This window comes from Phalacrocorax aristotelis, chromosome 4 (assembly GCF_949628215.1).
Source record: "Phalacrocorax aristotelis chromosome 4, bGulAri2.1, whole genome shotgun sequence".
Taxonomy (NCBI): Eukaryota; Metazoa; Chordata; class Aves; order Suliformes; family Phalacrocoracidae; genus Phalacrocorax; species Phalacrocorax aristotelis.
This window is the reverse complement of record NC_134279.1, coordinates 82,528,691-82,645,351: the sequence shown is the minus strand read 5'-3', so window position 1 is coordinate 82,645,351 and position 116,661 is coordinate 82,528,691. Positions and strand designations below refer to the sequence as shown.

The 116,661-nt window shown below is 54.7% G+C and overlaps 7 protein-coding genes across 10 annotated transcripts; 4 read left to right on the top strand and 3 right to left on the bottom strand.

The window, feature by feature from the left end:
• The first annotated feature begins 9,643 nt into the window (after positions 1-9,643).
• LOC142056989 (uncharacterized) lies at positions 9,644-11,917 on the top strand. Its single transcript, XM_075092489.1, has 3 exons — positions 9,644-9,866; positions 10,966-11,150; positions 11,693-11,917. Exons 1-3 carry the CDS (start codon positions 9,644-9,646, stop codon positions 11,915-11,917), a joined length of 633 nt encoding a protein of 210 aa, XP_074948590.1.
• Positions 11,918-25,502: 13,585 nt separating this feature from the next.
• Positions 25,503-26,391, top strand: LOC142056980 (homeobox protein not2-like). Its single transcript, XM_075092479.1, has 2 exons — positions 25,503-25,634; positions 26,233-26,391. The coding sequence occupies exons 1-2, from the start codon at positions 25,503-25,505 to the stop codon at positions 26,389-26,391; spliced, it is 291 nt and encodes a 96-aa protein (XP_074948580.1).
• A 3,391-nt stretch (positions 26,392-29,782) lies between these two features.
• SMYD5 (SMYD family member 5) lies at positions 29,783-38,851 on the top strand. The gene is made up of 13 exons (XM_075092250.1): positions 29,783-29,914; positions 30,110-30,218; positions 30,927-31,066; positions 31,280-31,401; positions 32,118-32,187; positions 32,601-32,705; positions 33,164-33,226; positions 33,449-33,519; positions 33,819-33,925; positions 34,501-34,557; positions 35,352-35,446; positions 35,709-35,779; positions 37,369-38,851. The coding sequence occupies exons 1-13, from the start codon at positions 29,819-29,821 to the stop codon at positions 37,505-37,507; spliced, it is 1,245 nt and encodes a 414-aa protein (XP_074948351.1). The 5' UTR covers positions 29,783-29,818; the 3' UTR covers positions 37,508-38,851.
• Positions 38,852-39,172: 321 nt separating this feature from the next.
• On the bottom strand, positions 39,173-46,212 carry PRADC1 (protease associated domain containing 1). Of its 2 annotated transcripts, none has more exons than XM_075092251.1 (5): positions 45,730-46,212; positions 44,423-44,523; positions 42,362-42,471; positions 40,851-41,018; positions 39,173-39,760 (listed from the first exon to the last, which is right to left on the bottom strand). In XM_075092251.1, exons 1-5 carry the CDS (start codon positions 45,827-45,829, stop codon positions 39,640-39,642), a joined length of 600 nt encoding a protein of 199 aa, XP_074948352.1. In that variant the 5' UTR covers positions 45,830-46,212; the 3' UTR covers positions 39,173-39,639. The 2 variants fall into 2 exon arrangements, with proteins under 2 accessions (XP_074948352.1, XP_074948353.1); XM_075092252.1 differs by having other exon boundaries at positions 39,173-39,789; positions 45,730-46,160.
• Positions 46,195-60,455, top strand: CCT7 (chaperonin containing TCP1 subunit 7). Its single transcript, XM_075092249.1, has 12 exons — positions 46,195-46,305; positions 47,554-47,707; positions 49,449-49,555; positions 49,964-50,089; positions 50,754-50,806; positions 51,785-51,956; positions 54,054-54,218; positions 55,327-55,515; positions 56,133-56,230; positions 56,970-57,102; positions 58,225-58,431; positions 59,824-60,455. The coding sequence occupies exons 1-12, from the start codon at positions 46,300-46,302 to the stop codon at positions 60,046-60,048; spliced, it is 1,635 nt and encodes a 544-aa protein (XP_074948350.1). The 5' UTR covers positions 46,195-46,299; the 3' UTR covers positions 60,049-60,455.
• Positions 60,456-65,106: 4,651 nt separating this feature from the next.
• Positions 65,107-81,718, bottom strand: FBXO41 (F-box protein 41). Of its 3 annotated transcripts, XM_075092248.1 has the most exons (13): positions 81,200-81,718; positions 78,043-78,972; positions 74,945-75,173; positions 74,514-74,593; positions 74,075-74,385; positions 73,683-73,924; positions 73,164-73,279; positions 72,776-72,928; positions 70,652-70,747; positions 69,548-69,666; positions 69,162-69,320; positions 68,326-68,441; positions 65,107-67,301 (listed from the first exon to the last, which is right to left on the bottom strand). In XM_075092248.1, exons 2-13 carry the CDS (start codon positions 78,762-78,764, stop codon positions 67,239-67,241), a joined length of 2,406 nt encoding a protein of 801 aa, XP_074948349.1. In that variant the 5' UTR covers positions 78,765-78,972; positions 81,200-81,718; the 3' UTR covers positions 65,107-67,238. The 3 variants fall into 3 exon arrangements, with proteins under 3 accessions (XP_074948349.1, XP_074948346.1, XP_074948347.1); XM_075092245.1 differs by having other exon boundaries at positions 73,683-74,385; XM_075092246.1 differs by having other exon boundaries at positions 73,683-74,385; positions 74,963-75,173.
• Positions 81,719-84,948: 3,230 nt separating this feature from the next.
• On the bottom strand, positions 84,949-86,777 carry EGR4 (early growth response 4). The gene is made up of 2 exons (XM_075092478.1): positions 86,639-86,777; positions 84,949-86,298 (listed from the first exon to the last, which is right to left on the bottom strand). The coding sequence occupies exons 1-2, from the start codon at positions 86,775-86,777 to the stop codon at positions 84,977-84,979; spliced, it is 1,461 nt and encodes a 486-aa protein (XP_074948579.1). The 3' UTR covers positions 84,949-84,976.
• Positions 86,778-116,661: the final 29,884 nt, after the last annotated feature.

Sequence of the window (116,661 nt, the reverse complement as noted above, 5' to 3'; positions counted from 1 at the left end):
CAGGGACGCGGGGTGCTCCGGTGGGGTCGCGGGGCGTTGCATGGCTGCTACGGCACCTTTGGGAGGTTGCTGTGTCCCCTTGGGGATTTGCAAGGTCCATTTTGGGGGTTGCTGCACCCCTTTTGGGATTTGCAAGGTCCATTTTGGGGGTTGCTGCACCCCTTTGGGATTTACAAGGCCCCTCTGAGGTTGCTGCACCCCTTTTTGGGATTTGCAAGGTCCATTTTGGGGGTTGCTGCACCCCTTTGGGATTTGCAAGGTCCCTCTGAGGTTGCTGCACCCCCTTTTCAGATTTGCAAGGTCCCTCTGGGGGTGCTGCACCCCTTTTGGGATTTGCAAGGTCCATTTTGGGGGTTGCTGCACCCCTTTTTGGATTTGCAAGGTCCATTTTGGGGGTTGCTGCACCCCTTTGGGATTTGCAAGGTCCCTCTGAGGTTGCTGCACCCCTTTTTGGGATTTGCAAGGTCCATTTTGGGGGTTGCTGCACCCCTTTGGGATTTGCAAGGTCCATTTCGGGGGTTGCTGCACCCCTTTGGGATTTGCAAGGTCCCTCTGAGGTTGCTGCACCCCCTTTTCAGATTTGCAAGGTCCCTCTGGGGGTGCTGCACCCCTTTGGGATTTGCAAGGTCCATTTTGGGGGTTGCTGCACCCCTTTGGGATTTGCAAGGTCCCTCTGAGGTTGCTGCACCCCTTTTTGGGATTTGCAAGGTCCATTTTGGGGGTTGCTGCACCCCTTTGGGATTTGCAAGGTCCCTCTGAGGTTGCTGCACCCCTTTTTGGGATTTGCAAGGTCCATTTTGGGGGTTGCTGCACCCCTTTGGGATTTGCAAGGTCCCTCTGAGGTTGCTGCACCCCCTTTTCAGATTTGCAAGGTCCCTCTGGGGGTGCTGCACCCCTTTTGGGATTTGCAAGGTCCATTTTGGGGGTTGCTGCACCCCTTTGGGATTTGCAAGGTCCCTCTGAGGTTGCTGCACCCCTTTTTGGGATTTGCAAGGTCCATTTTGGGGGTTGCTGCACCCCTTTGGGATTTGCAAGGTCCCTCTGAGGTTGCTGCACCCCCTTTTCAGATTTGCAAGGTCCCTCTGGGGGTGCTGCACCCCTTTTGGGATTTGCAAGGTCCATTTTGGGGGTTGCTGCACCCCTTTGGGATTTGCAAGGTCCCTCTGGGGTTGCTGCACCCCTTTGGGATTTGCAAGGTCCATTTTGGGGGTTGCTGCACCCCTTTGGGATTTGCAAGGCCCCTCTGGGGTTGCTGCACCCCTTTTTGGGATTTGCAAGGTCCCTCTGGGGTTGCTGCACCCCCTTTTCAGATTTGCAAGGTCCATTTTGGGGTTGCTCTCTCCCCTTTGGGGGTGCAACATCCCCTTTGGATTTTGCTGCATCCCCTTTGGGGTTGCTGCGTCCCCTCTCCTTGTTTTGGGGGGTTCTCACTGCTCCTGCTCGCCCCGAACAGCTGCTAACGAGACCGAAGCCGCTGAGCGCAGGAATAACTGCCCCAGAAACTGTCCCAGCAAGTGCATAAACTGGGGGAAATGGGGTAAAAAACCCTCCTCAGCAAGGCGCATTTTGGGGGGCGGGGGGCGCCGTCCCGCCATATTCAGATCTCGCATTAAAATATGCTGCAAACAGCGGAAAAAAAAAATGCACGGGGAATTTCTTATCGCCCCTAAGACGAACCAAAATCCAATTATCCCTCTGGTCCGGTGCCGGCCCCGCTCCACCGGCCGCCTCTTATCCCTCCTCAGCATCTGCTTTTTATTTTGCCTTCTTTTGATTGTTTTTCCCCTTTTTTTTTTTTGCTTTCTGATTATCTCTCCTCTCACTGCACCTCCTCCCCTCCGCCGCTTTCCATCCTTGCCCCCGTAATTGGGGTTTTTTTCCTGTCTCCCTTCACCTTCCCTGCCCCGCTCAGGTTTTCATCTCTGATTTTTACTGCCACCTTTGCGTTTTAGGCATAAAGAGGTGGTTTTTTTTTAATTACCCCTGAAATCAATGATTTTATTTGAATTCTCTTGAATCGCAGGGAAAAGGGGGGTTAGCGGCGGCGCGGCAGACGTGTCGCAGCCTCACGGGCGCCCTTTGCACTGTCCTCGGCGAGCCTGGCCTGGGTTAAGTTTTGCTTTAACTTTTGCTTCAACTTTATTTTTTCCTTGAATTTTTGCTTTAATTCTTGCTTAAATTTTTGCTTTAATTCTTGCTTTAGTTTTTGCTTTAGTTTTTGCTTTACTTCTTGCTTAACTTTAAGCTTAGCTTCCTCCTGCCCCGTGGCAGCCGTGCACCTCCCCCAGCCCGCTCCTAAACCGCACCGCAATGGCACCCTCGACGCGGGTCTCGCCTAACGCAGCTGCTTCCCCCGCAAGGACCTGGAAAACGATGCTAATTGCACCAGCTTGCTTTTTTTCCCCCCATTTTTGGTGCAAGACGCCGCTTTCCATCGCGGTGGCGCCAGCAAGCGCCCAGTGTTGCTCACCCCCAAGGAGCTCCCCAGCCTGGAGCTGACCCTTCCCTTCTCGGGGATGAGAAATGCACCTCGTTGGGGTTGCAAAGAAATCGCATTTCCGCGAGAGCGAAGCAAAACGCAGCCAGGAGGTCGCGGGGTGGGGGGTGGGCGGGAGGGGGGCTGCACGGTGGGATGCTGAGCCGGGCTTTGCTTTGGGCTGGCAGTGGGTGTCGGGATCGGCTCCCCCAGGGCTCGTTTTATGATGGGTGCTGAGACCCAGGGCGGGAGCAACCGCACCGTCGTCCGCACCAACAGCCCCGGGGATGAAGGACGAGCCGGAGCTGGGGATGCAGCACCCCAAACCTCCGCGCCGCCCATGCGCATCCCTGCGAATATTCACGCCGCCGTCAAAGCGTCACCCAAACGTCCCCCCGATTTGAGGACGGACACATGGACAGGCCCTCTCAGGGCTGACAGCAGCACCCAAACCTCCCCGGGGTCCGATTTTTGGGGGGCACAAAATGCAAAATGCACCCTGAAGATGGGTTGCAAAGGGGATGGTGGGTCCGTGCCGGCGATTTCTGCAGCGCAGGGAATGGAGGGAGGGAGTCGGAAGGGGGGGGGGAGCGGCTGGAGCCAAGACAAATAAAGAGTTCAAATGGGAAACGATTAAAACTAAACTAAACTAAAATAAATCGAAAGCGGGGGAGATAAGACGCGGGCGCCCTCGCTGCCTATTTAACATTCATTGGATTGAATAATCAGGCCTCATTATCTCAAATTGTCTGCATATTTGCCCTCAAAATGCTAATTTGAAAGTTGGCTGCGAGCGCCTTCTGCCTATTTTGACTAAAATATTATTTTGCTTTATTGTGCGTTGCTTGTAGCTCGGGGGGCATTTCCCCTCGCGAACCGAAAGGGAAATAGAGAAAAAAAAGGCAAAAAAGAAGAAAAAAACACCCCCCACTATTTATCAAAGGCTGGCCGGGGAGGAGAGCGGCGCCCTGTTTTGCGTAGAAATGGCATTTTTAGGCCTTCCAGTAAAATTAGAGGCGTTATCAGTTTCTTTTCGGGGATGGACAGTTTATCATTCATCTTGGGAAGGAAAATAGGAGAAATAATTTGCTTTTATTCTGATTGTTTGGCGGAGCGGGGAGGGACAGAGGCTGCGCTCCCCGTGGGTCCCCCCCCACCTCCCCTTTCCCCAGCTCCTTGCCAGCCATCACCCCTTTGCCCCTATCGCCGCTTGTGGGGGGGGGGAGCAAAAAATCAAAGCTCCGGGCTTTATCCGTTGGATCTCATATGGAAAATCAACCCTCGGCTCCGTTTGATCTCCAGGCGGGATTCAGAGCATCAATCTATTTACGTTATTACCCTTTCTAAAAGTCAATCAATAGATAATAAGGTGGGAATAATGGCCAGGAGTTAAAAACCCCCATTCACGGCCGAGGATTAGGGTTATTGAAGGGCAATTGCTTCGAAATCGTTTCAATCCGGCGTTAGCGATGCCGCAATTCACTCGCTGGCTTACCCACAAGGCCGCCGGCCACCCCCAAATGACACATTTCTCATGCAAACCCCACGTTGGCCCCCCCCAAAGCTGTTTGCACAGCAAACTGCAATTGTATGGGAGATTAACGGGGCTTTGCGGGGTGGGGGGGAGGCCAGCAAGCCTTGTTGACAAATAAGGGTGGAAATCCGTCGCCATCAATTCTGCGGGTGCCTCTGGATTTGGCAATGACACTGCTTTTGACTTTCCCGGCTGGGCAGATGGACTGGAGGGGTTTTGCCTCTTTCCTGGATTTGGGGGGCAGATGGTAGCGCAAAATAGGGGGGACCAGAGAGATACCGGTGGCCCCGGGGACACTGCAAACCTCCTGCACCAGGTTCCAACCCGGGGGAGATCAGAGGAGAGCCACCGTCACGGGGCACGTTTGGCCCCACTGCCCCAAAACCAATGCGTGAAGTGCAAACCTCGACCTCCCCGTGGCTCCGGCTTGACGTTGCCCCGTGGGGTGGTGGGGATGGGCAAGGATGCCCAAGGATGTGGCCTTTTAGGGCTGATTAATGGGGTTTGGGGGTTGGTTGGAGCCCACACATGTTCTCCTGGTTAGGGCGGGCTGAACGTGGCCAGCTCGCTGTGGGGTGAGCCAAGTGGGATGCTGCAGATGGAGCCGTCCCTGCAGAGCCCATGTGGCTTGGCTGGAGTCACACAGCCTGGATCAAGCTCCGGGGCACCCCAGAAGGAAACACCATGGTCTGGGGCACAGCGGGGCAGCGATGCTGTCCTTGGTCTGCCCTTGGCTGGCTCGCACGCCTGGTGGGACTGGGCTTGGCTTCCTCCTGGAGATGGCCCTCATCATCGCCCATCGGCCAGAGCTTGCGTGGCCAATGGTGGCACCTACACATGGAGAGGAGTCGGGTTGTCACCCTCCGCTGGGACCCCCCTTATCCACGCAGAGTCTTGGGGAAACCTCCTGGCCCTGGGGTGTCCCAGCCCCAGTGTGTACAAACCTGGTGTCTCCCAGTCCTAGTGTATCCCAGCTCTGGTGTCCCAGTCCCAGTGTGTCCCATCCCGGGGTGTCCCATTCCCTGTGTCTGCCAGCCCAGGGTATCCCATCCTGGTGTGCACCAGCCCAGTTTGTCCTTTCCCAGTGTGTCCCATCCCAGTGTGTCCCATCCTGGTGTCCTCCAGCCCAGAGTGTCCAAGCCTGGAGTGTCTCAGCCCTGGTGTGTCCCAGCCCCGATGCATCCCATTCCCTACATGTCCCATCCAGGAGTGTCCCATTCCAGTGTGTCCCATCCCAGTGTCCTCTTCCCCACTGTCCCCCATCCCAGTGTTCCCCACTCCGCTGCACCCCACCCTACTGTCCCCATCCCCAATGTCCCCACCCCTCTGTCCCCCATTCCGGTGTCCTCCTCCCTCTGCCCCCATTCCAGTATCCCCCCCTCCCTCTGCCCCCCATCCCAGTGTCCCCCCTCCCTCTGCCCCCATTTCAGTGTCCCCCTCCCGCCGCCGCAGCCGGAGCGGGGCCGGGGCCGGGGCGGGCGCAGCGCGGTCGGGCAGTGGCCTCTGGCGGGCAGCGGGGGAACGGCCCGGCCGGAGCCGCTCGCCGGGACGCGCCGGGACCCGCCGGGACCCTCGATCCCTCCCGCGGGCGCCGTCCAGCTGGGAGCCTCGTTAGCTGGGAGCCCGCGGGCTGGGATGCTCGCTAACGGGGATGCTCGCTAACGGGGATGCTCGCTAACGGGGATGCTCACTAACGGGGATGCTCACTAACGGGGATGCTCGCTAACTGGGATGCTCACTAACGGGGATGCTCGCTAACGGGGATGCTCGCTAACTGGGATGCTCACTAACTGGGATGAATGACGAGCAGCGATACACTAAGCAGGCCCTCCGCCAACTGCATCCCCACTGATGAGCAGCCTGCTGATTGGGATGGTTGGTAACTGGGACCCTCTTTAACTGGCAGCCTGATGACTGGAATTGTGCTAACTGGGATCCCTGCTAAATGGGAAACTTGGTAACCGGGATGCCACTGACTGGGATCCCCACTAACTGGGATACTCGCTACCTGCAATGCCCAGTAACTGGGATGCCTGCTGCCGGGGATGCCCGGTAACTGGGAGGCTCAGTAACTAGGATGATCATGAACTGGGATGCTTGCTAAGTAGAAAGCCCACTAACAGGGATGCCAAGTAACTGGGATGCCTGCTACTGGGGATGCCCGCTACTGGGGATGCCCAGTAACCGGGATGCCCACTAACTGGGATACTTGCTGCTGGAGATGCCCAGTAACTGGGATGCCCAGTAACTGGGATGCCCACTAACTGGGATGCTCAGTAACTGGGATGATCACTAATTGGGATCCTCACTGGGATGCTTGCTAAGTAGAAAGACCAGTAGCTGGGATACCTGCTACCGGGGATGCCCACTAACTGGGATACTCACTACCTGCAATGCCCAGTAACTGGGATGCCTGCTGCCGGGGATGCCCGGTAACTGGAATGCTCACCAACTGGGATCCTTTCTCACTGGGATACTCACTAACTGAAAAGCCCACCAACTGCGATGCCTGTTACCCAGTATACCCACTAACAGTGGTGATAACTGGGATGCTCTGGGGTCTGTGTGGCTCAGAGACGCTCAGTGCTTCAGATGCCTTTGGGAATGGGTCCCAGATGCTCGGAGCAGAGGATGCTTAGCTGGAAGCAGCTGCTTTGCCACCGCCGGCATCCTAAAGCACTCTAGCACAGAGTGGGACCAAAGCTGTGGGATGGGGCAGGGCAGGATTTGTCCTTAGCCATGAACCCACTGAGCCACAGCTCTAAAAAGCCACAAAACAGAAATAAGGAAGATTAGGGGAAAAAAAATCCTGGTTTTCCTTCAGGTGCGTGTACAAAACCTTTAAAGAAGACATATCCCTCCGGCTTCAGTTCCATATCCCGCTTGTCTGCTGCAAGGGGTCTCATCCCAGCCCGGGGGGACTCATCCAGCCCCGAGTCACCCAGATCTGCTGCAGGACTCCCGCCATTTGAGGCACAGCATAATTTATCCTGTATCATACACCTACAGATGTTATTATTTGCAGCGACTCCTCTGTTGAAGCTCTCAACTTCCAAGAGCTCCTGGGCAAGGAGTTCCCCAGGTCAACCACTCACAGGGTTTTAAAAAAATATATTTTTTCTTTAATTTTTTTCTGCCTTTGCACCCACAAAAAGCCCCCGGTGGTGGCGGTGACCTGCGCACGTATGAGTCCTGCTTGAGAAAACCTCCCTGGAGCTGGGTCAAGTCTATCGAGAGAAGAAGCAGAGCTGCATATCTTACGATGCTTAAGGGAGGGCTTCGCTCTGCGTCCCAAATCCAGGCGACAAGACCCTTAATAACACCAAAGGAAGAGTGGATTTAACTGTGGGGGAAGATCTGGGATTCAGATAAATGATCCAGGAGGGAGCGAGGGTCAGGCCTGGATCCTCCTCAGCCACTTGATGGCAGTGGGTGTCCAAACACTTTCCTTTTTTTCCAATAATTTCAGCTGATTTGGTAGAAAATACCCCTTTTCCCTGCAAATTGTGGGTGCCCCCCACCCCAGCCCCCAGCACAGAGCCAGCATGGTCTGTGGGGGATTTTTGTCGTTGAAGGGCTCCCAGAGCCGGGATGGGTGGACAGACAACGACCAGACAGATGGATGCTGCAGGACAGAAAATGGCCACAAGACAAAGGGGGGGCCCTGGGGCTCCGGCGTCACCCCTGACGCTGTCCGGGACAGGGGGGTGACCCTGGAGGCCCCCCTCCTCCACAGACAGACAATCCACACCCTGCCCAGACAACCCGGCCACAGGCTAATGAGCAGCATTGTTATTAATTAGCTCAGGAGCCGGAGCCTTGGGGCAGTTTTGCCTCAAAATTAGGCGGGAGCCACCCTTGGGTTCTGGATGTGGACCTGGTGAAAGGAGGTGCTGGGTTTGAGGGCAGCAACCCCCCCAATTCCAGCTGTCCCATGCTCTCTTGCTTGCACAGCATCACTGCTGCAAATTACTAAAACACCCCCCCAAATCTCTCCAAGACAGGATTTTCCCACCTGGCTGTCCCAAAGCACCGCTGGGCACCAGTATCCCCATTTTGGTCCCGTATTGCCTGGATCCCAACCCCATGGATACCATCAGCATCCCATCCAACACAGGGGTGCTGGGCACCCCCCACTATGGTCCTGGGGCCACCCTGCTGCGTGGAGGGGCTGGGGGGGGGTGTTTGCTGAGCTCCATCAAACAGAGGGAGAGGAAAAAGGGAATAAAAAAAGGGAAAGCACCTCCTAAGCAAACACACCCGAGCCCACCAAACCTGGGTGGGGGCCCCCGCCTTTTTATCTCAGCCTTTTCAAGACTGTAATTAAGAACTAATAACACCAAATCCGCCACCCTTTCATCTCTGCCCCCCTCCCCAGGCCTTTATTTGCCCCCACCGCAGCAGTTGCGGGGCGATGGCCCCCCATGATGAGCTGGGGAGCGTGGCATTGCCACCAGCACGGTGCCCACCATGGGCTTTTTATGGCTCTTTAATGTAAAGACAACCCTGGGGATCCTTCACCTGCTGGTACCAGGCTTGGATGCACCCCTAGACCGTGGATTCGGGGGGGGGGGGAGGTGTCCCCCATACCCAAACCCATCACCGGGGCGGCCCCGCAGCTGCACAGCGGAGGGTGCTCCCTGCCAGGGCACAGCCCCGTAATGACTTTCTCAGCGCTGGAGCGATCCTTGCGGTGTTGGTTTTTTTTTTCCTCAGCTTGAGGGGCTGCACACGCGTGTGCTGGGTCCCGGGGACCTTGTGAAAGCCGAGTGAGGGAGGCTGCTGCTGTGCAGATGTGGGCCCCGGCCCCCCAACTCCCCCGCGCCCCATTTCCTCCCCAATAAACCCCCAAGCCCCGGTGGAGTCCTTTGACCGGGGCTCGCTCCCCCGCCGCGCCGGGCCCGAGGTGTGACTTTTCCCAGCTCATTAGGAAAAGCTGCACGATTTTAAGAATCTCAGACCCTAATGACCATCTGAATCCCATCAGCCGAGAGGGGCGAGCTGAGGGGGTGCAGGGACAACCCCCCCCGCCTCTGCTACCGCCTCTCAGAGCATCCCTGGTCCTGTCCCTTTGCCTCACTGGGCTGGGGTACAGCTGTGCCCCTCCCAAAAAGCAGCTGTACAGTGAGGTGTGTGATGGACTCAGAGTACCGATGGGGACCCCGAGCTCCCCTGGGGCATTTGGTGGCCTTGGGGTGACACTGGCTGTCCTAGGGTGTCCCCTGGGTGCTTTGATCCTCCTGCCTGAGTATTTCGGAGCCAAAAAAACCACGGTTTTGGGGGGATACACGGGGTTTTCACTCCAGGGGTGGGGGGGCACGGGGGTTCTCCACTCTAAGGGAAAAGGGACATCGGGAGGACACCCCAGTCGAGGGTAGGAGGAACATAGGAGGGAGGAATAGCCCCATCGAGGATAAGGGGACTTGGAGGGGACGCGGGACCCCCGCCCCGCCACCCCCCGGGCAGGACAGAGGGCGATGCCATCGGGTCCCCCCCCCACCCCGATGCCCGCCCCATCCCGCCCCGTCCCCTCCGCCCCCCGCGGTCTCCTCGGGCCGGAGCAGAGCCCCGCGGGGGCCGGTCGGGGCGGCCGTATAAAGGCGGGGCGGTTCGACCCCCGAGCAGAGCCCGCCATGCCGCCCCCCGCCCCGCCGCCCCCCGCCCGGCCCGGCCACGCATTCACCATCGCAGCGCTGCTGGGACGCGCCCCCTCCCCGCCGCCGCCGCCCCCCCACCCCACGCCGCCGTTTTGGGGGTCCCCCCCGACCCCCGGTCCCGCCGCTGCCGCCCGCGTCTTGCTGCCGCCGCCCGCCGCCCCCCGGCCGCTCTGCCCCGCCTGCTGCGGGGTCCCAACAGGTACCGACATCCCGCACCGGGACCCCCCTCCGCATCCCCCCGGGGAGCACCCCCAAATGGGGACCTCCTTCCGGCTCCCCGAGGGGGGACTCTTGTCCACCTCTCCCATGGGAACGTCTCGAGATGGGGATCCCTTTCCAGCTCCCCAAGGGGGACCCCTGCCTGCCTCTCCCAGGGGTCCCCTCTCAAAGGCACCTCTCCCAGGAGGACCCTTGTCCACCTCTCCCATGGGGACACCTCCAAATGGGGACCTTTTTCCATCTCATTGAGGGGGGGACCCTTGGCTACACCCCCCCGCCGGGGGACCCCTCGCCAGGGGACTTCTTCCAGGAAGGGCCCTGCCCACTTCTCCCATGAGGATGTCTCCAAATGGGGACCTGAACCGGCCTCCCCAAGGGGACCCCCTCCGAAGGGGATGTCTCCAAGGAGGACCTGAATCCACATCTCCCATGGGGACATCTCCAAAGGGGGATCTCCTTTCACCCCTCCAAGGAGGGGGACCCATGCCCACCTCTCCTGGGGGAGCCCTCCAAAGGGGACCTCTTCCAGGGGACCCATGTCTGCCTCCAAATGGGGGACCTCCTTTCATCTCTCCAAGGGGGTCCCCTTGGCCGCCTCTCCAAATGGGGGACCTCTTTCCCAAGGGGACATTTTCCAGGGGGACAACCCCTGTCCACGTCTCCCATTCGGCTGTCTCCAAATGGGGGACCACCTCTACCTTCTCCCGAGGGGATCTCTCCCACAAGGACCCTCCTCTGCCCCTCCAAATGGCACCTTCTTGCCTCTCTTGGGGACATCCCCAAATGGGGGAGCTCCTACCTCTTCATGGGGACCCCCTCCAAAGGGATTCTTTACAAAAGGGACCCGTATTCACCTCTCCAAGGAGATCCTCTCTAAACAGAGGACCCTCTCCCACCTCTTCAAATAGGGGACCCCCTCCAAAGAGATCCCTTTTGCCTCTCCAAAGGAGGCACCTCCAAATGCGAAGATCCTTTCTCCCTCTCCCAGAAAGGACCTTCCAAGGGGGGACCACACTCTAAAAGGGACCCATTCAAGGGCTCCTCTCCACCCTGACCTCCCCTCTCTGTCTCACCTCCAGGCTTCCTGATGTCCAAGTGCTGCTTCCCCATCTTCAAAGCCAAGACCGGCAAAGCCAAGCGAGTCCGGACCATCTTCACCAGTGACCAGCTGGCCCGGCTGGAGAAGGAGTTTGCACGGCAGCAGTACATGGTGGGCACAGAGAGGTGCCTGCTCGCCTCCTCCCTGCACCTCACAGAAGAGCAGGTAAGCCCTGCCACGCTCCATTTTTTCCATCTTTTCCACCTCTAATGATTCTATGATCTCCACCTGCCCCCCCAGCAGGTCCAGGGAGGCTCCCAAACCTGTCTGCCGATGGGTGGGACCTGGGCCTCATCCCTCAGCCTGGGGCAGGAGCCGTGTGGGACAGTAACTGCAGATAGTTTACATTAAAAGGATGGAGGATCACAGATGGGGAAACTGAGTCACAAAGTGGTTGTCCTACGGCCATGCGGAAGGGTTGAACTTATGTCCATCTTAAGGCTGGACCTTCTCCACCACTGGCAGGTCCCAGCTCACCAACACAAGCTCAGCTCCTGGGTTGCAGGGGACAGTTTTCCACCTTGCTTGGGACAGAGTGTGGCAGGGGACCTCTGTCCTGGCCACCCAGGGGATGTCGGAGGCTGTGGGCACCTGAGGGTTTGGGGAGTGTCTGGGCACTCTGCCTGAGCCACGGTGGTTTAGGAGACCATGACCCCATGGTCCATGGAGAAATCGGGTTTGAAAGCTGAGCTTTACTTCTTCCAAAGGTGAAAGTCTGGTTCCAAAACCGGAGGATCAAGTGGAGGAAACAAAGCTTGGAGCAGCAACAAGCCAAACTGGCCAAAATGGGTTTGGCCACCCCGCAGAGGAGCCCCGACTCACAGAGCCACCACGGCAAGGAGGAAAAGGACTTCCCAGCGGATCAGGACGACGTGGCCTCCTCCCCAGGCTCAGGGACAGCACCTGCACAGACTGTGGCAAAGAGCTGCTGAATCGCCCCCTTCGGGCTGCTTTTCCGTGTGTATTATATGAATGTATCATAGCTGGCAATGCGCGTATCTAATATATACAGGGCACCCGTTATTTTTGCAGTGCAAAAATAAATTATTTATGCAACTCTTGGGCTCATCTTTGCAGGAGGAAGAGGAACAACACATGCCTGCGGTGGCAGCAAGTGTTTGGTGGGGCTTGTCCCACAGGAGCAAGCCCTGGAGGACCAGGGGAGTAGGGGCCACCTGCACACCCCACCCAGGATCAGCCCCACATCCAGGTTCATCCCAAAGGCGCTGGGTGCTCTGATACCTCCTGGTGCTCTGAAATAGCTCAGGACCTTCACAGAGCCCAGGGCCTTGCAGAGGACCTCCATCTCACAGGCCATCCATCTCCATCGTCCTTCCTGCCAGCAGCGTCATCGCCATAAAGCCCCGCTCTGCCCGCGGCTCACACACCCCGGCGCAGTGATGGCATCCTGCTCTCCCGGGCTTTTGGAGTCAGGAAAGCTGGGAAAACCAGGGGAAAACATACCTGGAGAGCAGAGCTGAGTCTGTGAGCAGGACACCTGGGGTGCCATCTCAGCTGGGTGAGGATTAGCCAGGTTTTAATTGTAATTGCTTGGCCCTGCTTAGGCAGATGTAGAGGTTTCAAATCCAGCAGGTTTGTGCTGGACACTGGCCTGAGGATGAGCCAAGGGCTCCGTGGGGAGCTGGGGAGCAAGAGAGCACCAACGACCCTGGATGTCCTAGATAAGAGCAGCAATGAGGATGTCTGGGTGCTTGCCTGGGCAGCACCAGCTCCTGCTAACTGTATTTTCTTGGTGTCTGCTCTGGGCTTGGGGCTGGAGGAAGGAGGGACCCAGGTAGAGGGTTTATTTGGGCAGGTATGAAACCTGACGCAAGGAGAGGGGATGAAGCAAAGAGAAGGGGACGATCTAAGGACAGGGGGGACAATGCAAGGAGAGGGGGGATAATTAAGAAGGGGATGGTGCAAGGAGTAGGGGGACAGTGCAAAGAGGAGGGGACGATGCAAGGAGAAAGGGATGGTGCCAGGAGAAGGGGACGATGTGATGGAAGCTGCCCTTTGTTCCGGCTGTTTTCAGAGCCGGGATTAGCGGCGTGTCTCAAAGAGCCCAAACTGTGCTAATGTCTTCACATGTCTGCTGAGAGCCCAGTCTGCGCCGGCGGGTTTAACCCGCTAATCTCGCATGCCGGTGGGTTTACTGCAATCATCCCCAAGACAACAGGGCTTACGGGGGATGTTTTAATATCGCCTGGCCAGGGGCCAGGCTGATTGCGAGAGTTAAATTGTTCTCAGGACACCTTTAATCCCCTGGGAGCTGGCAGTGCTCCGCCTCGGGCAGGATTGGGCCTTTCGGTGGTGCTGGCCTCCTTGGGGTGGGTTGGGGGGGGACCCATTCCCACTCCAGAGGATGCTCCTGCAGGGTCCATCCAGTTCAGACCCCTTTGCAGGCAGCACCCGACCAGGGAAATGGAATTAAAACTGCTGGGCTTGACTGAATTTTTCAAAAGGTGACTTTTATATGAGATGAATTAGAGCATATCCACCGCTCTGGCACCTTGGGCTTTGGCTGGGAGCCTTTTCTGACGGTGGGTGATGATCCCTGAGGGGGTGGCCAGTCCCTGGGGGTGTGCAGGGCTCAGGATGCCTGTGTCCCCTTTCCATTGCCATGGGAGAGCGAAGGCCATCCCCTGCCTTCCTCCCACCCATCGATTAACCTTTTTGCGCATTCCTTAGGGTGGGGAAGGGACCGTATCTGCAGGACGAAGCAGCTGATTACTGCTCCAGTGGGGATGAGAGGAGCCAAACTCCCAGGTCTGACCCTGCTAATGGGATGGATTTGAAGGTTTTCAGAAGAGCTGGATTCATCTGGGTCATTTTATGTCCTGCCAAGACCCCACTGGCCCTGCCATCCCAGAAAGGGGCTTTTCTTCTCCCATCAGAGACATCTCCCTCCTAGGCTGAGGAGAAGGTCTTGCAGCTCAGCCCAGCTCCTGGCAGGTTGATCGGGACACATGGATCCGGATCAAACCCAGGCACAGCGATTTGGCACCATGGAAAATAAGGGAGAGAGACGCTCCAAGATCTTGGCAAGGTCTTGGGCTGGATCAACTCACCTGAAACAAAGCCTTGGCTCCTCTCATCCCACAGCAAAGCTTGTGCAGTAAAAGAGCTGTGTGTCCTCACCCAAACCCTACACACATTCCCAAAACCCCTCTAGTCCCTTCCCAATCCTGCGTATCACATTTTTCTTTTAAAGATGCAAGTTTTTCAGCTGTCTGCAAAAAATGAGTTGTCTTTCAGCAGCAGATAATTATAAGGAAGTGAGAATTAAGCAGCCTTATTAAGAGGATAAAGATTATCTGCTAAAGATGCAGTGCTGAGCCCTCCCCAGCAAATCTTGGCTCTGTAGATAAGTAGGCGGCTTGTAGGAGGCCAGGTAGGTTGTGAGATGGGTGAGTGGATGCATTAGGGTGGACTATTTGCACAGAGGAACAGCCTGGCCTGCATGTGGGTAGATGGGTAGGTGGGTGGATGATTGGGGATGAGTGCAGGACGCTGGCAAATAGGTGCAAATGGGTGGCTGGGTAAATGGGATGGGAGAAGAGATAGGAGAAGGGATAACCCTAGTGGAGCTGCTCCTCCGTGTCGCCCTCCCCGCTGTCCTTTCTGCCAGGATTATTCCTGCTGAGCACATGGCAACGGGCACGATTTGTTTGCACTAGTCACGTTTACTCAGGATGGCAGAAGTTTGCAGGATGGGGCATTTGGATGCTGGAGCAGCAGGACACCTCCAGCCCCCCAAAATCCGTGACCCAGCCACACTCCCAGGCACCTTTTGTTGCATGCCTTCCCTGAGCAAGCAGCCCCCTTCTCGGCTGATCGCCCCTTCGCGCTCTCTTTTCGGGGGGTTTTGCTAAATGGGATTACTGTGTGCCGAGGACGGGCCAGGGTGCCGGGGAGGGCAACCTGCGAGTGGCAGAGGTTCAAGGCAAAGCCCGACCCAAGGCGGGATGTGGGGCGCTGGGGTCAGCCGTGCATGTTTCCAGGCTCCGTCTCCTCGTGTAATCTTGTTAAATGGTCAGGGAGCATTTCCCCCTGCTTCTCCCTCCCCTTTAATTCCCGATTGAAACATCAAATAAGCTTCCCAAGGCTGCCGGGCAGCTCCGACAGCTCCACGCTGCCTGGTTTCCGTGGAAATTAAAAAAGACATTACGAGCAATGGGAAGAAACGCCACGACATCCCAACTTTTGCCGTGTTTCTGGGATGAATTTGCCCCAAAAAGCCTTGCTCAGCCAAAGAGCAAAGGCACCAATTCTTTGCATTAAACTCTCAGCTGGGAAGTAGCTCCTGGATGCATGAAAATAAGGGTGAAACAGGGTGACCTGCCTGGAAATGCAGCAGGAAACCGGGGCAACTAAGGAGACCCCTTAGATGGGGTGAGCATTGCAGTGGCCAAAGTCTCTGGGTTTAAAAATCCTGGGTTTAAAAGGTATTTTATCCTGCAACAAGAAACACAGGGCTGTAGACCAGGACTGTGCACTGAGTGCTGTCGGAGCGAGAGCGAGCAGTGCCGTGCCTAAATCCTGCGCAGGGCTGCGCAGGGTGGTCCGCGGTCTGCTAGGGGAACACCATCAGCCCTGGTCTGGGTTTGCCACGGGGCACATCAGCTCTGGAATAGCTACTGGCGCTCACCCCACCAGCTCTCCTGCTCCCTGCTCCTTCCTCACCTCCCATCCCAGTCTCAAAAATGGGAAGACTGGGAGGAAATCCTTGCCCAGCTCTGCTCCCAGCCACACAGGTGGCAGGGCGTGCCCAGAAACCAGTTTGCTTCATTTCAATGAGATGAACTGTTAGGAAAAAGAGAAAAAATTATGAAAATAGCACCATCTTCCCCTTTGCAAATGGCTTGTGGCACAAAAGCCCTCAGCCCTGTGGCACCGCCACCCTGGCACTGTTGGGCTGGGCTTTCAGTGGAGGTGAAAGACACCAGACACCCTCGGCAACAGTGTGATTTTATTTTTAAAAGTTAATTAAATAATTAAATCAAGTAAGCCCTGATGGTATGGGATGAATAAGGGGATCTCACTGGGAGGTGTGGGACTGGCAGTCAGATAAAGTGCTCCCCAGCTCTGCTAAAACCTCCTCCTGGGACTTAGGCTGTGATGCTCTTGAGCCTCAGTTTCCCCAGCCTTGGACACACGTGGTATCAGCTCGACTTATCTAGGCCGGGTCTAATCCCGCTCCCACTCAGCACCCCTGCCGAGAGCCGAGCCGGATCCGGCCCCCGCTCTGCCTCATCCTTCCCCCACTCCATCTCTATTGATTTAATAAGATGGAGAGGAATTAACGGGGCCGGAGCATTGGAATAATGAAAGATGAACAAAGGGGCAGCGCTAGCAAAGATGCTGCCAGCTTTTAATGATGAGGCCGGGCAGATCCCCTGCTAGCTGTCCCTTTGGAGTGGCGATTAAGAACATACTGTTATTGTTAAGGCAGAGAGATAAATCCCTGCACCGTTTCTGATGTGATCAGCCAGGGCTTCTCCCTACAATTTGTGATCCTATTGTGGACGGTGTTTGCCCTGGGCAAGGAGAGTCTGGGAACCACTTATGAACCATCCTTTGGTCATTAGCCTCCTCATTAGGAGAGGACAATGTAGGAGAAAAAAGATAATTGAAGGGAGCAGCGGGCTGATGGGGCGCTCAGGCCTGCACCGGGGCTGCCTCAATGCTTAGTTTGTTTATAATTCCCAATTAATTTTAAATATGTGGGTTTGGGATGCTTTTAATACCCGCAACTGTGACCCCTGTGAACACCGTGGTGTTCAGGTCTGTGCTTGATGGGAGGCATTTGGAGCATCCTCCGAGGCCTTATTTTTTGGGTATTGGCTTATTTTTTCGGGGTCACCCCGGCTTTGCTGTCAGCTGGGTGTAGCCCCATCAAGGACTCAACTCGTGGACTTCAACCCACACCGGATTTGGAGGGACCTCAGGCAGGCGGATGGGCCCCCAGCACCCTGCGAGGCTGAGGGTGGTGGGATGCAGCAGGTCCCGCTCCCTCATTTCACATCTGGCTGAGATATGAGGCCAGATGTGACTCTGAGGGCTGTGACACCAAGGAACAGCCCCACTTGGATCAGGGACAACATGGAAAAGGCCGGGGTGGGATCCAGCCTTGCTGAGCCACGTTGCTGGGTGGGCTTAATTCAAATCCTGCCTGGAAATATCAGCCTGGGTGATTAATCACAGGAAAGCCCCGAGGCTGTGGGGGGAGAGGTGCTTTACCCCCAGAAGCTCGGCAATGGCGTAATAAGAAGAGCAGGTCCTGTCCCCACGGCCAGGGACACCCTGGCCAGGCTGGGTGCAGGGCTCCGTGCCCTGGGGAGGAGGGGGAAGAGCAGTAATTCCTCAGGATGCTTGATATTATCAAGTGCTAATGAGACCTGGATGGGGCTGAGGTGCTTTGCAGGCCATTATCCCAAATTAACCTGACAATGCAGCCGGGGCCGGTGTCTGAAGGGCGGTTGGGGTGTGTATTGGCTGTCTGGGGCTGGGGGAGAGAAGGATGCTGCCCTCTGCCTTCCCCCCGGGCCAGCTCCCCTCTGCCCGCACCCCTGAAGCTGAAAGTAAGCATTTTGCAGGGTTAGTTTGCCATCGCATGAACATGTCATATCGGCTTCCCGAGAGGTTTGCCAGGCCGGAGCCAGAGTAAGGCGATAGGGATGGAGAGGACAGGGGAGCGGGGTGTTCGCCAAATCCTCCTTGGAGGAAAGTCTTCCGTTCCCAAATCCTCGTGTCCATCCCACACTGCTACTTGCACCGGGCTTTTGCAGCCCATCCAGCACTTGGGCAGTGGATCAAACTGGGGATCACTCAGCTGAAAAGCCACCATGGTCTCAGAAGAAGCATTTCCCCTGAGCCGGTGGCCATCCTTGTGCTGGGGGGTCTTGCAGGGAGCCGTAGCGGGCTGGCCGTGCTCTTTCCACCTGCAACCAGGGCTCCCATTGCTGTATAACGCCCTCAAAGCGCAGACAGCGTCGTGCCATCGCTCCTTGTCCTTGCGCCAGTTTGGGTCTGTTAATGGGACCCTGCGTGGTGCCGGGGATCCAGAAAGCAAAGTGAACCGTGGCCGGATCCTGCTGCAAACGGGAGAGACGGGGTTCGCCATGAGCAACCCAGCACCTTGTTCCGCAGCTCTCCAGCTGCTCCCCAGCTCCTCGCTGGGCACCCGGCACTGCCGGGAGCTCCCGGGGCAGAGGGCGTGCGCAGTCGTTGTTGTCAGCCCGAGCCGTTTCTCTTTTCTAGACTTTATGATGAAAGGACCAACGTGCATCCGTTATCCTCCGGGGAGAAACCCCGCGCTCCTCTTTGCGCAGCGTACATGAATCCCCATTCCCCTCTTACAGGATTCAGTGGGATCTGGCCTGGAAAGGGGCAAATCACCAGCTCCAGGAGCCACGTGATTTGGGGACGTTCCTCGTTGCTTTTTAATTATTGGATTATGGATTATTATTTTTTATTACTATGAGTTATCACAGGAGAAATGGCTGCAAAAATCTGACACAAGGCTAAAAGTTAGTGTTCAGAATCCCATTTTTAAGACAATTTTTATTTTTTTAAGGGTAAAAGGCATGAGCTCATGATCTCAGACTCCTTAGGTTGGCGGCACTGGTCTAGTTAACCTAATGAGCACAAGCACACGCCTGTCTAATCAGCAACAGGAGCCCTGGGATCCATCTTCTCCCTAATAGGATGCGACTGAAAGGATGCTCTCAGTCGAGATGATGTTTTCGCACTTGCAGGACTCACACCCCGGATTACAGATGCACAAAATCCCCGTCACGTTTTCACGTGTGCTTGCTGTGGGTTTGGGGAAATTTCCGCCACTTTTTTTTTTTTCCGCTCGCTGGGGTGGTTTTGCGGCTTGGAGAGGGGATGGAAATGGAGCCAGGCTCTCCCCACCGACCGAGGCGAGGTGTGAAATTTCTCATGGGCAAACAAGCGAGAGCTGCGGGGTGCCCAGAAGAAGGGGGACCGAAAAGATGAAGGAGGGGGGGGCGGGAAGCGGAGGAGGAGAGAAAGAGGCAGCTAGAGAGAAACAAAAATCCCCAAAGCAGCAACCTGGTTTGAAGAGTGGGGCGTTTTCTATGAGGGGATTGTAAAATGCACTCTCTCTTTCCCCTTTGCAGGGGGGAATAAGGGCCCCCACTCTATCTGATAGTCATTAGCATCAATTAGCCCCGTTTGAAGTAGGCAACATCTTTGTCTCTCTGCAAAAAAAAGAAATAAAAAAACCTTTCAGGGAGCCCATAATAACATCTGGAGCAAGGAGAGGCTGAACTCAAGTTCCCCACTTTCATCTCTTGTCGAGGTACTTGGAATGTTAATGCAGCCTCATTCTTTAATGGAGTTATCAGGAAATGCTTTTCACCTCCTTCCCTTTGCTCAGGGGGGATGTTTACAAAGGGCTGGGGGCTTTTTTTGTTGGTGGGATTTTTTTTTTTTACCCCCCCTAAGCAGCTCCCCCTCCCCTTTTATTTCCTACGCTCTTGAAAAACAGGAATAAAATACATTTTTTTTCTAAGAAACCCACAGCAAAAACCCTACCACCATAAAAAAAATGAGGATCACGGTCCATCCTTTCATCCCTCTTCCCCAGCTCCTGCAAAACCCTCCCTGGTGGGAGCGGACGGGGTGGGACGGAGGCGGCGTGGGCAGGGGGAGGCGGGGGGTCCCGGCCCCGAGCCCCCTGCTCCGCCTGGCTGCTGGGTGCTATATTTCCCAAGTCATTACCAGCGAGTGAAAATTTCCAGCTTTCGAACCGAAATGCATTAGCTGAGCACACAGTACTAATGGGAAACAGGACGCGTCATTAGGCAGCGGGTTCGGCCAAGCAGGAGAAGGCGAAGGGAAAAGTCAGCCCGTGCTTTTTGTCCTGGCGCTCATCCGGCCGGCTCGCTGTCCATCCATCCGTCTGTCCGTCCTTCCTGCCGGCAGCATTGCACCGTAACCCCCTGCTCTATGACAGCTTGGCCATCCCAACAACCGCAACATAAACAGCTCTGTGAATAACGGGAGGAGCGTCTCCGACACCTCTTTCCACAGGAAACCGTGCCCGAATCACAGTGGCAGTTGTGACTTATTATAAAGCAGAAAAATAATGACGAGATTTAACAGACTTTTAATAAACCAAATCAAAACCTTGCGTAACGACACCCGTATTTCAATCCACGCAACCTCTCTGCAAGCAAAGCCCGAAGCTGTGAATCTCTGGATTCTTTTTTTCTCAGTAGCAGGGCTTTTTTTTTTGGGGGGGAGGCTTTGGTGCTTGCCCAGCTTTGAACGTGTGATTTCAATTAAGCACATGGTTACACGGCGGCAGGGTTGGGGCTGGCTGTTTGGATAAGGAGCAATAAAGCGGCAGCTGTATTTATTCACTTATTTTGAAGCTGCTGGGGAAGACAGGATGCTAAATGGGAGAAAAAAGAAGTGTTTTAAAGGCAAACTTGAGGGACTCTTTTGTCTCCTGCGGGCATCCTCTTCCCTGAGGTTCCAGTAGCCATCACCAGGGTGCTTCCTCGGAGGGGGATAATCCTGCCCCAGCATTCCCATAATTTCCATTTGCTTTGAAATGCTTGAAAATATAGAGATGCCCGTTTATAACGAAGTCTATTTCTACAGCTTGGCCAGGGAAAAAAACTGTAAATGGCACAAATCCCTGATTTAAGGCTGGATTTAGTGGATACGGACAGCTAGCCCGTGCACTCAGAGATGTTTAATGCTGGGTTATTAAAGCCACGGGGGATTTTTTTCTCTTGCTTATTAACCTGGAGGCTCCGGCCTGGGAATTTCTCTGTGTCTGCGTACACCAGAGCGAGTTTTCCCTGTGAGCTTGGAGGTGCGAGCGGGAAGGTTTGTGTGCGCGCAGGGCTGCGAATCCCCGGTGTTTGCTCGCACCTGGGCGAGGTGTCTGTGCCACCTGCAGCCGTCCATCGGAACACGCGTCTGCGCTTGACTCCGGTGGCATCGCGCTGGCACGTCACCCAAACCAGACCACCAGTTACACCTCCGCAGTACTCCCATAGTACAGTCGCCTCTTAGCCTGTGCTAAGAGCTCCTGATGTGTTTTTCCCATACCCCAGATACACATGTACACCCTCCGGCACACCCGGGCAGGTACAGGCAGACATGTTACCCTCGGCACAGTGGCAGGACGGGCTCGCACAGCCGGTCCCAGGGTACGACCGTGTCTGTGGGCAGCGGGCAGGGGTGGGCTGGGCTTGAGGAGTGTGGCCCAGGGACGGTGGGTGTGCCTGTGAGGCCTGGGGGGAAAGGTGTGGGTGATGGGGGCGTGTGGGTGTCAGTGGGGTCAGGGTGGGGAGCTGTAGGTGTCCGTGGGGGTGTCCGTGGGGGAAGGTGGGGGTGCCAGCAAGGTTGTGGGGGTAAGGTGTAGTTGGCCACGAGGGAGGAAGGAGGTGTCTGTGGCAGAAGGAGCAAGTGTCCATGTGAGCGTCTGATCGGAGTGGGTGTTGTTGTGGGTGTCCATGGAGTGGGAGCAAGTGTCCGTGGGGAACGAGCAGGTGTTGTATGGGAGTCTGTGTCACTGTTGGTGCCTGTGGAGAGGGAACTGGTGTCACTGTGGGTGTCCGTGGGAAGGATCGGGTGTTGTGCAGGTGTCTGTGGGGAAGGAGTGGGTGTTGTGTGGGTGTCTGTGTCACTGTGGGTGTCTGTGGGAAGGAGTGGGTGTTGTGTGGGTGTCTGTCACTGTGAGTGTCTGTGGGGAGGGAACTGGTGTCACTGTGGGTGTCTGTGGGGAAGCACCAGGTGTCAGTGTGTCTACAGGGAAGGGGCAGGTGCTGGCATGGGGGCCCGTGGGGAAGGAGAGTGGGTGCCTGTGGGGTGACAACGGGGGTGTGCGGGTGGGTGCCTGTGGAGGAGCCAGCAGGGAAGGAGGGGAGCCCGTGGGGGTGTCGATGGGGAAGAAGGAATGGCCGTGGGGAAGAAGGGGTGTCGGCGGGGGTGCCGCTGGAGGCCCGCGGGGGTGGGGGCAGACCCCGCCGCCCCCCCGCCGCCGCTTTGCATAGGAGCGCGGCTCATCCCACCCCACCCGCTCCCTCCATATAAACCGGCGGGGCCGGCGGTCGCCGCACCGGTCCCGCCATGCTGCGCAGCCCGCCGCGCCCCCGGCCCGACCAGCGCCCCCCAAGACCCCCCTTCCACATCGAAGCCCTCCTCGCCCGGGAGCCCCCACGCCGTGACCACGCCGCCTCCTCCTCCTCCTCCTCCTCCTCCGCCGCCGCCCCGCCGCCCCCGCGATGGCCCGCGGCGGGACCGGCATCAGGGACCGGGATCAGACCGGGCCCGGGCCGGCTGGGCTGGGGCTGGGGTTGGGGCTGGGGCTGCACCGCGGCCGGGCGGGGCGGTGCAGGTGAGCGGGGTGTCCCCGGCTGTCACGGGTGGGTGCGCGGGGTGGGTGCGTGGGTGGGGACAGGGAAGGGGGGGGCTCTTGGGGCAGGGGCTGGAGTGCAGGCGGGGGGTGCGGGGACCTTCCGGCCGGGCGCTTGGCTGGCGTCACCCCCAGTGGAAATAAGGGGGTTTGAGTCACCCAGAATTGGCTTCTTTTATTTTCTTTTAAAATTTCCACCCCCCTGCGGCTGTAGTTTGATTTCCTGCAGCCTCTCGGCCGACCCCGAGGTGAAGAGTTGGGTTGGGGCTGTGGGAAATGAAGGGAGGAAGGGAAGAGTTTCCTCATAACTAATATTAGCCATTTAACCCCCAATTAATGACCGGGTGAAGCGATACCCTACTAACACGATTTACACCCTTCAGTAGCAGGTTTCGGGTCAGGGACGGTCCCCCCCGTATCCTCGTGTGCCCCCACCTGTGTTTTAAGGGCTGCTTTGCACACACTGGCATTTATTTCTCTTTTCATGCACCAGAAAGGCACAGCAGTGCCCGTGTTTCCATCGTACCCGTTGTGGGGGCTCCCCTGTTCCCCCAAAGCCGCCCTCGTCCAGCTCTAATTTTCCTCTCCCTGCAATTTTTCACTCGCAGAAGTGAAACCTCTGAGTGGTTTCGCAGCACCCGACCCCCAAAACTGTCCGTCTGTTTAGTGCCAAAGCACCTAAGGAAAAGAGGGTTTTGTGGTTGATCCAGCAGCGATGGATGAGACTGGCCCATCCATCAGCCTCTCTGTATTTCCACTGAGGGGTACTGTCGCTTTTTAGAGGCAAAACGACTCATTTGTTGTAATGAAGTACCTCTATTCAGAATATTTTTTCTTGAAATTAAGTGTCTTTTTAGCATTCAGAGCCTGATCTCGTCATTGCCCAGGCAAAGCCTGCAGCCAAGCACATATTTCACTTGTATCAGGACCTCCTGATTCGATCCTCACGGCTACAATATTCAGATACCAAAAGTATTTGCTACTTCTGATCTTCTTTTTAAAGACTTAGTGTGACTATTTAATCTACCATTTCTTTTTCGAGACAGCATCTGCATAGCTTTGTGTTAATGTATGTACTATATCAGATACACAGGTATGAAAATATAGTTAAACAATTTGCAAAGCTATTTCCACAAAGCATTTCACGTTTGAAATTACACTTGCTATTATCCCAGTGTTAAAATAGAAAAAAATGTGACCGGTGGAATTATTTTAATGATGAAAAGAGTTTTAAGTGCAATTACGGTTGTTAAGCTGTCAGGTCTACAACCCACAAATCCTTAAACACGCGCAGAACTTACACCCAATTAATGAAATGAAGTAGGTCAAGGTGCCCACTTGTGCCTGGAGAATATGACAACATTAAAGGAGAGATAAGTAGAGGGTGTGAATCGGCGTCGCCGTGTACAGTATTTTGATTCAAGTTGAAGAAACTTGGCTTGCCAGGATCTATCGCACCAGTCCCCTGTCCCTGGTGGCTGCTGTTGCTGTCCCCTGGTGACAAGGGGGATGGCTGCGGGCTGCTGAACCCAACCGCTGCTCAGAGCCGAGCTGATCTCGGACGCGTAGCGTTGACCCAGGGCTGAGGTTCCACAACAGCAACGGTGGGAAGCGTTAATGGCCTGACCCTGCAGATGCATCCTGCATATGATACTTTCCACCCATGTCCCACTGGCTGTACTAGTGGGTTTCTTCTTAAAGTTAAGCGCGTGCCCGGGTGTTGGCCGGGCGGAAGCTGTGGTACCGTCAGACGGTGCTGGCCTTATCTGGTTCCTAATACCTTCACAATGGTACTTTGATACCCAGAGGTGTTCTCGCCTGCACAGCCAGGTCCCGCTGCCTGGAGTCTTTCTGGGGCTCAGAACAGGAGCAGAGTCTCCAGTCCAGCAGCTTTTGGCATCGAGCAGGGCTTGACTGTCCATCCGGTGCTTCACGGTCACGTGTGCAAAGTCTATGCTAACGTTCTTGTGCATTTCGTTAACTCCAGAACCAGCAGCTTGGATGCAGAGGGTTTTTTTTCCTTGATGGCTGCAACCCTCTCTTGTCTCTCCACCCTGCAGTGAAATCGGGCTCCTGTGAAGGTCCTTCAGGAGGACGACAGAGCTGCTGGGATGAGCCTTGCGGCTCCCAGGGGATGGGTAGCAGTCACCCATTCCTTGTTGTACGTGGAGATGTGTGTGACTCACAGTCTGTGCTGGCAGAGGCGGCACGCTCTTAGGCACCAGCATGCTCTTAGGCTGGTGCCGGCTGGTCCTGTGACAGTCCTGGTGGTGTATTGTATGCTAATTAGGTAATTATGGTTATCATCAGGCCACAACTAGATAGGAGACTGAGAACGGATCCACTTGTTGCTCCTGCTAATCCCTCTGCACAGGAAAAACTTGATGGATCCTTCAACCTCCTGAGACCAAAGGGACTAAGGTCTGGGGTGAGGATCTGCACAAGGGCTGGTGACTCCTGTGTTCACCAGGCCAGTCCGTCAGCTCCAGTATCTTCTCCTGGCCACTGGCTAACTGTGGGTGCCAAGGGAAGGGTAGGGCCAGCCGGGGTAAACTCCCCCAACCTTTAGATATTTTTCATTAGGGGGCTTCTTGAGATGGAGGTAGGATTTTTGTGTTCAGCAGCTCTCAACAGACTTTATTATTCTGTTCCAAAGATCCTGTACAGATGGAGGTCACACCCTGCTCACCTCATTGAGCACTGACTTTGGGGTCTGGCTGCACATCCAGGATGGTCCTAGGTCATACCTGTGGGTAGAATGACGGAATAGCTTGGAAGGGACCTCAAAAGATCATCTGGTCCAACCTTTTGTGACAAAGGGAGCCTAGATGAGATAGCTCTAGGTAGGGACAGGGTAAGGACATCCCTGCTTTTCTTTTGTGGTGCTACTCTCTCGCAGTCCCCTTCAGTGCACAGGGCAGCTGCATGTGGATTTCAGCTACAGCTGAAGCAAGCCGGGCTTGGCACTTCAACAGGGGTGGAGGAGGAATGGCCTCAAACATGCAGACCCCTTCAGTTGCTGCTTCCTTCTTGCAGGTCTGGAGTTGTCTCATTGTGTAGGGACCAACTCACTGGGCCCCAGTGGGCCTTGGAGATCCGGGGGGCCCTGCAAGATGAAGAGGGTCCGCACTGTCTTCAAACCAGAGCAGCTGGAGCGGCTGGAGCAAGAGTTCCTCAAGCAGCAATACATGGTGGGCACCGAGCGAGTAGACCTGGCTGCAACTCTGCATCTCACAGAGACTCAGGTAAGAAATGGGGGAGCTGGGGATGGCGGCATAGATCCTGGGTCTGGGCTTGGTCTGTGGTGATTTCCCTGCCATTTTTTTCTGCTCTCCCGAGTGCGTTTCTGCCCCTCCCACTGCAAACTAGGTACTTAATGTGGAAAGGAGGAGCCACACGATCTTCTGTGGTGGGATCCAAATTCAGCTGGGGAAAGGGAAAACAAAGCAAGGGTGGTTCTGGGAGGGTGTGAACAAGCATAGGAGCAGGGGCAGGGTTAGGTGGGTGTCTCGTGCTTTCTAGCAGCCGTGGCCCCAAGGATGGGTTCAGTGGCTCATGGGAGCTCAGGGATGCACCTCCTTCTCTCCCCCAGCCATAGCCTCCTCTGTGCAGCTGCATCCCCCTCTCCCCATGTCCCTTCTCCCAGCACCACTCTGCCCTCCATAGCGTCACCTCCTCCTGCTTGCATGCACTATGCTCCAAGCAGAGAAGGGGCATGTTCCCCTCGTTAAGGAACTCTGCTTTTTAGGGGGACATCTGCCTCGGAAGCATGAGGCAACGGCCCCCATTGGAAAGGGGCTCCTAGAGACCTTGGATTAAGCTGTTGTGCCATTGTCCTGCTAGGTGAAAGTCTGGTTCCAGAACCGGAGGATCAAATGGAGGAAGCAGAGCATGGAGCAGAAGGCGGCAAAGCTGTCACAGTTTGGGGTGATACGGCCTGCCACCGCGGACTCGACAGACATCAAGGACCACGAGGAGGACACCGTGGATGTTGAGCTTTGAAGAGCTGATGAAATTCAACTGCCAAACTGCCACTGTTGCGTTTTGAGTCATGTCTGCTCGATGGAGATGCTGGGGATGCAGGCACGTCTGCACTTCCTTGGTCCAAGCGAGACATCACGCTCTCGATCTGAGAGTTGGAGTTACAGGACTAAACTGCATCTGACTGGGAGGAACCCCCCAAATATTGTTTGGCTGCTGTTTGGTAGCCATGTGCTGTAATTCCTGGGGTTTCATCACCAGGCCAGTTGTTCCTTGATGGTGCCATAGCTGTGGCAAGGCATGTTGTCCCCTGTTTGCTCTTGAAGCACCAGGACACACAGACAGTTTCCAGCAGAGAGGCTGGGGTGACAATCAGATGGTGTTTCTGACGGCTGTGAGCATAAGGGCATTCGAACATGGGGCCACTCGCGTTGCGTGTGGCTGTGTGCTCCCAGGAGGGAGACCTGTGCTGGGAGGAAAATCGACCCTGATTGTTTTTCCTATTAATTTGACTCCCATGTTTGATGCTTAGATCACAACAAAAAAAGCCCCAGAACTGGAAAGCCCTTTGCTCCCACCCGCAGACTCATTACTCTCACAATAAGGTGAACAGGGTCTGATCCTGACTCTGGAACAGAAAAGCCTCCTCTTGTCCTGTGCCTTGCGGTTTTTGTGCCTTTGTTTTGGCTTCCCAAACATGGAGGGCAGAAGCCAGTGGGTCTTTTCTGCCTTCTGGCATTGCCTTACTTCGCCAAGGTGTGCGTATGCTGCTGCAGCAGGGAATGAGGCGCTCAGGCTGGCTGAGGTGCGGGGATCAGGGCTGTTATAAAAAGGCAGCTTTCCAACACCTCTGGTGCTTCAGACGACCCCCTGCCCCTCGTCCAGATGTGCCGATTCTGGCCCAGACGGCAGTTGCTCTGTTCTCTCCTCATTATACATCCAGGTGCCATGGGAAACGGCACCTGGAGTGTTTGGCGAGCATGTCTGTAACCACCCGATGCAGTTAGCAGTTGTATTTCTGGTGGGTGGGAGAGCTCTGAGGGGTCAGGAGTGGGAACACCACCCTCCCCGATGTCTGTTAGCAGCTAAGTGCTCTTAGGCCAGGCTGTCAGCGCTCAGGCTGTCACCTCGCCTTCCTAGGTCTGCCCGGGGTACCAGGCACCACGTCCCGTCAGCTCAGGATAATTTATTGTGTCTCTTTCTGACCTAGAACACTGTATATCACTTTACTCTTATATTGTTATTTATAGAAATAACTTTTTTTTTTCCCTTAATAAGTGTCACTTATTTATTTGCTTTGCTTCTTAATAAAAATCTAGTGTATTTTAAAAAGAAATGGGACTGGCTGGGGGGAGGCAGAGTTGGGCTGCTCCTTGGTTTCTGAGCAGGCAGCGATGCCTCAGTGGCTTCTTGCCCCACAGCTGCCAGGGATGGGTTACTGATCCTTTTTTCCGTGTTCCTGAATAAATAGAGTAAAAAAAAAAAAAAGAAAAGAAACGTACCTTTTCTTCCTCTTATTAAGACCCTGTTGTCAAAAAGTAATAGCTGCTTTCTAACAGCAGAAGTCACGAAAGGGTCATGTCTTCTCTCACGTTTTCATTCCTGATATGCCAATATGAAACTGACATACAAATATGAAAGCAATTCCCCGCCCCCCCACGCTTGTGTGTTTGCTGGTAAACCTGTGCACTTGCTACAAGCTTGAACATTTGGAATGGAGCAAGAACAGCTTTTAAACAGATCAGCTGAAAACCTGTAAGTGTCAAAAAAACAGAAGGAAAACACATTTCCAACTACTCTCTTTTTAATTTTGAATTGAAATTATTAAAAAAACAAACAACCCAACCCAATGTATTTTCATCCTTCCAAAAAATTTGAGTTTGAGGGTTTTTCTTAAGCTGTTTTGGACAAAATAAATGCTAAAAAAGAAGGTTTTTTTTTTTTAAATTCATGAGCCCATAGCATGGGTGAAAGTAGAGAACATGAGTTATTATCTCAGGGCCACTTCCCGCAGAAATAGAACTACATTTAGAGTATGAAATATAATGTCTGGGAAACAACGGGTGCTCAGGTTCGGGCTGCTGCTCCCAGAGAACAAGGGCCTCCGTCTGCAGGTGGATGCAGCCAAACCTGTGCAGCCCTGGCTCTGCCAGGATGATGCTTCAGCAAACTGAAGTCCAGGGGAAGGTTCCCCTTGCACTCTGCAAATAAAGAAGCACAAGCAAACCCAGCCCAGCTTTGCAAATACTTCCAAATTAATGTAGGCACCAGGGCTCGTTCAGAGACACGAAGGAGGCTTTTAAGTTTTGCTGGCCGGGCCATGACTCAAGCTGATGCTCTGTGCGAGAATCACCCTGCCACTTAGCACTGAAACCTTAGGAAAACAGGACATGTAATGCTGTTATTACAATAACGGCTAGTCCTCCTACTATTAGCATGAAGATATAATTGAAATAGGAGTCATAAGGTAGCATTGCTCCACCCATGCCTAGGTCCTTGCAGACCCCTGGGATGGGCATTGCACGGTGGAGCAGTGCCCCGCACAGCCTGCTGCTGGGTTCACCGAGGCCAGACGCCAAAATACATCTGGGGAAGATGTCCCAGGCAGTTTGTCTGTCCCTTGTTGCTGGCTGGGGAGGTCTCCTGCTCTGCAGCCATGCTCCCACCTGGGCTGCTGGCCTGGGCATGGAGGCGGCAGGATGCACCCAGCCACGCAGCATTACCCACCCGCTGTCGTGTCCCCACCGCGAGCCGACAGTGACATCTAGTGACTCCAAAACACCCAAAATGTGAAATCATCCTGTATTCCTAAACCCGCTGCAGCTGCCTGGTTGATGCAGAGCGGGGCTGAGTCTGAACGGGCAGTAGCAGTGCCGGTGCGAATTACTAAATACAACTAAACACGCGTTTTCGTGGGTTTTAGGCGTTTGCAGACAGCCTAGCAGGAGGTAGCGAGTGCGCAGAGGCCACGTTAGCATGTTTTGAAGGTTTTTTTGGGGAGAGCTGGGCCAGTTTTGGGTGCGCAGGGGCACCGATGCCTCCCCACCCTGTGAGGGGGTACCTTGCGCTTCCCTCTAACAAGTATATGAAGGCTATTCCCCCCCGCGGCTGTACGGTTAAAAATAATTAATAGGGCAGAGGCAGCAAAACTCCCGTGTGGTTTCGGCTGTGGAAGCGCCCCAGCCCCGTTTGGGGGCTTTTTGGCGGTGTTTTTGGAAGGTGGCGGTGGGCTGAGAGGAGGGCTAAGATGGCGGCCGGCCCCCTCCCGCCCTGGGGCTGAGGTGGGGGTGACGGCGGGCGCGGACCCCTGAGGCGGCGGGGGGCTGACAGCCATCTTCGTGCCGGGTGGCGGGTGAGAGGGGCGGAGGAGGAGGAGGAGGAAGAGGAGGAAGAGGAAGAGGCGCTGCCCGCCCCCGGCGGGTCAGAGCGCGGAAGTCGCCGCCCGAAGATGGCCGCCGCGGCGGGGGACGTGTGCGGCGCCGTGCCGGGGGGCCGCGCTGGGGCCGGGGCTGCGGCGGAGGCGCGGTTCATTAGCAGCGCCAAGGTGAGCCCTGTCCCCCCGCCGCGGGGGTCCCTCCCCTCCCTGGCGCTGCGGCAGAGCCAATTTTTTTGGGGTAAAAAGGGGTAAAACCCCGTCAACCTCCCCTTAGGCTGGACGGCGGGGGGTGGGTGTATCCACAGCCCCCGGGTGGGTTTCGTCTTCGGGTGCATCCCCTGACCCACGCCTCTCCCTCGGCAGGGGAAAGGTTTGTTCGCCACCAAGAACATCCGCAAAGGTGAAACCGTCTTCGTGGAGAGGCCGGTGGTGTCGTCCCAGTTCCTCTGGAACGCCTTGTACAACTACCGAGGTGAGCGGCCGGCGGTGGTGGCACGTCCCCGCCACCTGCCCCGGCGAGGTGACCGCGGGGACCCGAGGGAGCTGCCCGGTTTTCAGGGAAAGAGTTTAGGTTTGCCTTAGCACGGCTAGGAAGGTGGCCCAGCTGCCATTTCTGCCTCTGTTCTAAACGGACTATTGACAAGATGAAAACGTTGGGGTTGTTTGAGGGATGGTCACATCCATCAACCCCGGAAGAAAGCGCCACGTGCCACCATCGGGCGCCATGTGTGTGGGAACCCTGATTTTTTTAATGACGTGGGTCCTATCGCAATCTCACCACAGCATGGTACAGCCTGCAAAGGTGCCAGTGCTCTCTGGAAGCGTCAGAACAAAAACCAAGGGTTGTAAGAGCAGGATTTTAAACTTTTTTGTCCTAGCTAGACTCTGCTGTCTGAGGAAGTCTGTTGCAGGTCAGCAACATGGGGATGCTTGCCATCGTATGGCCCTTAAACACTTCCTAGTGTTACAGGGAAACAGATGAGGGCTGGGGGGCTTCAAATTGTAGCATAAATGGTCTTTTCTATGGAGGGAATGGTAAGAGACTGTTGCCTCCAGCTGGGAGACGGTCCTCGCTGATGGTGTTGGTACCAGTTGTGCTGTCTTGCCCCAGGCTCTGTCCCCTTTCCTTTTTGAAGGCTGTGGTCTCACCGTGGCATCCACCCATCTTGTCTTCCTGCAGCTTGCGATCACTGTCTGCGGGCTTTGGAGACGGCGGAGGAGAATGCCCAGCGGCTGCTGGGGAAGAGCTCGCTGGTGCTGCCTTACCCGGAGCAGTGCAGCATCCGGAAAGACCTGCACCAGCAGTGTCCCCGGTGCCAGGTATGGGGCTGCCGGGAGGAACCGTGGTCTTGTTGGGGTCACCAACTCCTTCACAGCATCTGGCCAGGCACGTGCGCTGCCCAGAGATGGGTGTCTGCCTTTCCCTTCTGCATTGCAATGGCTAAAGAGCTGGGGCTTAGATGGTCAGGGAGGGGGTACAGCCCTTTTTCCTGCTGCCATAGCCAATGCCGAGCGCTGTGCCCCTCGCTCTAGGTGACGTACTGCAGCGCTGAATGCAGGCAGGCCGCTTTGGAGCAGTACCACCAGGTCCTCTGCCTTGGCCCATCCCGTGATGACCCCACGCACCCCCTCAACAAGCTGCAGGAGGCATGGAGGTAGGGGTCTGACCTGCCTGTTGCTCCATGGGCAGAGGAGGTGGCTCTACTGGGCTGGGTGACACTGCCTGGAACCAGAGCTGAGGACTGTCCTTGCTTTGCATCCCTGCATGGGGTGGCTGGAGGGTGATGGTGGCTGTGGGACACTGCCCAGCTCTACCTGCTGGCTGGGTAGCAGGTCAATTTTTGTTGGCAGCGCAAGGGCTTGGACATGTGGCTGAGCAGTTCTTATTTTTCTCCCAGTAAAGAGCTACAAACCACTGAGCTTCACAGCCCTCCTGCAGTTTTATAGTGCTCCTGTAGATCTCCAGCCTCTGGGAGATCTTCCTCGTAGCACCCCTGCGGGTACAGAAATAGCTGTCCCTGCTTGCAGATGACAAAATGGGCACAGATGGGAAAAGCAACATTCCTGACCCAAAGCTTGTCACAAACTACAGTGCTTGCTGCAGTCCTGGGCTTTTTGTGGGACCCAGGCTCTAGTTTAGCAGGATGGTAGGGGATTATTTGTATGCTCAGAGCAGGCAGGTGGGTGCAGGCTTCCCCTTGTTCTGAGCAGCGCTGAATCCTCACGTGGCGATGCTGCACTGCCCACTTTGGTGTGATGGATGAGCGCAGGCCTGACCGCATGGATGGCAGCTGCCTCTGCCTCCCTCCAGCTTTTTACTTCCATACCAGCACTGATCTGCTCATCTCCTTTCTTCATTCTTATCCCCCAGAAACATGCATTATCCACCAGAGACTTCCAGCATCATGTTGATGGCCCGGATGGTCGCCACCGTCAAACAGGTATGTCTGCAGTTTGGAGCCACAGCTGCTGGTGTGTGCTTTCCTCATCCCGTTGTGGCCGTTATTCACAAGGAATGATCTCTTTTCCAGTGACTGGCGGGGTCCTGCTTGAATAGATTTCAATGTCTAGTAGTCTCTGGCAGAAAAGGAGGTTCCTACGTCCTGAGCCAAGCAGGTCTTTTTTTCCATACCAAAATAGTTAGAACTGAACCTTTCCTTTGGTTCTGTTTCCTTGGCCTGGCTTTCTCAGCGTTCATTCTGACAATAAACTACCACCATGCAACTGCTTTGGGTGGTTCTTGATAGCAGGCTGGGTACCTCTGAGCTCAGTGGGGCTTGTCCTCTCCTCCCTCTCTCCTGGCCAGGGAGGAAAGTGGTGTTGGTGCAATGCTTTGGCGTGTTTCCTTTGTCAGGCTAAAGACAAGGAGTGGTGGATCAAGGCCTTCTCCCAGTTCTGCAGTAAGACAGCAAATGAAGAAGAGGAGATTGTGCACAAGCTGCTAGGGGACAAATTTAAGGTAAGAGCCTGGCAGCGCTTGGATGTGTTGAATCCCTGAGCCTGTCCTTACCCTGCCTCTGTTTGCAGGCCCAGGGGTGCAGAGGCCCCGTTACAGTTGGGGTGGGAAACACTGGAAATCCCAGGCTCAAAGTGGGGGCACAAAGCCCCCATTAAGGGCTGGCTGACCTGACAGAGAGGAAGGGGGTTGCTTAGAGGGCTTTGGGCTTGTGGTGCTTCAATGGGACACAGTGCGTATTCCTGTGGTGGAGATGCTTCTGCTGTGGGATGGGACAAGGTGGTATTTAGCTGCTGGGTAGGTGGCTTTTGCTGCTCTGAGGGCAACAGCCTCCAGCCTTGCAGGGAAGGACAAGGAGCCTGACTCCTCAGCCTTCTAGCCCGTGATGGGCTTGGCTGTCAGCCTGGGTCTGACTCCCAGCGGCATCTCCCCACGCTGATGGTGTTGCCATGTCCTGCCAGGGCCAGCTGGAGCTGCTGCGGTTGCTCTTCACCGAAGCCCTTTACGACGAACATCTCAGCAGGGTGAGTTAAGCCGCCTCCAGACTAGCCAGGGAGCGTGGTGGGATCCTCCGCTTAGCACCAGCCACCCTGGGTCACGTCTGCTCCAAAGGCCAGGGCTTTCCCTGGGACTCTACCCACTCCTTGATTCCCTGAAAGCTCCCTGTGGGATTTGAGGTGCTTGCAGAGTGGGGTGCTGCTGCAGGCTGGCCTGGGCTTAGCTGCTTTCTCATCTCCCTTCTGCAGTGGTTCACTCCAGAAGGCTTTCGATCTCTCTTTGCCCTCGTTGGGACCAATGGCCAAGGCATAGGAACCAGGTAACGGGGGCTTTCTGGGTGTTCCTCGCAGGGCAGCAGAGATGTGGCATGGAGGGGATGTACAGTCTGGAAATCCACGCTGGCCTGGGTAATGGCTGGGTTCAGACCTAAGAGAGGGGGATGGAGAGGCAAACATAAAAGCAGTCCTTCGTCTTGGCTGTGTCCAACCCTTTCGCGTCCCTCTGCCAGACCTTGGCCACTCAGAGCCACTGAGTTTAACCCTTAGATCCCCAGCTGTGAGGTCCCACCATGTGCTGACAGCACTGCGGGACTGTAACTGTCCCTCTGCTCTCCGACAGCTCTCTGAGCCAGTGGGTGCACGCTTGCGATGCGCTGGACCTCCCCATGCTGCAGCGAGAGGAGCTGGATGCCTTCATTGACCAGCTCTACAAGGACATCGAGAAGGGTGAGGCTGTGAAGTGACCATCAGGCAGTGGTGTTTGCAGGAGCTGGTGGAGTTTCTGCTGCTAGAGACTTCCCAGCATTCAGGGACTAGGAGGGGTTCCTGCTGGGTGCTGAGAGATCCCGCTTCCCCTGGTCCATGCGAGCCGTGCCTGCTGCCTTTGGCTTGCTACATGGATAGAGCAAGTCCAAGTTTGTGGGCAGCGTGACCTACGGCAGGTTGGGGTGGCTGGAGGGCTGATGTGGAGCAATCCTGTGCAGGAAAGTCCCATATATGCTAAACGTTCAAAGACCTGTTTATCACTTTTATGACTGATGGAGCTGTGTGAGTACAGGGACAGGCCAGGGAGCGCACATCTGAACTGGGGGTCCAAATCTTCATCTCCTCCATCCCTCTCCCAGTTGTGAGGGAAGGGTGCTTTGGAAACCACGCTCCAACACCCCTTCCCCAAAGCAGCGCTGGCTGGGTACCGAGCCAGTTCAGTGCTGATGGATATCCCTTCGTGCTCGCGCTGAGCTGTGTGCGTGGAAGAGCCAGAACGGCCCGTGCAAAGCTCTAACCCCCTTTCTTTGCTGCAGAGTCGGGAGAGTTCCTCAACTGCGAGGGATCAGGTCTCTATGTGCTCCAGAGCTGCTGTAAGTAACTCAAGGACTGGGAGGAAGACTAGTCGTGAGGAGGGAGATGTCCTGGGCTAGACTGGATCACCTCTTCCTAAAAACTTCTGGAGAAAGGGGTTTGTGCTTCCTGTCTGTGGGATGGGATCGGTGCTGCCCTGGGCCTGGCTGCTCTTGCGGTCTTCTGGCATCTCGCCTAGCTGTGAAATGGTCAGTCCTGGCTTGAATGGACTTGGGTACGATGTAGTCTCTAGGAGCCACGTATGCAGTTAGCAAAGAGACCGCCTCCAACCTTGTCTGAGCAAAACAGGGCTGAACAAACTGTTAAGGGAGTGAGCCTTTCTTGGCTGGCCCGTGGGGACACGGGAGAGGATGTCCCACCACCTGGAGCCGCCTTCTTTCACTCCTAAGCATTAGCGGCAGAGTGGGGATGAGCTGGGCCTGGGGACTGGCTGCTGGGAATGCTGGGAAGCAGGGAAAAAGCACTGCCCTGTGCACCCCTGGGGTTGATGCAGGACAGATCGCTCTCTCTGAGTGTTTTTTATGGGTCTAAGGGAGAGCCGTGACCTTGCACCTTGCTCTGCTGGACCCTGTAGTCCCCAGTATGGGTGGAGGGTGTCATGCTGATCTCCCTGAGGTAGATGGGGTGGCTGTAGCATTGTGCTGCCTTATCCTTAGCCAGGCCACAGCCCTCCCAGTTGGAGGCACTGCCTCCCATGTGCCCAGGTGACACAGAAGGGTGTCTGGAGGTCTCCGACCCTGCCTCTGCCTTCCCCTGGAGGCAGCCTCACAGCTATGTCCTGTCTTTCCTGTAGGTAACCACAGCTGCATCCCCAATGCCGAAACATCCTTCCCAGAAAACAACTTCCTCCTGCATCTGACGGCTCTGGAGGACATCGAAGCAGGAGAGGTGAGACAATGGGGCCCGGCTGAACCTGGGGTGGCATCGCACCTTGGCTGAGGGTCCCTGTGTCCCCTACACCCCCAACTGACCCCTGCTGCGTACCTCCTGTCTCTTGCATTGGCCTGGCAGAGGAATTCACGCCTCATCCCAAGTAGGAGCTGCCAGACCTCACTTTTCTGCCTGATTCTGAGAGGGACTGATACAAATCTCTCTGCTTTGGGTTCGTGGGAAGCAGCTCTCAGCCAGGTTTGTTTCTCTTTGCTCACAGGAAATCTGCATCAGTTATTTAGACTGCTGTCAGAGGGAGCGGAGCAGACACAGCCGCAACAAGATACTCAGGTAGGGGCTGCTTGAAGGAACCCAGGGGGACAAAGCACCCCTTTATACCCCCAGCCAGTCAGTCTGGGCTGCATTCCCACCGCAAGGGCTGTGCAGGCTGTGCGTGCAGCACATGGGGCTTTCGGTGTTGTGACAGGGTGCCGGCGTGCTTGTGGCAGGGTGTGCATATGTAGCATGCGGTGCTTTCGGTGCTTTGAGCGTCTTGCAGTCCCTTATTGTGTGTTGTAGCCTCAGGGACCAAGGATGGTGAATGGAACTATATGCAGTTGGCAGCTGGTCACAAGTGGTGTCCCCCAGGGCTCAGTTTTGGGGCCAGTTGTGTTTAATACCTTTATCAATGAACAAAGCAAGGGGCTGACTTGCACCTCAGTAGGTTTGCAGATGACACCAAATTGGGCAGGAGAGTCGCTCTGCTGGAGGGCAGGAAGGCTCTGCAGAGGGACCTGGACAGGCTGGATCCATGGGCCGAGGCCAGTTGTGTGAGGTTTAACAAGGCCAAGAGCCGGGTCCTGCCCTTGGGTCACACCAACCCCAGGCAACGCCCCAGGCCTGGGGCAGAGGGGCTGGGAAGTGCCCGGCGGAGAAGGCCCTGGGGGTGCTGGCTGACAGCCGGCTGGGCATGAGCCAGCAGTGCCCAGGTGGCCAAGGAGGCCACCAGCCCCCGGGCTTGTGTCAGCACTGGTGTGGCCAGCAGGAGCCGGGCAGGGATGGGGCCCCCGTGCTCGGCCCTGGGGAGGCCCCACCTCGAATGCTGGGCTCAGGTTTGGGCCCCTCGGGACAAGAAGGGCCTGGAGGGGCCGGAGCGTGTCCAGAGAAGGGCAGCGGGGCTGGGGCAGGGTCTGGAGCACAAGTGTGCTGGGGGGCGGCTGAGGGAGCTGGGGGGGTTTAGCCTGGAGAAGAGGGGGCTGAGGGGAGCCCTTCTCGCTCTCTGCAGCTGCCTGAGAGGGGCTGGAGTGAGGGGGGGGCTGGTCTCTGCTCCCAAGTCACCAGTGACAGGGCGAGAGGGAACGGCCTCAGGCTGCGTCAGGGGAGGTTTAGGTTGGAGATGAGGGAAAATGCCTTCCCTGCCAGAGCGGTCAGGCCCTGGCACAGGCTGCCCAGAGAGGTGGGGGAGTCACCGTCCCTGGGGGGGTTCAAACACCATGCAGACGTGGCACTTGGAGTCATGGTTTAGGAGGCCTGGGGGTGTTGGGTTGGGGGGTTGGACTTGATGATCCTAGAGGTCTTTTACAACCTTAATGATTCTATGATTTAGGCTTCCCCTCCCTCTGCAGGCTTGTACCGCTCCTGCAAACCCTTGCTATCCCATCCCACCTTCCTTTTCCTTCTCCACCCTTCAAGTGTAGGGTTCCTGTTGATGTCCACTGTCCCCATGTCCCATCACCCCTGCAGGGCTGAGAAATCCCCTCTCCACCCAGATTACCTCCACCCCACCTGAGCCCAGCGTGTTTGAACCCAAAACTCCTCAGTATCTTAACATTTTCAGCCCCTTCCTGGATGCTCTGTCCCCGACCCGCTGCCCAGCAGCAGCATTGGGGTTGTGCCTGTCTCAACACCATCACTCTTTCTCCTTCCTTCCCTTTTTCCAGGGAGAACTATTTGTTTACCTGCTCGTGTCCCAAGTGCCTAGCGCAAGCCGATGATGCCGACGTGACTTCGGACGAAGAAGAGGAGGGTGAAGGGGAGACGGATGATGCTGAGCTGGAGGATGAGATGACTGACGTTTGATCCTGGCCCCGGGGCGAGAGGAGAGGAAAGGGATGGGGGGGATCCTCCGAGAAGCAGCAGCTTTAAAACTAGAAACAGGGTTGTGTTGTGGGGTCGGGTGGGAGGCCGCACGCCGGCAGCGGGTGCGGAGGTGTGATGGAGCAGGGCAGTGGGGGAGCCGGAGGCAGGCCCTGCTCCCACCTGTCCATGTTGTGTGCTGTGTGTGTGTGTGTGCGTGTGTTAGGCCGTCCCCATCCTCCCTGCGAGGACAGGCTGTGAGCCCGCAGACCCCTGCCACGTCCCAGTCCCTGGAGGGGTCGGCTGGTGCTTGCAGGGGAGGCTGGAGGAGAGCAGGGTCCAGCCAGCCCCTGGGGACATCACGATGCTCACCTTGTGGCCACCCGCGAGGCTGCTCCGCCATGCCTGCGCCGGCCGCAGGTGTGGAGGAGCATGTCCTTTCCTTCCCCGCAGGGACGAGGGGAACGTGTGTGCGTGAGTGTGTGTACGTGTGTTTGTGCACGAGGGGTACTATTTAATGTCTATATTAGCACTATCTACACACCAGGGAGCTGGGGTCCTTATATATACTCCATTCCACGCCTTGGCTCGGTGAGCAGCAAGGGGCAAAGTGATTTTGTGGGTGGGACAGAGACACCTTATGGGTGTCTCAGATGCCCGAGTCCAGTGGGGAGAGTGAGGCCAACCCCGGCAGGTGCCTCCCTCCCGCCTTGGCCCCATCCTTTACACGATGCAAAGGAATGATGGACCGTTCGGGGAACAGCCAGGCTCCTGCTAGCCCAGAGCCGACACAGGCTACAGTGTCGCATAAGCAAAGTCACCATCCAACACCCAAAAGATGTTTTGGGTTCTGCAGACACCGAGCCGTCCCTCCGGGCTGTCTCCCTGCAGGCTGTTTCAGGAGCAGGATGCGCCCCGAGTGGGAGCCACTGTGCCCAGGGATGCAGCGTGGTGTTGCATGCTTCCCCGCAGCAAGTGGCCCTGTGTGGAGACGTCACCGGCAGCTGCGTTTTGTCATCCATCACCCACGAGGCCACACTGCTGCGTGGGGCATCCCCGCTTATGGATCATGCGGCTGCAGGGAGAAGCTCCCTCTGAGCAGCGGCCAGTCAGCAGGTTGGGGATGCACCTGGGGCATCTTCCTCCCCTCTTGGATTTTGGGGAGCTGTTTTCCTGCCACCGCTTCCTTCGAGCCCCCAGCAGCTGGATTGCGGGACTGAGAGTGACGCCGTAGGTGGGCGCCTCCGACACGACCATCACCGCCAGCCCTGCACTTCGCTCTTTGTCCCCAGCCGTCCCGGGGCCGTGTCCCCATCAGTGTTCGTAATAAACCAAGACTGGTGAGAAGCTGAGGCCGTGTCATTTGTACTGGTAAACTCGAGGGTGGCGAGTGCAGAGATGGGGGCCACGATCCAGGGCCTGGTCCCAGTGGGGATGTGGAGGTCTGGGGATGAGGGAATAGGCGCCCACTGGGGTCTGGGACCGGCAGCAACGATGTCCCGTGAGGCTGTTTCTGCCCCGGTGTGTGACTGATTCATGCTGCATGGGGTCTGATGTGAGCCCTGCCCTGGCTGCAGGAGCACCTTGGGAAGTTTATGAGGAATAACATTGTTAGGGGATGAGATTTCTTCCTTCATCCCCCAGCTGATGAAAAAAAGAGAAACTCTCTTTAGAACTTGTTCAGACTTCATTAGCTCAGACAAAAATACACAGCTGTTGGGCGAGCGCTGCTAGGACAGACCAAGCCTGTATCTTCCTCTCCCTCCCATCCCCGCCAGACCTCACCCATGTAACCCTGCGTCCCTCCAAATCAGCAGCACAAATTAAGCGGTGGCATCTTACGCGTCATTAAGATGTTTCTCAGGGAAGGGCTGGCCTGCTCTGGACCATCGCGCCTCCCTCCCAGAAAGTCACTACAAAGGGTGCTCAGTGCCAGGCTCAAGGTTCCCGCTGCAGGTGCTGGCGTTTGCCCTTCAGCCATGCGCCAGCAGCAGCAGAAAAGATGTCGTTTGCTGAATCCGGCGAGGCTGGGCAGTGGGATCTCTGGAGCGTGTTGGGATCCTCTCAAACCTGGTCCCTAGGCCAAGCTCCTGGGATCCACCGAGAAGTCCTTGATCCATTGCAGACTTCTGCTGCTACCAGAAGGTCCAGGGGGGCTGCATCATTTCGTACGTGGGGATGCTGGTGACGTTGACGGGAATGGAGATGACAGCCCAGGGGAGTCCGTGCTGCTCCAGCGAGCGTCTGATCATGTACCTGGGCGGATAAAGAGGTGATGGGCACGCCTGAGGTGGGAGAGCGGAGCCCAGACATAAGCATAAATCACAAACCAGCTCAAAGAGAAACTGGATTAATTATGACTGAATCCACTAAAAAACTGGTTCACCACCAGTTGAGACCTGGACAAGCGGGAGAGGTGGGCCTGGGAGAGCCTCATGAGGTTCAACAGGGCCAAGCGCAAGGTCCTGCCCCTGGGCCGGGGCAGCCCCCGGTATCAGAACAGGCTGGGGGATGGGGGGACTGGGAGCAGCCCTGCGGAGAAGGACTTGGGGGTGCTGGGGGGTGAAGAGCTGGGCACGAGCCGGCGATGTGCGCTCGCAGCCCAGACACCCAGCCGTGCCCTGGGCTGCATCCCCAGCAGCGCGGGCAGCAGGGCGAGGGAGGGGGTCCTGCCCCTCTGCCCCGCTCTGTGAGACCCCCCTGCAGTGCCGCCTCCAGCTCGGGGCTCCTCAGCACGGGAAGGACATGGGGCTGTTGGAGCGGGGCCAGAGGGGGCACAGAAATGCTCTGAGGGCTGGAGCCCCTCTGCTGCGAGGCTGGGCTGGGAGAGTTGGGGTGGTTCAGCCTGGGGAAGAGAAGGCTGCAGGGAGACCTTATTGCGGCCTTCCAGTGCTTAAAGGGGGACTCTAGGAAGGATGGGGGCAGCCTCTGTAGCAAGGCCTGTGGTGACAGGACAAGGGGTGATGGTTTGAAACTAAAGGAGGGGAAATTTAGACTGGATATAAGGAAGACATATTTTGCTATGAGGGTGGTGAAACCCTGGCCCAGGTTGCCCCGAGAGGTGGTTGATGCCCCATCTCTGGAAACACCCAAGGCCAGGCTGGACGGGGCTCTGAGCGACCTGGTCTGGTTGAAGATGTCCCTGCTCGCTGCAGGGGGTTGGACTGGATGGCCTCGAAAGGTCCCTCCCAACCGAAACCATGCCATGATTCTAAGACCAAGCCTAGGCGGGACATGCTGATCGCTGAGACTGCCCCGTTTTGTGGGGACAGGGCTGTCGCTTGGCCCTTCCCATGAGATGTTCCACACTTGAGAAGATGAGACATCTGTTGGCCAAGGCACCTACCCGTCCCTGCCCAGCAGGAAGAGCGCAGGGATGTCAGCTGTCCGTCTGGTGCTGTCCTGGATCATCTCGATGTAGAAGCTGTCGTTATCGTATGCATTATCCGCGATAATCACCGCACGTCCACCATTCTCCTGGATCACACGCGTCTTTGACAGGAATGAGCAACCCCTGGGACGGAGAGTGACAAATCTTTGGTGGCCACAGGCAGATCCTTGGCAGGTACAAAACCTGCAAGTGCCAGAACTTGCCTGGAAATGCTCAAATCAGGCACTGTCTCCCTGGCCGGCACCACCCCCAAACCCTGCTCCTCTTGGAGTCTGCATTTTAGGCACTGGCTGCCCACAGTCTGCCACTTTCTCCTAAGAAAAATTAAACTCAGTAACTCAACCTCACTAACTTTGCAGACAACACCAAACTGGGCAGGAGAGTCGCTCTGCTGGAGGGCAGGAAGGCTCTGCAGAGGGACCTGGACAGGCTGGATCCATGGGCCGAGGCCACTTGTGTGAGGTTTAACAAGGCCAAGTGCCGGGTCCTACCCTTGGGTCACACCAACCCCAGGCAACGCCCCAGGCCTGGGGCAGAGGGGCTGGGAAGTGCCCGGCGGAGAAGGCCCTGGGGGTGCTGGCTGACAGCCGGCTGGGCATGAGCCAGCAGTGCCCGGGTGGCCAAGGAGGCCACCAGCCCCCAGGCTTGTGTCAGCACTGGTGTGGCCAGCAGGGGCCGGGCAGGGATGGGGCCCCTGTGCTCGGCACTGGGGAGGCCCCACCTCGAATGCTGGGCTCAGGTTTGGGCCCCCCGGGACAAGAAGGGCCTGGAGGGGCTGGAGCGTGTCCAGAGAAGGGCAGCAGGGCTGGGGCAGGGTCTGGAGCACAAGTGTGCTGGGGGGCGGCTGAGGGGGCTGGGGGGGTTTAGCCTGGAGAAGAGGGGGCTGAGGGGAGCCCTTCTCGCTCTCTGCAGCTGCCTGAGAGGGGCTGGAGTGAGGGGGGGGTCGGTCTCTGCTCCCAAGTCACCAGTGACAGGACGAGAGGGAACGGCCCCAGGCTGCGTCAGGGGAGGTTTAGGTTGGAGATGAGGGAAAATGCCTTCCCTGCCAGAGGGGTCAGGCCCTGGCACAGGCTGCCCAGAGAGGTGGGGGAGTCACCGTCCCTGGGGAGGTTCAAACACCGTGCAGACGTGGCACTTGGGGCCATGGTTTAGGAGGCCTGGGGGTGTTGGGTTGGGGGGTTGGACTTGATGATCCTAGAGGTCTTTTACAACCTTAATGATTCCATGATTCTATAATAAGGCTTTTTCCAATTCAGTGCAGGCTCTTTTCTAAGAGCTGCAACATAAAACACTCTGCTGTCAGTGCACCCTCATGTTTTCCTCGTACACCCATGTGGGACAATTCACAGGAAGTAGCCGGAGGTGACAGTAAAACGTGGCCATGGCACTGTTACCCTCTGTGCCATGGGCGGCTCCCCTCCTGCCCGAGGCTCCCCCCCAAACAGCTCCTATGATGCCAGACATACCCCCTCTCCACCAAGGCGATCTGGTCCTGGATGAAGACGCCATTATTCAGCTCTCCACAGGCTTCGGGGGGATCTGCCGGCACCAGGTGGATCTGGTCGTACCTTGTATTCTCCAAGGAGACAGGCAGGGGTGAATGGGGGTGTCGGGGCTGCTTCCCATCCCCAGCTCCCTGCGGCCATCCCCACTGCCCCGCGCCCTGCTCATCCCCGTGCAGGGTGTGCTTTCGGGGAGATTTAGGGTGCCCAGATGCAGGGACGCTGGTTGCCCCCTTACAGCCTCTGTAGAGCCATCCTGACCTCACTCAACAGCTTGCCTAGATCTCAGTGTGACCACGGGGAAGGGAAACTGAGGCACAGCACCGTCCGTACATTCAAACGTATGTATTTACCTACATTTTTTACACACATTATTTATGTATTTATTTACCCACCTAGTTGACCAAGGGAAGCCAGTCAATGGGATCTTTTTGGATTTCAGTAAAGCTTTCGGTACTGCCTCTCACAGGCTCCTCCTGGACAAAACGCCCAGCACAAGCTGGATAAACACGTAATGCAGGGGGTGGGCGATGGGCTGATGGGTCGGGCTCAGAGGGTCATAGGAAATGGGGTCACATCGGGCTGGCGGCCGGTCACTAGCGGGGTTCTGCAGGGATCCATCCCGGGGCCGGCGCTCTTTAATCTCTTCATAAATGACTTGGATGCAGGACTGGAAGGAACACTAATTAAGTTTGCTGATGACACAAAACTGGGAGGAGCTGCTGACACCCTCGAGGGCAGGGAGGCCCTGCAGGGAGACCTGGACAGTCTGGAGAGCTGGGCAGTCACCAACTGTGTGGAGTTTAACAAGGGCAAGTGCTGGGTGTTGCCCCTGGGGCGCGGCAGCCCCGGCTGTACAGACAGCCTGGGGAGCGGGGGGCTGGGGAGCAGCTCTGCAGGGACCTGGGGGCTCTGGCCGACGGCAAGTTGAACACGAGCCATCAGGGTGCCCTGGCAGCCCAGGGGGCCAGCCATGCCCTGGGGGGCACCGAGCCCTGCATCGCAGCCAGGCGAGGGGGGGGATTGTCCCGCTCTGCCCCGCGCTGGGGTGGCCTCACCCCGAGTGCTGTGGGCAGCATTGGGCGCCGCAGGACATGGAGGGTATAAAGCTACAGGAGAGTGTCCCGAGGAGGCCACGGGGCTGGGGAAGGGTTTAGAGGGGAAATCGTACGAGGGGTGGCTGAAGTCCCTTGGGTTGCTCAGCCTGGAGCAGAGGAGGCCGAGGGCAGCCTCATGGCGCTCTGCAGCTCCCTCCCAAGGGCAGGAGGAGGGGCAGGTGCTGGTCTCTGCTCTCTGGTGACCAACGCCAGGCCCCGAGGGAAGGGCAGGGAGATGTGCCAGGGGAGGGTTAGGCTGGGCGTTAGGAGAAGGTCCTTCCCCCAGAGGGTGGTGGAGCCCTGGCACAGGCTCCCCAGGGAGGCATCACGGCACCAGCCTGGCGATATTCCAGAAGCACTTGGACAAGGCCCTCAGAGCCACGGTGTGAATTTGGGGTGTCCTGTGCAGGGACAGGAGCTAGGCTCGATGATCCTCGTGGGTCCCTTCCAGCTCAGGGCATTCTATCCTGCTGTGACTCTATGAAATGATCCTGGTGAACATGTGCAGAGCCAGAAAGCATCTTTTCCTCTGGTTCTCAATGTACCACATGCTTCCTAGCAGATCTGCACCTGCACCCCCCGTCCTGACTCTGGGTTTATCCAGCGAAAGGTCTCACAGCTGTGGACCAGTTGGTTTGTCTCTGCTGTTCCCCGTGGGAGCCTGACCAGCCCTCCTGGGACACAGCTGTACCTGTCTCAGCCCTCAAAGGAGGAAAGAGTGGAGCACCTGCTCCCTCAACACACCTGGGGCCAAACTCACCCTCCAAAAGCCTGCTAAGGCCGAAAGCAGGACCCAGCAGGTGCCTCCTTCCTAAGGGAAGGCTCGCGGAAAAGCAATTAGCTCCATTTTTAAAAAAGGCTTCAAATGACTGGTGAAGAAATACTAGGATGGGGGGGACCCAAGACAAATTCAGTTCTTAATACTTACAAACACACCGCCAAAATCCTTGGCTGGCGTGGCAGTGAAGATGTAGCGGATGTCTCCAGGGCTCAGCACTTGGAAATACAAGTATTCATGGATGCGTAAACCTGGGTGTGCATGGAGAGAGGTGAGATGGAGAAAAAACAAAGAGGAAAATTCCTGAAAAAAGGGAAAATACCCAGCTACTGCTTCTGAACTGCACCACGCTGAAGGGAACACATCCTTCAGCAATGCCAGCTCCTGGCTGGGCCCCAGGGCTGAGGACCCAAAATGCCGGGTTCAGCGTGGGGTGCTATGAGAGATGGGAGAAGGTCACCTGGACTGAGGTGCAGAGGGGAAATGCACTTGGACAGAGGCACCCTGAAAAATGCGCTTGGACTGGGATGCACGAGGGGAAATGCAATGGGGCCAGGGTGCATGGAGGGGAAATGCAGCCAGATTGGTGTGCGGGAGGGGAAATGTAATGCAGCTGGGGTGCAGTGATGGGAAAGGCACCTGGATCGAGGTGCAGGAGGTGAAATGCACCCTGATCCCGGTGCACAGAGATGAAATGCAATGGAGACAGGGTGCAGTGAGGGGATGTGCACCTGGATCGCAGTGCGTGGAGGAAAAATGCACCCAGATTGGGGTGTAGGCAGGAAAATGCACCCAGAATGAGGTGCTGGATAGGGAAATGCAATGAGGTCGCGGTGCACCAAGGGGACATGCACCTGGATTGGGATGCAGGAGGGGAAATCCAATGGGGCTGGGGTACACGGAAGGGAAACACAGCCGGATTGGGGTGTAGGAGGGAAAATGCAATGGCGATGGGGTGTATGGAGGGGAAGGGCACCCAGACTGGGGTGCAGGAGGCAAAGTGCACCCAGATCACAGTGCACAGAGATGAAATGCAATGGAGACAGGCTGCAGCGAGGGGACATGCAGCTGCATCGCGATGCACCGAGGGGAAATGCGCCTGGATTGGGATGCAGGAGGCGAAATGCCACGGGGCTGGGGTGTACGATGGGGAAGCGCACCCAGAATGAGGTGCTGGATAGGGAAATGCAATTAGGTCGGGGTACACGGAGGGGAAATGCAGTCGGACTAGGGTGCAGAAAGGGAAATGCAACGGGGCCGGGGTGCAGGAGAGGAAATGCACCCCGAATGAGGTGCTGGATGGGAAAATGCAATTAGGTCAGGGTGCACGGAGGAGAAATGCAGCCGGACTGAAGTGCAGAAGGGGAAGTGCAACGGGGCCAGGGTGCAGCGAGGGGAAGGGCTGCGGGGCAGGGGCTGGGGCTGGGGCTGGGGCCGGCGGGGCCGCTCGCACTCACCGCGGGCCGGGCAGGAGCAGAGGCAGATGCAGAGCCAGAGCGACCGGCGGAGCATGGCTGCGCCGCCGCGGCCAGCGTCCCGCCCCCGCCCCGCGACCATTGGCGGCGCCCACGCCACTCGCCGTTCTATTGGCCAGCACCACCATCAATCTCCTGAGTGACGGGGGAGGGCAGGCGCGGAGGCCTGCGCGGCACCGGCTGCGCCGCCGGTGCCGGTCAGCTCGGTGACCCCTCCTGGGGTGGCGGGGCCTCGGTAGCCCCTCACCCTGCCAAATAAAGCTCCATCCACCAGCCCTGCTCGCTCCAGGCCGTATACCCGCTTCGTTCCTTGACAAATAATGAGCTGCCCTACGGGGGCCCGCCGTTGCCTCTCTATGGCTGTTCGGGAAGGAAGGGCACCTCGTCGGGGCCGCTCTATCCGCCCATGCCATAGAGCGCGGCCGGAAGCGGTCGCCTAGCAACGTGCACTTCCCCTCCCGCCCCGGGGAAGGTTCTGGGCGGGCGCGGTGCATTGTGGGGCGGGACCTGGCCGAGGTTGGGGGGGGAGCTGCAGCGAGGAGCGCCGCCGCGATGATGGTGAGTGCTATCCGCCGCCATCCTCGCCGCCGCCGCGTCCCGCCGCTCGGAGGCGACCCGCTCGGCCTTCGCCATCCTCCAAGGGCCGCGTTTGGCGGGGCTGTGGCGGGGCCGGTGTGTATTCCTGGGGAGGTGGGATGATGGTGGAGGCCGCCCCGCTGCAGAGGCCTGCCGGTTCCTGCTTCCCGCCGGGCGCCTGGGCGGGAGCGGTGGGTGCTCAGCCCCTCAGCCACAGGGCCCAGCTCTTTTCCCGGCCGCGGGTCCACCTCGGCCCCGCCGCTACCCAGCCCCGAGCTCAGGAGCGGCGGGGCCCGTGTGTTTGCCTCCACCCTGGTTCTCTCAGGGGTGAAGGGGCTCTTTTCCCTTGAGATCCTTGTTCTGGTGGGCGCAGAAGAACTCTGTTCTTACACAAGATCTTTACAGGGTGTAGGGAGGCCTGACCGTCGTCCTCACCCGTATTGTACTCACCCATCAGACCCTCAGCACCACCTCTGTCACTCCTTAGCCTAACAGTCATCTATAATTTTCCTCCCTGCCTGCAGGTGGTTGTTTAAAACCGGGTGCCTCATAAACTTCGGCTGTGTTTGGGGTTTGAGCTTTGCCTGCAAGGCACGTTTGGTTTGCTTTTTGCAAAGGGCTGGCGCTGTCTCAGAGCAGTGAGAAACCCTTGTCTGCGGTGGCCTCTGATATCCTCTGAGCCATCTCCAGCCCCGTTCACTGTCAGGCAGGTGTAGTCACTTAAATTGTGTTCCTCTACCACGTCGTCTCTGTGAAAGCGTCTTTCATTGGGGCAGCTCAGGCTCTGGGCTGAGGCGCGACAGGGAGGGGGCTGTTGTGCCCGTTCTGATCACCATCTTGCTGGCACTGTAATAAATAAAGTCACTGATCTGGCTGCAGTGCCTGTGCAGTTCCCTGCTGTCTCAGTAATTACTGCACGTGTTGTCTTGTCCAGCCTAGCACTGAAATCAGAACTTTGCTGAACTACTCTCTATGGAGGAAGCCCGCCTTTGGGCACGGTTACGGTGTGGTCCCAGAGCGTATACTGGAGGCAGTTGGGTGAGTTCCAGTTACGCTCTGGGAGCAGTGGGAGTTGGAAAGCAGTTAGCTCATGTGAAGGCAGAGGAATTTTAAGGAGGCTGCAGGTTTTAATCTCGGTCTTTTTACGTGATGGTAGCTCGCTGGGCTGTGTGAGGAGTCTGCAGGCTGTTGGGATTGGAGTAATGGTCCTGCTGTGGGTTTTCTCTTCAGCCAACACCAGTTATCCTGCTGAAGGAGGGGACGGACACCTCGCAGGGGATCCCCCAGCTCGTCAGCAACATCAATGCCTGCCAGGTTATCGCAGAAGCCGTGCGCACCACCCTGGGGCCACGGGGCATGGACAAGCTCATTGTGGATGACCGGGGTAAGCACTGGGCAGTGGCCTCTCACAGCCATGGAGATTATTTCTGAGTCACTTTTCCACAAGTGCAGCGTGTGCTGGCAGCGTGCGTATTTCTTCACATGGATTAAAAACAGCACTTGCATATATGCAGAGTTCAACTCCCTCACCCCATACTAAGCTTAACTCTCACAACAGAGGCTCAGTCTCTGTCCCAATGTTCAGTTTAACACCTTGACTCTGGCCTCCACTGTTGAAGAGAAGATAATTGTCAGACCTACATGAGGAACTACCTGCTTGCTGCCTCTCGCCTGAGTTAAGGCAGGTATGCTCTTTGTCGTGAGGCTGGGTAGATCCAGGTACTAAATATGAGAAGGTTCCCTACCAGAAAGGAGGAACACCGTGTCTTGAACCTGGTCTTCAGCTATCCCTGACCATCTGTTTATTTTTTAGATAGGGCTCATAGTATGTGTGGAGTTACTCTCACTTGTGGCTGGGCGTGAGGCCAGCGGATGTTACTGGGTTGATATTTTTGGTGCGATTTAGGGATCATACTTGCCTGCCCCTCTGAAAAGACTTGTCTGAAGCCACCAAACAAGTGTGTGTGGTTTTTTGTTGCTGGTACTGAAGGGTGGGTGGAAGGGCTTAGTATTGTCTTCAAATAATTTTTATAAATAGGAACTGTAGTAACTTTTATTAAAAAGGATAATTGGATTTAAATTTACCTAATAACTACTATGATTGATTTCTAGTCTCTTTGCGTGAGTGTCAGACTAGAATATCTAGTTTTCTGTGTCTGGGAGGCTGTTGAACAACTTCTTAAAGAATCATTAAGGTTGGAAAAGACCTCTAGGATCACCAAGTCCAACCACCAACCCAACACCCCCATGCCCTGAAGTGCCACGTCTACACATTTGAACACCTCCAGGGACAGTGACTCCCCCACTTCTCTGGGCAGCCTGTGCCAGGGCCTGACTACTCTTGTAGAGAAGACGTTTTCCCTCATCCAACCTAAACCTCCCCTGACGCAGCTTGAGGCCGTTCCCTCTCGTCCTGTCACTGGTGACTTGGGAGCAGAGACCGACCCCCCCCTCACTCCAGCCCCTCTCAGGCAGCTGCACAGAGCGAGAAGGGCTCCCCTCCGCCTCTTCTCCAGAAAAGTAAGAGAGAAATGAATTTTAAAGGCCCCATTAATTGGTGTGAGGAGTTGTTCTGCACACTCAGGCTAAGTTCATTTAATCTGCTCCAAAAATGGACTAAAAAGATGCCGTTAATATGGAATGGAGGCACCTGCCGAGACGCCCTCTGTGAAACAGCTCTTCTGTGCTCCCCCTCGCCATGGGGGTGACCCCCTTGCTTTCCTTTTCAGCCAACATCTAGTTGTGTCTCTGGCTGTAGGAGTGTAGTAAAACATTGTGGTGATCGTGCCTCAAATCACACAGGAGAAAAAAAGTCATTTGGCTGAAGGAGAATGACTTCTCTTTGGGATGAGAGCCTGTGATTGTTTAGATATAACAAAGCTCACAGAGGTGCAGGACCAGGGCTTGTTTGGGGAACACTGTAGCCTAATAACAGCTTGGGGACTCATTTGACCTGGACGGTGAACTGGGGAGGCGTAGTGAGACTGGCTGGTCTGAAGTTATTGTTGTATCAATATCTCTCTGAGGTCTGAAGAGCTCACTTAGGTGTTGGGGTGCCCTTTCAGAGTGACCAGGGCTTTTCTGGCAGCAGTTGAGCGTGACTTCCTTTTATACATCAATCCTAGGCAAAGCCACTATCTCTAATGATGGTGCCACCATCCTGAAGCTTCTCGATGTTGTCCATCCGGCTGCAAAGACGTTAGTGGACATCGCCAAATCTCAAGATGCAGAGGTAGGAGGGTAGCTGGGCTGCGCTCAGAAGCTTGCTCCTGCTGCTGGGTGTGTGGGCTTTGTGGGAATTTCTCATGGAGTGCTGGTGTTTATTCTGGTTTTTTATTGATGCCTTCTTGTTCGTGATAACTTTCAAATCTTTTGCGCTGTTTCAGCCAGATCTGATGGGTGGTCTGGAAAGTTCAGAGGTAATAAAATTCGCATTTCGTGAACATAGGTGACTGGGAAATGAGACTTCACCCTCCAGTGGGATGTAGTCGGAACCCAGCCCATCTTAATCACTAAAGAATCCAGCTGCAAATCTGAGAGCAGAGAAAATTATGAAACCTGAAGGCCTTGCATGGGTTTGAAGCTGCTTTTGCAGCGGCCCCGCAGCGTGGGGATGACAGAGTGCTTCCTCTCCGTGCAGGTTGGTGATGGTACCACGTCCGTAACTCTGCTCGCTGCTGAGTTCCTGAAACAGGTGAAGCCTTACGTGGAAGAAGGCCTCCATCCTCAAATCATCATCCGTGCCTTCCGCACAGCAACGCAGCTGGTAAGGCAGGGCTGCTCGTAGCTGAGGGAGGGCTTGGCTTCTCCTGCAGAGCTGAGGGGTGTACTGGGCTCCGCTGGAGCGTCTGGGGAGAGGAATTCTGTGCCAAAGAGGAAAAATAGCACACTGCCAGGCAAAAGTCAGCAGCGAACGGGCGTGGGGGGTGGCAGTAGCGATATCACGATGCCTTACTGCAAACATCAGCTGCCTTCTCTGGCATCAGTGAGCTGTTATTACCAGCTTGTACCTCTTGAGCGCTATTGCTTCCTTTGTTTTTGCTCTAAGGAAGAATTAAGTGGGAAATTTCATTTCCCGTCCTCCTGATCGCTGCTACTCCTTGGTAGATCTTATGTCTCATGAAGCACATCAGTCCTGTTAACCTGAACCTTCTCTGGAGGTTAACTGCTTTAGGAGCCCTTTGGTTCCCCAGATCTCCACTGAAAAGAGCAGAGCAGCTCTGAGACTCTTCCCGATCCTCTTAAATATGTGTTGGTGTGTTTCTTAGAATGACTGTGCTGGAAGGGGTGGAATAGCTTAAATGCTTGAAACTTCAGTGATGCTGAAGTGGGGAATAAAAGTTAACATAAAATATAAAGAGAAAAGTTGGAGGACTGATCAGCTTACGAGCATGAATCATTGATCCAGCTGTTGGCTTGTGTTTTGACAGGCTGTAAACAAGATCAAAGACATCGCTGTTGCAGTGAAGAAGGAAGATAGAGAGTAAGTTTCCCGTTCAGATGACCTGGTTGTGTAGCTGGGCTTCTGTTAGCTGGTGTGAGGGTGTTTCTGACTTCTGCTGTGGCTCTGGCTGAGGTCTCGAGGTCATGCCAAACAGTGGCAGCCCCACACCAGGGTTATGCTCGAGCTTTTGGAGTTTCTTCTCCTCTGGTGGAGGTGCAGTGAAGGATATAGGCCAGTGTCTTGCAGTGTACGTGGTGGAAGCTAGGTACCAAAATAAGTGGCCTGATTTCTTTTTTCCAATGGTGGTGGAGACTTGCAGCTTTTGCTGCAGTCAGTGGCAGTGTTAAATGCTCAGTGCGTCCCTGAGAAGATCACTTTTTAGCTGTTTAAATAAACAAAGTTGGGCAGCTAGTAGCAGTAAGGAAGTGATCCCCTCAGCTGAGGTGAGAATACTAGAGTTCATTTTCTCCCTGCATTTTAAGCTCGTCTGCTTGATCTGACCTTACTAATACCTGCAGTAAAACTTCAAGTTGAACTGTGTAACCATCTTAAACCAAAATGAGTTGTATCCTTCCTGCTGTCCTGTGCTGCAAAATACAGTAGTTCTCAGGTTCAGCAGTAACTGGGAGTTGGATCCGTATTTCCCTGGTGTCCCTTGTGTCATGCACTGTGTTACGGCATGCCTGAGTTAATGCTTCAGAGAATGTGCCACCTTTAGAGGGTTTCAGAAACTTCTTATTGCCTTTGGAAGAAGAAGGTACTGAGCCCTGCTGTTTTGCTCAGACCTGTGGTGTCTGAAAGCCAACTGGCCTCGTCAGTGCTAGTTTGATGCTTGGGCTCTGGAAGGGAGAATCATGCTTTGACACGTGCATGCCTTGCTTTCCCCGTCAATAGAAGGGTGCTGATCTTTGCCTCTATCAGAGCGGATTAATCACACCGTACCTGGTGTTTTGTGAGCTTGTGAAAAGAATCGGCAAGTGAACGAGACCTGATTTGTTTTTTCTTTCTTTCTTGCAGTGAGCAGAGGAGCCTGCTGGAGAAGTGTGCAGCCACAGCCCTGAGCTCTAAGCTGATCTCCCAGAGCAAGGAGTTCTTCTCCAAGATGGTCGTAGATGCTGTCATGATGCTAGATGACTTGTTACAACTCAAAATGATTGGAATAAAGAAGGTGCAAGGAGGTGCTTTGGAAGTAAGTTCTGTTGGAGCCTGTTGTGAAAGGATAGGAGACAGTGATCATGCTCCTTCGATGGGTTGACTCGAGCAGAAATGCAGCCTGGCTTGATAATGCCTCTTCGGGAATTACCAAAGTGAAACAAAGCAAGTAGGGCTGGATTTCTTTTCTGTAGGTAGAGAATCTGGGTTTTTTGAGCCAGATACACTCTTGTCTCGCTGCCCACTGCAGCGAATGTTGTCATTGATACACATTCCATTTATATCTGCAAGTAATGAAGGTTGTTTTATTGTTTTGTTTTGGTTTTTTTTTGTGGGAAGTCTTTGTTACTTCTGGAACCAAAAGCCATACAGTCCTGGTTGTATATGTGAGTGCTGGGCTGGGAAAAATGTGAACAAAATGTGGAGGAGCTGATGTAGTGGTGGGCAGAGCAGGTGGGCTGTGTTGTTTATGCCACAGTGCTGGAACACCTGTCATGTATGGGACTGGATGCTGGTATGTGGCAGGGAGTTGTTCTTGGGCTGTGGGACAGCTGGTGTGAGGCTGCATCTGGAGCACTGTGTTCAGTTTTGGGCCCTCCCAGTTCAAGAAGGACAGGGAACTGCTGGAGAGAGTCCAGGGGAGAGCTACGGAGATGCTCAGGGGACTGGAGCATCTCCCTTGTGAGGAAAGGCTGAGAGACCTGGGCTTGTTCAGCCTGGAGAAGAGAAGGCTGAGGGGGGGATCTCATCAATGCTTATAAATATCTGAAGGGCGGGTGTCAGGGGGACGGGGCCGGACTCTTTTCAGCGGTGCCCAACGCCAGGCCAAGGGGCAACGGGCACAAGCTGGAACACGGGAAGTTCCACCTGAACACGAGGTCAAACCCCTTCCCTGTGCGGGTGCCAGAGCAGGGGCACAGGCTGCCCAGAGAGGCTGTGGGGTCCCTTCCCTGGAGACATTCACCCCCCGCCTGGACGCGGCCCTGTGCCCCTGCTCTGGGTGTGCCTGCTCCAGCAGGGGGTGGGACGGGATAAACTCCAGAGGGCCCTTCCAACCCCTGCCGTTCTGGGATTCTGTGTGTCCGTGCTCTCTCCTGCCTGTACCTGGTGTATGTTTGGCCCGGTCGCTTGGGACCCTTCTGAAAAGTAAAGCCTGCCACAGTCTCTGCCAGTTATTATTCTGTGGCTGTTACTGCCTGTAAACACCCTGTGTGAGCATTTTCATTGAGAAGAGACGTTATAATTATGCCATTATCTTGCCCAGACAACTAATTTAGTGGATTAGGAACGTTTCAACATCTGTTTTTGTGGTGTCTGGGCCTGCTGTTATTCTGAGGCTTGCAGAAATTGGTCCCCTGGGGAGGGTGGTGTCTCCCATTCCAGATAAAAGCATTTCTCCCCACTCCGTATTGTTTGGCCCTTGTATTCCGCTGTCAGACTCTTTGGAGACCTGTACAAGGATGGGACAAATAATCTAGCATGCTGCTTTTCAGGGTTGGGTTTTGGGATCCTGGGTCATCTCACCCTGTCAGCTAGAGCAGAAAAAGTCTCTGCTAATCCTAGCTTAGGAGGGACAGGGATGCTCTGGGCTTCGGTGGCTGGGCAGAGCCAGGTCTGCAGTGAGTGGTTAGCTACTCACGGGGAAGGAGGTTTAGATGCTGTTTCTCTTCCAGCCATGAAATCAAGAAGACTTCAGGGGGCAGTGTTGGGCAGGGCAGTCGTGCTGCAGAACAATGCCGGAGGTGGTGATGGAGCTTGGAAAAACAAATCAGAGCAAAAAACCCCCCGAGTGCGGGGCTGTGGATGAGAAGTATCCATCTTCAAAGGGTGGAAATGGGAAAGACATCAGAGAGAGAACAGATTGCTCCATCCCTTGATCTTCAGATTGTATATAGCATCTTCTACTGTGGTGTCTTGAGGGGTAGAAAGGAAGTGATAGAAGCTGGTTTTGTGAACAGAGAGAAGAAAATATTTGCTGCTTATTTTCTCTAAAAGTGGGTTAATCAAAGGAGACAGCTGTTGGTGAGCACTTTGTAAATGAGGACTGTGAAAGCAGGGAGTCTCCTCTGGGAGTTATGAGCCCTGTTGAAAAAACCTTTGGAGGCTGAGCCTAACATGAATCTCTGTCTTCAAGGACTCTCAGCTGGTGGCCGGAGTTGCCTTTAAGAAGACATTCTCTTACGCCGGGTTTGAAATGCAACCCAAGAAGTATCAGTCTCCCAAGATCGCCTTGCTGAATGTAGAGCTGGAGCTCAAAGCTGAGAAGGACAATGCCGAAGTCAGAGTAAACACAGTGGAGGTAAGAGCCGAAAGGGGCGCCTGTCGTGCTTCCTCACACCCGCAAGACGCAGTGGCTGCTTGCGAGCCAGTGGGATAGATGGGATTGCCTCCTGTACATCCTTCCCACGCTGAAAATAGCTGGTGGGTTACGCTGCCTCGTTTGGCAGAAGGGTATGGCGGGCTTTGAATTACATCAGGTTTAGGGCATGCTTCTGCTCAGTCATTGTGCCTCAGCTGTGCTGTGGTAAGTCGCCAGCTGCGTGGTGACTTCTTTATGCCTAACAAGTGCCCTTCCAGGGAAAGCTGCTTAAGCAGTGCTTTAAATGCCAAGAAAGCCTCTGCATATTTAAGCAAAGGAGGTAGCCATTTGGACAGTAGTTCTCTTTCCACCTTGTTAAAATACCTTTATGAAACACGGTCGTTCTCTGACACCTTGGGAAGTACTGCAATGTTGCACGTGTTTTGTTCCTGCGCAGTTGTGGGATCTAAAGATACCTGGGTGCTTTGCTTTTGGGGTCTTGCCCCTACTGTGATCTCAGTAATTGTTTTCTTAAAGTTCCTGTCTCTGACGTGGTGAACACGATGGTCTTTTCTGTTGAAGTCGGCTGCTGTGTGTGGTGTTGCTGTGTGATTTTGTAAGCTTTCCCAGCTCTCCATGGCTGTGTTTCACTGACAGCTAGAGCACAACAGGCTCGTGGAGCCTGAGCACACTGGTAGAGCATGAGGTTTCTCAGGATCTGTTTTTCCTCTGAGATAGATACTGTAAGTCTCTCTGCTCCCACATCCATGCACACTTCTGGAAACACCTTTCAGACATCAGTATAATCCCTTCTTTATCCTTGTGCTCTCTCTCAAGCTGTTGCTGCCTCTCTGTCAGTGGATTCAGCCCCTTTATCGACTCAGTTCTGCTGCTGGAAGCATTTTAACAGACATAACTCTTTGGCATAAAATGGAGTGACTTAAAATCACCTGTGAGTCTTGGAAAGCAGTTGTCTGCGGGGCCCGCACAGAGCAGCGTCACTGCTGCCTTTGTTTCAGAAGAGCTTTCCCTTTGCTGGCGCTGTGGGATGGTGTTCGCAACCCCTTGTAACGTGAGCGCTTGTCCCTTTCTCTCTCGTCCCTGCTAGGATTACCAGGCCATTGTGGATGCCGAGTGGAACATCTTGTATGACAAACTAGACAAAATCCACAAGTCGGGAGCCAAAGTCGTCCTGTCCAAACTTCCCATCGGAGATGTGGCTACTCAGTACTTTGCAGACAGAGACATGTTTTGTGCTGGCCGTGTCCCCGAAGAAGATCTCAAGCGAACTATGATGGTGAGTTACCTTGTTTTAGAAAAAAAGGCTTTTGATATAGTTTTAACAGTGCCAAGCTGGTCATTCCCAAAACAGGGCACAGTCGGTGACTGAACCCACCATTCCTTAAAAAGATTTAAAATTAAAGCCGCATAATAGTTTTGCCAGTGTGGTTATGATGTAAGGTTGCCATATACTGACAAAGCTGTTCCTTGACAGAATGAACAATTGCACACTAACTGCGTCTGCACTGCGTTTTTGTTTCTCTGATGCTCTTATATATTAGGGTCTGTGTGTTGCATCAGAAGTTGTTTATTTTCCATAGCTCTTGCCTATTCCATTGTGACTGTTTTTTACTAAGATTTCTATGTGTAGTTGCTGGACTCCAGAGCCTGTGAGTCAGCATTTAGAAGAACCATAATCTGATTATGCTGTCGAGGATTATTTCTGATGTTGGTAGCCTGCCTAGATACATGAGATGGGAGGAAAGTAGAAGGGCTTTTTCCTGAATCTGGCCTGCAGGGTCATTTTGCATGAGCTAAAAGGCCGGGCTGACTCTGAATAGTGGGAACCTGCTGGGCAAATTTGTCTTGTTTGTCGGTGTTGGTAATGCTGTGCTTCATCTCCTTTCCGTGCAGGCCTGCGGCGGCTCCATTCAGACTAGTGTCAATGCCCTGTCAGATGATGTTCTGGGCCGATGCGAACTCTTTGAGGAGACTCAGATTGGAGGAGAGAGGTAAATCTACTAGCTGTGAAACTGTAGTCCTGCGTAAGCACTTTAATATTAGTTTGAAAAGTTAGGGTCTAAGCGTTGGTAGGTTTGAGCATCTCTCAAGTTGGTGGTGTGAAAACAAGATTGTTATGGCTGCTTTTCTTGAGGTTGAGGGAGGGGGTGGGAGGAAGCTTTCATCGAAATCTTACCTCTTATATGCTTTTAAAAATATATATTTATTCCCTAATGCCTTGCAGAAAGCGTAGTCGTACTCTTTCATTTGTAACTTAAAAGCAGCGCTTCTTGGGGTTGATTGTGGTGCTCGTCTGATACCCCGCAGTGACAGTTCCCTATCAGTGCAAATGATAGAACCACAGAATGCCCTGATCTGGAAGGGACCCACAAGGATCCCCGAGCCCAGCTCCCGTCCCTGCACAGGACACCCCAAATTCACACCGTGTCTCTGAGGGCCTTGGCCAAGTCCTTCTGGAACATCGCCAGGCTGGTGCCGTGATGCCTCCCTGGGGAGCCTGTTCCAGGGCTTTTCCTGGGTCAGCTTGAATTTCATTGTGTATTGCCTGGCTCTGCTCCTTCTTAGCTGGAGATCTGATAGGGGCACTGTGTGGGGTGAAACTGCTTCAGTCGTGCATCTGACTTGTGAAGAACTTCTCTGTTCCCATACTGTCATATTGGTGCAAAGCCTGTTTGGCGACAGCACTGCTTCTCCATCACCTTAACCCTCCTTGCGTTGTGCCATTGGCAGGTATAACTTCTTCACAGGCTGCCCGAAGGCAAAGACTTGCACGATAATCCTGCGAGGGGGTGCGGAGCAGTTCATGGAAGAGACGGAACGGTCCCTGCACGATGCCATCATGATAGTCAGGAGAGCAATCAAGGTGAGGAGCAGCGGAGATACCTCCCCGCTGGGTTGGTGTTGGGGTTGTTGATTGAGCCTGGCACAGCTGTAACTCCTTCTAGAAACCTTTTCACATGCCGGCATTTGGCTGAGGCCTCTCTGGAGAGGCCGGGAGCTCTCAGCCGGTAGAGTGGAGCACGCAGACAGGCAGGGTCCGATTGATTTAACTCAAGTGCTGTTCCGTGGCCGAAGCAGCGACGTCGCTGCAGCATTGCCAGCTGCTTTTCAGGCACGCCTGGGGTTTTGCCTTCTCTCTAGTACAGTCGTAACCTGTGCTTCCACGGTTGTGGCGTGCTCTGTAAACACCTCCATCCTAAAGGGACCATGAGATTTTGGGTGTGTTGGGTGGATCTTCAATAGATTTAAATAGCAGGGTTGATCCCGTGTGCATGTCAACACCTGTTAAAGCCACTTGTTCCTGCTTTTGGTGACCAATCTGAGGGGGAAACTGTCCCCTGGCTGCCAAGATAGGCTGGGAACACCAAGAGACAAGTCTGAGGCATGTGTGAACATGAGCTCCGCTGGTGGAGTTGCTGGTCCTGCGTGATAGATGCTGCCTCGGCACGGGCGTTTCTGGGTTATGCATACAAATGTGTTAATGTGGCGTTTCCTGGTTAAAAACAGCTTTGAGGCTGAGTGCCCCGAGGGGATGGGAAAAAACATGTCAAGATTTTTGGAACTGTTTTGCTTTTAGAAAGAACATCCTGATCTCCCTACTGAAACAAACGGGGGGGGGGAATTAGCAGAACTTGGCTGTGAAGCACTGCTACAAATATCTTTATTTTTGAATGCTTTACAAAAGTGAGGGAACCTTGCCCAGTGCCAGGGAGCTGTGCTCTGCCATCCCTCCCAAGTACAGCGTCCCTACACTGCTGCTTTACGTTGTGCATGGCTGGAAGGAGCCGCTGGTAGCTGCCACCGGAGGGTCTTGGCCTGTTTCTGAAGCTCCCAGGCTCTCCCAGGGATGGCGGCAGCCTGGTCTATAGGTTCCCCCGGGCCTGTGGTGTGTCTGTGTCGCCCTGACATGCAACGCTTGCAGGAGGGGAGGCTTTTCCTGCTTTCCCCATTCCTGGAACGAGAGTGAGAGTTTCCCCTTTTTCAGAACGACTCGGTTGTTGCCGGCGGTGGTGCGATAGAGATGGAGCTTTCCAAATACCTGCGGGACTATTCCAGGACCATTCCGGGCAAGCAGCAGCTGCTGATAGGTGCTTACGCTAAAGCCCTCGAGATCATTCCCCGCCAGCTCTGCGACAACGCTGGCTTTGATGCCACCAACATACTGAACAAGCTCCGAGCCAGGCACGCGCAGGTAGGTGCCCACCATGGAACCGAGGGCCGGTAGGGAGATCCGGCAGCAGTGTGTGACTTAATTCTTCCTTTTTTTTTTTTTTTTTTTTTGCCTTGAGCCTGACAGATCCAGTGTAATTCAGCTAAGCCCATGTTAGGCTTGTGTCCTCTTTGATGAGATGCAGTGTTTTGGTTTCAGATCAAGTGTGGGCTTGATCTGCAGGTTTCTATAAAAGGAAACGATCCGTCTTGCCTTTGATCACAGCTGTCGGGTGATTTCTAGAGCTGGGAGTTTTGATTTGCTTTTTAAAAATGCATCGTTTGTCAGGAGGGAGGCTTCTATATTAAACATTAAAGTAATTAGAGTACGGAAGTTGGCCGAGCTGTCTGTCTTCCAGAGCTGCAGGCTGAAGGTCCCGATTGCTCGCAGTCATTTCACATCTTGTGGAGCGTGTCTGTGTGTGCACACACGGCCCAACTTCGGGCAGTGAAGGGTTGGCCTTTTGCTTCTCTTGGAAGCTTTGTGGGGTACCTTCCTCCACATTTCATCCTGCTGGTGATTGCGGGGTTAGGAGGAGTGCACTGAAATGAGTGGCTCTATCTTGGGCTGCAAAAACTGGGGCTGTGGGTAGGGGAGTGTGCCAGCAGTGGAATGGAAATCAGTCCTGTAAGACTTCTACAGCTTTTTTCTGAAATCGTAGAATTGTAGAATCATTAAGGTTGGAAAAGACCTCTAGGGTCAGCAAGTCCAACCCCCCAACCCAACACCCCCAGGCCTCCTAAACCATGGCCCCAAGTGCCACGTCTGCACGGTGTTTGAACCCCCCCAGGGACGGTGACTCCCCCACCTCTCTGGGCAGCCTGTGCCAGGGCCTGACCCCTCTGGCAGGGAAGACATTTTCCCTCATCTCCAACCTAAACCTCCCCTGACGCAGCCTGAGGCCGTTCCCTCTCGCCCTGTCCCTGGTGACTTGGGAGCAGAGACCGACCCCCCCCTCACTCCAGCCCCTCTCAGGCAGCTGCAGAGAGCGAGAAGGGCTCCCCTCAGCCCCCTCTTCTCCAGGCTAAACCCCCCCAGCCCCCTCAGCCGCCCCCCAGCACACTTGTGCTCCAGACCCTGCCCCAGCCCCCCTGCCCTTCTCTGGACACGCTCCAGCGCCTCAAGGGCCTTGTCCTGAGGTGCCCAAGGGAAGTCACCTGTTTTATGAGGCTTTGCTGGCACGCTCTGCTGACAACAAAGGCTTTTTGGGGTGGCTTTTCCTTTGTATTTCTCTCAAATATTATTCTGTTGTACAGCAGGGTCCCTGTCTCTGCCTCCCCCTTAATGTCTGCGTGGTTTTGCTTCCCAGTGGGCTGTCCCTGAAGTCCCGACCAGCTCAATAATGAGCCCCTCATCCCTCTTCTCTCCCTGCAGGGAGGTATGTGGTACGGTGTGGACGTGAACAACGAGGACATCGCCGATAACTTCGAGGCCTGTGTGTGGGAGCCGGCCATCGTGCGCATCAACGCGCTGACGGCAGCCTCCGAGGCCGCCTGCCTCATCGTCTCCGTGGATGAAACCATCAAGAACCCCCGTTCCAGCGTGGAAGCCGCGCCCAGCGGCCGGGGCCGGGGCCGAGGCCGACCCCACAACCACTGAGACCCTGGCGGCGGCGTGATGGGGGCTGGCGCTCTCCTCCAATGTGCGACGTGGAAAAAGAATTGATTTCTAGCTTAATTAACGGTCCTTTTACCAGATGGTCGGTTTTGAGGGCTTACAGGCAACCACCGGCCATGTTTAATTAGTGTCAAATCTTGGCCTCGGCAGCGGCAACCTCCTGCAAGATGCCCTGCCCCAACATTTCCTCCACGGTGCTGATCCCCTTCGGCTCCCCTCGTCCTTCCACTTGGAAGCCGCGCTGGGCAGAGCCCTCTTCGACGCCAGCGGTAGCGCAGCGAGTGTTGGGTTTGTTCGTATTTATACTCCTCATTTCTTTTTTTTTTCCCTGCTGGGGTTTTTGAACCCAGGCTCCAACACAATAAAAAGATGACTTTGTGTCGGTGGCAGACTGGGCTGTTCCTCCGTTCTCTGCTGCTTGTTCCATTCCATGGGGCTAGAATTAAAAGTTTAACCTTTCCAATTGGGTTTTTTTTTCCCCATTTAAAAAGCAGGCGCCATGCTTGGGAAGTAGGGCCGATTCCTCACGCACCCCAGTTCCTTGTCCTTCCAAGACGGATCGCCTCTGTGCTTGTTGCCTCTCTTGAAGCAAAGAAATATCAGAGATATTTCAATGTGCTTTTGCTTAATGGGCCATTTACCTCTTGCCTTTTGCTTCGTGGAAGGTGGTTCAGGGCAGCAGCTGTGTCTGACGTCTCTGGCCCTGCCGAGGGGCTGCAGGGAGGGGATGTGTGGGGCTGGTGGTGCTTCAGGGATGGGTCCTGGCGCTTGGGCCGCCTCCGGCAGGGAACTTCTCTTAGGGCAGACACAGGTCTGGTCGGTTTAAAGTGTTAATGGGAGAAAATGGAGGAAATGTGGTACCTATCAGGTATCGACCCTTTGAGATCTCATTTCGTTAGGCGAGTCGATGGTCCGTTACACCACAAAACAGGTTAATTCTGCCTCGCTTGTAAAGCGCTGCCGTGCGACAGCCGGTACGAGCCCTGTCACAGGCGCAGAGGCATCCGGCGCGTCCCTTAATGTGACCCTTGTGGCCGTTCCTCTCCGTCTGAGGCGCGGTTGGCAGCGCGTGAGCGGGTGTATTGAAACACGAGTGCGGTCACAGCTTTCGTGTAAAACCTCTCTCGGTGTTTCTTAGCGCTGGCATTTAAAGATGAACGCTCCCGAGAGAAAACACAGCTCTGCAGCCTGGGAGGGGTAAAACCAGGACTAGCAGGGGCTGATCCTCGGTCCCTCCGTGCAGGCAGCCGGTGGGTTGCCCGTGGCGGATCCTCGGGGCAGGAGGTTTCCCCTCCAGCCGCAGGGAGCCGGAGGAACGTGTTCCCTCCGCGTCTCCTCCCGGCTCCCAGGACTGCCTGGCCAGGGTCTGCGAAGCTGGGGGGGCTCCAGCTCTTGCTGTGAGACTCTCCAATGTGTAAAGCTGTTTCCCAGCCCTGGGGGGTCGTAATCTGGGAACCGGGGATCCCCAATGGAGTTTTCTCCACCAAAAATTAACACCCCCCCATTTCCTTTTCCTTTTTCCTTCCGTGACTGCTCAGAAATCAGGTTTTTTTTCAGCAAAGAATGGGCACAAAAACGTTCAAGCTCCACTGTTCCCTCTGCGACGGTGCAAGATCAGCCCCCTCTGTTGCCAAAGGCCGTGGGGCCGGGAGCGGCCCCGCCGCAGGCCCTAAGCCCTCCCTTTGCCCGCTGCAGGGCTCTGGCGCACCAGCTTGCGCTGCCCAACGCTCCCGTGCCGCCAAGACACGGGGCCGGCTGTCCCTGCACCCCGCTTTGTTCCGCGCCGCGTGGGCCCTGCCGCCCCTGCGCCTGCGGGGAGGAGGAGGGGTGCTCCCAGTAAGCCCCAGCCACCAAAGTGGTCTCACCGAGCCCCAAAACCCCAAACTGGTTTGGTGCCGGAGCTGGCCAGCACCGGCCCGGGTTTAATGTGACCCTCGGGAGAGTGAATACCCCACCTCCATCTCAAGAGTCTTTATTCAACACTGAATCATAAAATAGGTCTTTACACACCTTTTTTTTTTTTTTTTGGTGTTTTTTTTCTTTTTTTTGGTAATTCTTTAAATACACATTGTTTACACTCGGCAAAGTTTCAAAGCAACAACATCAAAGTGCGTCTACAGGTGATAGTACCAACCAAAGTGCTAAAATCACGGTCCCCCCCGGCCGACGGGCGGCAGCCGCCGCCTCGCCCGCTTGCCCCCCGCGGCCGCGGTTGGACCCTGCTGCCGACAAACCCCTCCAAAACCTCCCCCCGACCCCTCCCCGCCTCCGGCTGCGCCCCAATCTCAGCTGCGCCCCATCCCCGCCGCTCCCCCTCCTCCAGGGCAGCCCCCCCCGGCAGATTTAGCATCGAAGACCTGATTTAACATCAAGGGACCGCGGGGCTGGGGAAGGGGGGAAAAAAAGGGGTGTTTGGTTCTCCAGACACTGGCACATCGCTGCGAAAGACTAAAATAGACCTAAATTTATATAGATTTTAAAAAAATAACTTAGGAGGCAAACTCGCTACCTTTCGGGAAGGGGGAGGTCGCTGTACAGGGCCCCGTGGAAATCGCTCACCGGGGCTGAGCTTGCGCTGGAGGAAACGCCGCCGCGAAGTGCTTTAGGGAAATGATTGTGATTCCTGTATATATATAGATACATCTACCTATATATATGTAGATTTCTCTCCCCGCGGGGAGCGCGTCCTCTGATTATCTCTAAGCAAAGTGTGCGTTACCGCGCCCGCTTCCCCGGAGCCACCCCGCCCTCCCGCACCATTGCACCCGCTTGTCCCCGGCCCCAGCCCGCCTCGGCCCCCCCCCGCCTCCACGGGGCTCAAGCCCGAGGCTGGATCAGAAAAAAAAAAGAATAAAAAGATTTCCCATTTTTTCTGCTTTTGGGCAGTTTTCCCTCCTCTCCTTGCTCCTGCGTGCCAGGGAAGGACGCGAAGCAGCTTTTCCTTGGGGCAGGAGGGCCCGTTTCACCCACCGCGGGGACTATTTTGCCTCCCACCGATGGGGAAGGTCGCTCACCTGGCAACAACACCCCGCTTCGGTCGCAACAAATCACCTCCGGTTGCTAAAATCTCCCCGCTCCCTTTCCTTTTTTTAACTTTTAAAGCATTTTGTCACTTGGCACCGATTCCCACATGCTTTTCCTCCACCCCAACCTGCAGGTCTTTAACCCAAAATGAGAGGCGGAAGCGATGCGCCAGCTCTTGGGGTGGGATCCTCTAAAAACTGAGAGAAAACGTTGTTAAACTGCTTTAAGAGCCTTTACCAACATTTTTCATGGTTTTTTTTTGTTGTGTTTTCACCAAATTCGGAGCCTTTTGGAGGATCCAAACAATCCGGCCGAGACCCGGCCGCGGCCGTGCCTTGGGTGACAGACGGCGAGAGGTGGGATTTTTGTTCTTGCCTTCTTTGCTTGATAAAGAGGTTTAAAAGCCTCCTTGGATGGAACCAACGTGGTGGGGTTCCCCCTTTCCCGGAGCCCTCGCACCCCCGGGCCCCAGCAAGCCGGGGGCGCAGGGGTGAAGGCGGGAGGAGGCAGCCGGTGCCCGGAGCATCCCCGGCTCCTGGGGGCGCGGCGCGGTGGGTGACGAGCAAAACCCCACACACGAGTGAGACGGAAAAACATGGATTTGCGATAAATTTAGCTCCCGAGCTGGCTTTGCTGGTGGTGTTCCTCTTGAGATCCCTGACCGGCACCCAAATTAAAGAGAGGAGGAATGTTGCGAGCGTTGGCCAGGGGGAAACTTTGGGCAAATTCGCTAGAAAAGGGAAAATCCCCCCAAAACTGGTCCCGTGGGAACCAGGTCTGGCAGGAACTGGCAGCACCGTCCATCCAGCCCCCATCAGATCCGGTTATCGCCGTGACCCCGAGCTGCTCGCTGCTGATGCTCGCTCCCGGCCAGGCAGCTGTGCCGTGGCTTTTGCTGGGGATTGTCATCGCAGGGCCCCTCTGGGGCTTCACTAGGGTCTAGTATGGGGTTGAGCTCCCACTACAGCAGTCCCTTCCCTACCAGCACCTGAATACACTGTGTGATTTCAAGGCTTTCCCAGAGGATTTGGTATTTCTGTGCATCTCCATCATTTCCAGAGGAAATGGGGATGAAACCCTATGACCAACATGGTGAATCCTACGGTCACAGGCGGCAGCACCCGAGCATCCGTAGGGATGGTGGTGGGCGATGAGGGCTTGGGGGGGAGCCAACAGGGGCCACGCGTCGGCAAGACGGGGAGGGAAAGCAGCAGGGAAACCATCAATATGACATTTCAGTGGAAGAAATACGGAGCCGTTAATGAGCTCGTTGCCATTAACAACCTGGGCAATTAGGAGCCACTGGCAGGGCCAGGGAGAGGCAGGGCTCTCATTACCACCAAGCCTGTGTCACTGTGCCAGCCACCTTCATCCCCAGCCGAGGAGGAGGAGGAGGAGAAGGAAGTGACCCATCCAAGCCCAGGCAAAATGGGGGAAAAAACCCACTTTCCATGTTCTAATCCTTGAACCTGCTCAAGGTCTTGTGTCATTGCAGGATTTTTGTAAAAACGGGGCTTTGCTAAGCAAAAAGTTGGACTTTTTGGGAATGCCCCAGTGGGGGGGCGGGGCGGATGGTTTGGTCTGGTCTGGGCGACACACCGAGGCACCGAGTTCGGGTTGTCCTGCCGTGACTTACAAAACCCTCACGGCAGCGGGGGGACGGGAATGTCACCCACCCACCCACGCTCCTCGCCACCGCGGCCACCAGCAGACACAACCACCGGCGGCGGCGGGCGCTCCGGCCTCTCTGGCGAGCACAGACAGTTTCTCCAAGAGTCCTCAGCATCTCCCCCGGCTTTCCATCACCCCGTCCTCGCCTCTCCCACGGCCCGGTGGAGCGGGCGAGGGGCCGGGCACGGGCTAGCAGCAAACCCGGAGCAGCCACCTTCAGTCTTCGGACACGACTCTCCAACACGATAGTCATTAAGCATAGAGTGTATAAACATGCTGAGTATATAATTTTCCTTTAAAATCTTTTTTTTTTTTCTTCTTTTCTTTATAGAAATAAATACTTACTTTGTTTTTTTTTTTTTTTAAGGGAATTTCGCAAGTCTCTGCGCTGTTTCAAATGGTAACATCTCCTCTGGGACCGTGTTCGTGGGATGGTGGCCGGGTGGTCCCCGGGGGACTGTAGCTGTTGCTGGGTGTTTGGTTTTTTGCTGGTCGGGGCATCCCTCGCTCCTCTTGCCCCTGGATCACGCATGTCTCAGCCTCCCCGGGGTGGAGGTAAACCCACAGCGGGCACGATGGGGAGCTCACCCACCAGTGCCGGGGAGCTCGTCCAATGCTGCCTGTGGTGGCATGGTGGGACGCGGTAATTTCTTGCAGGTATTTTTTTGCGCTCCCATATTTTGTGCATACGGGGAACAGCCTTCTCCTGGAAAGCTGCCATCAGTGGGGGAACGGAGGTGCTTCAAATGGGGGGTTATGGCCCCCTACCCTGCTTCAGAGGAGATGGCACAGAGGGGATGAGGGGAGGATGACATGGTCTCCTCAGGTGCCTTCTGGGGTTGGAGACCCCGGAGCTGCCTCCAGCCCACCACCAGCTTCAGCGATTTGGAATAGATTTCATTTTCTATTGGGGGCTGTTGGCATGCTGGGAGTCCCCGGCTGAGGTCTGCAGCTCTCATGATGTGGATGAGGAAGGTGGTACCAGGATGGGTCTGCAACCTCCTCCCTCCTGGGGGTGGGGGGAAGCTCCAAGGCAGCCCATCGCCCTGGGAGGGCTGGAGGAAGGGGAGGTGCCCCGGGAACGGCTGTCTTCTCACAGCCATGCTGGCCAACAGGCACTGAAACCTCCAGCGATGGTCCAGAGAAGAGGACAAACCCCCAAAAAATCTGTTTTTCCCAGTCAGCCCCTCTCAGCTCAGCACGTCGGGTTGAAGCACGCCTGGTTGGGGCTGGGGGTGGCAGGGGGCTGTGGTTAAGGCCAGTGTGTCCCTGCTGCTGGCAGTGCTGTGATGGGTGTTCCCCATGGCGTGGGCACCTCCTGGCACCTTCTCCCCGGGGTGGAGGGTCCTGACCCTGCTGGATGCCTTTCAAAAGCCTCTTCCTTTGGAAAAAGAAAGGTATTTTGGGAGGGATGATGTCCTTGCAGGCAGAAGACAGCCAGAAGAAAAAAGCAGAATTAAAAAAAAAGCCGTGGCCATAGGGCAGTTGGGCTGACATTTTCACCAGCAGCTTTGGATTTTGGGACAATTTGACCTGGGTTTCTCCTTCAAGCTGCTCAGCAAGGTGATGAGATGGCAAATGTGGGTGTCCCATGACAGTCCCTCTCTCCTCATGGGACAACTCGCTCCGGAGGAAACCTGAGCGGGTGGTGGATGTTGGTGGGGACAGAAGCATGACCCGTGTTTCCTGGTGGACGAGGATTTTGGAGATGGTTTATTGCCTTGGCAGGAAGGTCTGGGTGGAGAGGAGGTGAGGCTGGAAACCTCCGGAAGAGCGATCACCGCTCCTGGTGTCCTCTGGCTCCTACAGCCCCCGAGATGCAGCTCTGGCATCCCGGCTTGTGCTGTCGTGGCTGCTGGTTTCTGGGCAGTGTTTACCCAGGTTTGGGTGCCCCTCCGTTAAACAAATGAAATGAAAACGAGCGGAAACCCTGCAGGAATGCTGGGCACCATTTCCTCTGGAGGAACGGCCCCTTCCCGCCCAACATCCATGAGCCTACGGAGAGGACGGGGATGGTCCAGCCATGACGCAGCGGCGCCGAGCCCGGCGCTCTGCAGAGAGCCCGCAGGGATGGGATGAGCCACCCTCAGCTTCCACACCATCAAACAGCAAACCCTCCCCACTCCAGAGAGAGAGTTCGAAGAAAAAGGCATTCCCCAAACAAGGATCCTTGGCAATGAGCAGCCACGAGGGGTTCGAAGCCATCTTCCCTCCCAGGAAAGAGCATAGCCCTGCCTCTTGGGGCAGCCAAAAAAATTCCTTAAGTAGCACCTTCTTGCCCGTGAGCTGGCCCTGGGGATAAGCGCCGGCTGGCAGTCACTAAGGCCTGCAAGAGTCTGGGTTTTTTTTGTGCATGGACCAGCGTCTCCGTGCTCCAGGTCCAGCAATGGATGAGCGGTGGACGGTGGGTTTGGTTTCGCGGGGCCTCTGGCTCCGCCGGGCAGAGGAGGGAATGTGCTTTGTGGTTCCCTGAAGGTCTAACAGCCTCCTTCCACTTTGATGTGTAAAATCTTGGAGAAGCCAGGTCTCTTCCTCAGGGCCTGGAAGAGGAGCAGAGAGCACGGTCGGTGCAGGACCTGGCAGTCTTGCTGCCCCGCAAGTTGAGCAACAGAGAGCAGAGGATATCTCGAATCCCCACCATGGGAAGGGGTCCACCCCGGTCCCATCCCCATCACTGCATCCCACGGGGATTTGGCTTCCTTGCAGGACCGGCTCAACACCTCTTACTCCCATGCCCTCGAAGCTAGCTCTGGATTTGGTTTCTGCTTGGTTAAAACCACTGTTTCCAAAGGACAGTAGTAGTTTGGGGCAGACGGCGTCAACATGCAGGGGCTTTGCAAAGCACGGCAGTGGGTGGCCACACAAGACTCCTCTCTGAAGAGCCTGGGGATGGAGGTGGGTCTGCCTTGCTGCCCACTGTTGTTCCCATGCCACGGCTTGGCGGTGGAGCAGGAGCCGCGTGAGCCTTCTGACCCCATCCGACTGCACTGGTGGGCCTCTGTCCCCAAGTCCTGCTTTGCATCTCATGGGAGTTTTGCCTTATGCCCCCACAGGAGCCCAGCCCGCTGCAGGATGAAGTCAGCCAGAGGATGAAGAGAAATGGAGGCACCTATTTTCCCCCTTGGACACGGTTGGGGATGGCTGCCTCGGAGACGCCCCCGAAGAGATCAAGGACAGCCCAAGCCCTGCTGAGCATCACAAGCTAAGCAAGGTCTGAAACTCAGCCTAACTAAAATTAGCCCTATTTCTGCTTTCACAGGTAGATTTTAAATCACTTCACTGTGTTTGGCAACTAAGTGGCCCTGCAAAGGAGGCAACAGCCCTTTTCTGTCCCTGGAGAAGAGACCCATAGAGAAGCAGTCCTGGTTAAAGCAATGCGAATGTTAGATCTTATTTCAGCCTTTGGGGCATGAGTGTTTGAAGGATAGTGAGCCTTCAGGATGTCCCTAGTGAGCTAAAACATTATCTTCTGAGGAGCATCAGCGGTGGGCAAGAATTTGTCCTCAGACCTCATGGGGACATGAGACTGGTGACACACGGTGACCTGGGAATGAGTTCCTTTACCTGGAGTTTGTTCACCATTTCTTCAAACATCTTCTTGGCTTCAGGGCTGTGGGGCTCCTTGAAGTAGTCCACAATGCCCACCTGCACGACGATGGACTTCAGGTTCCGGCACACACCTGGGGGCAGAGATAGCCCTGGCCTTGCCATACCTGATGGGGAGATAGCCTCCCCGCAGCCAGGGGGGACCCTAAAACCCACCCAGTGCTCCTCAAGGCCTTAGGCATTTGGGAAAACCTCACCCTGAATATGGAGGAGACCCACTTTTGGTGACCAAGACCTCTGCAGGGAGGACGATCATCTATGAGATGGTCCCTGATTGTCCTGTCCCAAATCAGCAGTCCTACTGCTTTCTTGGGAAACCCTTACTCTTCCACCCAGAGGGGTGGGTTCCCAGCAAGTCCCATGTGCCATGGCCACCAGGAACGGCTCCTCAGACACTCCCTCCTGCTGGCTGCAGACCGCTTTCCCCCCAGAGCTCCCGTCCTGGCAAATGGCTTCAGTAAATGGCGTGACTCCCAACTCAGACACACCACGGTGAACCTCAGGTGTGCCACTGACATTGAGGCCTCGATTACACTCCAGGGAGCACGGAGGGAGTGTCTCCATCCTCCCTACGGCCCAAGGCAAGATCAGCTTTTCTTAACCCATCCTTGGCAGGGGGCTGTTGGATCCCCTCTTAGAAATCTTCCACCACAGGGCTCCCAGCACCTTCCAGTGCTGGAGGTGGGTTCCTGCGGGTGGGGCTGGAAGGCAGGGTCTGGTTCATGGATTTGGATATCTGGTGGCCTTTTGGTCAATGGACAATGCTCTGCACTCCCTGCGGCATTGCTACTCACTGTTGAAGTGCAGCAGGGCTTTGGGGGTGACTGGTGTGGAGGTCAGCACTAGCATCTCCAGCCCCTTCAGCCCCTCTCGACACACCTCTGCTGCAACCTCCTGGTTGATCTCCGCGACGTGGTCCAGCTCCAGGACCTGAAGCCGCATGCAGTTTCGTGCTGGAAGGACAGAGCACCCGCCATCAGCGCCCCACGGGGAAGAGATGAGGACAGCCGATGGGAAAGGGCTGGTAGGAGAGATGGGTGGCAGCAAGGAGGGCCAGGGTGCATCCATGGTCCTCGGGGTGGGCTTCTCCGCTGAGATCCCCATGGGACATCTCCTAGGGGTACACCCTGCCTCCAGCAAGGTCCCTTTCCCCTTGCCCCATCAGAGGAGAGCTGCCTACCTAAGGATGCCAGTCCCTGGACGCCGCAGCCTGCCCCTCCAATGCCCAGCGCCCGCAGGTGTGGCCAGCACCGTCCGATCATCTGAAGGCAGCGGTTGCTGAAACGCGTCGGCTGCTGGCTGGGGAGGTGAAGAAGAAAGAGCTGGGGAGGGCTGGCAGAAAAGATCCCCCCCCCTCCCCGAGCGCTCCTGCAAGTGGCGTGGGGTTGGGACCTCTCCCACCCCACCAACCCGGGGGTTGCACTCTGTAAGGAGGTGTCTCCAGAGCAGATGTCTCCATCTGAGCAACCGTCCTGGGCTGTGCTGCAACCAGGACAGGGCAGGTCCATGCACTCAGTGGAGTCCCTCTGCCCCAGACTGTCCTCCTTTAGAGGTCTGAATCAGGCCCTGAACTCTGTTGCTTGCAGTGATCAAACCAGTAGCAGGAGCCTGGACCTCCAGCTCAGATGGAGAAGCCTACATGCCATGTGGTGTTTCCCCCAGGAAAGACATAAGCCATCAGGGACTTGACATCCAGCTTCTTCTGCTAAGAGACATCCCCCTCTGTACACCTCGATCCAGGCTGATGGGGAACATGACATTGCAACAAACCTCCCAGGACAAGAAGAAATGCGCAGGAGGCAGCCCCACGGCGTGGAGGTGAGGAGCCAAGTGACCTGTTCTGTGAGCCATGAACTCCTGAGCACCCAGACGTTGCGGGGGCGGGAGAGCTACCAGCATCTTCCTGCCACCAGAATGCTCTTCCAAAGCAAGAGCAACTGCAGTCTAACTAAGCAGCGACTTGACACCCTTTTAAAAACATCCAGGCCCTTCAGTCTGCTGTTACAGGAGCAGTGAGGAGCTCAGACAAGCGTTTGATGTTCAGCATCACTTACTAGACCCGCCACAGCTCCCCTTTCATCTCTGGTGTTAGCAGCCTCCCTGGAAACATCCTGGCTCAGCAGGGAGGTGCTTATGCCCAAATGCTCCCAGGTTCTGGTCCTCCAAACTGGCTTCCGGGATTGCTGCCCATCCCATGAGCAAATCTGAATCTGTCACCCAATTTCTTTCCAGCCCACTGGTGCCCCTCACACTCAGCCTGGCCTCCTCCTAACAAGCTTCTTACCATGGATGCAGAGGTGCGACCTGGAGGGAGATGATGTCCCTGCAACCTGCTCCAAGGGCCCAGATGACTTCATGACCCACAGGGTCCGTAGAACTCCTGGAACAACACAGAGGACACACGGTGGCCCCCACCGGCAGTGATGCTGCCCTGGGGGCTGTGTCTGCAGCCTCCATGTTGCTCCATCTCTCTGCACCTGCAGGTACAAATCTGGTCATTATTTATAACCCACGATCCGCCCGTGAACCAGACAGTCCCAGCACCAACCCAAGCAGGAAGGCTGAAGGCATTTCTGTCTGGAATTGTGCCTACAGATGTGCAATATCAAGAAAAATGGAAGAGGGTGAGGCTGAAGGTGAGACTGAAGATGAAGTAAGGCTGAAGGTAAAGGCTGAAGGTGAGGTTGGTGGTTGAAGGTGGGGTTGAAGGTGAAGGCAGAAGTTTTCCAGATGCAAAGGTGGCAATTGATTGAACTGAGACTGCCAGGCTGTGTACCCTTGCAGAGCAAATATAGCATCCCTGGAGGTCTCATTGGGTTGGTTTCACTTGCCACCTGCCCAGTCTGGATGGGGAAGGTGCCTGGAGGTGGTAAGGATGTTTCACCTGATGGGCGGTAACTTCCAGCCAAGGGCAGTGGCTGCTCCATGGCCTCTGTACCAGCTCCGCGTATTCTCCATCCTGTTGGCCAAATGTCGCTGCAGAGTTTCGCTGTGGGCTCCTCCTTGGTGTTTTTGGAGATGTCAGAACAGACCTCATGGGGTACTGCTGGATTTGTGCAGGGGCATGGTGGAGGTGTAGGCTGAGTCACGGCACTGATCAGGCGCAGACACGCTGCCTGCCCACCCGGCATTTGTGCCACTGGCCCAGAGGAGTTTTCTCTGCCATCAGCTCCCTGCATCGAGTGAATGGAGCAGAGATGTCAGACAGCATCATTCTGATGCTGCCAGCCCAGACAGAGGCCCCTTCGTCACACTGGGCTTCCTCCCGAAGACCGAGGTTGCACTTCCTAACTCTAAATGACCTACTTGAAAACTTCAAGCAAGCCTAAAAATAAGTGATGGGTGTTATCTTGAGCATTTCACACATCTCCACTGAAGACGCCTGCCAAGAGCCCCTTGCAAGCATGGCAGGTTAATTACAGCATGAGTCAGAGTCACAGGTTAGCAATGTGCCAGGAGTGCTCGGGCTTGCTTTAACACCCCTGGAAGGGCTGAGGGAGGGGTCTTTGGGTTAAACCCAGCAGCACTGGGCTGCCTCATGGTGCCGGATCCCCAGATCAGAGCCGTGTTTGAGCTTTCTTGGTCCAATGTGGAGGAGCTGGCCGGGTGTGCTTTCCCACCTGAAGGATTCTCCATCGTAGGTTGGATGAGGACACCCATTGGCTGCAGGTGAAATGGATGCAGAGGCTGAAGCTGTTGTCTGCAGGGCACAGTGGAACAAGGATCATCCTCCTTGAGAGTGTAGGAAAGTAAATCCTGCCTCCACGGGAGGCAGAGCCCTTCGGAAGGTGGCCAAGACCAAGGAGCAGTGAGTGATCTCCTCCAGGACCTGTGACCTCCTCCAAGAGCTACACCATCACGGGCCTTGTGTCCTTGCTCTTGGGCAAGGTCTCCAAGCTGGGTCTTAGCAATCCTGTGGCAGAGCTGTTCCTCCCTCCCAGGACAGAGGGACCCTGAGGTCTCTTCTCCCCATTAGAAGCCTTTATCAGGGGGTCATAGCCAGGTGGGACCTCACTGGGCCCCGGTGTTGGTGCACCTCTTCTTCACCCTTCTCTAACATAAAGCAGTGTTTCTGTACCAAGACCCTGGTCACGCCTCCAGCTGGGGTGAGATCAGTAACGGGACAGTGGGAATCAGAGCTGGAAGGGAAACATCTGCATGGGAACATGCCAGAAGAGGATAAGAGTTGCAATGACAGCTTGCACTGGGGACACTGGGGCTGCCGCTGAGCTGGGAACATGGAAAGGTGGGTCCTTCGCACCTGGCCAGATGGGCTGTGTTCTGACAGGGAATGGGGATGGGCATCAGAGGAGTCCCAGCACATCCCGTGGATGTTCCCAGCCTTCTCCCAGCCAGGGAACCACATGGAGCCCATGGGCAAGGGGGGGATGCTGGTGGCCATCCTTACCGGTACGTGACAGCCTGCAGAGCACGGCAGTAGCAGCTGGCCAGCCAGAGCGAGCGGTCCGTCAGCACGTTGGGGCAGTGCGAGATGCGGAGGATGAGCAGGTTGCTGCCCGTGGCTTTCAGCAGGGACTCCAGCCCGGCTTCCAGGCAGCCCCTGCCAGGGATGGAGGCTGGGTCAGGCACGTGCACCCACACTCACACTCCCCATGGCCACCTGAGGGCCACCCCAGGAAGGTGACATGTCCCATGAGGATCTGTGGCTCCAGAACCCCCAAAACCCACAGCAAGAGCTGATGCGCGATGAACATCCGTCAGTGGAAACAGAGTTGGGGCTCATGGAGCATCGTCATCTCTGAGGACCAAGAGGTGCCTGGGACACGGGGACTCACCGCGTGCTCTTCATGTAGTCCTCCTTGCTCTCCTTCTTCCCTCGCTGGCGGGGCTTCAGGTTTTGGAGGGTGAGGGAATGCATCTGGGTGCACCACTGAGACAGCATGGCCAGGAACTGGGGGGACAGGGGTGGCCATCACCAAGGGGGATGCCCCCTGCACACCCCACACCACCCATCCTTGGCTGTCTTTGGGCAGATCTGTGCACACACATGCACTCGCATGGGCATTTCTGCGTACACGTGTGCCATAGCTAAGTGAAAATGCACATAAGAGGTCATGCAACAAGTGTGTGCAACAAAATCACATAAAAACGTGTGCACGTGAGCTCATGCCCACAAGCATGCACGAGTGAACGTGCAACACATCCAGCCACACTAGTGCAAGCACACAGCTGTGTGCACCCGTGTTCCCATGACCATAATGGCATGACAATCAACACAAGTGAGATGTTTGCACAGCTCCACCTATCTGGACAAAAGGTCTCATGCCAGGCGGTGCCGTCCCTATCCCCCATACCTTAGAGGACACCCTGGCATTCTCCAGCAGCACCCGTGTCCACACGGCCGGGTGCCGGGCCACGAACTTCCAGTCCTTGCACACTTCGGCTGCCCGCAGCAGGGTCTTGGTGTCCAGGTAGGTGAAGATGCAGAAAAGAGCCGCCCGCATCTTGAGGATCTCAGGGCTGATCACCTCGCTGGAGTGGCCCGGGCTGCCCCTCTCCAGCCGGCCCACCTTGCCCCCAGCCCCCTTGGTCCTGGCTGTGGGACACCCACCATCAGTTGCCACTGGCAGCTGGGAAGGATGGCGGGGAGGGGATGCTCCTTGCAGAGCCAAGGAGCCATCCCCGTCCCCCACCTCCCAGCCTCCCTGTCCTCCCACCCCACCAGAAGAGCACGGTGCGGTCTCACCCGTCAGCCGGCAGCTGCCGGCGGGTCGGGATGCGGCAGATCCGGGTGCATCCGGCTCCCAGCCCTCGGCCTCCGACTCGGTGGTGCGGGAGCCCACATCGGAGACGTCGCCCTCCTCGCCCTCGGTGCTGTTGCGGTAGGGCCGGCGGTGCCAGTTTTGGATGGCTTGCCGGCGCAGCCCCGAGCCCCGGGCGCTGTCCCGCGCCGGGTAGGGATGCCCGTCGGCGGTGTCATCGGTGGGGCACGGCTCCGCGCTGTCGCTGTCGTAGCAGCCCGAGCTCTGCGACACAGCTTTGGCCCGGCTTGAGGCCCTGGGGGACATGGATGCCCAACGTCAGGGCTCGCTGGGGTGTGCATCCCCTCCCTGTCAGCTCCTTGCCCGCCAAAAAATGAGCATCCCATTAAAAACCCAAACAGGCAGCACGGACAGGGGACTCACCCGGTGCTGGAGGAGGAGCGCTGGTTGGACACGCCGTAAGGACCATGAATGACTGCCCCCGGCCCCGGGTGCCGGTCTCTCTGTGGGGAGACGGGACAAGAGGAACCAATGTGGCAAAACCCAGAATGTGGGTGCTGCAGCCAAGGAAGATGAGCCCGATAACCCACCCAGTGCCAGCTGCATTTTGGGATGAGCCCATACCCAAGTGGGATGCAGAAGAGCATCTCCAACATCACCCCAGCACCTTGCCCACACTCACCATGAACACACAGACCCTCCAAAAAGCAGCTTCTAGTTGGGATCCCCCTACCCAGGATTATCCATTTCCCCCAGGGAATGAGATGGGGGTCCCTACACCTCCCCACTCAACACTTTGCAGCCATCAGAGAAGCCACATGGGTGCATGCCCGAAGCCGCAGGGGTGCCCGTGCCTGTGCCCGCGGAGGTACCGGTCGGCCGGCGGCCTTGGCCCCCGGTGTGCCGCAGCGTCCCAGGCTGCCGTTTGGGGTGGTGCCGCAGCTGCTGCTGATGATCTGGAGCTGTTTCTCAGCCCGGTCCGCCCGGTCCAGCAGCTCCTCGATGAAGTGCTGGAGGCGCACCTTGGCGTTGGCCTCGCGGGCGGCCGTCTCCTTCAGGAACTGGTCGATCTGCAGCACTTCCCTGCATGGAGGGACCAGTGGCTGACACCCCAGTCCGTTCCCACCTCTTCCTGATAAGCACCTCCAGGATGCTCAGGTGCATCCGGACCATCCCACCATCAGCCTGACTGGGGTCTGTGCCATCCAGTTGGCTCCTGGAACAAGGGCTCGGGAACAAGGGACGTGGCCACCTTGTTCTGGGGGGGGATGATGTCCCCAGCACCTTCACTGCGATGTACATCATTCCCAGGGCTGGAGTCAGGCCCCTGAGTGTGATGGAGTGGAGGGAGGAGGATGATGATGGTGTGGAGGGATGATGGAAGAGGATGGCAGTGGTTCCCCGCCTCATTTATGGCAGATTTAAAGGAAAGACCTTAAGGGTAACCTGAAGATATCACCCCCAAAATGCAGCCTGGGGTGTGCCAGCGGCTCAGCGACCCAAGGCGACCCCATCCCGCCCTGCACACGTGTGTGCCCAGGCACACACGCACCCACCCACCTCATCCACTTCCCCAAAATGTGGGCATGTACACACCGGCACACGCAGCCGTCACACCCCCGCGAGAACACACGTCCCAAAAACACACGCAGCCAGACCCACCCGGCCGTCGCACCCCTGCAAACGCACACACGCACACGCAGGCACGCACACGTGCACAGCTGTTGTGCACACCCACGAGCACCACCGCGCACGCACAGAGCCACCCTTCCACGCACGAGCACCGTGAAAACACGCACACAGACGTGCACCCTGCCACACGTGCACAGCCAGACACAGCCAGCGCGCGTGCAGGCAGCATCGCGAGCACGCACAGGCACACCCACACCCCCCGGGCACACATACAGTTGGTTGCATGCACACCCAGCACCGATCGCGCCCGCACGGTCGGCGGTGGGCGCACACCCGTGCACAAACGCTCTCACGCATTCACCCAGCATCCACGAACCCCTGCAGATGCACAAGCCTAGCTCTGCATGCCTGTCTTGTGCACACCCAACCTCACACACCCAACCGTGCACACCCAACCATGCACAACCGGCCACACCGGTCTGCACAGGAGCGGGAAGGAAAAAGGAGGAGGCAGCCCTTAGTGACATAAAATTCCTGCTGCTGGTTATTAACTGCCATTTAATTACCAACTAATTGTCCCCCAACCTGCCCTTTGCAGCGTGGGCCTGGGAACTTCCCAGCAATTATTTGGGAAGGCTCTTGGCGAGGGGCCCCCAGAGATTTGGAAGGCAAATGGGGAGCTGGCACGGTGGGTGTAAGGTGATGCTGATGGTTATCACCTGCATCTCTCTCATTCCCATGGAAAAACACTCCTAGCAAAGCAAACGGAGCCCAGGAGCAAAAAGCCTCCCATGAAATCAATGGTGTTCCAGAGCTGGCAGGGCTGGGAAATGTCCCGGGCAATGTTTTGTTCTTGGGGAAAGGTGAAGCTGGCTGTGCCAATGGAAATTATTTCCGATGATTTCCCCACAACTGAGAAAAAACCCCATCTCTTTTCAGCAGCTCTTCCCATCCTCTCTCTGCAACCTGGCAAGTGATTTTTTCACTCCAGCTGGAGGATTCTGGGGACGGATGTGGACAGTCAAGAGGCAGGAGGGTTCCTCTAAAGAAAGGGAGGTGCAGGAAGTAGTTTTGGGGCATAAAAACAAATTCTTAGGTGGTAATGGTTCCACTGCAGACCAAACAAGATGTGTTGGACCCATCAGTCACCCTCTGTCCATCCTGTCTTACATGTCTCCAGGCCCTACTCCAGACTCGTCCACTCTGGTGCCCTCGTCCTGCCACCATGCACCCTGAGATGTCCCTAGGCAACACCACAAGGCAGCTGATGGCAGCCCCCAAACCTCCCTATTGCCTGTCCCATCCCCACTCATCCAAACAAAGAGGTGTTGCCCTTATCTGGCCCCAGCATCACCCCACTCCTCACCCCAGGACCATCCCCACCACCAGCAAATCCTGTGAACCTTGTTTCTGAGCCACAGCTGTTATTTTGGAGTCAGAGTCATTAATGAACATGCTGACGATGGTGGGGATCAAGAGAAGACCTTGAGGAATCCCACCAGTGCTCCCAGCCCAGCACAACCATGACTATCCCTCACTAACCTGCTCCTCACTGACTCTTTAGACCCCGCAGTGGCCTCCAGCTTTGCTAAGAAACTCCTGAGGAAGAAGGTCTAGTTTGCTTGAGCAACACCGATGGGCAAAATGACCCAGTGCTTGACTGGGGGGAAACCCAGGAGCAGTGCTGGGGTTGACGTGGGTTTTGAGTGGGGAACATGGCATGAAAACAAGGATGACAGTGCCACGGTCCTAGCAGCAAACGGAGGTCATACTGCCTGGGCTATCCCACCCTCCTTTTGGGAGAAAACCCCTGAATCAGGCATGACCAAGGTGTCCCCTCCCATGTTGATGACCATGGGACAGCTTGCTGGGATTGCTCAGGTTGTGTAAGGCTGGACAATTCAGCTGTGGAGGCAGAGGGGAAGACCCAGCCCTGGTTGTGGGCGGGGACACCCTCTGGTACTAGAGATGGGCTGCAGCAACATGGCCACCACCACCATGTTCCTTGGCAGGACAGCAGGATGGCCATGTCCATCCCCAGCTTGGCCATGTCCTGGGGCACCAGTGGCTCTGGGACAAGGTCTGGCATGACGTGACCCAGCTTGGCTGCAGACATGGAGGGGCTCAGGTCTATGTGGACACCGCCTGCGTGGGAGAAGATGCAAAACCTGAAGAGGGATGATGCTAATGGGCATTGCCAAGGGATTGTGCCCTAGCGCTTGGCCTGAGGGTTTGGTGATGGTGTTGGGCTCCTCAGGGCTCACCACCAGGGATTGATTTCCCACCACCCTGCAGCCAGGAGAGGGAGCAAAGGACTCACTGTTGCTTGCGGGTCAGCTCCTGCTCCTTCTGCACCAGGTCCTGCTTGAGGGAGGCCAGCATCTCCACACTGACGTCCACCTGGCGGGACAGTTCAGATGCCCGGTCCTCCAGCTCCTGCTTCTCACGGCTGAGCCTCAGGCTCTCCTGCTTGGCCTTCTCCAGCTCCGAACTCTTGCGGTCCAGCTCCACCTGGAGCCGTCCCACCTGCGAGGCGATCTTCTGCTCCACCTCCTCCGTCAGCTTCTCCAGCCGCTTGTCCACCTCCAGCTTCTCAAAGGCGCGGATCTTCAGGCGGGCCAAGCCTTCCTCGTAGGCAGCATCCATAGTGGCCGGCGGAGCGGGTGCCGGTGCCACGGCTTTGCCCCGGGTGAATATCTCCGTCAGCGGGATCTCGATCTCGTGGACATAGCGGGGTGACGGAGAGGACGATGGGGCCGGCTCCAGCTCCTCGGCGGGGACGAGGTCGCAGGAGAAGCGCTGGTCCTTGCCTTGGAAAGAAGTGCTCTCAAAATAGTCCCGCCGGGCGGCTGGCGTCAGCAGGGCCCCGTCGGCGGCCAAGGGGAAGACGGCGGCATCGCAAATGCTGTTGGTCTTGGAGAGGACGTAGAGGGTCTCATACGTGTGGTTGTACTCCAGGTGCGCCCGCAGTGAGGAGAGGCTGCGGAAGCGCTTGTGCTCCCCGCACCGCGGACACCGGTAGGGCAGGTCCAGCGAGGCCATCCCTCAGCTATGTGCCCTGATGCAGGGGAACGGCGCGGCCCTGCTCATGGCGTAGGATGGATGGACTGGTGGCATGCGGGATTGATTGGGGAGCCCTGGGTGGTGGGGCCACGGCTCTGCTGGGGCATGGTGGGGTGAGAGCCCTGGCACAGAAGCAGAGGGTCTGGCAGTTCTTGAGGGGGATGTCAGCATCGGCCGGTGCCAGGCGCTGGAAGAGATAGGGGGGTTAGTGATACAAGGACAGCACATCCCTAGAAGGCCCTCCTTGGTCCTTCTTGGTCCTGTCTCTGCCTCCATCCTCCCTTCCCGTGTTCCTCCCACTCATGCACAACCCTTGGGAGGGTGCACAATGCTCAAGAAAGTGCACAACCCTTAGGAATGTGCACAGCCCTTGGGAAGATGCACAATCTTTGGGAAGATCCACAGCCCTTGGGAAGGTGCAACCCTTGGGAAGGTGCAACCCTTGGGAAGATCCATAACCATTGGGAAGGTCCCCCAACCCTTGGGAGGTGCACACAACCATTTGGGAGGAGTATAGCCATCAGGAAGGTGGGCAACCCATAGGAAATCTCTCTCCATCCACCCTGAGCTTGCCACAGAGGGGTGACCCATGTGCTTTCTTGCCCAACCACCACGCAATAAGCCCCTGCAGGGCCAGGGGCCTCCACAGCCCAGGAGCATCCCTGTGTCTGGGGCTGGAGCCGGAGTGCTGGGAGCCACCTCCTCCAAGCAAAGGGTGACCCAGTCTTGCTAAATCAGCCTGTGCAGCCTCGCAGCAGGATTAGTTACTTCTCCAGCCCCTCACCGCAGCCATCAGGTCTCACCGCTGATCCCCTCTGGGGCTGCGGGACCCCCCCATGCTGTGCTGTCCCAGTGGTACAAAGGACATGGTGGCTTCCCACACCTGGGCAAGTGGGGATCCCTGTGGGGTCCTGGTTTATCCTCTACTCACAAAACCCTCCAAGACATCGGGCGGGGGGGGGAAAAACCCCACCCTTATGAAATGGGATAATCCAGCAAAAATCCAGTCTGGGAGATCACCGTGGTCTCCTCCAGCCTGGGAGGCACAAGCACACATCGGGGTGCATTGCTGCAATGCTTTCACCCCAAAGCACTGAGCGCACCCATGGGCGGGGGCATCTCTCGCTTGTCCCTCTGCAATATCCCACAAAGGGTTCTTCCAACCACCCTAAAACCCCTCTGAGCCCCTCTGCACCCCACAACTGCCAGCCTTGGCGAGTGCTAAACCACCACCGAACCCTCATCCCCAGGGCAGCATCGCCGACTGCTCAGCAGCCCCCTCGGAGGGTAACCCAGGCCACGAGGTTTTGGAAACCATTTTTTAACAGAAAAATCAGTAAAGACAAGAAAACCATGCAAAAAATAAAAATAAGGTGAGCTGGGAGGATTTCTGGAACTGCCTGGCTGTGTTTTGGGGTCAATACAAAACACACCCTCGCATGTTAACCCCGCTTGGGCGACCACCAGCGCCAGCCTGGCCGAAACCCAGCGAACACAAAGCACCGCCGGCAACTTCGGTTGCTGCTGATGGGATGAGAAAGCGGTTTTCCACCGTGGGGATGGGGCCATAGCACCATGCCGCCGATATCTCAGGCCTGGATCCCTGCCCGCGTCTCCCCGAGGTACCCGATCAGCCTCGGTGTGTATTTCCCAGCCATAAGCCAAAGCAGGGTCTGGCCCAGGTGGGTCTGAATGCACACATCGCCTGGTCCGTGCCCTGGGCAGGTCCCACGCTGACCACAAAACCTCTCCTCCCTCCCACCCCCTCTAACAATAACCAGGATTTAAAGAAATTATTAGTGGAGTCATTACTACTGCGGCCACGCTAATAAAGCCCACAGGCATCCGGAGCCGGGAAATGCTCCCGGACGCCCGGAGATTGCAGCAGCGGGTGAAACCCGTCCCCGGGCTGCTTCGCCACCTCTACCTGCAATTCATCATGGATCCTTTCTTCACATTGTTTAACATTTTTTCCTGTCCTCCCCCACCCCCCAAAAAAAAATTACCAGCAGGCAGCTCCACTGCCTGGTTGAAGAGGGAAGGGGGGGATGGAGAAGAGGGGTGGCGGATGCTGCCGGGGTGGCGGATGCTGCCGGTGCCGTGTGCCCGCTGGTCCCCATCCTTCCCTGGCTGAGGCTGCAATGGCAGCGGGGTGGGAAGGAGCAGGGTGGGGGCACCGCGGTGGGTGAGGGTGGCTGGGGATGAGGCGCAGGAGGCTTGTGGGAGGTGGGCATGAAAAGCCGGGGTGCATCTAGCCCCCCCAGCACCTGGAGCAAGGAGTGATGGGTGTCTCCTCACCTGCTGGCAGTGGCTTTGTCCCCTCTGCATCCCCCTGCTCCCCAGGGCCCCTGGGAGAGGAGCAGCCTGGGGACAAGCCACCGCCTCCCAGCACAGCATCCCGCTTTGCCCCATACCTGCTTCTCGCCGCCGACCTCCCGTGCTTGGCTCCTCCGGCGAGGGCAGCATCTCTCCCGCTTCCCCACCGTCCCCGCCAAGCGGAGGGAGCCGGGGGGCTCTGGGCTGGGGGACGGAGCACGCACACCCGCTTCGGTGCACAAAGGAGGTGGCTGCTGAGCGGCTCAGGGCTTTGTCGGGGAGGAGGGATGCCAGGCAGGAGGGATGCAGCCCGGGGAGGAGGCAGGAGCCGCGGGAAGCATCCGGCTCCCTGCGGCCAGAACCTCCATGCCAGGCAGGCCCTGGGGAAGGAGAGAGGGTGGTGGCTGCGGGAGGAGGAGGAGGAGGAGGAAGGGGGCAGAGGCCGAAGGCCCCGGTGGGTGGCAGGAGGGTGAGGGCTGCTGGGCGCCCTGGGGATGGCAGGTCCCTGGGGCGCTGCGGGGCTCAGGGGGGGCTATGCATGGCGAAGGCAGGGGCGAGGGAGGGAGGGATGGAGGGAAGGAGGGAGGGCGAGCGCTAGCAGCCGCCTCCTCCTCCTTTGCAGCCTGAGCCCGGACTGTTTCTCTCTGCCGCTTTCCTCCTTCACAGCTCCCTCTGCCTGTCTCCCCACGAACACCGCGGGCCATCCGCCGGGCCTTGCTGCCATGCGGCAGCCCGCTGGCCTCATCCGGCACCTCCCCTGGCTCCCAATCCCACCCTTGCTCCCACCAGCAAAGCCCCTGCCCCTGGCAGGCTCCCAGCTGGGACCACTGCAGAGCATCCCCGCAGGGGGGCCAGCCAGTGTGGGGTGTGTGGCTGAGCCTGGGCACTTGCATTGCTCCTTCTCCAGCCCGGGCTGGACCCACAGTTGCAAGGACCCTGGTTTGGTCCTGACACAGTCCCTGAGCACCCCAGCTTGGTCCTGTTCTGGTCCCCAAACACCCTGGCTTGGTCCCTGGCTTGGTCCTGATACAGTCCCCAGACATCCCAGCTTGGTCCCTGGCTTGGTCCTGATCTGGTCCCTGATCACCCTGGTTTGGTCCTGATCCAGTCCTCCTGAACCTCAGCTTGGTCCCCAGTGCCAAAGGCACCCAGCTCCAGCACTGACGTGTTTTCTTGTCTCTGGTGTGGGGGAAGGCGGCAGCATCGGGACCAGGATGGTGCCAGCCTGGCGATGAATGGTTGTCCCCATCATTGAGTAGCCCCAGGTTTTGGGGTGCAATGGCTCCTCCTCTCCTAAAAACCCGCACGCGTGCTCAGTCCCATCCCACCCCAGAAGCAGCTGCACCCAGCTGCTGCGGCGGGAGCCCTCCTCCCTCCCACCCTCCCTCAGCAGCGCCAGTCGGGGGAGCAGAGGGGAAAGGCTCAAGCCCAAGTGCCTTTGCAGAGCTTTCAGACCCAGAATCAATAATTGATGCATTTTTGGAGGGGTATTAATCAAGGCCTCATGCATCATGCATGGCCAGCGGCGCGGGGGAAAGCAGGGCTGTTTGCTGCCCAGCAAGCGCTGACGTCCCATGGAGAGGTGCCCAAAAGACACCACTTCCTGAAGGAAACTTGGGTGCTGAGGTCCTTAGTAACAATATGTGGGGTGTCCTCCAGAAGAAAGGGGTTTTTTTCTGGTGCCTGGGGTCATCCGCATCCCACAGAGTGGGCCTCGCTCGGGATCAGGCTCTCGCATACGTGGGATGGTTCGGCTGCTGGGGCCAGCAATGCTTCAGGCTAGTGGGTGCTCACGCGAGGGGCACGAGCACCCTTGGGTGCCATCAGAGGTGTGAGCTCTTAGGGACAGGTCCGAGGGGACATTTAGGATTTCCCCCTCAGCCAGCTTTCCTTCTAGCCCCTTCCCCCATCCCAGACCTGCTAGCAGTCCTCAGGGACCCCACAGCCCCTGCCCAGCTTACCCCCCATGGGGTCCTCCCACCCCACAGCACACTTAGTGCCAAGCAGTGGATTTTGCCCATATAATGGGATAACTGGAATTTAGCCCCAGGATGCTCCAGCCTATGTGTTGGTAAAGGGCTGTGGGACATGAGGCCACCTGGGGAAGAAGACTTCCCTCCTCCATAACACAGCAGGGGGGCAGATCCCCCCTCTCCAGGGTTGGTGGTGGGGACAAAATCCACCAGAGAGAGCAGATTTGCAGCCATGCTCAGCATCCCTTCCCTGCCTCAGTTTCCCCCTCTGCACGACAAGGCCAATAATCCCCAAAATGCCTGAGCACTGATGATGGTTGCCAAGCCCCGAGCCGGGGACGTGCCGCCTGGTCCCCACTGCCCAGCTCCCTCCGTTCCCACAGGCACATTCTCCTCCCAGTTAATTAAAACCAAAGACCAGAATGCCCCGTCAAAGCGAGCATCTCCTGTTAGAAGGATGAGATTTTGGGAATATATGGTTTTGGTTGATTTTTAAATGCTGGAGGAGGGAGGATCTGCTATCAGCAGCACCTTCCAGGCTGCAAAATCTCCTCCTGAGCCATCCGGCTGCTGGCTGGTCCCAGGAGAAGGGAGACTCAGCATCTCTCAGCTCTCTAAAATGCGGAAAGGGAGGAAACAGCTCCCCCCTGGCTTCGCAGGGGGCCACATCCTGCCTGCCTGCCTCTGCCTGATGGTGCCTGGATCTCCTCCAGCCCTGGGGATGTGCCAGGTTGAAGACGGGGAGCGGAGCTGTATTTCACCCCATTTCCTGTGGGTGAAGCCTGACGGGGTACGTGGGGCAGCCACACCCCACGGAGGACCAGGAGCCCAGGGTGGGGGCTCTGGGCTGGGCTTTGGGGTCCCCACAGCAGACCCCATGGCTCTGGATCCAAGTAGGGCAGATCCCTCCAGGGCTCAGCCCTGTCGGAATAAACCCAGAGCCATGTTCCCCTTTTCAGAGGGAGACCCACTGGCTGGGAGTGGGGATCCCTTCCCCGCTCTGCCCCAGGACAAGACCCTTTTCCTAGGCTGAACCACCCACCCTAGTGATTTGGGGATGCTCGGGAGGAGGGTCGCCAACCCATTCATTGCACTGATTGATTTTTCTCTCCCTGCTAATCATTTAAGCACCTTTTCCCCCCATACACGGCAGCTAGAGGTCAAAAACACAACAGAAATACCACTGGTGTTGGCTGCTATACGGGATTGAAAGGCAGAGAGCAACCCCAGCGAGGGCTTAGATTAGCTCAAATCTTTAATTAGAAAAATAGACACAATTTTCTAATATCCTCGGTAGATCTTTTTTTTTTTTTTTTTTTTTACAAACAGGAAAATAATAATAATAATAACAACATCACCTTTCCAAGGGGACCGTTATGCACCGGTTGCCAAAGCCCAGCGGCATCTCTCTCCTTTGGGAGAAAGGACCGGTGCAGCCGCAGCCCCCGACGGTGCCGGCCGGTAAATAACCAAATAACCAGTCGGGAGCTCCACGTAAAGTGCTGGCAGGGGAAATCAGTCAGGTCGCTACAAACACAGGATGTCCGTGGGTTTGGGTATATAAAAGCCCCCATCTTGGTGGGGATTTCTTTCTGTACATTGGTGTTTTGTTTGTTTTGGTTTTTTCCCCTCCTTGGAATAGGAGCTATAAAAATGACTCAGTCCCCGCAGTTTGGAGATGGCTCCGGGTGGCCGGAGCTGCCACATCCCTCCTCCGCAGCCAGTGGTCCAGCGCTGCGGCATCGCCTCTGCCTCCCGCGTGCCCCTCTCCTCCCTGGCACGGCCCAACCTGCTGTCATCTTCTCCGGGGCCACCCCAGGAGGATATTCCCACCCCGGCTCTCCCGTGAGATGCTCGGGGGACCTCGGGAAAACGCTGTCTCCCAGCGCTCGGGTTGGGGCTTCACAGTGTCCCAAAGGAGAGACCCACCGAGAAGAAACCCAAACCTTTGAGCTTCTCCTCCGTCCGGGCTTTCTGCTTCAGGTGGACCTTGCTGTGGCGCTTCTTCTCGTCGCTCCTGGCGAAGCGGCGGCCGCAGGTGTCACAGGAGAAGGGCTTCTCGCCAGTGTGGGTGCGGATGTGGGTGGTGAGGTGGTCGCTGCGGCTGAAGTTCCTCAGGCAGATGCGGCACTGGAAGGGTTTGTGGCCCGTATGGATGCGGAGGTGCCTGTTGAGCTCATCCGAGCGGGCGAAGCTCCGGATGCAGTTCTCCACCGGGCAGGCGAAAGCCTTCTCGTGGGGTTTCGGGCAGAAGCATTTAGAAGAGCACTTGGTCCGGCGGGTCTTCTTCTTGGGCTCGGCTAAGGCAGGAGGGTTGGTGGGCAGCAGGGAAGGGATGGAGGAAGAGGTAGCGTGGCCCAAAAAGTCTGTGGGGGGGACAGAGGGCGAGGGGTGAGGATGGAGGAGCTCGGCAGAGCTCAGCAGACCCGGCAGGACTTCGGGCTGGGCCAAGGAGGCGTCGAACTCCGGCATTAACGGAGGAGGGAGGTTGTGGATCTTGGTGTCGGCAAAGTCCCCACGGGCTGGGAAGTTTTCTGGCTCGCAGCTGAAGCCCAGATGGGCGCCGAAGCAGGCAGCGTCCTCTGCCAGGCTGCCGAGCTCTGACTGGCAGCTGACGGACAAGACGCTTTCCATCTTGGAGGCCAGTGGGTGGAACAGCCCCTGGCCGCTCTCCCCAGCCGGGAAGGCTTCAGGAGAATGGTAGCTGGTGGGCAAGTAGGCCTGATGCTGGGTGATGGGCTCCCACTGGGTGCAGGAGGCTTTAAATTTGTCCAGGGGTGGGGAACCAGAGGGCAGCTTGATGTCCTGCTTGTTGTCTAGGAGCTTGGGCTGGAAGAAGCACTGCGAGTTGTTTCCTAAGGTGGGTTGTGCCTGGAGGGGTTGCGCACCCTCCGCTGTGGGGAAGCCGCCGTAGCCCTGCTCCGGGAAGGGGGTTTGGGCGGATCCGTTCATTTCGGGCTGGCAGGCGGCGTAAAGGTCCAGCTGGCTCTGAGCCACCTCTGGGTAAAGAGCATCCAGGTGCCTTTGGTGGCCCTCGGAGGAGGCGAAGGGGGAGATGCCCAGGATCCCTGACATCAGGTTGAAGAGGGATTCCTGGTCCTGGGGATGCTCCGGTACCGCCTTGATGAAGAAGCTGCCGGTGTAGCTGAGCGAAGGGGAGGGCTGGCTGCCCAGGAGGGAGTAATCCACCGCCCCGCTGCTCATCGGGGTGCCCAGCAGCTCACCTGGGGATGCAGAGGGGATGGCGGTTAGAGGGATGGAGGGATGCAGGGATGGGGGGGAGGAGGGCGGGATACGGGGGAACAGCGGGAGGCTGATGTTGCGTCACTGTGAGGTCCCCATCCTAGCCGGGTCTCCGGGACCACACAGGGAGCCCTGGCTGTCACCTCCCCTTCCCCAAAAGGACCCCCTCAGGACCCCCACCCTGGGTTAGCAGACTGTTGAACCCACAGCCAGGGGCTGGGAGCAGGCTGGGGGCAGGGGATGGGGAGATGCCCGATTCCCAGTTGGAGCTACCGCTCCCAGCAGGGTCCCTCATCCCTGCCGGCTCCCCCCTGCCCTTACCTCCCAGGAAATCGGCTTCTGCCAGAAGTTGCTGCTCAGGCTGCCCCAAACCCTGCAGGTCTCCTGTTTTCATCTCGCAGCTCTCCTCGTATTTAGAGTAAAGAGGGTCCGGGCAGGAGAAATCCATAACGTTGAGCATCTCCCCCGGAGGCACGGCTGGAGCGGCGGGGCCGGGCTGGGGGGAGCCGGGGGATGCTCAGGGCGAGCCGGGGGATGCTGCGGGGTGCCCGGGCTGATCCGGGGGGTGCTCGGGGTAGGTACCAGGGACGGTCTGCGGGACGCTCCGGGCAGCTTGGGGCAATCGGGATGATGCTCCGGGGTCCTTGGGGCAATCGGGATGATGCCCCGGGGAGCTTGGGGCAATCAGGATGATGCTGGGGCCGGGTGCCGGGAGCGATCCGGGGGGTGCTGAGCCCCGGGGGGGGTGGGTGGACGGGGGGGGGGGGGGCAGGTCCCGGGGCGGGGGGGGCGCAGGCAGGGCCCGGCAGCAGCGGCAGCCCGTCCGGACGCCCGGCTCTCCCTCCCCGCCACCCCCTTTATAGCTGCAGCGGGGCTGCTCCGACCTTCCGCCGCAGCCATTTCTGGAGTCCCCAGTGAGGCTGCCGTGACGTAAATGCCCATATATGGACTCAGGATGTAGGCTAGGGAGTCCCAATAAGGAAATCTCTCCCGTGACGCGCTGCCCCCTCCCTCCCCTCCCCCTCCCTTCTCCTCCCCCTTTTCTCTCCTTCTGTGTTTTTTTCCCCTTCCATCTCTCTCTTTTTAACTAATAATCGCGATATTTTTAACAAATCGCTGCAGGGCCCGCGGCTGCTGCTGTGTGTGTGCACAGCATCCCCCCCCCCACCCCCCCAGCACCCCCCTGCAATCCCCCCCATCACACCCCCTGCATCAACACACCCATGCACACGCATGTGCACACACGCGTGTGCAAGCAGAAGCGTGTGCATGCAGCCTTTGCTTTCCTGCGGCTTCAGCTTTGCCCCTGCAGTTCCCACAGCGAGGGGGGAGCGGGGGGGGGGGATGCTGGGCACCCCTCCGGATCTGGCCCTTGCGCCGCAGCAATGCACTGGGGCTTTGGCTCCCCTCCCAACGTGGGCTGCTGTTCTTCCAGATTTACATCTCCCCAGGCTCTTATTCGCCTTATGCTATTTTTTCCCTCTGAATGCCTTTTGTTGCTCTTGTTCCTTCTAGAAGCGTGAAAGGTGCTGGGTTTGTTATCCCCCCCCCCCCCCCCCCCCGTGCCTGATTTTGCAATACTTTCTGCTGGCATTTTGTATTTGCTTTGATTTGGAGCTGTGAAGTGGATGCTGGCTCCTCCTGCGATCGAGCAAGCGGCCAAAAAGAGAAGGCAAACGCTGCGGCCAGCTCCCTCGCCGCGTTTCAGTCATCCGAGTTCATGGCTCCCACCCAGGCCGGTGTGCGATAGGCACGGGTTTGGGCTGGGAGAGGGCAGATCCATACTGCAAACCCCACCAACTCATCAAAGGGGGGTATTTTGAGAGTGGATCCAACCCAAGCAGTGATTTGGAAGGATCCTGGCGGTGCTTCCACCCCCGCCGCAGTGCCTTGAGCATCCTCGCGACCCCCCCAGCTGCTGCGGTGGGGTGAAGCCCCCAGTGAATGAGGGCGGTTGCTTTCCCTGCTTGGTTATTTGGAGATTTCCATATTTCCAACATTGATTTGGAGCTGATCCTGGGTGAGCGGCCACGCTTTGGGGAGCGGATCGGCAGCAGCATCTGGCCCAGGCAGTTTGGATGGGGAGGGGAAGGTTTTCTCTGGGAAATCTGGCTGTCGGGTTCAGAGCCCACTATAAAACACATCTATAAAAATATTTACAGGTACAAACCTGCTCTTTCTCAGTGCAAGGTGGCTGATGAGAAGGTTACCTCCACAACAGGGTCTGCAGGAGAAAGCAGCGGGGTGCAAAGGAGACAGACAGGAGGAAGGGACCGCTCCGCAGCCCCCCTACGTGCATGTTTTCCCTGCCTCCATGTGCTTGCAGCCCTTGCTGGAAGGCCAGATCTCTTGGGGATGCGCAGCAGTGCCCGTATCCACGTCCACGGGGCCAAGCGATGCTCAAGCCGGGGTGCAGCAGCTGAAGCGGGGCCTTGCTCCAGCGCTATTCCTGGCTCCAGCAATGACTCACTGCGTTACCTTGGGCAAATCACTCTGGAATGCGTCTAGCAGCGCTTCCCCACTTTGGGGGCAAGCTGTTCACCGTTGCCTCTGCAAAATGTACCGAGACCGCTGGCGAAAAGGTGCAAAGAAGCATTAAGCCTGGCTGGTGATTCAGGGAGTGTGAGGGAATGAGCTGTAAGGTTCAGGTCGGAAATAAAAGAGGGGATGGAGAGAGATCCAGAAAACTAGCAGTGTGTTGAAATGGTGAGTGGGATCCAATTATTCACTGTTTCTCATCTCAGAGGTCCTGGGGGGAGCCCAGTGCAATGGCCAGAAAGTGGGACTCAGGCAAACCAAAGGCAATATTTAGCCTTGAAGTGCTTGATGCAAATGGAACTCAGCACTTCAGGACATCATGGGGACCAAGATGATAAACAGGTTCAAAATAGTCCACCTGTGGCTACTAAACACAACCTCAACCTGCTGCTTAGGGGATCTGCTGGATGCTGTTGGGATACGACCAAGGGGTGAACCTCGGGGTCCTTGCTCTCTTCTTCACCTCTCCTTGGCTGTGTTAAATGGACCCATCAGACCTTGGTTGCTCTTATTTTATTTTGCTGTGCCACATTTTAACTGGGATGTCAGGCTTTAGCATGCATAGGGCCTCTGAAGTCCAGATCCTCGCTCTCGCCTGCCTATCCCTGGAACAATTGCTGCCAGGGCAAGCAGCTCTCTTTTTCTCCTGGAGATGGAAAAAACTGTCCCACCTTTTATATGACACCAGCCCAACGTGCCATGAGAAGGTCCCCTGCTATTGCCGCAGGGCAGAGGCAGCCCTTGTAAACAGCTCTTCATCCTCAGAGATGATCCTAAAATAGTGGCAGCATTTCAGTTCCCCAGACAAGAAAATAAACAATTATTGTGTGGTTTATATATGCCTTGTCTGCTTGGGAAAGCGCTGCTGACTACACAGGGGTGGCTGTACAGGTACTGTCTAATATGGCCTCTTCCTCTGGATGAATGCTTTTGTCTTTTAAGCCTGAGACAAATAGAGATCCACTTATATTAAAAAACCAGTCTAAAGTGACCCTCTTGGATGGCAGTTTCCTTGGGAGGAGTGTGGCTGTGCTAGCTCCGACCATGGAGGTGACACCACGCATGAGGTAATGGGAAAACGTGACCGTGACTAAAGCCAAGCTCCGGGACCAGGTGCTGGCACAGCGTTTCCCTTCCCAGAAGGGGCACTTGGCTGCCGAGGAGGCGGGATAGCCTTCCTGGGGTGAAATGTGTCGTCATAAAAATACAGGGAGGAAATCCGTGCCACAGCCAGGTCCCCCCTGCCGCACGCAGGCACCCCGGGGAGGTACCGGAGCTCAGGCTCTGCCTCGAGTTTTGGATCCTCTCTCTCTTTCTCTGGTCCCTGAGATGCTGCAGGAAGCTTTGCTTAAGGTCTTTAAGAGCTGAAGCGGTTTGGAAAGCTGCTGTGGCAGCCCTGTGTGTGTCTGCGGGGCATCTCGCAGCAAAGGTTCACCCAAGCAGAAGGGCTTTGGGCTCCTGCTCCCTCCGTGCACCCTCTGTGCGGTGGGAGTACCCCTGGAGCAGCAAACGACGACCCCAAAGGAAGGAGCTGTTTTGCTCCAGTGATGCTGGGAGCCCGAAAGGCGTACCTGAGCTTTCTGGCAGGGGACAGGCTGCTCAGCCCCAAGCTCGCCCAGGGTTGCAGCCCTCCAAGCGTGCCGGCAGCGCGCAGGCTGCCAGCCCGGGACTCCCCCAGTCACCTGCCATCTGGAACCGGCTGGCACAAGCCACCATCCCCGGGCGCCTGCCTGCCTCTGCCAGCCAGGGCGAGCGCTCCTCGCTGGTTCCTGCTGATCCACCCAGGTGTTTCCCCTGCAGAGCCGGGGGTCAGCTTGGTCCCAGGGGTCACCTTCCTCCTGACCTCCCACCACGCCGCATACAATCCATTGCACATCAACCTTCCTTTCCCTCCAGCTTCCCGGTCTGTGCTCCCAGTTGGGGCTATAGCATGGAAATCAAGCCTTAATTCTTGGCTTTGTCCTGTTTCCCCCCTAACTTTCATCTTTGGGGGCTCAGTCTGCGGCCCTCCCTACAGTCTGGGGAGATTTTGGCCAGGAGGGTGGATGCTTCTGGGACTCCCGGCCCTGTTTAAGGGAGAAATTGCCATGAAAAGGAGGCAAAACTTCCTCATGCTCCTGCCTCGCCTTGCCACAAGGCAGCAAGGAGCTGGGAGGTCGGGGGAGCACCTTCCCTGTCACAGCACGCAGGCTGGGCAAGAGGAGGCAGCCCCAGAGCCGCTGGCAAGGGCAGAGGTAGGCGGCACTGATCTGAGCCTGGAATTCATTTTTCCAAAGGGATGGGCAGAGTATTGGTTCATGGCAATACTACTTGGGCTGCCAAATTTGGGCCTGTGAGCCCAAAGCCGACAGATACCTATGGAAAACTGTAATTTCCATGTGTCTTCTCCAAGCCCCAGCTATTCATGGCTCGTGTATCTTCTGCATTTGACCTGATGCCCTATATTTAATAGTCCCCAGTGGATTTTTTTTTCACTGTCTGATTCCTTTTTGAACCCTTGGAATCCTCTGCACTGTGAGATGAGCTAAGTTTTAGGTAAAGAAACGTCTCTTTCTGTTTGTTTGGAGCATGCCCACCGCCTCCACGCCTGCAGCTTCTGAAGAGCCTCCGAGCAAATGGGTGTGCATGCGATAAATCTGCCAGCTGCTCACACGGGGTGACAAATTCCCCCTCCTGGTGATCAAAAACTTGCTGTGGTGATGGGTATATCTGGGAAATTCCCTGCTGGTAATGCCCTTTCCAAGGACTTCTCTCATGGGCAAGAAAATGGCTCAACTGATCTTGAGCACTGATTCTCAATATTCAAGAAGTTTCTGATTAGCAGATGGAATTGGGTATTTTAAAGAAATCCCCCTGGGAAGGGCTGCTGCCTTCTCCCATGGTGTTAGGGGCAGGGACAGAGGTGGGCACCCAAAGGGACAGCTGCCCTATGAGCACATATGCGTGCAAGCTGTGGTACCACCCTGTGCTCCACACGAATCCCTGAATTACCTTTCATGACTCCCTTCTTCTGGATGCATGGCATCTCCTTTAACCCGCCGCCACCAAAAAACCCATCAAAAGCCAACCACAAAGCCTGGATTCTTTATAGACCATCCCAAACCTCCCTCCACTAGGCCTCTGAGATGGAGAAGGGAGCAGGATCCCAAAATCTTGAAGCTGGCAGCGGACTGCATGGGAGGGGGGTGTTTGGCACGATGTGACGGAGCAGCGATTCCTCTGGGATGGCCACTGGACATGGTGTGTTGATGGGTCACAGCCCAGCCACTGGATTTCATCTCTTCACCCTCCGTCTCCCCCTCCGATCGCTCCAACCATCTCCCCTTCCAGGAAAACTTCTAGAATACATCGCTCTGCATTTCCATGGCAACTGGCACGCGACCAGCGGTGCCGTCTCTGCTGCGTACCTATTCCTGGCGCCGTGGAGAGGATGCTCGTGTGACAGAGGAGGCAACCCGCAGAGGTGGAGAAGGAGATCACCACCACCTCCCGGCCGTGCTGCCAGCCCCGGGGCAGCGGCGAAGGGATGCTCTGAGGACCTTTGCCGAAGAGCATCTTTCCTCAGGCATGCCCAGGCGGCCTCAGCAGATTTAAACAGCACATGAGGCTCTATGAAATGCCTGCCAAAAGGAGCTTTTATTTTTTTAATTACCAGGCACGAGGGAGGAATTGCTGGCTGGAATTTCAGAGCCTGCGCACAGCGGGGGGTCAGGGAGGATGGCTATCTTGCTCCAGGTTTTATGTTGCTGCCACATCACCATATTCTCCGGGCGCTCAACAAACGACAACTCTTCCTGCCCTTAGAATTTACAGATCGCTTCTCCTGCAGCCTTGCTTTTTTATCACAAGCAGCTGAACTTTGGGGTAAAACCCCTCAAATTTGGATGCCTTGGCTGGTACCTGCAGTTTAGCCGAGGGGAATTACAGCCTGGCAGTGACTGCACACGGGGATGGCAGAGCAGCTTGCCAAAGCGGAGAGGTCGCTGCAGCGCCTGCGATCGCGTCGCCTCCTAAAAATAGGCTAGAGTCAGAAACAATCTCCTCTCCTGCTCCCCCCAGCCCCCCGAACAATAAAATCAAACCCAATACTAAAGGCAAAGTGCTAATGCTGTGAGCTCTCGGAGAAGCTGGTGGAGAGCAGAAGCGGTATTTCTATTCTCTCCTCCCTCACGCGTCCTAATCACAATATTTTTAGCATGTGCTTTTTCACGCATTGGTCAGGGGCAGGAAGAGTAATTGGGTTCAGTATAAGCACGGGGATGACGATGGGGCTGTCAGGATTTGGCTGTAATAAAGTAATAAAGCAGGAGGGGACAATTTTCTTGACTTCTTTCCAAATTCACATTTTTTTTCTAAGAGTCTGTCTGCCTTGATCTATTGACTGGGAAGCTGCAAACATTTCCAAGCAAGCTTTCCTTCCAGTTTGAATGAAATGATTCACTGAGCCCCAAATACGACTTTCTCCACTCGTTCTCACACTGATTTTAATCACCTCTGAAAAAAATTATGTATATTTTTAAATAAAGCCTTCTTTAAAGCAAATTATTGGACTGTTTTATGTAGAAAAAGCCTGAAGCAGAATATTTGGACTTTTATTTTTTAGTTTCCAGGGGGCTTTGAACAGGAGGTCGAGCTCTGAAGCAAGCCCCTGAGGATCGTCAGGCTCTATCCTCACCAGCCTGCAGGACATCTCAATCCCCATCGCAGATGAAAACCGAGAGGGTTGTTTGTCTTCTCGAGGCCCCTTCCGCTCAGCTCGCCGCCATCCCGCAGCCCAGGCAGGTTTCGTTAGGGCAAGCAGAGGCTCGCGCGGCACCCAGCAGCCTCCGGGCTCCGGCTTCACAAGCGATATGGCAGAGGTGTGCCGGGGACGCAAACAAGTGGCGGCCCCCTTACCGCCAGCGCAGTGTCCTCAGCCCGAAAGAGAGCTGCCTTGCAATCAGATAAAGGCGTTCATTAACAAAGCATTAGAATAAAATCCCTTTCAAGAAGGACAGGTAAGAAGAGCTAAGCTGGCTGGAGGAGAGTGTTTCCTTGCCCAGGGAAAGGAAGAAAACCTCAAGGTTGCTTCATGTCCACCCACCCCTCCCTCCCCGAGGTATCTGGCCAGTTTTGAGACCCAGTTTCCCAATGCCCACAGGGATTACTGGGAACTGGGACCGACCCTGGGAACAGGCGGGGGCTTTCTCGACAGACTCGGAGTTAAAAGCGCTGGTTTCGTACCCATCGGTGCAAACTAAGTGAATTGACCAAGGACGTTGCAGAGACAGAAGCTAAATCCACGCTCCCTGCAAGCGTGTTACTTTTCTGACCACCTACTGCAAATTGTGCCCGTGAACCACGCTCAGTTACTTACCCCTCTGATTGCAAAGAGCAGGGGGGACCCACACCTGGCCCAGCGCCTGCTCGGAGATGAATTTATCCGACAGCTTTTCATTTGTGAATGTTATTTGCTCCCTTGACCAGCTCACTGCTCCTTTTCAGGAAAGTTTCCAAGAATCCAGAGAGAAGCTCCCCGGAATCATTAATCAGAGCAGCATGAAGATTTATTAACTCTCCTCTCCATGAAATAAAACCATCAGACTCTGAAGTCAGCTTTCTATGCCATCAATTCTTCTTCCCAAGTAAATTTAAAGGCTGTCACCGTCAGCTGCTAACGAAGGCAAATCCATCTATCAAGTTCTGATCTGTTGCTTGTGGTTACAGTATCGTGATCTCGACTCATATTCAAAATACAAGAGTGTAATGATAGCAGTCCTGTTTTTGCCATTGGTATTAATTATGTTAATAAAACTTAATCATATTCATGCCAAAGGTTGGAAGTGTGTGGAAATTCATGGAAATCTTCAAATTAACTGCTCCAGTCTCTCGGCATATAATTAGGAAAACTATTAAATATAGTATGGTATGTAAATTAATACAAGTTATATCTATTCTATAGTTCAGCTATGAGAGAAGCAGAATTTGCAACCTCACTAGCAGGAATCAGGCTGCCCAACCCAGGCATAAATGGAAAGAGTGTCACTCTCAAATGTATTTGATAGAGTGCATTTTTTTTTACCCCAAAATACCATGGGAGAACGTTGACTTTACCTACTCTTAAAAATGCATTTTTCAGCCAATTGCTACAGATTGCCAGAACCTGGAAGGGCACACCAAGGGAATATGAGTGCGGATGGATGCCCGCTTGTTCCTTCCTGAGGGCATCCATCAGTGGCCCCTGTCAAGGGGACAGAGTACATGGCTAGACTGGCCTTCAGCTCGACTCAAAGCGACCAACCCTACGCTCCTGCTCCAGGACATCATCCCATTGCTATGGAGCAGGAGTAAGGAAGCCTTCCTGGGTTGTTTCGTGACAGCCCAGCATCTTGTGCCGAGGTTGCATGCTTGGCAGCGCCTGGACTTTGGTGAATCACCCAGTTTGGCAATGTGTTTGAGCCCTTTTTGTTCCTGAGAAGAGGATAATTCTCCAATCCAAGATTTGTCCTTCAGGGAAGAACGTGGACTACTGTGGCTAAGCTGTACCAGAGTGTGCCGAGGGCAATAAATTGTCTGCATCGCGTCTGGCTGTATTTGCACTCACACATCTGGGCCAACACTGTTTCTGTATGAGTCCAGTGCGGGAAAAAGTCAATGCATCCCCTCTTGATCAGGCTCAGAGCAGAGCCTTGGGCACAGGGTGCTGGCCAGAGCAGTAGCTTCTAGAGGAACCTGGAAATTTATGTGTGCAGAGCATGGATGAGAACACCATGCCAGTGGCTGGCCTGTGCTTTCTGGGCCATACATCACCTTTTTACAAGGATCAGCTGGAGCTGGGAATAGATCATTAAATAATGTGGTGAAGAAGCTGTATTCGAGCATTAGTCTGAGCTGGAAAGTGAGGGACAGCGGTTGAAACTTTCCTATAAATATATGAATCCTCACAATACCACACATCAGCAAGAGTATTTACTCATGTCCATGCATTTGATTTCAGCTTTGATTTCAGAAGGGTCTTTTCATTCCCTTGGATCTGCTGGAAGAGGGATTCAAGCGATGTTGAATGTCCCACCTTGACGCAGAAGCCTGCAGGATGGGACATCATGGAGAGCTTCTTGCAAGGTGACTCACGACCTGGACTCCGGATATTGTATCTGCCCGCTGGTTGTGCTCCTGACGGATCTCCCCTGACTCCTTGGCTTGCATCCACCTTTGCCTCCATTCCCTGCTCATTCCTCTTGTCTGGAAGAAGGGCTTTTTGCATTTGTCAGCAGCAGGGTGGGGAGATGGACAGACAGAAGAAGACTGCAGCTGTCAGTCCTGTGTGCTCATACATTTACATCAGCAAATACTCCTGTGGTCTCTTGTCAAGAAGCTGCAGGAACAGAGTGGTCCATTTAATGGTGGCCCCAGGACACTCCTCATTGTGCAAGTTCAGATGATGAACAAGTCTCCTCTTGTCTTGACTCTCTACTCTAGCCTTTGGCTCTCTCCGGGCCCCAAGCCTTCCCCGATGCTCACTCTGTTCCCATAATCCCCTGACGCTGGTGATGGCAGCTGGGACTAGCTGATGGCATCTCATTTGCATGGAAGTCCATCTCAGCTAATGACTACAGCTGTTGGCATCGGTTACGCGTTAAACAAGTGCAGTAGTTGAGTAATTACTAGTGAACTAGAACTGGGATGTAACGCGGTGGTTTGGAGACAGTCACTAACCAAGTGTGCCATTCACAAAGCACCCAGGTTATCTTGGAGCAGGGACATGGCATTTGCAGTCTGTGGGACATGTCAAACAATCCAACCATCAGGGGAACCTCAGGGAATTCAACAGGAGCCAGTGCCAGGTCCTGCCCCTGGGGAGGAACAACCCCCCGCACCAGCACAGGCTGGGGGGGACCTGCTGGGGAGCGGCTCTGCTGGGAAGGCCCTGGGGGTGCTGGGGGGCAGCGAGGTGACCCTGAGCCAGCACCGGGCCCTTGGGGCCAAGGGGGCCAGCGGTGCCCTGGGGGGCATGGAAAGGAGTGTGGCCAGCAGGGCGAGGGAGGTTCTCCTCCCCCTCTGCTCTGCCCCAGTGAGGCCACACCTGGGGGGCTGCATCCAGGTCTGGGCTTCCCAGGTCAAGAAGGACAGGGAACTGCTGGAGGGAGTCCAGGGGAGAGCTACGGAGATGCTCAGGGGACTGGAGCATCTCCCTTGTGAGGAAAGGCTGAGAGACCTGGGCTTGTTCAGCCTGGAGAAGAGAAGGCTGAGGGGGGATCTCATCAATGCCTATAAATATCTGAAGGGTGGGTGTCAGGAGGATGGGGCCGGGCTCTTTTCAGTGGTGCCCAACGCCAGGCCAAGGGGCCACGGGCACAAGCTGGAACACGGGAAGTTCCCCCTGAACATGAGGACAAAGCCCTTCCCTGTGCGGGTGCCAGAGCAGGGGCACAGGCTGCCCAGAGAGGCTGTGGGGTCCCTTCCCTGGAGACATTCACCCCCCGCCTGGACGCGGCCCTGTGCCCCTGCTCTGGGTGTGCCTGCTCACGCACGGGGTGGGACGGGATGAGCTCCAGAGGTCCCTTCCAGCCCCCCCAGTCTGGGATTCTGGGATCCTAAACAACCCATCCAGTGCTGTGGGCTCTGTGGCACCCATTATTCCCGCAGTCCCAATGCATCCAGCACAACACCAAACATAACTGCTATGGGACAGGTTTGCAGCCAGCTGTTCTTCCAGGACTCTCCTCACTTTGCAGAAGACTTGGCCAAGAGCTGCAAAGAATTAAAGAAGCCCTACAAGAAAGTGTCAGTAGAAAACAACAGCGTGCCTCCTTGCTTGGTGCCCAGAGCTCTGCTGGAGGGAGCCAGTGGGGAGGAATCCTGCGTTACTCCAAACGGACAGAGCAGGGCTTGGCCCACTCTGGCTTACTCAGAAATACAAATAAATATAACCGGCACGAAGCACAAACTGCCTGCCAGGACAGTGCAATGTCTCCATAGAAACCCCTGACAAGAGAACCTGACGTTAATTTAACGATGGCAAGAATAATGCTGTAGCCTGTTGGTGTTGTAAACTTCCTCGTTTGAGCTCGCTTTTATTTTTTTTTTTTAAAGGAAAGTGGGATGTAGTCGCTGGAGATGACGCTGGGTGCAAGGCAAGGGATGGACACGGCGTCTCTGGCGTGGTGACAGCTAGTGATGACAGATGCATGCTCAGCTCACACCGATTTCTCCTTCACTGCTGCAGTTCACAACTAAAAATAATAATAAGAAGGAGCTGAATCTGCTTCAAGGAATTGTGGGGCAATAGATAAATAAAAATAAAAAGCGATGCTCCTGAGTGGAGACATTTCTAAAGCTAGATCCTCTCCTTCAGTGCTGCCCTTTTAAATCTCTGACCAGGAAAAATCAGCAAATAATGATTTCCTGTGAAAAATAAACACTTTGTTCCCATACGGCCAGGAAAAATAACCAGAGATGAGGATGCAGAGTTGAGGACCCAAAGCGCTCAGGAAACACAAAGGTGACTCCCCAGGCTGCTAGATCTGTATATAAAGTTTTGATTTCTTCTTTTTTTAAAAAAATTTGCTGTTGCTGCTTTCAGGTCTCAAGGCAGTGCTCACACTTGTCTCCGACTGCTGTGGCTGCAAGAACCTAGGTTAGACAGCACCTATGCGCCTAACCGAGGTTGTATTTTAACTGGGAAATCCTCTGGACGCTCTGAGTCTGGTCTCTCCTGCTCTCTGGGTCCATCCCAGCTCCATATCAAGGCGAACCCTGGGCATGCACTGACCTACTCCTCTTCATCCCCTGAGCCTGGGTACACCAGAAAGGACACTGAGCTGCAGCGAGCTCTGACTACTCAGTTTAGGCATTGAGGGGGATCAGGATCCCATGATTAAAAAATATCCAGCGAGATCAGTTGCAAATTTGGGCACTTGGAAGTGCCACCCGGAGTTAGCAGCTTTTCCTACCTGCTGAATAGTGAGATTTGAGCTCCCGTATAATTGCCGAAAGTTAGCTGGGGTGCATCCCGCTCCCAGCAGGTCAGGACCCAAGTCCCTCTGCAACCTTTCAGACTCTGCTAATTAGATTAGGCTTATTTTGTGCTTTGATCATGCCTCAGCTCTCTGATGGGAAAAGACCTGGTTATACATCATTCCTCCGTCCCTCCCCTCCATGACCTGGTTGCCCATAGAGTAGAAATGCAGGCAGGTGCTCTATGGCCATGAGGTTACCCCATCCGACCGGCCGAGGCTTGGGGACTCCGGAGATGACTCGCATGGCACACATCAGTGAGCTAAACATGCATGGGAACTTGGGCACCGAGGCCAGCCGGTTAATAAATTCCTTAGCCTTCAAAACAGGGGGGTTTCCTGCAAGCTGCCTCCTCGGACAGTCCCTGGCCCAGCTCCCAACCTGTGCTAACTCAGAGAGCAGCCAAAACCAGGAAAATTTATTTGATTGTTGTTTCCTGTGTTAATAAAACCAAGCAGGAGGAAAGACGGGAGCCGCAGCCCTGTACTCACTTTGAACCAGGTTGGGATACGTAACCGCACACTGTAATGTTGTGAGGATGGAGCGATTGCTACGTGGCCCCAGAGGCTGCGGGTGGATTTGCCATCCTAAAAATAACGACCTGATGCAGAGGAATGTGGCGAGATTTAATTCATTAATGCTTGGGAAGTGTTTTAGAAGGGACTACGCGGTGAAAGCCCCCTCCCCGAGGTCACGCACGCAGGCAGTCACCTGCAGAGCTGTAACTAAGAGGACTTGAGGAGTGAGAGCTGGCTTCTGTAGGAACCCGATGGTGGGAATTTTGCTGTTGACTTCAAGGGTACCAACATTTTGGGTGGGTTTCCGCCCTACCTTGGGCTTTATGCACACAGAGCCATTTGATGCTATACACGGTTTTGTTTGTTTCATGGCTGCTTGGTCTGAATTTTCCTTTCCTCCTCTCCCGATGAAATAGATAAAGCTGATTTCTAAGGAAACACCTATTTCTTGATTTGCCCTAGGCATAATCCAGCTGTCCTTAGGGTCTGTATATGATCACAATTATTCTTGGCTCTGAAATGCAACCAGTTTTGGTACAGAATGTGTTAATGTTCTCTATTTTATTTTCCACATGGCCTTTCCTTCCCCCCCCCGCTTTTTAGACTTCAGATTCAGTTAGTGATAATAAAAGGTCTAAAAACCACAAAGCACTGGAAGCCCAAATATTTCAGAGGAAGAAACATGTCTGTTGTTTCCAGGAGATGAAATGAGGCCAGGTTTCATTGGCACTGCTGTGACTTTCCCGTGGTGAAACGCTTTGAAGCTTCGTTACATCAGAAATGGTCGTTCGGTACTTTCTCCTCCTCCTCTTCGGTGATTATAACCTCTCAATGCTCTGGCCTCCTCTGCAGTCATGGAATAAGGTGATTAATAATATTTGATACTTCTCTGATGCATTAAATAAAATACCGTGCTGTTTTGCAAATGTCAGGCTCTTGCCTGAACTGAGCCTGGAATGTTTGTTTCCGACTGTCAGGTTTCACTTCCCCTTTGTCATGTTTAAGTTCATGAAAAACAGGCATTACATTTCGATTTCCATTGAATCACAGGGCCAAGCCAGTCACTGGAGCCAACCAATTGACACTAACCGAGGAGCTGACTCATGAAATTGGCTGGTGTTGAATTACTCTTCCAGAGAAGACTGAAAGCTGAGGCTTCAGCTCCCGAGCGATGTTCAAAATCCTACCGCGCACTTTGCCAGAACGTCTGTATTTGCTTCTCATTATTATCCCCAGCACTTGTTAGAACAGGGTAATGTGGAAGGAAAATTAGGCAATGTGTACGTTAAGTGCTTCCAATCCTGTTATTCCACCGTTCACAGAGATATTTCCTCCAGCAACGCAAACACGAGCTGCCTACGGCATGCACAGCACACGACCTTGGAGAACAGATTGGCCCAAACTGCGAACACCAGAAACAAGGCTGCCTGTGTGGGCCTTTGCAGGGCGACACCGGACAGTGTCAAAACTGCAGGAGCATGGTACAGCATGCCTTGAGGTCCTGGTCCCAAAATGATCCAGGGTGAGGCTACAGTGAGTTGTACCTCCTCTCTACCTCATGCACCTGAGCTGTTTGCTCCTGGGGAAGGGCTGAGCTGCCCAAACGTCAGCATCTGGAGTCATTTGAGGTGTCCCCTGACATCTCCAGAAATGACGGATGGTCTGCAGAAGACCTGTGCCCTCCTGGAGTGGCAGATGGAGATCAAGCAGGGCACTCTGTCAGGACACCAAAGATTTAAGCTCCTGCTTCCTGCCCCAGTCTCTTCTTTTACTTACTCCATTTCTGCCCAGCTTATCTTCCCTCTCCTTCCTTTCTCCCAGTCTCCCTTCCTCCTTACCCCTTTGGTCCTCCTATATAAGACACACGTACCTCACCCCTCCACGGTGCCTTGGGAAGAGGCAGACAGACTCCTACCGTTCATGTCAGCTCTTGCCTGTATCATATTCGGTGCTGGCTGAGAAAGTTCTCCTGAGCTCCTGTATTCCTAACACATGTCCCATGCGCTGTAGGAGCAGGCAGCAGAGCACATGCTGTTTGCATTTAGGAGCTGTGGAGGGCTGAGATACTCACCCATGTTCACAGAACATGCCTGCAAATTTGCCATAAATCTCATTGAACATAAGGAAAAAAAGCCAGATTTTTCAAAGGTGAAATAAGCCTGTTCAGGTGGATTTTCCTGTGACAGGTACCTCCTGATCTCCTGATCATTTCACAATGCATTTTATAACGCTCCAAAGTGTTTTTTCAATCTGGCAAAACAACATTTTTTTCTCCTCCCCTCATTCCTGAAAACCACACAGCTGCTTCATCTGAAACTTTACACAAAATCTCAGCAGGAGAGAGACATTTGTCCCAGGAAATTCTTGTCCAAACAATTACAGTTTGGCAAAAGTTCTGAGCAACCGAAAGCAGGCGTTGGAAACGGGAAAAGCCAGGCTGCCTTGATGAACAGAGCAGCTGGAGCAAGAGGAACCAGTAGCGGACTGCATATGCTATCCACAGCAACAGTTTCTTCAGCTTTGCATCCATGAAACAAACTTCATTTGAAACATTTGGCTTCCATACCTGCAAGACTGTCCTTGGCAAAATGGAGCTACGGATGTCATCTATCTGGACCTCTGTAAGGCCTTTGACACGGTCCCCCACAGCATCCTTCTCTCTAAACTGGGGAGATATAGATTTGATAGGTAGGCTGTTCAGTGGATGAGGAATTGGCTGGATGGTCGCATCCAGAGGGTCATGGTAAATGGCTCAGTGTCCAGATGGAGACCGGTGACAAGTGGTGTCCCTCAGGGGTCTGTACTGGGACCGGTACTATTTAATATCTTCATCAATGACACAGACAGTGGGATTGAGGGCACCCTCAGCAGGTTTGCAGGTGACACCAAGCTGAGCGGGGCAGCTGACATGCCAGAAGGATGAGATGTCATCCCGAGAGACCTGGACAAGCGGGAGAGGTGGGCCTGGGAGAGCCTCATGAGGTTCAACAGGGCCAAGTGCAAGGTCCTGCCCCTGGGCCGGGGCAGCCCCCGGTATCAGAACAGGCTGGGGGATGGGGGGACTGAGAGCAGCCCTGCGGAGAAGGACTTGGGGGTGCTGGGGGGTGAAGAGCTGGGCACGAGCCGGCGATGTGCGCTGGCAGCCCAGACACCCAACCGTGCCCTGGGCTGCATCCCCAGCAGCGCGGGCAGCAGGGCGAGGGAGGGGGTCCTGCCTCTCTGCCCCGCTCTGTGAGACCCCCCTGCAGCGCCGCCTCCAGCTCGGGGCTCCTCAGCACGGGAAGGACATGGGGCTGTTGGAGCGGGGCCAGAGGGGGCACAGAAATGCTCCGAGGGCTGGAGCCCCTCTGCTGCGAGGCCGGGCTGGGGGAGTTGGGGTGGTTCAGCCTGGGGAAGAGAAGGCTGCGGGGAAACCTTATTGGGGCCTCCCAGTGCTTAAAGGGGGACTCTAGGAAGGATGGGGGCAGCCTCTGTAGCAAGGCCTGTGGTGACAGGACAAGGGGTGATGGTTTGAAACTAAAGGAGGACAGATTTAGACTGGATAGAAGGAAAAAATGTTTTACTATGGGGTTGGTGAAACCCTGGCCCAGGTTGCCCCGAGAGGTGGTTGATGCCCCATCCCTGGAAACACCCAAGGCCAGGCTGGACGGGGCTCTGAGCAACCTGGTCTGGTTGAAGATATCCCTGCTCGCTGTAGGGGGTTGGGCTGGTTGGCCTCTAAAGCTCCCTCCCAACCGAAACCATGGTATGGTTCCATGATATAGTGTTATAACACAAGTGCAGTTACTACTTGTCCGCACTGTGTGGAGTCTCGCCTCTTCCTTCCTGAGTACTGCCCTGCCCCAAGGTCAGAAACACGGACATTTTGGCCTTTATGATTGAACTCTGTTTCAGTATTGAGTAACCCAAAAGCAGGTGTCTTTTCTTTCTGAGGAAGTGAGATTCCAGCGTTTTCTAGAGGTCCGTGGGTAGCCACAGCAGGCTGTGTTTCGCAACAGCAAACCCTGAACTTGTGTCACATGGATTTTTCAAAGGAGCTTCTAAAATCTTAGTAGAGTGGATGACAAATGTATAAGCCATGGGCATCTTGCTTCACAGATGGAAAGATACAGAAATCATGCTGATAAAATCACTGAAAACTGTAACACACCCACAGTGCATAGGCTACCATATTTTTTTTGCATGCGAAGTCCGGGTGATCCTGTAGCCAAAAATGGCAACTGGAAAAGCAACCTGAGGGGACGCAATTCCTTCATATAACTTTGCATCCGAGAATAATGATGTGTGTCGGTTCTGTGGATATGTGCTGAACCAGCCAGAATGATTCAGAATGGTTGGCAAAACGGAAGCGTTAGTCACTGTGAAAGATCAAGAAGTTAGTGTTGGCATATCGTGGGCATGTCAAGGAGAAATGAAAACCAAATAGGGAAAAGGGTAATGTAATGGAAGAGGAGCTGAGGAGGAGATGGAGGTGGAAAGGTAACTTCTCAAATAAAGAATACTCTGGAAGGTGAGAGTAGTGCCAGTACAGGCAGATCATGGACGGGACAGGGTGCTAGCCTGCGGCAGCTGGTAGATTGGAGGAAGAGTATCTCTGACAAAGGCAAGCTGGCAAAGAGGAATGGGTCTTGCTCAACACATCAGTGCCCTCAGAGGGGTCACCCTCTATCCTCAGCTCAGCATTAGAAATTAGAATCTAAGTTTGAATGTAAATCCATGAGCAGACCCTGTCCTCTTAGTCTGACGGTTCTGCAGGCAACTGTAGGGCACCAAACCCTCTGCACCAGATGCTGAAGCAGGCTCAAAACTAGCTTTATGCATGCAAAGATCTCCCACCTCTTCCTTTCCCCTGTGGCTGCAGCTCGGCGTTCTGGTTCTGGCTGGGGTAGAGTTAATTTTGTCCACAGTAGCAGGTACGGGGCTGTGGTTTGGATTTGTGCTGGAAACAGTGTTGACAACCCAGGGATGTTTCCGCTCCTGCCGAGCAGGGCTTGCACAGAGCCAAGGCCTTTCCTGCCTCTCACCCCACCCCACCAGCGAGGGGCTGGGGGGGCACAAGGGGTTGGGAGGGGACATGGCCGGGACAGTGACCCCAGCTGACCCCAGGGATGTCCCACACTACATGGCGTCATGCTCAGGGTATAGAGCTGGGGGGAGGAAGGGGAGGACAGACACAATGATGGCGTTTCCCTTCCCAAGTCACCGTTAGGTGTGATGGAGCCCGGCTGTCCTGGGGATGGCTGAGCTCCTGCCTGCCCGTGGGAAGGAGGGAATGGATTCCTTGGTTTGCTTTGCTTGTGTGCTCGGCTTTTGCTTTACCTCTTAGACTGTCTTTATCTCAGCCCATGAGTTTTCTCACTTTTACCCTTCCGATTCTCTTCTCCATCCCACCGGGGGGAGTGATCGAGCGGCTGCATGGGGCTGAGTTCCTGGCTGGGGTTGGTTAAACCGTGACACTTGGGCTGAATGCCTGTGCCAGCTTGGGATGAGCCCTGTATGGATCTCTACTGAGGATGCTGGTGGGTGTCTATTTGGCCTCATACTCTGCTTGGAGAGCATGAACTAGAGCATGGTCCTTCCCAAAGGTGCAGAGGCTCTCTTTCTGGAGAAAGGTTGTCTGTTAGGCTGAGCCTAATGCTCAGCATAGACAAACGTGTGCTGGCTGCAGATGGCAAAGAGAGAGAGTGGGGCACAAACTATTGCTTGATTTCTTTTCCTGACAGGTAACTCAAGTTAACTCAGGTTTAACTTGAGTATAACACTGCAGAAGCCAGGCCTCCACACGTGGTAAGCTTTGCCCACAAAGTGTGATGAACCATGTAAGTGAACAAGGTGGGCAGTGATAAGTAGAACCAGTGAAGCCTGATGACCTACAGAGCTGTAGCTCTTAATCGGGTCTCCTGGTGTCTCATAAGGCTCTAATTAACAAACTCAATGAAAATCCTTCCGTGCTTGGGACATTCACAGCATTTGGTTGAAGCTGTCCGGTGGCTACCAGCCAGTTATTACTTTATTCCTTTAAAATTAGGAAGATGAACAGACAGATGGATGCATGCATAGTCACCTAAGCCTTGTTTCCACGGAAGCCAGTCTCATAGATGTCTGAGATAGCTCAAGGCATTAGGAGGGACATCTTACACCTCGCAAGTGTTGATTCATAAACCCCCACACTAGGAGTGACCTGCCAGACTAAAGTCAACATCATGCTTTCTTGGTAACAGGCTCCGACAACGCGCGCATGTGTGAAATACCAGCCTGGCAATATCTGAACAGGCATGAAAGGGAATGAAATGCACTTTTAAAATCAATCACCATTTAAGATTCGTTTCTATATTGAAAGGAGTGGGGGAGAACACGAAAAGGTTGAAGCAGCATAGACAAGGTGATTCACCAGGAAAGTGAGGGTCAGTAGGTGGGGATGGGTTATACATTTAATCTCTGTACTGGGATTTCAGGGATATAACTGAGGAGATGATGACCCTCTGCAACATAAGCGGACGTGTGACCCCCTCCTAAGGCTGCATTGTGGGTTTTCATTTTGTCTTTGGAACTTAAAATTACAGCTTAAAACCTGAGAAAGAACACACTGCAGATATTTTGTTCAGCAAACAGAATCTGCAGAGGGCAATTACAAATTTGTTTTTTTAAATAAGTAGATGAAGTTCTACGCTGGTATAAACACGCCATAGAGCCTCTTTATACCAGCCTATGTCTACACCATAGAGCCTATGTCTGCGGTCCCACATACACCTGATCTGCTCAGATGGTATAAAGGAGAGCACAACAAATATAAGCACCCATTTCAGAGCACGTGAATCGCTCCCTAAGCTCCACTGCCTGATCTCCACTGACTACATGGGAGCTTGGGTGCCTATCGTGTGAGTGGGCATCCATGTGTAGACAAGTGAAATGGGGTCATCCTGCGTGCCTGGTTTCTTTCAGCTTAGACTAAATGACTTGGAGTTGTATTTCTGTAGCCTGAAGTTCAAGGGGAACCATTTCTTTGTTGGACTACAGCCAGGACCCAAATAACAATATTAACGACGACGATGATGATGATGATAATAATAATAATAATGATGATGATGTAGGACTGATCCACTTATTGTGATTTCTAAGTCGCTCAGGGAGTCCAGGGACTGAAAGTGAGGATTTACAGGACTTCACTTCAAATGCATAGCAGTTACAGAGAACTGATTGTCTCAGCTCAGGGCCAGCTGCATTTTTCTTGCCCACTCAGGAGGACAGCAGTGGGGAGGAACATTATCTATAACTCAGGAACGTATATGAAAAGACCCCACTCTTTTTCTAGGTTGACTACAGATTTATTACCCAGCACTTCTTCCCTGTTGCCAGCACTGTCTTTAGACACAGACAAAGTAGGTGGTTGTTACCTAGAGCAGCAGAAGCTGAGCTTCAAGTGAGACTAAGACGATTCTGAACGTCACAGCAGCGACCACAGCTCTGCCCAGCTTACGCTGGCTCAAGACAGCAGAGATCCCCCCAGGGACTGCTGGATCTGAAGTCTGAACGAAGTAGCGCTGGCAAGAGGCGGTCCGAACCCTCCTGCCGGCTCATCTGACCTTGCTCCACGCCTGCGTCTCTGCATACCACGGAGGGGAACTAGTTTGTTCAGAGCAAGCTGAATTTTGCCTGCAGCGCTGCGAAGCCTGTAGCCAGCTCTGCCAACTTCTCTGCCTGTGGAATGAGGGAGTGATGATAGCGATAGTCAGTATGAATTCCCACCTGCCTCACACGGCTCTTTTGGGCTTTAATGAATACTTACAAACTGCTTAAAAAGCCACATATAGGATCTGTTATGTAAGCACAAGTTATTATTATTAAAAAAACATTATGAGCAAGTTATTAGACTGACAGATGGAATTATCAGCGGAATTATCTCTTTATCAATCATCTTTCATTTTGCTTCATCTCATCTTTCTTTTATCACCCTTCAGCTCTAGGCTGGCAGTCCTAACGCCGTCTAAATGGACAGCGTATTGAACGTTGCATCACTGGATGGCTCTCAATGGCACAGATGAGTAAGCGAGCTCTTCCCAGGCAGCGAAGAGACCATGTTGTAAAACTCACCAGAATCCGTCTGTGGGTTGAAACGGGTGCAAATGGTTTAGAACCGACAATAGCTGAGACCTGATTACCATTTCCCTCACCAAGGCTGGCTCTTAGCTTAGGCAAAGCAAGTGGCTGCCACCCTCACGGGGAGCTGTGGGCTGCGAGAAGGAAACCTGCCAGTGGGAAACACTTACTATTCCCCAGCAGTAACTCTTCTTCATTAGAACTGGCAAACTGCTGCGATGGCGAAGGTTAATTTTCCCTCTTATCTTGGGAAGTTAATGGCACTATCACATAAACTCTCCTTCCAGAGACCCACTGATCGGGCCTTGCCTTCAAGGCAGGCTTATGTATGATGGGAAGCAGCACAGAGGAGGATCTAAGTCCCCCTGCTCTGCTCTACCCTTCACGAGAACCTGTTGTCTCCAACACATGGGTGACCTATCGCAAAGAGGAGCTGGGGGCAGAATTTGTGAGGGTGATTAGGGAGAGCTCACAACTACTGTCATGATGGGAACTGCAGAGCAAGCTACTTCCAGGAGGTCGGCGGTAAAGCAAAGGTTCAGGGGACTTTTCAACAACCAAAGCCCCCGAGGAGATGACTGTCCCCACCACAGAGCAGTTTTGGTAATCGCTTCTTCTCTCAGTCTTCGGTGGGTAACTGTGATCTCCTTCCTGTACTTGGACTGTGTCAAGCACTTGGCTTCTGGCTGGGGCTTCTAAAATGACAAGACATAAGTATTTCTTTTTATTATTAGATTTCCCCAGGGTGATTCTGCATCCAGAATCTGAAAAGTTCCTGGGGTATTTATCAAGATTAAAAAGAAAAGGGGCCTACGTAGAAAACATCTACTGACAACGTAACCCTAATTTCTGTTTAAGGAAATCCTGTTTCCTTCTTGACTGTACTGGGAATGACCACCTGGGACAACTGGATCCTATAAAACATATACCTGGGACCAGACTGCCCTCACACTACTCTTCCCCTGCACAACCATCTCATCTGTCAAAACTTTCATGTATCTGTTATTTGCCTCACGTTTTCTTTTAATTGCTACATTTAATTTATGATGCGATTGCATTCTAAAATAGATAACCGGCTTGGCAGCATGCATTCCTAAAATAATCAAGTTCATTAATATGATTAAGAACACAATCTTTTACTGCTTCTGCTATTCAATATTAAACTGAAGAATGAGCATTTAAATAGACAGCTTCTCATATAGGTCTCTTATTTTTACAAAGTCTAAAAACCCAGTTAATTTTAAAGGTTTCTATCCAAAAATAGTTCTGTACTGTACTTTAATAGTAAAGTAATAAAAAGAAAAACCTGCCATGAAGTAAGAAAGAAACAAAATGTTAAGCATTGTAAGTTCCCAGACATTGGTTGGATGACTAATACTGTAACGGTGATTTTAGATTGGTCAGAAACCAAGAAATAAGGATGCTATATAATATCAAACTATGAGAAGATGATCATGTTGTTAACATGGGGTGATGGTTTATGATTCGTAGGATTTTAGTTACAGTGCTAAATTTATATCCTTAATTTGCTTAAATTAAAATTGCTCAGTCTGGTTACAGCCTTTTCTTAGCCAAGTCTGAAAATGAACTACAGTTGCATGTTATTAGTCTTACTTTGGAGGTTTATAATTATAACATAAGTGATTTAAGGACGATCAGATGGTTAAAACGGAGGTAGTCTCCCATTACCCCTGAAGAGTGTTGGGAAACAGAGGTCAAGCCTCATACAAATTCAAGGTGTCTCTTCTTATTTGTGAGAGTTGAAGGCTAGGCACCCATTGCTGTGGGTTCAATAAAGTAAGTTTATTTTCAGTAAACTCTTATTTTATTGAACGTTTATCATTAAAGTGTCTTTTAGCCCTACTCACAGACAAGGGCCATGCTGTACCATGCGCTGCACAGACACAGAAATAAAAAGGACAGTCTCTGTCTCGCAAAGGCTACGGTCTAAGGATAAGGCAAGATAGAACAGATGGAAACAGACAGATGGAGGAAAGCGAGGAAACAATGATACAATGTCAGCCAGCATGACGGGAAGTCAGCTCAGCACCCCAGTAGTCTGTTAGGCAGCCTTTTGCAGGAATCGCAGCAAAATGTGGGGAGTGGCATGGGAAAGAGCATGAAGGTGCTTGTCTGCACGCTAGCACGGAGGTAACAGCACCGCAGGCAGAGAGCTGGCTTCCCGATGCTGATGAAAGGCGAGGGATGTGCTGGGAGTAAGTAAAAAAGGTCTTGAAAATGAAGAGCAAGCCTTTGAGTTGGAGGCAGCGGAGAGGAGGGAGCCAGAGGACGCAGGGCATCAGAAGGAAAATGTAAGGTTTTGCAGCCGCCCCTTGGTGGGGTACAGGTGGGGTTAGGCTGTGGAGTCCAGAGAAGGGGATGTGGCAGCATTTGGGGTGGGAGATGGCTGGGTGTGGGTGACGCCATCTCAGAGCCTTCAGGTGGAAAGAGTCAGAGATATTTAGACAGCTTGAGCGAAAGGACTAAAAGGAAGACCCAAGTCAAAGGTGGGGCCCACATGAAAGGTCTGAGTGATAGTCTGCTAAGAAAAGCCCTCCTAAAAAGGAGGGCTGGCAGAAGCCATCCAGAGCTTGAATTGACATCCATAACATGATGATACCAAACGCAGGCCGGGCTTATGCTCCAGACTGAGGAGGACAGGTGGAGTAAAGGGTTGGACCTGCGAGTCGCTATCACAGAGGCAGAACCTGGGTTTGTGTCTAAGAGATTCTCCCAGAGGAGAAGTGACAAGGAGACCATACAGCACACATCACACACAGCCCCCTGAGGCCTACACAGAGAGCCTGGGAGTGAGAAGAGAAATATTCTCCAAAGTCCACCCTGAAGGATCCACTGGAGAAATAGGAAAATGCCAGAGAAGGACAAGACTTCAGGAAGATCAGTGTAACTTCTGGAACTGATTGACAGGTCAGGGAAGGTGAGGATGAAGCACTGGTTTTGAGATTTAGCTTTAAAGAAGTCATGAGGAACTCTGGGATGAGCATTTCTTAGGTATTGAAAGGGATGGACACTGGAAGAATCCAAGATAGGTTTGGTGTGTCCATCCTCGGAGATATTCAGAACTTCACTGGACAAAGTCCTGAGCAACCTGATCTGGTTGGATCTGCTAAGTCCCTTCCAGCCCTGAACTACTCTATGAATCTGTGGCAGCTATTGTTTGGTGTCTTCAGTGAGCTTAGACATGGAGAGAGAAGGCGAGGTGGGGCAGGAATGGAGGTGGGAAATGGGTTCGAGCGAGAGTTTCTGGAGACGACAGAACCTAAAGCATGATTGTCCTGTGAGGAGAAATTAGTCAAGAATGAGGGTGTAAGAAGAGAGTAGGGGATGGGATGAAAGTGAGCACAAAGGAGACAGTGTGAGATATTTGAGGCAACTGTGGGGACAATCAGGAAGCTCCTGCATTGATAACCACGGAGGAGAAAAATGAAAGGCAGATTCAGAGCAGGCAAGCACTGAGGTAGGGAACGGTGACAATATGTCTTGTCCATAAACTTTTGGAAGCATTAGGCAAGATCCTGCCCTGGGAGAGAAGCAAACAGGAAAGGGAACCTCAAGAAGTGAACAGTGCAAAAGCCTAACAGTGTATTAACCAGGCAGCTGAACTTGCTATTGAGTGAATCCACTCAAAAGAATGGATGAAGTCACCCTTGCTCTTCATTCTTGCGATTCATCAGACCAAAGATAGACTTTCATAGCACAGATATCCCCATTCGAGCAAGTCACTCTGGGATCCCTTTAAAGTCAGCACAGAAGAACAGCAGCTTAGAGGGCATGCTTCATCTCATCCTAAAATAGAGATCTAAAACAGATCAGCTGACTCATGCCCTAAAAGAGTATGATTTCTCCCCACAGATAAAGGGAACTTACACACCTGGATTCAGATTAGAAGTCTGTAGGAATATAACTTTAGATGACTGCCTAACCACCCCAAACGCTCTGGAGTCTGAACAAGGGAGCAGGGAACCGTTATGAGGGATGAGCTAAGACTGAGCAACCTTGCAGTGGGAAAGAAGGGTGGATGAGTCAAAGGTAGAAGAGACTGAAGAATGGCGACACGATAGAGGTGAGATGGCTGAGCGCAGGAGACAATCAATACTGGTCATCTGGACATAGAAAAACTGAGTATGGGTTTATGGTCAATGCTGAAAGAGAGCAGGTTGCTTCAGAAAATGTCATCAGAGAAAATGTGTCAGGAGAGTATTGAGTGGCTCCTCTCGAGGACTAAGGGTTGCAAGTACAAGACTGGCTCCTAAAAGGGGAGCATGTGAAAGTGTGAACATCTGCATGTGAATGAGGTGTTTAACCCCCCTTATAGTCAATTAAAATCTGAGGATCAATTCTGTTACCCAAACATAGGCATCGAGTGCTACCTGAGATGCCCAGCGGTATCACATCTCCATTTCCCTAGGACACAGGTCTCCCATAGGTTTGGTGTCAGATTCACCAGCTCTGCATGGATGTCTCGGGCACTCTGCTACACCTCAGGGGGCACTAGATGTCTGTGGGTAGGCAGCAAGAGTTGAGCCCAGTGAAGTGTAGGAGTGATCCAACTGACCCCGGCTGAATGCCTCAGGAATCACTGAAAGCTGCTATTGCAGAAGGGTGAGGGCCTTCCCCCACCAGCTCCAGGCAGGTGTGGAAGTACCTCAGACTGAAACAGGTGACATTTTTAGGCAAGTGGATCCCATCCTGCATTGCCACTGATTGAAGAGGGCTTTAAACGCACAATTCACATGTAGAAACCTCTGTATACAGACTTAAACTCAGACTTTTTTTTTAATCTGTCAGCTGAACTCCACCCTTGGTCTGTAATTCAGAATGCCAACATATGAGGGCATTGGTGTGGTGGACGGGCTCGGGAGTACACTACTGAAGAAGACAGATGGAAAATTTAAATAGACTCCTCAATATTTCAAAACAGATGTCTTGGCTTCCACAAGCACAGCCTCAGAGCCCTGATGCTACTGCGGATTTTATCAGGAAGAAGAACTAAGACTTTATCAGTCTGAAGAACTAAGTAGCCCTGGCACAACCAGGTCCAAAGTGTCTAAAATCCAGTGATACAATTAGCAGAAATTAATGTATTTCTGGCAGCCCTGCACAGCACAGAAAGCAAGGTCTGAATGGGTGATGGAGTGCAGACGAGTCCGCTGTCAGAGCAGGAGCATGCTGATGGGATGGCACAAAGAGTGTACTGCAGGAGCTATTCTGAACCTGCGGGAAAAAGAAAGACCAGGGTTTCCAGCACTGCCAGTTTGTCATTTTTCATCCCCACTAAGTTCACTTATTTAGTTTCTTGTTTAAACTTAGCACATAACTTAAAGAACGTAATGTCTTAGCTTGCCGAGTGGTTTATTCAGGCAGCTGATTTACCAATTCAAAGGCTACTCCCTACAGATTCCTACCAGAAATGTAAGCGTTCAGTCTTAAACCTCTGATTTAATTAAAGAAAGACTTAGACCTCCAAACGTTATCGCAGCTGGAAAATCCATAATTAGTTGTACATTTTTCCAAAGGAACTTTCTCCTGATTTGCCTGAAACCTGCGGAAGGGCTCCATACATCTATCATAATTTCTTACCACTTTCAGCTCAGCCATTAGAGACGCTGTGTGGGCAGATTTAATAGGTTTTTTCTTGCTTCCTGGTGAGGAGAAGGATTGCATAAGATGTGAGTCAAGACACCAGTCCTGAATCTGTGACTGTGATACTTGCTGCACTGTCTGCTTGTTGGTTGGAACGTCAATAAACAGCACACTTTGCAGCAGTGGTAGCAGCCTGCTTTGGGTCACTGGAGAAAGATTGACTAAAATGTTCTCCTTCTGCAAGAAATTGGGGGCTTAGCATTATCCCGTTTGGGAGGAAGGCAATGGGGTTGCTTTTCTCATCCCAGCTCACCCTTTTACACTCTTAACTGTATCCTAAGCTTTCTGACCCCTAAGATAAAGCTTTCTTTAGATTTCTTTTTTTTTTTTTAATTAGATGACACCAAATTGGTCAGATGACACCAAGCTGGGTGGGAGTGTTGATCTGCTCGAGGGCAGGAAGGCTCTGCAGAGGGACCTGGACAGGCTGGATCCATGGGCCGAGGCCAGTTGTGTGAGGTTTAACAAGGCCAAGGGCCGGGTCCTGCCCTTGGGTCACACCAACCCCAGGCAACGCCCCAGGCCTGGGGCAGAGGGGCTGGGAAGTGCCCGGCGGAGAAGGCCCTGGGGGTGCTGGCTGACAGCCGGCTGGGCATGAGCCAGCAGTGCCCAGGTGGCCAAGGAGGCCACCAGCCCCCGGGCTTGTGTCAGCACTGGTGTGGCCAGCAGGGGCCGGGCAGGGATGGGGCCCCCGTGCTCGGCCCTGGGGAGGCCCCACCTCGAGTGCTGGGCTCAGGTTTGGGCCCCTCAGGACAAGAAGGGCCTTGAGGGGCTGGAGCGTGTCCAGAGAAGGGCAGCGGGGCTGGGGCAGGGTCTGGAGCACAAGTGTGCTGGGGGGCGGCTGAGGGGGCTGGGGGGGTTTAGCCTGGAGAAGAGGGGGCTGAGGGGAGCCCTTCTCGCTCTCTGCAGCTGCCTGAGAGGGGCTGGAGTGAGGGGGGGGTCGGTCTCTGCTCCCAAGTCACCAGGGACAGGACGAGAGGGAACGGCCCCAAGCTGCGTCAGGGGAGGTTTAGGTTGGAGATGAGGGAAAATGCCTTCCCTGCCAGAGCGGTCAGGCCCCGGCACAGGCTGCCCAGAGAGGTGGGGGAGTCACCGTCCCTGGGAGTATTTAAAAGATGTGTAGATGTGGCACTTCAGGGCACGATTTAGGAGGTGTGAGGGTATTGTGTTGGCAGTGGGACATGATGATTTAGAGGTCTTTTCCAACCTTAATGATTCTGTGATTCTATGGTGATGAGCCCTCTTGATCACTCTCTTAGGGTCCCTGTTTATTCCTAGTACTCTCTTTGAGGTTGTTTTTCACCCAGGTCTACAGCCTTTCAATGAAGGATTCTCCCTCCTGTGTAAGGAATAAAATTTTAAACAACTCATGTACCACTGACAAAAAGAATTTTCAAGCTTTCTCCATGTTCAGGTCCTCAGAACTTCGGTCTGTTTAACCTAATTGTGGCCATATTATCAAAGTACCTAACTTAGGTGTTTAGGTATCCTAGGCACCTTCTGGGGTCACTGGAAGGAACCACGTACCCTCAGAGAGTGGATCTTAGGCATGCTGAATTGTTTTTTTAACATGAGGGTGGTGAGTCACTCACACAGGTTGCCCAGAGAAGTTGTGGAGGCCCCATCCGTTGAAGTGTTCGAGGTCATGTTGGACGGGGCTTTGAGCAAACTGGTCTAGTGGAAGGTGTCCCTGTTCATGGCAGGGGGTTGGACTAGGTGATCTTCCAAGGTTCCTTCCAACCCAAACCATTCTGTGATCCTATACCCCATTAGGGAGTGCAAGGCAACTGTCATCCTGACTCAGATACCCCAGTAAGGTGCCTGGGCTTCGGTGGAGTGATGCTGGGCCCAAGTTCCTCAGATCATTTTATCACGTCCCTAGAAGTGTGCAAGGCCAGGTTGGACGGGGCTTTGAGCAACTTGGCCTATTGGAAGGTACCCCTGCCCATGGCAGGGGGTTGGACTAGATGATCTTCAAAGGTCCCCTCCAACCCAAACCATTCTGTGATCCTGTGATCTCATTAAATAGTTTTCTTGTTTTAATCCTGATTTGCACTTTTGAGATTAGAAACAGCAGTTAATCCCAGGTTCTGTTTATCCCTCAATCTGATTTAGACAGAACCAGCTAATACTAATAAACCCTCCTGCTTTCTCCAACAGTATTTCAGTAATTATGGCAGATTGTTAGTGCTACCACAGTCAGTGAGGAGAAAAGTCTTTTTCTGTCTTTCTTCAAAGTCCCGTTGACCTACGCCGGTTCTGTTCCACCCATGCCAGCTCCCTTTTCCCCAGCCTAGTAAACCATGGCATGCAGTGCAGCCTCCCCATTCATACACCTATTTCTGTCTTCCCCGAGCAACAGTGACTCTTTGGTGCCTGTGCTCTAGTCATGAGCTCTAACTCATTATCATCGTTATCCTAATACCTGGTTTCATGTCCTGCACCTGCGGTTTGAACTCCTTCACTTCCACTAATACATACACATTTCAGTTCTTCTTTTAATGGCGCACTCCCACTGTCCTTTCACTAATTGAATCACCTACCTAATCAGTCTTCTCACGTATGAGCACTTTCTTTCTCCTTGCTGCCCACCCTTCTGCCCACCGACACGTTTTATCTTCACTTAACTTGCTTTTTTCCTCACTTTTTGTGTTTTTTACCAAGATTAGATGTAGACATGACCTGGGTCTCTCCCACTAAACCACATACATCTTTTCAATCACAAACTGGGAACAGGCACCGTGGAGCCGGCTCCGTTGGGTGTAAGTGTTCTTGAGAGAACTGATACGGAAACAGGCGAACACTAAAATAGCTGAGGTTTTCCAAGCCAGATACAGAATCCTGTTGACCAGCTCACAATAATTTAAGTTTTCAATTACCTCAGCGCATCCAAAACGACAGCCTGAGAGCTCAATTAGATCTTCAGAAAAATACTTGAAAACCAGTTTAGTGTTTTGCTGGCATGCCAAGAGGTTGGTAAAAAGTGCAGTAGCTGAGGATATCACAACCATTCGTAGATCGCTTCATCCTCTCCGGCTGCCTGGGACCATCAGTTGTGGTAAGGGACAGAGACTGTTAATTAACAGGTTGTAATACTCACAGTACTGTATATCTGCTTTTATTAAACGCTTCCACTGAGGTCACATCCAGAGTCCTCTGCTGCCTGTGTGCTTTTGCGCTAGATAGAGCGAATCCCTGCGTCAAAAGCTTTGCAATTAACGTGTCGTCGGCACAAGCCAGGACCTGATTTTTAAATATTCCTTTTTCCAAGATATTTGTGGTCCTGAGTGACACCTGTATTTCATATTCTCCTCTGGAATTAGCACATTAATCAACAGCTGTATTTTAATACATTGTATTTCACCTTTAAAAAACCTTGGGCTTATGGAGTTTTGGGGGAAGCTGAACCAGGCAGGGCTGGCCAGGCCTGGCACTCTCTGAAAATCTTCCACAGCCACGGCCTTTTTAAAAATTCCTCTCCAATTTTAATTTCAAGTGACATTTTATTGGAAAGGATTTTAGCATATTACA

Coding starts and splice junctions, on each gene's coding strand:
- CCT7 (XM_075092249.1), top strand. Junction 51,957..54,053: donor TGCAAGGAGGTGCTTTGGAA/GTAAGTTCTGTT, acceptor TCTGTCTTCAAG/GACTCTCAGCTGGTGGCCGG. Junction 57,103..58,224: donor TAGTCAGGAGAGCAATCAAG/GTGAGGAGCAGC, acceptor CCCCTTTTTCAG/AACGACTCGGTTGTTGCCGG.
- SMYD5 (XM_075092250.1), top strand. CDS start 29,819: ATGGCCGCCGCGGCGGGGGACGTGTGCGGCGCCGTGCCGGGGGGCCGC. Junction 32,188..32,600: donor TGGTCGCCACCGTCAAACAG/GTATGTCTGCAG, acceptor TTCCTTTGTCAG/GCTAAAGACAAGGAGTGGTG. Junction 33,520..33,818: donor GGCCAAGGCATAGGAACCAG/GTAACGGGGGCT, acceptor GCTCTCCGACAG/CTCTCTGAGCCAGTGGGTGC.
- EGR4 (XM_075092478.1), bottom strand. CDS start 86,777: ATGCTCAACGTTATGGATTTCTCCTGCCCGGACCCTCTTTACTCTAAA. Junction 86,299..86,638: donor AGAAGCCGATTTCCTGGGAG/GTAAGGGCAGGG, acceptor CTGCATCCCCAG/GTGAGCTGCTGGGCACCCCG.
- LOC142056989 (XM_075092489.1), top strand. CDS start 9,644: ATGCCGCCCCCCGCCCCGCCGCCCCCCGCCCGGCCCGGCCACGCATTC. Junction 9,867..10,965: donor CTGCTGCGGGGTCCCAACAG/GTACCGACATCC, acceptor TCTCACCTCCAG/GCTTCCTGATGTCCAAGTGC. Junction 11,151..11,692: donor TGCACCTCACAGAAGAGCAG/GTAAGCCCTGCC, acceptor CTTCTTCCAAAG/GTGAAAGTCTGGTTCCAAAA.
- FBXO41 (XM_075092245.1), bottom strand. CDS start 78,764: ATGGCCTCGCTGGACCTGCCCTACCGGTGTCCGCGGTGCGGGGAGCAC. Junction 73,280..73,682: donor ATGCCAGGGTGTCCTCTAAG/GTATGGGGGATA, acceptor CTGTCCCCCCAG/TTCCTGGCCATGCTGTCTCA. Junction 72,929..73,163: donor GACTACATGAAGAGCACGCG/GTGAGTCCCCGT, acceptor CATCCCTGGCAG/GGGCTGCCTGGAAGCCGGGC.
- LOC142056980 (XM_075092479.1), top strand. CDS start 25,503: ATGAAGAGGGTCCGCACTGTCTTCAAACCAGAGCAGCTGGAGCGGCTG. Junction 25,635..26,232: donor TGCATCTCACAGAGACTCAG/GTAAGAAATGGG, acceptor TTGTCCTGCTAG/GTGAAAGTCTGGTTCCAGAA.
- PRADC1 (XM_075092251.1), bottom strand. CDS start 45,829: ATGGTCGCGGGGCGGGGGCGGGACGCTGGCCGCGGCGGCGCAGCCATG. Junction 42,472..44,422: donor AGGATTTTGGCGGTGTGTTT/GTAAGTATTAAG, acceptor GTCTCCTTGGAG/AATACAAGGTACGACCAGAT. Junction 39,761..40,850: donor TTCCTGCTGGGCAGGGACGG/GTAGGTGCCTTG, acceptor TTATCCGCCCAG/GTACATGATCAGACGCTCGC.